Source organism: Biomphalaria glabrata, chromosome 4 (assembly GCF_947242115.1).
Source record: "Biomphalaria glabrata chromosome 4, xgBioGlab47.1, whole genome shotgun sequence".
NCBI classification, from domain to species: domain Eukaryota; kingdom Metazoa; phylum Mollusca; class Gastropoda; family Planorbidae; genus Biomphalaria; species Biomphalaria glabrata.
The window spans coordinates 38,158,150-38,276,276 of record NC_074714.1 but is presented as its reverse complement, the minus strand read 5'-3'; the positions used below and the strand labels follow the sequence as shown (position 1 = coordinate 38,276,276).

The following is a 118,127-nucleotide window of genomic DNA, read 5'->3' as shown; positions in this document are numbered from 1 at the left end:
GTATCAGCGAGTAGCAGGGAGTAGCAGGGAGTAGCACAGTGAATAGCAGGGAATAGCAGTGAGTAGCAGTGAGTAGTAACAGTGAGTAGCAACAATGAGAAGCAGGGAGTAGCAGGGAGTAGCAGGAGTAGCAGTTAGCAGTGAGTAGCAGCGAGTAGCAGTGAGTAGCAGTGAGTAGTAGCAGTGAGTAGCAGTGAGTAGCAACAATGAGTAGCAGGGAGTAGCAGGAGTAGCAGGAGTAGCAGTGAGCAGTGAGTAGCAGCGAGTAGCAGCGAGTAGCAAGGAGTAGCAGTGAGTACCAGCGAGTAGCAGTGAGTAGCAGTGAGTAACAAAGAATAGCAGGGAGTTGCAGCAAGTAGCAGCGAGTTTCATCGAGTAGCAGGGAGTAGCAGCGAGTAGCAGTGAGTAGCAGCGAGTAGCAGTGAATAGCAGGGAGTAGCAGCGAGTAGCAGTGAGTAGCAGAAAGTAGCAGCGAGTTTCAGCGAGTAGCAGGGAGTAGCAGCGAGTAGCAGGGAGTAGCAGCGAGTTGCAGCGAGTAGCAGCGAGTAGCAATGAGTAGCAGGGAGTAGCTGTAAATAGCAGCGAGAAGCAGTGAGTAGCAGTGGGTAACAAAGAATAGCAGGGAGAAGCAGCGAGTAGCAGTGAGTAGCAGCAAGTAGCAGCGAGTTTCAGCGAGTAGCAGTGAGTAGCAGTGAGTAGCAGTGAATAGCAGGGAGAAGCAGCGAGTAGCAGTGAGTAGCAGCAAGTAGCAGCGAGTTTCAGCGAGTAGCAGCAAGTAGCAGCGAGTTTCAGCGAGTAGCAGCGAGTAGCAGTGAATAGCAGGGAGTAGCAGCGAGTATCAATGAGTAGCATGGAGTAGTAGCAGTGAGTAGCAGTGAGTAGCAACAATGAGTAGCAGGGAGTAGCAGGGAGTAGCAGGAGTAGCAGTGAGCAGTGAGTAGCAGCGAGTAGCAGCGAGTAGCAAGGAGTAGCAGTGAGTACCAGCGAGTAGCAGTGAGTAGCAGTGAGTAACAAAGAATAGCAGGGAGTAGCAGCGAGTAGCAGTGAGTAGCAGCAAGTAGCAGCGAGTAGCAAGGAGTAGCAATGAGTACCAGCGAGTAGCAGTGAGTAGCAGTGAGTAGTAGCAGTGAGTAGCAGCGAGTAGCAACAATGAGTAGCAGGGAGTAGCAGGAGTAGCAGTGAGCAGTGAGTAGCAGCGAGTAGCAGCGAGTAGCAAGGAGTAGCAGTGAGTAGCAGCGAGTCGCAGTGAGTAGCAGTGAGTAACAAAGAATAGCAGGAAGTAGCAGCGAGTAGCAGTGAGTAGCAGCAAGTAGCAGCGAGTTTCAGCAAGTAGCAGGGAGTAGCAGCGAGTAGCAGCGAGTAGCAGTGAGTAGCAGTGAATAGCAGGGAGTAGCAGCGAGTAGCAGTGAGTAGCAGCAAGTAGCAGCGAGTTTCAGCGAGTAGCAGCAAGTAGCAGCGAGTTTCAGCGAGTAGCAGGGAGTAGCAGCGAGTAGCAGGGAGTAGCAGCGAGTTGCAGCGAGTAGCAGTGAGTAGCAGTTAGTAGCAATGAGTAGAAGGGAGTAGTAGTGAATAGCAGGGATTAGCAGTGAGTAGCAGTGAGTAGCAGTTAGTAGCAATGAGAAGCAGGGAGTAGCAGCGAGTATGGGCGAGTAGCAGGGAGTAGCAGGGATTAGCAAAGTAAATAGCAGGGATTAGCAGTGAGTAGTAGCAGTGAGTAGTAGCAGTGAGTAGCAACAATGAGTAGCAACAATGAGTAGCAGGGAGTAGCAGGAGTAGCAGTGAGCAGTGAGTAGCAGCGAGTAGCAGCGAGTTTCAGCGAGTAGCAGCAAGTAGCAGTGAGTAGCAGTGAATAGCAGCGAGTTTCAGCGAGTAGCAGCAAGTAGCAGTGAGTAGCAGCAAGTAGCAGCGAGTTTCAGCGAGTAGCAGCAAGTAGCAGCGAGTTTCAGCGAGTAGCAGCGAGTAGCAGTGAATAGCAGGGAGTAGCAGCGAGTAGCAGTGAGTAGCATGGAGTAGTAGCAGTGAGTAGCAGTGAGTAGCAACAATGAGTAGCAGGGAGTAGCAGGGAGTAGCAAGAGTAGCAGTGAGCAGTGAGTAGCAGCGAGTAACATCGAGTAGCAAGGAGTAGCAGTGAGTACCAGCGAGTAGCAGTGAGTAACATAGAATAGCAGGGAGTAGCAGCGAGTAGCAGTAAGTAGCAGCAAACAGCAGCGAATAGCAAGGAGTAGCAGTGAGTACCAGCGAGTAGCAGTGAGTAGCAGTGAGTAGTAGCAGTGAGTAGCAGCGAGTAGCAGCGAGTAGCAAGGAGTAGCAGTGAGTAGCAGCGAGTAGCAGTGAGTAGCAGTGAGTAACAAAGAATAGCAGGGAGTAGCAGCGAGTAGCAGTGAGTAGTAGCAAGTAGCAGCGAGTTTCAGCAAGTAGCAGGGAGTAGCAGCGAGTAGCAGTGAGTAGCAGTTTGTAGCAATGAGTAGCAGGGAGTAGCAGTGAATAGCAGTGAGTAGCAGTTAGTAGCAATAAGTAGCAGGGAGAAGCAGTGAGTAGCAGTTAGTAGCAGCGAGTTTTAGCGAGTAGCAGTGAGTAGCAGCAAGTAGCAGCGAGTTTCAGCGAGTAGCAGGGAGTAGCAGCGAGTAGCAGGGAGTAGAAGCGAGTTGCATCGAGTAGCATGGAGTAGCAGTGAGTAGCAGTGAGTAGCAGCGAGTAGCAATGAGTAGCAGGGAGTAGCAGTGAATAGCAGCGAGTAGCTGTGAGTAGCAGTTAGTAGCAATGAGTAGCAGTGAGTAGCAGCGAGTAGCAGCGAGTAGCAGTGAGTAGCAGGGAGTAGCAATGAGTAGCAGGGAGTAGCAGTGAATAGCAGTGAATAGCAGTGAGTAGCAGTTAGTAGCAGCGAGTTTCAGCGAGAAGAAGGGAGTAGCAGCGAGTATGAGCGAGTAGCAGGGAGTAGCAGGGAGTAGCACAGTGAATAGCAGGGATTAGCAGTGAGTAGTAGCAGTGAGTAGAAGTGAGTAGCAACAATGAGTAACAGGGAGTAGCAGGGAGTAGCAGGAGTAGCAGTGAGCAGTGAGTAGCAGCGAGTAGCAGTGAGTAGCAGTGAGTAGTAGAGTGAGTAGCAGCGAGTAGCAACAATGAGTAGCAGGGAGTTGCAGGAGTAGCAGTGAGCAGTGAGTAGCAGCGAGTAGCAGCGAGTAGCAAGGAGTAGCAAGGAGTAGCAGTGAGCAGTGAGTAGCAGCGAGTAGCAGAGAGTAGCAAGGAGTAGCAGCGAGTACCAGCGAGTAGCAGTGAGTAGCAGTGGGTAACAAAGAATAGCAGGGAGTAGCAGCGAGTAGCAGTGAGTAGCAGCAAGTAGCAGCGAGTTTCAGCGAGTAGCAGGGAGTAGCAGCGAGTAGCAGTGAGTAGCAGTGAGTAGCAGTGAATAGTAGGGAGTAGCAGCGAGTAGCAGTGAGTAGCAGCAAGTAGCAGCGAGTTTAAGGGAGTAGCAGCAAGTAGCAGCGAGTTTCAGCGAGTAGCAGCGAGTAGCAGTGAATAGCAGGGAGTAGCAGCGAGTAGCAGTGAGAAGCAGCAAGTAGCAGCGAGTTTCAGCGAGTAGCAGGGAATAGCAGCGAGTAGCAGGGAGTAGCAGCAAGTTTCAGCGAGTAGCATGGAGTAGCAGTGAGTAGCAGTGAGTAGCAGCGAGTAGCAATGAGTAGCAGGGAGTAGCAGTGAATAGCAGCGAGTAGCAGTAAATAGCAGTGAATAGCAGCGAGTAGCAGTGAATAGCAGTTAATAGCAATGAGTAGCAGTGAGAAGCAGTGAGTAGCAGCAAGTAGCAGTGAGTAGCAGTTAGTAGCAATGAGTAGCAGGGAGTAGCAGTGAATAGCAGTGAGTAGCAGTTAGTAGCAATAAGTAGCAGGGAGAAGCAGTGAGTAGCAGTTAGTAGCAGCGAGTAGCAGGGAGTAGCAGCGAGTATCAGCGAGTAGCTGGGAGTAGCAGGGAGTAGCACAGTGAATAGCAGGGATTAGCAGTGAGTAGCAGTGAGTAGTAGCAGTGAGTAGCAGTGAGTAGCAACAATGAGTAGCAGGGAGTAGCAGGGAGTAGCAGGAGTAGCAGTGAGCAGTGAGTAGCAGCGAGTAGCAGTGAGTAGCAGTGAGTAGTAGCAGTGAGTAGCAGCGAGTAGCAACAATGAGTAGCAGGGAGTAGCAGGAGTAGCAGTGAGCAGTGAGTAGCAGCGAGTAGCAGCGAGTAGCAAGGAGTAGCAGGGAGTAGCAGTGAATAGCAGCGAGTAGCAGTAAATAGCAGTGAATAGCAGCGAGTAGCAGTGAGTAGCAGTTAGTAGCAATGAGTAGCAGGGAGTAGCAGCGAGTATCAGCGAGTAGCAGGGAGTAGCAGGGAGTAGCACAGTGAATAGCAGGGATTAGCAGTGAGTAGCAGTGAGTAGTAACAGTGAGTAGCAACAATAAGTAGCAGGCAGTAGCAGGGAGTAGCAGGAGTAGCAGTTAGCAGTGAGTAGCAGCGAGTAGCAGTGAGTAGCAGTGAGTAGTAGCAGTGAGTAGCAGTGAGTAGTAGCAGTGAGTAGCAGTGAGTAGCAACAATGAGTAGCAGGGAGTAGCAGGAGTAGCAGGAGTAGCAGTGAGCAGTGAGTAGCAGCGAGTAGCAGCGAGTTTCAGCGAGTAGCAGGGAGTAGCAGGAAGTAGCAGCGAGTATCAGCGAGTAGCAAGGAGTAGCACAGTGATTAGCAGGGATTAGCAGTGAGTAGCAGTGAGTAGCAGTTAGTAGCAATGAGAAGCAGGGAGTAGCAGCGAGTATGAGCGAGTAGCAGGGAGTAGCAGGGATTAGCACAGTAAATAGCAGGGATTAGCAGTGAGTAGTAGCAGTGAGTAGTAGCAGTGAGTAGCAACAATGAGTAGCAGGGAGTAGCAGGGAGTAGCAGGAGTAGCAGTGAGCAGTGAGTAGCAGCGAGTAGCAGTGAGTAGCAGTGAGTAGTAGCAGTGAGTAGCAACAATGAGTAGCAGGGAGTAGCAGGGAGTAGCAGGAGTAGCAGTGAGCAGTGAGTAGCAGCGAATAGCAGCGAGTAGCAAGGAGTAGCAGTGAGTACCAACGAGTAGCAGTGAGTAGCAATGAGTAACAAAGAATAGCAGGGAGTAGCAGCGAGTAGCAGCAAGTAGCAGCGAGTTTCAGCGAGTAGCAGGGAGTAGCAGCGAGTAGCAGTAAGTAGCAGCGAGTAGCAGTGAATAGCAGGGAGTAGCAGCGAGTAGCAGTGAGTAGCAGCAAGTAGCAGCGAGTTTCAGCAAGTAGCAGGGAGTAGCAGCGAGTAGCAGGGAGTAGAAGCGAGTTGCAGCGAGTAGCATGGAGTAGCAGTGAGTAGCAGCGAGTAGCAATGAGTAGCAGGGAGTAGCAGTGAATAGCAGCGAGTAGCTGTGAGTAGCAGTTAGTAGCAATGAGTAGCAGTGAGTAGCAGCGAGTAGCAGCGAGTAGCAGTGAGTAGCAGTTAGTAGCAGTTAGTAGCAATGAGTAGCAGGGAGTAGCAGTGAATAGCAGTGAGTAGCAGTTAGTAGCAATAAAAAGCAGGGAAAAGCAGTGAGTAGCAGTTAGTAGCAGCGAGTTTCAGCGAGTAGCAGGGAGTAGCAGCGAGTATGAGCGAGTAGCAGGGAGTAGCAGGGAGTAGCACAGTGAATAGCAGGGATTAGCAGTGAGTAGTAGCAGTGAGTAGAAGTGAGTAGCAACAATGAGTAACAGGGAGTAGCAGGGAGTAGCAGGGAGTAGCAGGAGTAGCAGTGAGCAGTGAGTAGCAGCGAGTAGCAGTGAGTAGCAGTGAGTAGTAGAGTGAGTAGCAGCGAGTAGCAACAATGAGTAGCAGGGAGTTGCAGGAGTAGCAGTGAGCAGTGAGTAGCAGCGAGTAGCAGCGAGTAGCAAGGAGTAGCAAGGAGTAGCAGTGAGCAGTGAGTAGCAGCGAGTAGCAGAGAGTAGCAAGGAGTAGCAGCGAGTACCAGCGAGTAGCAGTGAGTAGCAGTGGGTAACAAAGAATAGCAGGGAGTAGCAGCGAGTAGCAGTGAGTAGCAGCAAGTAGCAGCGAGTTTCAGCGAGTAGCAGGGAGTAGCAGCGAGTAGCAGTGAGTAGCAGTGAGTAGCAGTGAATAGCAGGGAGTAGCAGCGAGTAGCAGTGAGTAGCAGCAAGTAGCAGCGAGTTTAAGGGAGTAGCAGCAAGTAGCAGCGAGTTTCAGCGAGTAGCAGCGAGTAGCAGTGAATAGCAGGAAGTAGCAGCGAGTAGCACTGAGTAGCAGCAAGTAGCAGCGAGTTTCAGCGAGTAGCAGGGAATAGCAGCGAGTAGCAGGGAGTAGCAGCGAGTTGCAGCGAGTAGCAAGGAGTAGCAGTGAGCAGTGAGTAGCAGCGAGTTTCAGCGAGTAGCAGGGAATAGCAGCGAGTAGCAGTGAGTAGCAGTTAGTAGCAATGAGTAGCAGTGAGAAGCAGTGAGTAGCAGCAAGTAGCAGTGAGTAGCAGTTAGTAGCAATGAGTAGCAGGGAGTAGCAGTGAATAGCAGTGCGTAGCAGTTAGTAGCAATAAGTAGCAGGGAGAAGCAGTGAGTAGCAGTTAGTAGCAGCGAGTAGCAGGGAGTAGCAGCGAGTATCAGCGAGTAGCAGGGAGTAGCAGGGAGTAGCACAGTGAATAGCAAGGATTAGCAGTGAGTAGCAGTGAGTAGTAGCAGTGAGTAGCAGTGAGTAGCAACAATGAGTAGCAGGGAGTAGCAGGGAGTAGCAGGAGTAGCAGTGAGCAGTGAGTAGCAGCGAGTAGCAGTGAGTAGCAGTGAGTAGTAGCAGTGAGTAGCAGCGAGTAGCAACAATGAGTAGCAGGGAGTAGCAGGAGTAGCAGTGAGCAGTGAGTAGCAGCGAGTAGCAGCGAGTAGCAAGGAGTAGCAGGGAGTAGCAGTGAATAGCAGCGAGTAGCAGTAAATAGCAGTGAATAGCAGCGAGTAGCAGTGAGTAGCAGTTAGTAGCAATGAGTAGCAGCGAGTATCAGCGAGTAGCAGGGAGTAGCAGGGAGTAGCACAGTGAATAGCAGGGATTAGCAGTGAGTAGCAGTGAGTAGTAACAGTGAGTAGCAACAATGAGTAGCAGGGAGTAGCAGGGAGTAGCAGGAGTAGCAGTTAGCAGTGAGTAGCAGCGAGTAGCAGTGAGTAGCAGTGAGTAGTAGCAGTGAGTAGCAGTGAGTAGCAACAATGAGTAGCAGGGAGTAGCAGGAGTAGCAGGAGTAGCAGTGAGCAGTGAGTAGCAGCGAGTAGCAGCGAGTTTCAGCGAGTAGCAGGGAGTAGCAGAAAGTAGCAGCGAGTATCAGCGAGTTTCAGCGAGTAGCAGGGAGTAGCAGGAGTAGCAGTGAGCAGTGAGTAGCAGCGAGTAGCAGTGAGTAGCAGTGAGTAGTAGAGTGAGTAGCAGCGAGTAGCAACAATGAGTAGCAGGGAGTTGCAGGAGTAGCAGTGAGCAGTGAGTAGCAGCGAGTAGCAGCGAGTAGCAAGGAGTAGCAAGGAGTAGCAGTGAGCAGTGAGTAGCAGCGAGTAGCAGAGAGTAGCAAGGAGTAGCAGCGAGTACCAGCGAGTAGCAGTGAGTAGCAGTGGGTAACAAAGAATAGCAGGGAGTAGCAGCGAGTAGCAGTGAGTAGCAGCAAGTAGCAGCGAGTTTCAGCGAGTAGCAGGGAGTAGCAGCGAGTAGCAGTGAGTAGCAGTGAGTAGCAGTGAATAGCAGGGAGTAGCAGCGAGTAGCAGTGAGTAGCAGCAAGTAGCAGCGAGTTTAAGGGAGTAGCAGCAAGTAGCAGCGAGTTTCAGCGAGTAGCAGCGAGTAGCAGTGAATAGCAGGAAGTAGCAGCGAGTAGCACTGAGTAGCAGCAAGTAGCAGCGAGTTTCAGCGAGTAGCAGGGAATAGCAGCGAGTAGCAGGGAGTAGCAGCGAGTTGCAGCGAGTAGCAAGGAGTAGCAGTGAGCAGTGAGTAGCAGCGAGTTTCAGCGAGTAGCAGGGAATAGCAGCGAGTAGCAGTGAGTAGCAGTTAGTAGCAATGAGTAGCAGTGAGAAGCAGTGAGTAGCAGCAAGTAGCAGTGAGTAGCAGTTAGTAGCAATGAGTAGCAGGGAGTAGCAGTGAATAGCAGTGCGTAGCAGTTAGTAGCAATAAGTAGCAGGGAGAAGCAGTGAGTAGCAGTTAGTAGCAGCGAGTAGCAGGGAGTAGCAGCGAGTATCAGCGAGTAGCAGGGAGTAGCAGGGAGTAGCACAGTGAATAGCAAGGATTAGCAGTGAGTAGCAGTGAGTAGTAGCAGTGAGTAGCAGTGAGTAGCAACAATGAGTAGCAGGGAGTAGCAGGGAGTAGCAGGAGTAGCAGTGAGCAGTGAGTAGCAGCGAGTAGCAGTGAGTAGCAGTGAGTAGTAGCAGTGAGTAGCAGCGAGTAGCAACAATGAGTAGCAGGGAGTAGCAGGAGTAGCAGTGAGCAGTGAGTAGCAGCGAGTAGCAGCGAGTAGCAAGGAGTAGCAGGGAGTAGCAGTGAATAGCAGCGAGTAGCAGTAAATAGCAGTGAATAGCAGCGAGTAGCAGTGAGTAGCAGTTAGTAGCAATGAGTAGCAGCGAGTATCAGCGAGTAGCAGGGAGTAGCAGGGAGTAGCACAGTGAATAGCAGGGATTAGCAGTGAGTAGCAGTGAGTAGTAACAGTGAGTAGCAACAATGAGTAGCAGGGAGTAGCAGGGAGTAGCAGGAGTAGCAGTTAGCAGTGAGTAGCAGCGAGTAGCAGTGAGTAGCAGTGAGTAGTAGCAGTGAGTAGCAGTGAGTAGCAACAATGAGTAGCAGGGAGTAGCAGGAGTAGCAGGAGTAGCAGTGAGCAGTGAGTAGCAGCGAGTAGCAGCGAGTTTCAGCGAGTAGCAGGGAGTAGCAGGAAGTAGCAGCGAGTATCAGCGAGTAGCAGGGAGTAGCACAGTGAATAGCAGGGATTAGCAGTGAGTAGCAGTGAGTAGCAGTTAGTAGCAATGAGAAGCAGGGAGTAGCAGCGAGTATGAGCGAGTAGCAGGGAGTAGCAGGGATTAGCACAGTAAATAGCAGGGATTAGCAGTGAGTAGTAGCAGTGAGTAGTAGCAGTGAGTAGCAACAATGAGTAGCAGGGAGTAGCAGGGAGTAGCAGGAGTAGCAGTGAGCAGTGAGTAGCAGCGAGTAGCAGTGAGTAGCAGTGAGTAGTAGCAGTGAGTAGCAACAATGAGTAGCAGGGAGTAGCAGAGAGTAGCAGGAGTAGCAGTGAGCAGTGAGTAGCAGCGAATAGCAGCGAGTAGCAAGGAGTAGCAGTGAGTACCAACGAGTAGCAGTGAGTAGCAATGAGTAACAAAGAATAGCAGGGAGTAGCAGCGAGTAGCAGCAAGTAGCAGCGAGTTTCAGCGAGTAGCAGGGAGTAGCAGCGAGTAGCAGTAAGTAGCAGCAAATAGCAGTGAATAGCAGGGAGTAGCAGCGAGTAGCAGTGAGTAGCAGCAAGTAGCAGCGAGTTTCAGCGAGTAGCAGGGAGTAGCAGCGAGTAGCAGGGAGTAGAAGCGAGTTGCAGCGAGTAGCATGGAGTAGCAGTGAGTAGCAGTGAGTAGCAGTGGGTAACAAAGAATAGCAGGGAGTAGCAGCGAGTAGCAGCGAGTAGCAGTGAGTAGCAGTGAATAGCAGGGAGTAGCAGCGAGTAGCAGTGAGTAGCAGCAAGTAGCAGCGAGTTTCAGCGAGTAGCAGCAAGTAGCAGCGAGTTTCAGCGAGTAGCAGGGAGTAGCAGCGAGTAGCAGGGAGTAGCAGCGAGTTGCAGCGAGTAGCAGTGAGTAGCAGTTAGTAGCAATGAGTAGAAGGGAGTAGTAGTGAATAGCAGCGAGTAGCAGTGAGTAGCAGTGAATAGCAGCGAGTAGCAGTGAGTAGCAGTTAGTAGCAATGAGTAGCAGTGAGTAGCAGTGAGTAGCAGTTAGTAGCAATGAGTAGCAGGGAGTAGCAGTGAATAGCAGTGAGTAGCAGTGAGTAGCAGTTAGTAGCAATGAGTAGCAGGAAGAAGCAGTGAGTAGCAGTTAGTAGCAGCGAGTTTCAGCGAGTAGCAGGGAGTAGCAGGGAGTAGCAGCGAGTATCAGCGAGTAGCAGGGAGTAGCACAATGAATAGCAGGGATTAGCAGTGAGTAGCAGTGAGTAGCAGTTAGTAGCAATGAGAAGCAGGGAGTAGCAGCGAGTATGGGCGAGTAGCAGGGAGTAGCAGGGATTAGCACAGTAAATAGCAGGGATTAGCAGTGAGTAGTAGCAGTGAGTAGTAGCAGTGAGTAGCAACAATGAGTAGCAACAATGAGTAGCAGGGAGTAGCAGGAGTAGCAGTGAGCAGTGAGTAGCAGCGAGTAGCAGCGAGTAGCAAGAAGTAGCAGTGCGCAGTGAGTAGTAGTGAATAGCAGCGAGTAGCAGTGAGTAGCAGTGAATAGCAGCGAGTTTCAGCGAGTAGCAGCAAGTAGCAGTGAGTAGCAGCAAGTAGCAGCGAGTTTCAGCGAGTAGCAGCAAGTAGCAGCGAGTTTCAGCGAGTAGCAGCGAGTAGCAGTGAATAGCAGGGAGTAGCAGCGAGTAGCAGTGAGTAGCATGGAGTAGTAGCAGTGAGTAGCAGTGAGTAGCAACAATGAGTAGCAGGGAGTAGCAGGGAGTAGCAGGAGTAGCAGTGAGCAGTGAGTAGCAGCGAGTAACATCGAGTAGCAAGGAGTAGCAGTGAGTACCAGCGAGTAGCAGTGAGTAACAAAGAATAGCAGGGAGTAGCAGCGAGTAGCAGTAAGTAGCAGCAAACAGCAGCGAATAGCAAGGAGTAGCAGTGAGTACCAGCGAGTAGCAGTGAGTAGCAGTGAGTAGTAGCAGTGAGTAGCAGCGAGTAGCAGTGAGTAGCAAGAAGTAGCAGTGAGTAGCAGCGAGTAGCAGTGAGTAGCAGTGAGTAACAAAGAATAGCAGGGAGTAGCAGCGAGTAGCAGTGAGTAGTAGCAAGTAGCAGCGAGTTTCAGCAAGTAGCAGGGAGTAGCAGCGAGTAGCAGTGAGTAGCAGTTTGTAGCAATGAGTAGCAGGGAGTAGCAGTGAATAGCAGTGAGTAGCAGTTAGTAGCAATAAGTAGCAGGGAGAAGCAGTGAGTAGCAGTTAGTAGCAGCGAGTTTCAGCGAGTAGCAGTGAGTAGCAGCAAGTAGCAGCGAGTTTCAGCGAGTAGCAGGGAGTAGCAGCGAGTAGCAGGGAGTAGAAGCGAGTTGCATCGAGTAGCATGGAGTAGCAGTGAGTAGCAGTGAGTAGCAGCGAGTAGCAATGAGTAGCAGGGAGTAGCAGTGAATAGCAGCGAGTAGCTGTGAGTAGCAGTTAGTAGCAATGAGTAGCAGTGAGTAGCAGCGAGTAGCAGCGAGTAGCAGTGAGTAGCAGGGAGTAGCAATGAGTAGCAGGGAGTAGCAGTGAATAGCAGTGAATAGCAGTGAGTAGCAGTTAGTAGCAATAAGTAGCAGGGAGAAGCAGTGAGTAGCAGTTAGTAGCAGCGAGTTTCAGCGAGTAGCAGGGAGTAGCAGCGAGTATGAGCGAGTAGCAGGGAGTAGCAGGGAGTAGCACAGTGAATAGCAGGGATTAGCAGTGAGTAGTAGCAGTGAGTAGAAGTGAGTAGCAACAATGAGTAACAGGGAGTAGCAGGGAGTAGCAGGAGTAGCAGTGAGCAGTGAGTAGCAGCGAGTAGCAGTGAGTAGCAGTGAGTAGTAGAGTGAGTAGCAGCGAGTAGCAACAATGAGTAGCAGGGAGTTGCAGGAGTAGCAGTGAGCAGTGAGTAGCAGCGAGTAGCAGCGAGTAGCAAGGAGTAGCAAGGAGTAGCAGTGAGCAGTGAGTAGCAGCGAGTAGCAGAGAGTAGCAAGGAGTAGCAGCGAGTACCAGCGAGTAGCAGTGAAAAGCAGTAGGTAACAAAGAATAGCAGGGAGTAGCAGCGAGTAGCAGTGAGTAGCAGCAAGTAGCAGCGAGTTTCAGCGAGTAGCAGGGAGTAGCAGCGAGTAGCAGTGAGTAGCAGTGAGTAGCAGTGAATAGTAGGGAGTAGCAGCGAGTAGCAGTGAGTAGCAGCAAGTAGCAGCGAGTTTAAGGGAGTAGCAGCAAGTAGCAGCGAGTTTCAGCGAGTAGCAGCGAGTAGCAGTGAATAGCAGGGAGTAGCAGCGAGTAGCAGTGAGAAGCAGCATGTAGCAGCGAGTTTCAGCGAGTAGAAGGGAATAGCAGCGAGTAGCAGGGAGTAGCAGCAAGTTGCAGCGAGTAGCATGGAGTAGCAGTGAGTAGCAGTGAGTAGCAGCGAGTAGCAATGAGTAGCAGGGAGTAGCAGTGAATAGCAGCGAGTAGCAGTAAATAGCAGTGAATAGCAGCGAGTAGCAGTGAGTAGCAGTTAATAGCAATGAGTAGCAGTGAGAAGCAGTTAGTAGCAGCAAGTAGCAGTGAGTAGCAGTTAGTAGCAGCGAGTAGCAGGGAGTAGCAGCGAGTATCAGCGAGTAGCAGGGAGTAGCAGGGAGTAGCACAGTGAATAGCAGGGATTAGCAGTGAGTAGCAGTGAGTAGTAGCAGTGAGTAGCAGTGAGTAGCAACAATGAGTAGCAGGGAGTAGCAGGGAGTAGCAGGAGTAGCAGTGAGCAGTGCGTAGCAGCGAGTAGCAGTGAGTAGCAGTGAGTAGTAGCAGTGAGTAGCAGCGAGTAGCAACAATGAGTAGCAGGGAGTAGCAGGAGTAGCAGTGAGCAGTGAGTAGCAGCGAGTAGCAGCGAGTAGCAAGGAGTAGCAGGGAGTAGCAGTGAATAGCAGCGAGTAGCAGTAAATAGCAGTGAATAGCAGCAAGTAGCAGTGAGTAGCAGTTAGTAGCAATGAGTAGCAGGGAGTAGCAGCGAGTATCAGCGAGTAGCAGGGAGTAGCAGGGAGTAGCACAGTGAATAGCAGGGATTAGCAGTGAGTAGCAGTGAGTAGTAACAGTGAGTAGCAACAATGAGTAGCAGGCAGTAGCAGGGAGTAGCAGGAGTAGCAGTTAGCAGTGAGTAGCAGCGAGTAGCAGTGAGTAGCAGTGAGTAGTAGCAGTGAGTAGCAGTGAGTAGTAGCAGTGAGTAGCAGTGAGTAGCAACAATGAGTAGCAGGGAGTAGCAGGAGTAGCAGGAGTAGCAGGAAGAAGCAGTGAGTAGCAGTTAGTAGCAGCGAGTTTCAGCGAGTAGCAGGGAGTAGCAGGGAGTAGCAGCGAGTATCAGCGAGTAGCAAGGAGTAGCACAGTGAATAGCAGGGATTAGCAGTGAGTAGCAGTGAGTAGCAGTTAGTAGCAATGAGAAGCAGGGAGTAGAAGCGAGTATGAGCGAGTAGCAGGGAGTAGCAGGGATTAGCACAGTAAATAGCAGGGATTAGCAGTTAGTAGTAGCAGTGAGTAGTAGCAGTGAGTAGCAACAATGAGTAGCAGGGAGTAGCAGGGAGTAGCAGGAGTAGCAGTGAGCAGTGAGTAGCAGCGAGTAGCAGTGAGTAGCAGTGAGTAGTAGCAGTGAGTAGCAACAATGAGTAGCAGGGAGTAGCAGGGAGTAGCAGAAGTAGCAGTGAGCAGTGAGTAGCAGCGAATAGCAGCGAGTAGCAAGGAGTAGCAGTGAGTACCAACGAGTAGCAGTGAGTAGCAATGAGTAACAAAGAATAGCAGGGAGTAGCAGCGAGTAGCAGCAAGTAGCAGCGAGTTTCAGCGAGTAGCAGGGAGTAGCAGCGAGTAGCAGTAAGTAGCAGCGAGTAGCAGTAAATAGCAGGGAGTAGCAGCGAGTAGCAGTGAGTAGCAGCAAGTAGCAGCGAGTTTCAGCAAGTAGCAGGGAGTAGCAGCGAGTAGCAGGGAGTAGAAGCGAGTTGCAGCGAGTAGCATGGAGTAGCAGTGAGTAGCAGCGAGTAGCAATGAGTAGCAGGGAGTAGCAGTGAATAGCAGCGAGTAGCTGTGAGTAGCAGTTAGTAGCAATGAGTAGCAGTGAGTAGCAGCGAGTAGCAGTGAGTAGCAGTTAGTAGCAGTTAGTAGCAATGAGTAGCAGGGAGTAGCAGTGAATAGCAGTGAGTAGCAGTTAGTAGCAATAAAAAGCAGGGAGAAGCAGTGAGTAGCAGTTAGTAGCAGCGAGTTTCAGCGAGTAGCAGGGAGTAGCAGCGAGTATGAGCGAGTAGCAGGGAGTAGCAGGGAGTAGCACAGTGAATAGCAGGGATTAGCAGTGAGTAGTAGCAGTGAGTAGAAGTGAGTAGCAACAATGAGTAACAGGGAGCAGCAGGGAGTAGCAGGAGTAGCAGTGAGCAGTGAGTAGCAGCGAGTAGCAGTGAGTAGCAGTGAGTAGTAGAGTGAGTAGCAGCGAGTAGCAACAATGAGTAGCAGGGAGTTGCAGGAGTAGCAGTGAGCAGTGAGTAGCAGCGAGTAGCAGCGAGTAGCAAGGAGTAGCAAGGAGTAGCAGTGAGCAGTGAGTAGCAGCGAGTAGCAGAGAGTAGCAAGGAGTAGCAGCGAGTACCAGCGAGTAGCAGTGAGTAGCAGTGGGTAACAAAGAATAGCAGGGAGTAGCAGCGAGTAGCAGTGAGTAGCAGCAAGTAGCAGCGAGTTTCAGCGAGTAGCAGGGAGTAGCAGCGAGTAGCAGTGAATAGCAGGGAGTAGCAGCGAGTAGCAGTGAGTAGCAGCAAGTAGCAGCGAGTATAAGGGAGTAGCAGCAAGTAGCAGCGAGTTTCAGCGAGTAGCAGCTAGTAGCAGTGAATAGCAGGGAGTAGCAGCGAGTAGCACTGAGTAGCAGCAAGTAGCAGCGAGTTTCAGCGAGTAGCAGGGAATAGCAGCGAGTAGCAGGGAGTAGCAGCGAGTTGCAGCGAGTAGCAAGGAGTAGCAGTGAGCAGTGAGTAGCAGCGAGTTTCAGCGAGTAGCAGGGAATAGCAGCGAGTAGCAGTGAGTAGCAGTTAGTAGCAATGAGTAGCAGTGAGAAGCAGTGAGTAGCAGCAAGTAGCAGTGAGTAGCAGTTAGTAGCAATGAGTAGCAGGGAGTAGCAGTGAATAGCAGTGCGTAGCAGTTAGTAGCAATAAGTAGCAGGGAGAAGCAGTGAGTAGCAGTTTGTAGCAGCGAGTAGCAGGGAGTAGCAGCGAGTATCAGCGAGTAGCAGGGAGTAGCAGGGAGTAGCACAGTGAATAGCAAGGATTAGCAGTGAGTAGCAGTGAGTAGTAGCAGTGAGTAGCAGTGAGTAGCAACAATGAGTAGCAGGGAGTAGCAGGGAGTAGCAGGAGTAGCAGTGAGCAGTGAGTAGCAGCGAGTAGCAGTGAGTAGCAGTGAGTAGTAGCAGTGAGTAGCAGCGAGTAGCAACAATGAGTAGCAGGGAGTAGCAGGAGTAGCAGTGAGCAGTGAGTAGCAGCGAGTAGCAGCGAGTAGCAAGGAGTAGCAGGGAGTAGCAGTGAATAGCAGCGAGTAGCAGTAAATAGCAGTGAATAGCAGCGAGTAGCAGTGAGTAGCAGTTAGTAGCAATGAGTAGCAGCGAGTATCAGCGAGTAGCAGGGAGTAGCAGGGAGTAGCACAGTGAATAGCAGGGATTAGCAGTGAGTAGCAGTGAGTAGTAACAGTGAGTAGCAACAATGAGTAGCAGGGAGTAGCAGGGAGTAGCAGGAGTAGCAGTTAGCAGTGAGTAGCAGCGAGTAGCAGTGAGTAGCAGTGAGTAGTAGCAGTGAGTAGCAGTGAGTAGCAACAATGAGTAGCAGGGAGTAGCAGGAGTAGCAGGAGTAGCAGTGAGCAGTGAGTAGCAGCGAGTAGCAGCGAGTTTCAGCGAGTAGCAGGGAGTAGCAGGAAGTAGCAGCGAGTATCAGCGAGTAGCAGGGAGTAGCACAGTGAATAGCAGGGATTAGCAGTGAGTAGCAGTGAGTAGCAGTTAGTAGCAATGAGAAGCAGGGAGTAGCAGCGAGTATGAGCGAGTAGCAGGGAGTAGCAGGGATTAGCACAGTAAATAGCAGGGATTAGCAGTGAGTAGTAGCAGTGAGTAGTAGCAGTGAGTAGCAACAATGAGTAGCAGGGAGTAGCAGGGAGTAGCAGGAGTAGCAGTGAGCAGTGAGTAGCAGCGAGTAGCAGTGAGTAGCAGTGAGTAGTAGCAGTGAGTAGCAACAATGAGTAGCAGGGAGTAGCAGGGAGTAGCAGGAGTAGCAGTGAGCAGTGAGTAGCAGCGAATAGCAGCGAGTAGCAAGGAGTAGCAGTGAGTACCAACGAGTAGCAGTGAGTAGCAATGAGTAACAAAGAATAGCAGGGAGTAGCAGCGAGTAGCAGCAAGTAGCAGCGAGTTTCAGCGAGTAGCAGGGAGTAGCAGCGAGTAGCAGTAAGTAGCAGCGAATAGCAGTGAATAGCAGGGAGTAGCAGCGAGTAGCAGTGAGTAGCAGCAAGTAGCAGCGAGTTTCAGCGAGTAGCAGGGAGTAGCAGCGAGTAGCAGGGAGTAGAAGCGAGTTGCAGCGAGTAGCATGGAGTAGCAGTGAGTAGCAGTGAGTAGCAGTGGGTAACAAAGAATAGCAGGGAGTAGCAGCGAGTAGCAGTGAGTAGCAGCAAGTAGCAGCGAGTTTCAGCGAGTAGCAGGGAGTAGCAGCGAGTAGCAGTGAGTAGCAGTGAGTAGCAGTGAATATCAGGGAGTATCAGCGAGTAGCAGTGAGTAGCAGCAAGTAGCAGCGAGTTTCAGCGAGTAGCAGCAAGTAGCAGCGAGTTTCAGCGAGTAGCAGCGAGTAGCAGTGAATAGCAGGGAGTAGCAGCGAGTAGCAGTGAGTAGCATGGAGTAGTAGCAGTGAGTAGCAGTGAGTAGCAACAATGAGTAGCAGGGAGTAGCAGGAGTAGCAGTGAGCAGTGAGTAGCAGCGAGTAGCAGCGAGTAGCAAGGAGTAGCAGTGAGTACCAGCGAGTAGCAGTGAGTAGCAGTGAGTAACAAAGAATAGCAGGGAGTAGCAGCGAGTAGCAGTGAGTAGCAGCAAGTAGCAGCGAGTTTCAGCGAGTAGCAGGGAGTAGCAGCGAGTAGCAGGGAGTAGCAGCGAGTTGCAGCGAGTAGCATGGAGTAGCAGTGAGTAGCAGTGAGTAGCAGCGAGTAGCAGTGAGTAGCAGTTAGTAGCAATGAGTAGCAGGGAGTAGCAGTGAATAGCAGCGAGTAGCATTGAGTAGCAGTGAGTAGCAGCGAGTAGCAGTGAGTAGCAGTTAGTAGCAATGAGTAGCAGGGAGTAGCAGTGAATAGCAGTGAGTAGCAGTTAGTAGCAATAAGTAGCAGGGAGAAGCAGTGAGTAGCAGTTAGTAGCAGCGAGTAGCAGGGAGTAGCAGCAAGTATCAGCGAGTAGCAGGGAGTAGCAGGGAGTAGCACAGTGAATAGCAGGGATTAGCAGTGAGTAGCAGTGAGTAGTAGCAGTGAGTAGCAGTGAGTAGCAACAATGAGTAGCAGGGATTAGCAGGGAGTAGCAGGAGTAGCAGTGAGCAGTGAGTAGCAGCGAGTAGCAGTGAGTAGCAGTGAGTAGTAGCAGTGAGTAGCAGCGAGTAGCAACAATGAGTAGCAGGGAGTAGCAGGAGTAGCAGTGAGCAGTGAGTAGCAGCGAGTAGCAGCGAGTAGCAAGGAGTAGCAGTGAGTACCAGCGAGTAGCAGTGAGTAGCAGTGAGTAACAAAGAATAGCAGGGAGTAGCAGCGAGTAGCAGTGAGTAGCAGCAAGTAGCAGCGAGTTTCAGCGAGTAGCAGTGAGTAGCAGCAAGTAGCAGCGAGTTTCAGCGAGTAGCAGCAAGTAGCAGCGAGTTTCAGCGAGTAGCAGGGAGTAGCAGCGAGTAGCAGGGAGTAGCAGCGAGTTGCAGCGAGTAGCATGGAGTAGCAGTGAGTAGCAGCGAGTAGCAGTGAGTAGCAGTTAGTAGCAATGAGTAGCAGGGAGTTGCAGTGAATAGCAGCGAGTAGCAGTGAGTAGCAGTGAATAGCAGCGAGTAGCAGTGAGTAGCAGTTAGTAGCAATGAGTAGCAGTGAGTAGCAGTGAGTAGCAGCGAGTAGCAGTGAGTAGCAGTTAGTTGCAATGAGTAGCAGGGAGTAGCAGTGAATAGCAGTGAGTAGCAGTGAGTAGCAGTTAGTAGCAATGAGTAGCAGGGAGAAGCAGTGAGTAGCAGTTAGTAGCAGCGAGTATCAGCGAGTAGCAGGGAGTAGCAGGGAGTAGCACAGTGAATAGCAGGGATTAGCAGTGAGTAGCAGTGAGTAGCAATGAGTAGCAGGGAGTAGCATGGAGTAATTCATTTGATATTTGACCTGCAGTAGAAAAGATTAGCACGCTATTGAGCTGTAGACACCTCAAGTAATTTATTTGGAACTTCAAAATAAAAAAAAATAATTAAATAAAAACAAGAAAAACAAAAAAATCCTTTAAAAAAAAAAGAAGCTTGTAGTAAGAGTAATTGTATCACTTAGTCTGAATTAGTCGTACCATTTCCCATATGATCCACCTGGACATAATAACTCTGTGAGATTAGAAGAATGTTTACTAATTGTCTTTTGTCTAGCTTTCAGATTTCTCAATGTGCTATGATCTTATCACTTGTCTGGACCAGTTGTGACGGGGGGGGGGGGAGAAGAGGGTATCTTGGTGAATGTTTACATTATCTTTTTTAATGCAAAAAAAAATACATGTTCATTCAAGGCTCAAGAGTTCTCAAGAGGAATATTCCAACTTATACCACCACATTTGTCTAGAAGATATCTTTCCCTTGTTCAAGATACCAAACAAAATAATTAATTACCAATAGTTAATTTTTTTTTATTATTGATTTTTGTGTTGTCAGGTAAAAACAATAATTGTGCAAAATTTCAGCTTAATCAGAGATTGGGTATTGGAAAAATAACGTGTACAAACTTTTTACCATACAGACAGACAGAAAGACAGACAGACAGAGTGAGTTGATAAAAGCTTTGTAATAAAAAAAAACACCTAGGTAAAAAAAAGACCCTATTCTACGAAAAGATTTTTCCTCTTAAAAAAAAAAAAAAGAACTGTCTGTTATGAACTTTCATTATATATAAGAGAACACAGGGGAAAATTATCACCCTATTCCTGGGAAAAAATCCTGGCAACGACCATGTTATTATGACTGTTCTCTATTATGTGTTTGATTTTTTAACAAAATAATTATTTGCATAAAGTCCGATCCTCCATCCAGTCCAGCAAGTAATGTGTCTGTGATAGTCTTGGAACGTGTGCGTGTAGTTTATGTGCAAGATTGAGTGTGTCAATGTGTGTGTTAAGTGATTTATTGATGCGTATCTCGGAGAGTGTCTGAGTGTGCATGTGAGTGTGAGAAAGTGTGTGTAAGAGATGTATGTATTTATATTTGTGGGTAAGTGAGTGAGAGATAGAGAGAGAGAGAGGGAGAGAGACAAGCTCGAGAGAGATAATGTAACAGTAATATTATAAGTTTGACACAGGTTGACACCTGATACTCTTTACATCAAGTGTGTTTATTTCATCTTTTTTTTTTTTTACTTTTGTTTTCGAGACTCCTGGTTTTGTGTAAAGGTAAAATGACACGATCGGAAAGTTGCCTCGAGCATTTCAACACTAATGTACGTCACAGATGTTGGACATTGCCCAGATCTAAGTTTGGTAAATAATAATGGTGATGAAATAAATGAAATGCTGCAAATCAATGCTTCCCAGCCTGTAGGAAGTCTGTTACTTTTTTTCACGGGGCAAAAATCTGTTCTATTTGCAATGTTGTTACATTCATATTTAAATCAGGGCCGGCCTAATGCAATTGCAGGCCCTAGGCAAAGTGAACTAGGTGGCCCCAAATGAAATAGAAAAAGAAAAAGACCGAAAAATAAAATGACGCATTAAATTAAAACCTTTTTGGATATATCAATAGCTAAATCAACAAATAAAATAAATTGATATAGCACGATTCCCGCAGCGTTGCGTATGGCATCTTGAACCATAGAAGAGACAGAGCTAGGCTAGTAGACGAGTCACAAAGATCTGCTATGTTTAAAACATAGACTATATGGTTTGAAGTTTGATCCAAGTTTCGCACATTTTTACTTAATTTTTCTTTGAGTCTTGGCGAGGGCCTTATCTATTGTAGGCTCTAGGCGGCTGCCCAGTTTGCCTATGCATAAGACATAGACTAAGTCTGGCCCTGTTTGAATATTGATGAAGTAAACATGCCATTTTATCCTTATAAAAATTACAATAAATAAAGAAAAGTTGTTTTATCCTCTAAGACTTTGTTCCCTTCTGCAGTATGAACGAAAACAAAAAGATATCCCATCAGACTTAGCGACCTATGGATGGCATACAATGACAAACGATTAACGAGCGTGTTATATGACCTTCATAACGACCTACTTTCTTTACTTCTTTACGGATGTCAAGTACTGAAAAGAGTTGGATGGACTCGGGGGCGCCCTAAAAACGCAGAAGTTCAAAGTGTCAATCCCCACCGGGATTCGAATCTGAGACGTCCTGTTCGGAAGCCAAGTTCAAGCAATCCCCATTTTTGCAACAAGATCAAATCAAAAGAATCAACTGAAGAAAACTGCACACTATTTTCCCTTGGCACAGTCTGCAAAAGAGCTGACAGCTCAGCAACAAAAAGCTGGCTAGAAGAAGAAGAAGAAATCAAAAGAATCAAGAAAATATGTCAATATGTTTCTGTTCTGTTGTCACAGAGAAATAATTAAAATGCTGTAGACATTAATAATAACAATAAATAAACAGAAACTTTGTATTGATATAAGTAGACATTGAAGACTATCATTTTTATTAGGCTACTTCACATCCTTTTTACTTTCTCACAAAAACATGCGCAACAAACAATGACGTAATATAAACATGTTGGCCCAGTTTCCACCAATGAAATTCCAACGAGTGTTCTCACGCCAGAAGTGTTGAATAACTTTTGAGTGCTGGACCATCGTTCTAGTGACGTGTTCAACGTGAGGGAAAGTTCACAACCACGTTCACTGCAAGACGTCTTATAAACAAGATAATTGTACAACAATGTTAGACGTACGTGCAATATATGTAACTGATACGTATCTTTCACGCCGTCTCCTGTAACCTGCTCTTAGTTTTTCTTGACTACAATGAAAGAACGCCAAGAGAATGGATTTCAACAGCTATAGCGCAAGAAAGCGCTTGCCGTCGTTAGGCAATTTTAGAAACAATTTCAGTTTTTCTATCGAAATGTCTCTATTGACATGAAAACATGAAGCCCAGTCGAACAGATTGTAAATGAAGTCAGATTAAGATGACAGATTTGTTTCCCTTTCTCTCGTTATCTCTCACATGAAATATAGAATTTAAGAATCGAGAGATAACAATTCAGGCCAGTCGGTTAGTTCTAACTGGCCTAACTTCCTTTTTTTAAAAAAGTAAGAGACTTTAGTTAAACCAAGAAATCTAGCAAAACGGCACAAGAAGAGAAAGCTTACTATAAAATATATACTGCACTAGACACTGAAGATGTTGGCCTTATTATCTGCTATTGGATGTTTACTTGTTAGCTCCGTGTTCGGTAATTTTTTGTTTGTTTATTCTTAAATTGTTTTGATAGTTGTATAAACCTATTCCATATTTTTAAATTGAAGCCGTAAGATCTCAAAGCTGATCATCCTGGAAAGGTTACTGTAACCCGGACAAGACTTACATTGTTATCGATTGCACTTTTTCAGCAATTTGGCATGTCTTTCTTTCCACATATACTTTAATTAAATAGATAAAATATTAAGTTCCTTCTAAATGAAATCTAGATTTAAATAGAAATATTAACTCTGTAGGCTACTTTTGCTAAAATTTTCTAACTTAAAAAAGGCTATACATTGATAGTTGTGTTTGAATTGCGCCCTGCACCAATGAAATTTAAAATACACTGTTGTTATTTTCCTTTAGATCTAACAGTAAAAGCGAGGTATTTGTCAAGAATTCCCCGAAAGTTATAAATAAAATTATTGCAAAAAATTTTCGTCTCTTTTTGGTATATCTAGCTCTATGCCCGACGAAATCATAGATTTCTGGATTAAGGGAATTGTGATGTATATAGTTTATATTCTTAAACTGAAGATCGCAAAATTTTGGATGGAGAGCGAATTGAAAGAATCCAATGCGCTTTAGTTTCCTTTCAGTAAATATTGCTTAATTACAATCAATATCCTCTTTTCCTTGACTTTCGTCGTAGTGGTGCTGTGACAGCTCGCAAAACCAAATTCCTGTCAGCAGTTGCTTAAGCAGGATATCAAATAGAGAGGACGGTCCATTCTTTGACTTTGTCCAGCCAGCTTTTCTTTGGACGGACCTTCGTGCTGCCTCCACTGGACTTTGAAGGATGACTTTTTGACAGTGACCCATGTCTTACAATAGGACCAGACCAGCTTATAAATAGAAACCATTTCGTTGTCCAGTTCATCTATTTCTATATCTTTGGTGACCAATATAAAGATAGCGAACTCTGTTCCATAACCAGGGGCGGACTGGCTGTATGGGCAAACGGACAAATGCCCGGTGGGCCGGTACCAAATGGGCCGGTCTGGTCGCGACCAAAGAAAATTCAATGCAGACTTCAAAAAAAAAGTGACAGCAGCAAGACACAAAGGCCCGAACACGTTTTTATTTTTATTTTTTTTTTAATTCTTATTACAATTAATTCTGTTTGAAATTCAACAAGAATATAAAAAAAGAAAAAAACAAAAACAAAAGAAAAACACTATACACTGTACGTGTTATCATTTGCAAAACGTTACACCGTACTTTCTGCTATGCACGAGCGGCATGGACTGCTTTGATGTCTTCGAGGTTGCTTTTGGCCTGATCATTTTGCTGGTCGGCATGGGCCTTTGATAGTTCTAGCACTCCCATTTTTTTTGGCTCCTTCCCTCCCCCGTCTTTTAATGGTTCCAATGAAATTTAACCAAAAAGAGGGATGAGAGAGGTTAAGTTGGAAAACATTGATAATAACGCAGCAAAAAAAAAAATAAATAAATTTAAAAAACAATACAATACTTAATAGAAATTAACTTTAACACATACACACAGCCGCGAAATAGCAAACCACCCAACTTATTCACAGCTCAATATGAGTATAAAGCTCTACTTTCTGCGATTTGAAAAGAAAAAGTAAGTTTCTTTTTGTTTATTTTTAATAACATAGATATAAAAATACTACACTTAAGGCTTACAAAAAAATTATTTAATTAAAAAATAAATCTAGATCTAAATAAATTTTTATAATAATAATAATAGATTAGTGAGGAATACAGTATTTCCCAGGGCTGCGCAGCCCCAGCTGTGATCTACATATTTTGCCACATCCAGGACAAGCATAACCATTGTCCGCAGGTGGTCGATTTAGATTTTCTTTTCGTCGTCTGCGTTTGTCCTCGGTAGCAGATTTTCTTTTGGTCTCAAATGTGTATCCCGCGGCCTTCGTGAGTGACCTCCAGCTGTCTCGTTCCGACGCCGCATGCAGCCAGGTGCTCTCTTCTACGTCAGCCAAGGAAAGTTGACGCCTAAGCTGGTCTTTGAAGCGTTTCTGTTTGGAGCCTCTGTTACGTCGACCACCTTTTAGCTCACCAAAAAAAGATTGCCTTTGGCATACGTTCGTCTCCCATACGGGATACGTGCCCTGCCCAGTGTAGCTGTCGGACCATAAGAAGTCCCTCTATACTGCCTATACCGGCGTTCGCAAGGACATCGCTGTTTGTAGTGCGGTCCTGCCACCGTATGTCCATGATGGAGCCCAAGCATCTTTGGTGAAAGCGCTCAAGAAGTCTTAGTTGTTTTTTATATAGTGTTCATGTCTCAGAGCCATATAGAAGGGTTGAGTGAACCACCGCCTGGTAGACATTGATTTTTGTAGGCAGGCGGAGCGATTTGTTCTTTCAAACTCTCGCCTGAAGGCGTCCAAAAGCGCTACTAGCCCTGGCCAGACAGTTATCAACTTCCCTTGAAAGTGAGGCGTCATTTGACACTATACTACCTAAATATGTGAACTGGTCTACCACGTTAAGGGGCTGTCCGTTTACTGTGATGCTTGGGGATGAGTATGTTTCATTGGGTGACTTCTGGAACATGACTTCTGTTTTCACGAGGTTTATAGATAGACCTCAAGAGGCGGCAGCGTATGCAAATTCGTTTACCGCGTTCTGGAGATCATGTTCATTGTGAGCTAGCAGGGCGCAATCATCGGCATAGAGAAGCTCCGTTATGACCATCTCCTTTGTTCTTGTATGGTAAGTAGACGCCGGAGATTGAACACATTGCCGTCACATTTTTATACTATTATAATTAATGGCAAACTTATGCTTAGTATGAAGTCATTAATGATGAAAATTCTTGCAATAATTACAATAATTTATATAGCGCTGTCACATCCGATATTTAATGATAGGAGATTTATATTTTAAACAATGGGTCATGATATATTCCTATACAAATCGCGTTTTTGAGAATGTACAAGGAGGAAGCAAGAGCTTTTCACATTAATAAGTGCCTCTCTAACCGATCTGCTTTCTCTTATCTTTTAATGGAATGGGTTGCCTGAGTCAGCCTGGAAAACCAATGACTTAGCATATTTTAAGTCACAGATCAACATGCATGACTAGATTGACACATGAAATGCGTAAGACGTTACAATCTTATTTTTTGAAGAAACGTCTGTAATCAAGTAATACCAAAAAGCTTCAAACTCATTAGGCTGCTATTGTATTGTTTATAGTTTTCAGACTAATACATGTATAAATAGAATACATTATGTAATCCTGCGAATGCATACATCCATTTTTCGATGCGTTATCAAACATTATATATTTTGTAGAGAATTAGACTTACACCTATAATATAACACATGGGCGTAGCCGGGAGGGGAGGATCTTCAAACCATCACTTGCCTCAGACCTCATTGTCTGAAAGGGAAACTTTACTTACTGCCCCAGTGCAGCCAACTTAAGCAAACTACAGTCACCAAATTTCATGAGCGTAGCCAAAAGGGGTTTTGTGTTTTCCCTTCCCCCTCCAATACAAAAGCTAAAGCAAAACTATAGTCACCATTTTCTACCAGTCGCTGGACTCCATTGAATAGCAGATTTGGTTTTTGAATTTTTTTAGCGAAAGAGTAGCAGGCTAATTGCTCTGTAGATACCTCAGAATATGCATTTTTTAAAGCTTAAAATAACGGAAATAATGCTTGGTTCCGGGGCTTCGCCCCGTACCCCACTGTGTAGGGCTCACAGCGCTCCCCCGGACTCCCTAGCTGCCCTTCGCGGTGTGTACTGTCTTTCCATTAATTATCAGAAGAGATTAATTTATGGTAGAAAAAACTTTGAAAGAATGAAAGATCAGAATGTAATGAAGATTAATTACATATACACACACAAATATATATATATATATTTGTATATATATAATTGCGGAGTGGGGTAAAAATCCCCCCCCCACACCGAAAATATATGACATGCCATTTGTGGGCCGGTTTATATGGTAATGCCCGGGCTGATTTTGATACCCAGTCCGCCCCTGTCCATAACACTATTTACATGCTTATCTTTTTATAATGCTTATTTGTATCATAATTGACACAATTTCACCTGAAACAAAAAAGATTACCAAAAAAACTTTCGTAACCAAATTCCAATACCACTGCATGCTATAAACCGACCGATTTTAGTTATACATTTTCAATATTAAGTTTCAATAATTCAGATAACCAATTATATGTTTGAAAGGTTAATTAAGGAAAAAATGTCTTATATGAATTTGTCCGTGTCTTTCTTTTGTTGCATTTTTAATTTGAAGTTATCTATTGTCCTGGAAATCTGTATGTTAAATGTGAATATTCAGTTGTGATACATTTTCTGATCTTTTTTTTTTTTTTTTTTTTTTTGGGGGGGGGGGTCTTTTTGGTATTTTTGTTTTCTTGAACTAAATGATTTTAGATGAAAAATGCACAACTTGACTCATTAAAACATATACAAACCATTTTTTTGTGTAATAATTAACTCTATTATTTTACACAATTTGTGTAATTGAAATTGTGACCACATTACAAAAAATGTCTTAACATCTTTCAGGAGCATGTCCTCATGTAGTCACTAGGGCAGAATGGGGTGCTCGCGCAGCAACGCACGTGAGTCACTTGGTGACCCCTGTCCAGTATGCTTTCATTCACCACACCGCTGGAGCTGACTGCCACGACAGGGCTACGTGCGCCGCTCAGGTCAGACTGACACAGAACTATCACATGAATGGCAGAAGTAAGTAGTGACTGTTTCAAACTTAATAAACACTACTCCGTAGTCTTTATAATACACCAGCTAAGCTTGGATATTACCATTGAGGTCTGATCATTTGAGGTTAGTGATGGAAAATACAAATTAATGAATATCCACAAATTATCTGATTGGAAGGGAAGGGAGGCTATATAAAGGGACAGTAACGATAACATTCATTATAATTTAAAATATTGTTTTGATTATGTCCCTCTCTTTTCATTCTTAAAAACAATGTTAGTTAAATCTCTCTCGTCATCTATCTCTTTACCTCTCTCTCTCTCTCTCTCTCTCTCTCTCTATCTATCTATCTTTCTCTCTGTATCTTTCTATCACTCTCTTTTCCTCTTTCTATATCTTTTCTCTCCTGACTTTCTCTTTTTATCTTTTAAAAATATAGTTTTCTTAATTTTTTAAAAAGAATGTTTATATCAAATGCACATTGCTTACCTCCAACAGCCATTTATTTATTAGATAACACAAATTATTAACTAAAACGCAGCTAAAAACAGATTCTCTATGCGTTTAGATGATAAAACTTGCATTTAATTAATGTTCAATTGAATGGGATAGGTTTAAGCTAGCTTTGTATTGACTAGGATATCATGTAATTATATTCACTTCCTAAGCATTGCATGACGTGTTTCAGATTACTCCGACATTGGCTACAGCTTCATGATTGGAGGTAACGGGGAGGTGTTTGAAGGTCGTGGATGGGATCATCTGGGCGCCCACACTTTGAACTATAACAGTCATGGATACGGTGAGCAGCTGTAGGAGTAATACTTTGTGAGGAGTGTAGTGGTTGATACTTAGTGATGAGAAAGTTGATATTTAATGATGAGAATGTTCATACTTAGTGATGAGTATGTTGATACTTAGTGATGAGAATGTTGATACTTAGTGTTAGTGATGAGAATGTTGATACTTAGTGAGTAATAGGCCTGTAATAGTTCGTATACAATCAGAAATATAGGGGTAGATACATTACGAGGAATGAACTTTTTTTTTTTTGGTTTAGAAATATAGTCTATTTCTCAAACAAAGCTAAACAGATTACTTAGAAAAAATAAAGCTTATTTAAGGATAAGAACTCCATATTAACAGCCATAATGTCTCAATACTGTAAGATTTAAGAGTTATTTAGAGTAACAAAAAAACTAAAGCTAATAAAAACTACTTACTTTATTCATGGTAAACCAGTCACACAGTCTAAAAACTCTAAATATCTATGTGTAATAATAAATTAAACCAACGAAATCAAGGAATCCCCATAGTGATGAAATTAATAAAAAGAAAATCAAGCAAAACATTAGGGTTTATTAAAAGAATTTTTTACAAATCAAGCGAAAACATAAAATGCTATTTAACTTTAGTGAGGCTAATATTAGAATATGCATCCTCTGTTTGGGATCCCTCAAGTCAAGAAAACTAAGAAATCAGAACAATACAAAAAAAGAGCAGTGAGATTTATAACAAATGAATATTGAAATTTGATTAGAGCACCACCATTAGTAAAATCACTCAACTTAGAGACACTTCAGGGCAGACGAATAAAAAGTAAAGTAGCTATAATAGCCTACATAAAACACTAAACCATAATTTACAAATAGAAAATCAAAACCTAATGAAATAGTCAGAAAGATACAAAGATAGAGGCACATCTGTGGCTCTCGAGAGACGATCTTTTCCCTTTGCAACTAATTCGTTCCATTGCTCCTTCTTCCCTAGTGCCATTAGATAATAAAATGGGTTGCCCGAATCAGCCAGGAAAACCAACAACTTAGCAGAGTTCAAGTCATTGATTGTTGTTTTTTGTTTTTGTTTTTACATATTTCGGATGTTCCTTCAGAGTTGAAGATAGTTTACTTCCTAGTCCAAACCTTCCGCAGGCCGACGGGGGATGAGAGCAGGAAGGGTTTGAACCCGGGACTATCGATAAATCCAAACGACAGTCCAGCGCGCAAACCGCACGACCAGGCAGCCATCCCCACTAGGCATCCATGACTAGATTGACACATGAAATGCGTAGGATGTAATTATCTTCTTTATTGAAGTAACGTCTATAATTTATAAGATAAGAATATTTATTTCCCTTTTTTGACATCAAACAATTTAATTAATTACCACTAATGAATGAACTTTTGTTAGGAACAATGAATAATTGTGCCAAGTTTTAACTTGATCCAAGATTGGTAAGTGGGAGAAATGACGTGTACAAAAGTTGTACCCAGTATATCAAGAGAGAGGCAGCTCCTTTCTTTTAAGTTGTCTAGTCAGATTTTCTTTGGACGATCCTTTTTTCGTGCTACTTCTTCTGAAGGAAAATTAAGTTTTGAAAGAGGAACATATCTTACAATATGACCGAAACAGCTCAGCTTTCATCTCTTCACAGTATTGAGGAGTTCCTCCGTTTAGCTAACCAGAGTGTTGTTTGGCTTATTTGGCATCTGATACCCAACAGTTTTCTGTAGCATTTAGTCTCAAAGGCTTGACTTCTTTTCCCCCTCCCCATGACGCAACTGGATAGATGGTGAGAGAGGGAGAGAGAGAAAGAGAGAGATGGGTTATGTTAGGCCCCTTTTAAATTACTGATTAGGCATGAATAAAACAGTTTTAATTAGAAAACGCTCAAAAGTTGCAACAACAGCCAGCAGTCAATACATGTGTCTCTAAACTGGGACATGCATCTTTTTGTTTCAGGCTTCTGCTTTATCGGGACCTTCACCAGCCACGTCCCCACCTCTGCTGCTCAGCAGGCTGCAAAAGATATGATTGCCTGTGGTGTTCAGTTGGGCAAGATCCGTAGTGATTACACCTTAAGAGGACACCGTGATGTTGGCGCCACCGAGTGCCCTGGCAACGCCTTTTACCCTATCATTAAAACCTGGCCTCATTATTAAATTAAAGAATTTATTAGTTACAATATCTTCTGAATGTTATTAAATGTATTCATTCATCTATCTATCTATCTATCTATCTATCTCTCTCTCTCTCTCTCTCTATATATATATATATATATATATATATATATATATATATATATATATATATATGGCTGCGTATCATCATGGGCGTAGTCAGGATTTTTTTCGGGGGTGGGGATTTTTTCTCCCCTGCCCCCATATTCGTGTGTGTGCGCCCCGGGCATGCTACCCTGCCTCATAGTGGCGCCCGGGTGGAAACGATCGTAAGAGGAAACGATTAGGCTAAAGGGTAGCAAAACACTGTTCTCATTCAGGCCGGTGAGAGGGAGCTCTTGTTCGCTTTTGCTGGCCTAGAGTTCCAAGAGCCAAGGGCTCAACTCTACCTGACAGTTGAAGAAGAAGAAGTGTGTGGGTGCATACGTAATTTAAAATATTAATTTTCATTACATTCTGACCCTTCATTCTTTCGAAGCCAAGCATTATTTATGGTATTTAAAACTAAAAAAATGCATATTCTGATGTATCACTTTTGATTATAACAGAAAACTGGATTGACCTTCTCCTCATATCAGATAGGCCTATGGGGTGAACCTAAAAGTAGACTATTCTCTAAGTTATTTCTGATTTAGAAGTAATGTGAATAGGTATTGTGCTCCAATCGACATGAATAAAAATGAATGTTTTCTGGAGGGAATGAGGCTTTCAACTGTTTTGTCAAAGTTTCTTTAAAAGTTTCCGAGCTTGCGAAACAAGAACCTGTAGCTATTGTGCTTTATACAAATCAAATCAGTTAGATGATTCAGTCCCTAATATCGTCATCTTGGTTCAATTGGTTTGCATATTTCTGACAACTGTAGCTACATGCAAGCCAAATTTCTTAAGACTAGTGTTGATTAAGAATTACCAGCGATCAACAATGACAAATTTATGATTCATTAATTTTGCTTTGCTTTACAAGAGCTGGTGGAAAAAAATGATTTCTATTAAACAAGCTACCACATAAGATTTATTTGAATAAGCTTTTTTGTCTAATTGTTGTTGTTTTTTTTAAACAATGAATACATGTTATTTTGCAGAGAAAGGGGCTTTTCGTAGTTTGTTTTTTTTCTCGACGAGCTTCAGCACAGGGAATCATATACCCTAGCTACGCCACTGGTTGGGGGAATACCCGTTACAAGTTAAACAACAAAACACACACACACACACACACACACAACAAAAAACATTAAAATAAAATTTTAAAAATTAAGTTTGTTTTTATTTAAGCCAGATCTAGACCTAGATCTACATTTGTTGAGATTGCTGTGTCGTAATTCTGTTAAAAATAAATTGAAACAAGGACATATTATAATTTATATTAAAGTTAAAGATATTTTATTATAGTTATAGTAGATCTAGATAACTTATTATAAGTTATTACTATAAGTCTTATAGTAGACACATATAGTATAGACAGATCTAGATTCTAGATTTACATCGTTTAAATTTAATCTACAGATTTAGAATATTTAGATCTATCGTCTCACTTATAATCACTTATTGAAAGTTTGTTTATTTCATGGATTAGGTGTGCTCTTCATATAGATAGATATGAGCTAGAGATCTATATTTAAATATAATTTAATCACACAATTTAAAAGTAGATCTAAATAAAATAATTAGTTAACGGGCTATTTTGTGTGTGTGTGTGTGCGATTTTGTATCCAATTTATTTATTCTCATTTTACCCCATTGGCTAGAGTTGGTGGTCAGTTGCTTTAAAACGCGGATCATGTTTGTAACCGGTAGTTACGAGAAGCGTCCTGATACTGCTACTTCCGTTTCAGTTTGTATGGCACAGAAACGTGAATGGAAACGCGTACATTTTTACGACACATGCATTGTAAATGTTATATTTTAAGACACAGAGTTAGAAAAAGAATTTAAAATCTAGATCTAACATTTGCATGGCGTGGGGAAGAGGTAATGTGGAACTGTATAAAAAAGACAGTAAATTTGAAAGCTTTCTTAAGAGGAGTTTCTCAGATGAGGCGTTCGAGCGAGTACGTGCATACGAGTCTTGTGTGATTTCTTCAGAAAAGGAAAGTAAAGCATTCAAATTCATTGTTCTCAGTGATGAAAGGCTGTATCTCACGGAAAACCCTCCTAAAACTGTTGAGGAAGCAGTGCACCTAAAGGATGTAATTTCTGTCGAGCTGGTAGGTCACCAAAGACAAAGGTGTTTTACAATAATTACAATTAATTAATTAATTAAAATGATTAAATCAATGTAGATCCAGATGTAGATATCTAGATCTAGAATGTAAATAGTAAAATATTTATTAATCAAGAATATCTTATTGTTAAATAGATCTTTAATAAATTATACTTATAGACATCACATTGACCATTCCTTTAAAAGAGGGGATAATTAGATCAAGATCCATTTGTTAATCTCGTCACTAGTCGTAGGCCTACATCATTGTTAAATAGATCTTTAATAAATTATACTTATAGACATCACATTGACCATTCCTTTAAAAGAGGGGATAATTAGATCAAGATCCATTTGTTAATCTCGTCACTAGTCGTAGGCCTACATCATTGTTAAATAGATCTTTAATAAATTATACTTATAGACATCACATTGACCATTCCTTTAAAAGAGGGGATAATTAGATCAAGATCCATTTGTTAATCTCGTCACTAGTCGTAGGCCTACATCATACTACATGTTAATATTTAATTTAGATCTAGACTAAATCTAATAGTTCAATGATTAATCAAAATCTTGATTTTCTTTAATTTAATCTAGATATAGACTCTAGAATTTAGGTCTATATCTACCTTTTATAAAGCCCTTAAGTTACAGTTTAACAGGGTTACTTTTTTGCATTATATCGCAGAATGACAGATGTTTTTCTAGAATAATCTTTTGCCCAAACTTTCTGCAGGACTGGATAGAGTCTGGTGCAGGAACCTTGGATCATTTTATTAACATCTGGTAGTGTGTATAATAGCTATAGGCTTACCATATAATCTGCTTTTTGGCATTATCTCTAATGTTTGAATGCTTGCTCTTTTGGTAATGTATTCTATAGCACTGCTGACTCATTCACAACTCTGCACCATTCAACTCTGTCCTAATATCCTCTGGGAATCTTTCAAAGATAAGCCGATTTAATCTTTAGTATTATTATTCTACTTTTTCTTTTCTCTTATTTCCTTCCATGAATAGTAGTTCAAAGAGAAATAAGTAATCATCAAAAAAAAAACCTACATTTTTTAAATTAAAATGTTCAAAATCATGTATGGATCTTTCATCTCCCAAAACATGTTGTTGTTTTTTTATGAAGAATAACAGCAATTTTAGAAGTTTGCAAATAGCACTGTCTGGCCTATACTTCTTTCAACCGATGGATGGGGTGGGTGCGATGAATGGTTAAATAATATAGTATAAACATGTACAGTTCATTTTTTCCCCCTCAAGCTATATTAATTTTGAAACAGATATCTGATTGTTCCTTATATGCTATTCTGAAATATCTGTGGTGCATCTGATATCTGTGTGTCTTTGTCTCATGTTTATATATTCTGTACTTCTCTTCATACATTATAGATGTTGTGAATGTACACACTTTAAACGTAGTCTCTTCAAAAGTGTTTAATTTTGATAACAGAATCATTTACTTTAATTGTGAAGGGCTTGTTTAGCAAGAAATTTGATTTGTTAACAATTATTAATGTTGCTAAATTGTATTTTTTTTAGGTGGGGAGCATCATAATTCCAGAATTTTTAGCAGCCCCCAAAAGGGAAAAAGGCATTATTAGTTACATGTAGTTTGTCCTGCTGTCTTATTTAGATATCAAAAACTAAAAGTACTGATGGTAATCCAATTTCACCAAAATGTGAAATTTTCTAATATAAACGCAATGACTGCTTTGGGGCTTCTGATAGCAAACTCTTTTGTTTTTGTAAAATAAATATATACTTTTCATACAAATGAACCATTTTTAAAACTATATTTAAAGTGATATAAATATTATAATGCATATATGAAGAATGACGTTGTACACATTACATGCTTGAGTAAAGGACAATAATTTTGTTTTTGCGTTATCAATTTATATATAATGGGCATAGGCTGGCAGGACTATCTTACAAATGTTCTGTTTTCACAGAGGAATATATTAATTTAGACAACTAAACCCAACAATTAATTAATAGAGACTTTATGTTGTTAAAAGCAGACAATAAAAGCCATCATTTTATTACATCACATCCTTTCAAGTACTTCTCACAAAAACATACAAATAATGATTTAATATAAACATATTAGCCCATCCTTCCTTTTAAAGTTATTATCACAACAAATAACCATGTTCTGCTGGAGGCTAGTGTGGACTGTTTAGATGCACTGCTTACCCTTAGACATCTATGCTGTACATGGGGAACAATTGCGTGCCAAAGGCGAACTTTTTTTGGTTCGCTTAAAAAGGAGTTCAAGGTAACAGAGGTGCCCCCGTATGTGCTATAAAGATCTACTCAGGTGCCATTTTTCCCTCACTGGCATAGAGAAAAATAGCTGGCAGCAGATGGCTTCTGAAAGAGAGAGTTGGAGAGCTCTCACAGGACAAACATTTGAAGCCCCCAAAAAAGCCTTTGTAGAAGAGAGTCACAGAAGATGTTAAGAAAACTTAAATAGACCCACATCAGACAATGGCTTAGTCTGCATAAAGAAGAAAAAAGTAAAGTACCATTTTCAAACCTTGCGATCTATGGGGCAGATGATGTAAAAGGAATCTGCTTCTATGGCAAGCGCAATGACCAGCCACTTTACTTTCTCCAACTAAATTCAGTTACCCATTAGAGTTTGGACTCGGGATGCCCTTAAAATGATAAAAATCCCTGTCTTCATTGAGATTCAAAGCACTTTACCACTAGGTTCTTTTTTTTTTATTTTCACACTAAGTCCTTTTATGAACTTTGGCTAATCCAAAATATGTTTTTATCAACAATCAACACTATAAAAGGTGACATACTCATCATTCAACAAACAAAAAGCTAAATATATTGTAATATTTTTTACCCTTGTGCTTTAAATATCAAAGCGCCTGCCTTTTCACTGGCACTTTTCCTGTAAGTACTGTGTCCCAGTAAGTTATCTTGTGTTACTTTAATCTTATACAAACCTATTGCAACCATAATATAAACTATTTGAATGTTCATTAGTTATATATATATATATTTCATGTGACTTAATTGAAGTCACATTATGAGCTCAATATGAATGAAAAACTGCTATTCAATTGTTTAAAAAAGAATAAAGAAAGGAAATAAAGTTGATGTGTTTGGCCAAAAATAGTTATAATGTGCTGCTTTAAATTATAAACAATATTCATTTATAACACAAAAGATGTTGATGAATTACAATTATTCAAATTTTATGATTCAACTATTTTGCTTAGATGTCTAAAATAAAGTATGAATTAGTGTGGGCAATCTTTTTTTTTTTTTTTTGTTCATTTATTCTGACTTATTATTAAGACATACCGGTATCTATTACACAATAAAATATTTAACAATATTATCTCAATCCATATGGCCACAGATAATGATAGTCACCCCAAGGAGTAGATTTAAACAAAAAAAAATGAAGTCAAAACATCAAAAGGGTTGTTTTTACATTTACATATTTTAGGGATTCAAAAATGTGTTGTAAATAGTTCAGAATTTTTTTTATTTTTTTTTTAAGAAGAAGAATGTTATTAAACTATTTAAATAAGAATCTAAGGCTTCCAGTATGTAATTTATGATATTATCCAGTATCAGGAGTAAATCTAATGGTGTAACTGTTTCAAATATTATCATTAATTTTTGTTATAATAGTATTTTTGATCTATATTTATTTCAGCTTCAGGGGGGATTTTTAAGCATTCTGCTTTTTCTGCTTCAACAAGCTAACTTTTTGCTTCTGAGCTGTAAGCTCTTCTTTTCAATTAAAGTTTAATTGAAAACTTTTTTTAAACTTTAAGTTGTCATTTTTTTTTTTTTTTTTTGCATTTGTTTTTTTTTTTAATTGCTATAACCATCAATTATCATGTTATTAAAATATTATAAGATTAGGTAGGATACAATTATTTTAAAGGTCCACACTAATGAAATTTCAGTTTGACTACAAGTGTCCACCTCAGCATTACCACTATAACAATAACAACATAGTTGATAAACACAAACAAAATACACATGATTGAGATTTCCAAAAGACACACACAACCAGTGCTTTAGGTGATAAACACAAACAAAATACACATGATTGAGATTTCCAAAAGACACACACAACCAGTGCTTTAGTTGATAAACACAAACAAAATACACATGATTGAGATTTCCAAAAGACACACACAACCAGTGCTTTAGGTGATAAACACAAACAAAATACACATGATTGAGATTTCCAAAAGACACACACAACCAGTCCTTTAGTTGATAAACACAAACAAAATACACATGATTGAGATTTCCAAAAGACACACACAACCAGTGCTTTAGGTGATAAACACAAACAAAATACACATGATTGAGATTTCCAAAAGACACACACAACCAGTGCTTTAGGTGATAAACACAAACAAAATACACATGATTGAGATTTCCAAAAGACACACACAACCAGTCCTTTAGTTGATAGACACAAACAAAATACACATGATTGAGATTTCCAAAAGACACACACAACCAGTGCTTTAGTTGATAAACACAAACAAAATACACATGATTGAGATTTCCAAAAGACACACACAACCAGTGCTTTAGGTGATAAACACAAACAAAATACACATGATTGAGATTTCCAAAAGACACACACAACCAGTGCTTTAGTTGATAAACACAAACAAAATACACATGATTGAGATTTCCAAAAGACACACACAACCAGTGCTTTAGGTGATAAACACAAACAAAATACACATGATTGAGATTTCCAAAAGACACACACAACCAGTGCTTTAGGTGATAAACACAAACAAAATACACATGATTGAGATTTCCAAAAGACACACACAACCAGTGCTTTAGTTGATAAACACAAACAAAATACACATGATTGAGATTTCCAAAAGACACACACAACCAGTGCTTTAGGTGATAAACACAAACAAAATACACATGATTGAGATTTCCAAAAGACACACACAACCAGTGCTTTTGGTGATAAACACAAACAAAATACACATGATTGAGATTTCCAAAAGACACACACAACAAGTGCTTTAGTTGATAAACACAAACAAAATACACATGATTGAGATTTCCAAAAGACACACACAACCAGTGCTTTAGGTGATAAACACAAACAAAATACACATGATTGAGATTTCCAAAAGACACACACAACCAGTGCTTTAGGTGATAAACACAAACAAAATACACATGATTGAGATTTCCAAAAGACACACACAACCAGTGCTTTAGGTGATAAACACAAACAAAATACACATGATTGAGATTTCCAAAAGACACACACAACCAGTGCTTTAGGTGATAAACACAAACAAAATACACATGATTGAGATTTCCAAAAGACACACACAACCAGTCCTTTAGTTGATAAACACAAACAAAAACACATGATTGAGATTTCCAAAAGACACACACAACCAGTGCTTTAGGTGATAAACACAAACAAAATACACATGATTGAGATTTCCAAAAGACACATACAACCAGTGCTAGATGAGCTGTCAATGAATAACCCTGAAATAGCCTGACTGACAGTGGAATAAAGTAGATGGTTTCATAAATTATTGTAACATTGAAACCTGTATTACATTGCCTCCCTTTGTGTCCATTTTTATTTAGTTCAAAATGGAAAGTTATTAAATGCATTCAACACAGTATTTAATATCTGTCAAGTTTGGTTTAAACAAAAGTCAAAGTTTGATACTTACAAACAGCTAGCTAGTAGGCCTATAATTGTATAATGGAGGTTGTGGAGGGGATTGTTAGCCATCATTGCAGCTAATACAATTGATTCTCATCCAAACAATTGGGGTTTGATTTGTCATGGCATACTAAAATAGCAAACAATTACATAACATTTTAAATCCCATTTTTTAGTTCTCATGTAGACCTCTAGTACTCATGCAAAGTTTTTGGTAATGCTAGTCCATGCTAATTTGACCTTTGTTTGAAACCAGTTTATACCTACCCATGCTAAGTTGACCTCTGTTTATACCTGCCATTTAGGGTTAGCTGACCCTACTACCACCACAGCCCAACATAAGTGACACTTTGTAAGGCAGTATTGAACAACTGAAGAGAACAGCACACTATTTTTTTTCTTGGACCAGACTACAAAAGAGCTCACAGCTCAGCAGCAAAAAGAGGCTAACCTACCCATGCTCAATTGACCTCTGTTTAAATATTCAAATGCTAAGTTGACCTCTGTTTATACATACCCATGCAAAGTTAACCTCTGTTTATACCTACCCATGCTAAGTTGACCTTTGACCCATGTCTGTATCAGCGGGTATTTACCTGCACTTTTAGCTTCGCGTACATTTTCTCTTTTCAACTTGTGTTCGACTCACGATGTCTATCGATCAGCCACCCTTTCAAATCGTGTCAACTAGTCTTAATGTGGTAGTTTCTGTTTTAACCTTCATTACTTGGTCGTTCAAGTAAAACCTATTACTGCAGTTTATGAGATTTTCATTTGTCTGTTTTAAAAAAAAATTAAAAAGGCATTATCGCTAATGTTTCTTTTTGAACCAACACTTCTTGTCAACTATAAACTTGCTAGATCTACTTATGTGTCAGACTTTTGATTTGGGTGCCGGTGTTACCCACTAAGTGATGTTTTAAATCATACTTGCATATCTCCTGTTGTCAGACGAAATGAGTTTGTATCTTTTATTTGCACTTAAATATCTACCTTGCTAAGATAGGATTTTTTTTTAGTCCATTAATTGGATTGAACTCTCCTCTTCTCTCTCTCTTTTAACTTTGTAGAGAGTTCACTAAAACAGTAATAGAGCAATTTATTTTCAAAGGGTTGTTCCAGTTCTTGTATCACCCTAAGAATCTCACATGAATGGATGGAATGTTTCTGCCTACTGTCTGTCAGCTCTTTCGTGTTATCTTGATTATTATTAATATTATTATCGTCAAAGTAAGCTAATAGTTATTCTCTGGCACTGTTAAAGGGAAACAAATATTGTACTTCTCTTCCCAGTCTTAATTAATTTTTTTTATTTTCAATCACTGGCCCGGTTTCCCTCTTTCATGTGGGGCAGACGGCAGGGGTGGACAACCTTTTGCTGTTTCTAAACATTTCACAGCTGTCACCGGCCCCCTTCCCACAAATCTTGTGTAGTAACGTCTGTCATTTCTAAGAGAAGAGGATTACGTCCTACTCGTTTCATGTCGTCTCGTATAATCGGTGGGCCCAACGGAACTGAACCTCTACCGCTTCAACTGTGACCAGACAGCACTAGCCGGATATGACAAGCTTTATGTTAGTTAGCTCTATCTATTGTATACAATTCATATGTTTCTATTGTTACCGAACATTCGACTGTCAACTGATTCATTAAGGGATCATCATTCCGAACATTTCTCATCTCTCCTGATTAAAGTCATTCGCCGATGTTGTAAAAACCTCAATTTCGACCACAAGGTTACGACCTATTACAAATGTTACAGCACACCATGTGTCAACCTGTCAACGTCTAGAAGTATTGATTTATCATCGAATCACTTTTGTGGTATTTAGAACTACTTATTACTACATGTCAGGAGTAGAATCTAGAGTAATGCCTAAATCAATTCTTCGTTTAATTTGTCAATCTAAAGATTCCAGAAATGGTAATCACTATCCATACATAAATACCATCCTGACAATGGTACAAATACTCATTAGCTCATCTAGTATTTTACCAACGTTCGTATATGAGTTACATCTCAGCATTTATTTATATAGGCTAGTTCTATTGCACTGAGTCCAGAGCGAGTAATTGGCTACTGCGATCAATACTTGCGTTGACATGCTATTCTGATGTCACTAAATCCTATGCGATAACATAAAATGATTTGTTTTGTTTTGCTTTGAGCGAGCTCAATCACGAATCCGGATCTGTTTCTTGGAAACATTTTAGGGACATGATTCGACCTGACCTCGTGCGTGCCTGTTATAAATCATGTAATGTAATCTTTTATGAGAATGGGCCTACTGGTAGGCTCTAACTGAAGGCGACTAAACCTGACAAGTCTTGCCAGAAGTTGTTAGGACTTGGTCTGCAGAATTGAAATTGAACTTTGTTTTTTCTATTTGTACAAGCTGCCAGTGTTAGTTTTTTTCCCCATTTAATTCTAATATTTACCCATTAACCCCTCTCTCCTTTTCAAAATATCGGAGATTTATTCTTAATATACATGTATAAATGTTAATTAATTCTCTCTCTTGTGAGTGAGAGTAGAGTGATAAAGCCTTCGGTTATCCACCCAACTGAGGTCTACTGTGGTCAACATGGGAAGAATAATGATGTTTAAACTGTCCCTGAGATTGTTGCCTAACAATTAGCTAGAGATAGTTGCCTAACAATTAGCTATTGAAAAGTTGTGCTGGACACTTGAAATCCTCATTATTTTTAGTCTCATAAGAAAATATGTTTTTATTTGTAATGTATATACACACTTCCTTGTTTGGGGCTTACCAAAAATATAGAATTTTATCACGCAGTGTAATATTTTCAACATGTAAGGTGAAATCTATTTTAATTAGTTGTAATTTATGAAAAACTTTACACTCAGTCTTTTTTTTTTCTTCGTCGATTAACCGTATATCACTTATACATTGATCGAACTGGATCTTCTTTATCATTGGAATCATTCGATAACGCTCGACCACATCGACCTGTTTTAATATTTATAAACACGCCCTTCAGTTTGCTTGCCGATCAATAAGAGTTGATCTACAGCCGTACGCTTGAATAGACATGGAATAATAAACAACGGTATTCTATTCTAAAGCAATTTGTTTATGTTTATAGCATATGGAGCTGTCTATTTCCACACCTATACATCAACCATCTCATAAATTATGTAAACTTCAAAATGCTAGATTGCTTGTAGTAGACTATAGACAATGTAAAGATGTTAAACAATGCTTCTCAGTTAAATTTATAGATCTATTTGGCTTCGTTTTATTTTGGGTCATAAAGTAATCACGTGTTTACAGTCATACGTTTTGCCATATAGTAATCATGTGTTTACAGTCATAAGTTTTGCCTTATAGTAATCACGTGTTCACAGTCCTACGTTGTGCACTTTGTAAAAAAAAAAACATTTCTTCTTCTTAGCTTGCAAACTCTTATGGGTGGTAACTGGGTCGACAGAGGTTTCAAAAACGTTTCTAACGATTTTCCAGAAACTTGAAAGTTTATTTATATTTTTGAAAATTAAAAAAAAAAAAGCAAATTTGTCTTTTTTAAACACGCTTTCAGCTGGTACTCCCACACTGGACTCCAATGTTGCATTGTCTTCAGTAAGAAGTGGAATGAATATTTTGCCCACTGTCTTGGGTAATGGAAGTTGATTGTGCAGACCGCCATCAGCTTCATAAAGGAAGAATGGATTTTTTGTTTAAATGTTACATTCTTTTGGTTTATATTTTAAACACTGTTGACACAAATTATTTGTCAAAAATATTTCATATGATAAATGTTTGGGTAAGGACAGAACCTCTTTGTGGCCTTTTAACATTTTTTTCCCCCGCTTGTAAATAATAAATAATTGTTATAGAAGTTGTTAAAAATCAACGTTTTCTATGCTGTTTCCAAGACACATTGTCGTCTATAATTTTGTTATTTAAATACTTTTTTTTAATTTCCATAATAAAAACAAATATTTAAGGCTAAGATTGTTAGATTGTTGTTAGACAAGATGGCAATGGATGACATTTACAAAGTGAGAAGTTTCTTCTTTTTGTAATAGAGGTACAGTAGCTTCAACTTTTTTACAGTTCAGTTTCAGAAAGTAAATATTAGCTTTAGAAAGGTTTAAATCTAATTACATATTTCTAGAATATTCGTATTACACAAATAACAAACTAGTGTTTAAGAGGGAAGACATATTAGGAACTCCATTTATTACGAAAACACAAGCGGTGTTACACTGACGCGCTAGTGTGCAAATGAAGATATTATACCAATATGTTACATCTCTCTTCTTAAATTCAGAAAATATGTCTAGAGCTAATTGCATATAAACATGAGAAAAGTCTAAATGTAAGTACATATTAGCTTGAGAAAGGTCTAAACCTAAGTAGGCCTACATATTAGCTTGAGAAAGGTCTTAACATAATAAGTACTTAATAGCTTGAGAAAGGTCTACAGCTAGTTACATATAAGCTTGAGAAAGGTCTAAAGCTAAGTAGGCTACATATTAGCCTGAGAAAGGTCTAAAGCTAAGTAGGGTTTATATTAGCCTGAGAAAGGTTTAAAGCTAATTACATATAAGCACGAGAAAGGTTTAAACCTAAGCACATTTTAGCGTGAGAAAGATCTAAAGCTAATTACATATAGGCCTAATCATGAGAAAGGTCTAAACCTAAGTAGGCCTACATATTAGCCTGAGAAAGGCCTAAAGCTAATTAGGCCTACATAAGCATGAGAAGGGTATAGCCTAAGTAGCCTACATACAAGGTCTAAAGCTAATTACATATAAGCATGAGAAAGGTCTAAACCTAAGTTCATATTGGCCTGAGAAAAGTCTTGCTTTTTAGTGTCTCTTGGCACTAATATACATTAACTGTGAATCGATCTATTGACTAAGCAGTGAACTGGACATTCGATACAATTCCGAAACTACTATTCTGTTCAGCAGCCTGAAGTCAAAGATGAAGCACGGCGGGTCACTTTACCCCAAGAACTGCTTATAGAATGTAGAGTCACAGTGCTATATGATAACACCTTCTAGCAGATGGTACGATTCTACGAACAGAGATTCTCTGTCATGTCTAGATCTGTAGGAAGTGGTTAAGGATAAGGTTTCTCTGACTTTGTCAACTGGTACGACGATAATTGATTCATCTGACAAATATTAAGTTCATAGACAACTTGATGGGAAATAAACGGTTCACAGACAACTTGATGGGAAATAAACGGTTCATAGACAACTTGATGGGAAATAAACGGTTCACAGACAACTTGATGGGAAATAAACGGTTCAGAGACAACTTGATGGGAAATAAACGGTTCAGAGACAACTTGATGGGAAATAAACGGTTCAGAGACAACTTGATGGGAAATAAACGGTTCAGAGACATCTTGATGGGAAATAAACGGTTCAGAGACAACTTGATGGGAAATAAACGGTTCAGAGACAACTTGATGGGAAATAAACGGTTCACAGACAACTTGATGGGAAATAAACGGTTCAGAGACAACTTGATGGGAAATAAACGGTTCACAGACAACTTGATGGGAAATAAACGGTTCAGAGACAACTTGATGGGAAATAAAAACGGTTCAGAGACAACTTGTTGGGAAATAAACGGTTCAGAGACAACTTGTTGGGAAATAAACGGTTCAGAGACAACTTGATGGGAAATAAACGGTTCAGAGACAACTTGATGGGAAATAAACGGTTCAGAGACAACTTGATGGGAAATAAACGGTTCACAGACAACTTGTTGACCGACACTGGGATCACCAAAATAGTTCTCACGACAAATGGCTCACAGACATTTGGATAACAGACAACTGGTACAACGACTATTAGTTCTTCCGATAAATGTAGTTCTTAGCTGGTTCAAATACAATGGTCGGCTTGTTTACAGGCAACAGGTTGGCTGGTTCTTAGACAACTGATTTGCTGGTTCTCAGACAATTAGTTCACTAAAAATGGTTCCGATGACTAAAGGCTCACTATTGATTTCAAAGATCGAGAAATGTTTGAAATGTTTTGTTTGGATGGTTCAGAGTTCAGATCCCTCTAGCTTCTTAAATTCGTTCGTATTGTACCAGGGATTAGTGATCATATGTAGGCCTATTTAAGTGTTGTTGTTTTTTTAATTACTTAATCCTCTAGAATTTCGGATTGCTAAAGTGACACATTTTAGCCAAAGCTTTGAGGATGATAGATCGAGGTCAAGAAATATGGCGTAATGCTCTCAGACTGCAATGGAAGCGAACATGTGATCTTATATATTATTGACCTATAGGCGGAACAAGTTCCTTACATCGTATTTACCTTCCCCTATGTACATCTCACACATACAACAATGTTCATCCCTCCCCTGAGCTTATAAAATTATCGTGTTCAAATCTGGTTCAGGTGTTTACATTATGTCAAGTTGTTGATTTTTTAGTTGAACAGATGTGTCCTCATTTGAGTTGAATGTGTACTCACTTTTCAAAATATAATCCAGTGGTTCTAAAACCTTGTATACATCAATGCACAAGTAATACGATGTATCACCTGTTCTCTTTGACTTAAGTTCAAATTTTTTTTAAAAAGTATAACTTAAAAAAAAAAAGAAAAAGAAAAAAAAAGCTTATATGAAGCGTAGTTCTATCAATTGGTTTGGATCAGTCATCTAATTAAATTTGTAATAGATCTAGACTAACAGTAATAAATATATGCAATTAGAAGTATTTTTTACCATTTTTTTGTTAAGCGTTATTTCATGCTTTTAGCTTTCTCAATACACTATGACCCTATCACTTGACTGGATCAGTTGGGACGTGGGGAAGGGGGAAAATGAAAGGGATATCTGGGTGCGTTGCTATAAAAAAAGGGGGGGATGACTTTGAATTTGAACTTATGGCTCAAGCCTCCTCAAGCCAACATACTAGCAACTCTGCTAGTGAGGCACTTATAGAAGCTTGTATAGTTATCTATTGTTTGTTTCAAACTTACTTTAAAGCAGCGACCTATAAAGCAGCTTATACCACCACTTCAGTCAAATACTATTTATTTCCCTTGTTTGAGATACCAAATTAAATAATTAATTACCAAAAGTATATTAACTAATCGGTTAATTTTTTCCCCATTGATTCTTGTGTTGTCAGGTAAAAGAAATAATTGTGCACAAATTTAAGTCAGCTTGATCAGAGATTGGGTGTCAGAAAAATAACATGTACAAACTTTAAACCGGACAGAGTGAGTTGATATAAGCTTTGTAACAATATATTAACCATTGGCAGTGTATACCCCCGAAGGCATTAAACTGATTAAGCAATTACCTTAGTACTAGTCGAACGGCGGCTTAGCATACTCCGCTATTTTGTTGGGCCGGCCTTAGGCCACTGCAACCTATGCGACCGCAGTGGGTCCCGCACTTTTATAGGACCCGCGCTAATTCTAGATGTGTAAATTATTAAATTAAAACATTTTATAACTTATAACGGATTTCCCGCGGCCTCCTGATTTAGCAGGAGCTCCTGGAAATCTCCTGAAATTGCAAAATATACGAAAAAGTCCTGGAAATCTCCGGAAATTATATAGACAAAAATTGTCATTTTGGGGTGACATTCAATATGAAAAACGCCATTCCTACGCGCGATAAAAAAAGAATGGGATTATGCAATACCTGTGATCTATGTAAGAAACAGAATTCTTATGATATACTGTATGACTTCGCTACACGCAATGCTCGTCAAGTAATTCTGTACGTAGTAAAGAATAAATAAAATGGAAAGACGAATTTATTTTCTAATACAAACTATCCCTACCGAAACTGGGGTAATGCGAAATCCGTTTCGCATTAGCCCCACAATGGTTAAGTCCGTCTCTGCATGACGGGTGAATACAGAGTAGATTACTTGTTCTCTTTCCACGACTTCTTGGTCACAATGTTTAAGTCCGGTCCTGCAATTTAATGACGGGTGAATACTACTTGTTCTCCCCCCCCCCTCTTTTTTTTCGCCTCTAAAATTACGTAAAATAACTCTAGTCCGTCGACTTGCAGAAATAAAAGAGTGATTCTTTCCACTACTATGTGTCCAAACTCTTGAGCCATGAAGAGAATTATATATACCTTAGTATTGTTACGACTTTGGAGTGGACTAAAGAAAGTTAACTCGACAATTCTCATGTCGTCTATATTATTTTGATTGCAGAAGCACAATCCAACTATGAACAATCAATAGTCCCAGTAAAAAGAAATAATTCCACAGCACTCCTAATAAAATTTACATTTCCCGATTCACAAAAATCAAAGATCATCACTCGAGTTACTTAATATATGAACACACTTGCTCAGGTCATTTTCGACCCACAGCATAGACAATCAAGAAAGTTCTCACGTGGAAAAAAAAAGATCAGTCGGGGGGTGGGGGACAGGTTTACAACAGTATGTAGTTAGTAAGAAAGGTTATGGTTGACTATTCGTAATGAGTTGTCTCATTAATTTCCATTCTTCATTTTATTGCAAATTTTATGCAAACATTTAGTGATTACCAGTTTTGTGCATAATTCATGTATTGCCTACTTATCATTTATAGACTATTGTAAAATGTTTCAATTATACTCCAAATAGGTGATGTATATCCTACTTATCATTTAGGGCCTATAGACTATTGTAAAATGTTGTAATTATACTCCAAATAGGTGAATGAATTTCCTGATTTTCTAAGAGGCAAAGAGCGCACCAACACACAACACATTGCAGTCACTTATTGGACATCAGAACCTAAGCGAAGGTCTTACAGGAGGTCTAAAAAGTCACCAAGAAGCTCGCTTACTGACCTGAACTCGGAAAGGTCATTTTGATTTTAAATTAGATTTAGTTTTGCTTTAAACTTTTTGGTGGCTCAGTCTAACAACAATACACGCTACTGTAGGTCACAAGTGTACTCTAGCTAATGCCGTTTTAAAATAAATTTTCTTGGTGGGTTTGATGTGGGGAACATAAAAACTGATGCTGGTTCCATATCCTAGTGAAGTACAATCCCAAAGTATTTGAAACATAACCACTAAACATTACTTATTGACTTAGATCCAACTGTTCAGATCATTGGGCAGCAAGCTGACTATACATAGAAAACATTTAATATTAGATAAAGCTTATTTGGATATTCAGTACTTCAAAAACTTATCAGTAGAAGTGTTATAACAACAGGTTTGGCTCGTCCACTCCTCTGGGGTATGCTAACTCTATTGAGGGAAGTCTGCCTGACCTGGGCTACCTGACTCAGAGTTCTGGCAGTTTGCCACCAAGTCGACCCACCAGCAGAGGAAGCATTCAGACAGCTGTTCAAACCAAGAAGAAGAAAAAGTCTCAAGGTTTAAATGATAGTCATGATCATGAGAGTAACTTGCGCTCACTCAAGGTAAGAAAGCAAATAGAATAATTCAGTCATAACAGATGAAATCTTAAAAAGTCATTTTTGGGTTCCTATTTCCTTAATACAAGTAAATGCTACGGTGCCCAAATGTCCAAACTTCACCCTAATTCTTGTTTACTCAGATTTGTCAAAGCTTACACTAATTCAGCATTCTATCACTAAAAATACAAAACCTTTATCAACGTTTTTGTATTGCACTCTAATGAATGAACAATCATTTATATTAAGTGTTTTATTTTTCTATGGCATTCTCATTATTAAGTTGGAGGAATGAGATAACTTATTCTGTATCTGTTCTGTATCTTTTCTATATCAGTTCTATATCTGTTCTATATCTGGCAATTCTCCATACACATTGGCATACAATTAAATGAAATAAGAATACCGGTAGTTATTTAATTTGAAAGTTCATGGCAGTTTTATTAACTTAAAGTTTTAAAGAGATAAAAATTTGGTCTGTTCTTTATCAACATTTCACAAGTAGGCCCATGTCGATTCAATTTCGATATTCTTGTCACTAGACTTCCACTAGCATGATAAGAAAATTAAGTGAAATTTTAAAAGATATGAACTCTTGTGACATTTAGCCTGACTAATATAGAGCTAGGACATTAGCAACCAAAAAGATCCACAGGATTACTGTGTAATCCATTTAGAAATCCATTGGAGATTTGCTGGGGATTGTACTGCTAGCCAACAAGATAATATATTTTGAAAATGTAGATTTGTCAAATAAAATTCAGTCTAAGAGTTCCCGCAATTTATTAAAAACATGTTGTTGTTGTTGTTTTTTAATTTAATGAAAAAGAAATTGTACAATAGCAACAAAGGACGTTGTGGCTAAGTTTTAAAGCACTTGGCTTCTGAACTGAAGAGTCCCGGGTTCGAATCTCTGTGAAGACTGTTTTTTTTTTAGCTTCAGAATTTTTCGGACAAGTTCACATAACTCTAATGGGTGCCTAAAATTAGTTGGGGAAAGTAAAGGTGGTTGTTCTGTCCATGTGACATTCACACTAACCATCAACCATAGAAACAGTTGAGCTTTACATCATCTGTCCTATTGAGTGCTAGGTCTGAAAAGGGGTACTTTGCTTTTACTTTACATTAGCTACAGTAGCCACTAGTCTAAATACAAGTAGAAATAGAAATTTGCCTTATTTTGAATGTTTTTTCTTTACTTTTGCATTTTCTTGAAATTTTAGAAAAATAACACTATATATTTTTAAATAAAAGCATCATTACATGACATGGTCCATACTTAATACATAAAATAAAGAACATTTAACATTCACTTTCTTATGAACTCTAAGGAAGTGCAGGAAGAAGATATGATGGAAACAATAGAGGAAGGGAGGTTACCCTCCTCTCGCTCCACTGCCACATCCAGAAACAGGTGTCCACCTGCCAACTCCATGAACCAGTTGCAAAAAGACAAAAACTTATTGAATCAAAAGAAAAACATTGGCACTAAGACTTCCGAGAGTGATGTTATGTCCATAAGCAGTTCCACAGGTCGCTTGCAGAAGGTGCCTCCTATAATCAAGACAGGTGATTTCAGGCCATCATCTAAACAGAATATAATGGAGAAAGAAAAGCAAGAAATAATCTCAACAAAAGTGGAGAATGTCAACAACACTGGCTGTTGTTTCTTCTTTGGATTTAATAGAGGCACAAAAAATCAGGTACATATAATTTTTATGGCTGATTACATGGTCACAAATTAGAATATCATTTCATTAATTATAAGAAAAGGTGTTTTTTTTTTATTTTCTTCATTAAAACATGACTCATTCAACATATCTTTATATCCAAGTCAATCTCATTGAAGGTATGATCTAGTAACTACACTCTGTTTGAGGTCCCTTGTATAAGTAAAGATGTTTTGAGACCCAGTGGACTTTTAGGTAGATTTTTTGGGACTTGTTGTTAGATTAAGTAATGTCTTTTCATTCCTGTTGAAAGCCAGATCCTAATCTCCTGTAGGTTTCAACCTAATGCTATTCCATTCACCTGCCTTACTTTGACCAGTCCATTCCCACACTACATTATCAATTTCAAACCTTTATTTCAATACTACTTCTTTACATAGTGGACTGTACTCCTGTAGAGTACACAGCATCTTTGAATTGTGCCACAACATTCTGTCATGGATGAGCAAGGGAAATTCATGCCAGGTTTTCTCCCATCTCTCAATCATGCTGTTTATGACATTGTCTTATTTCATTTCAGTTTGATGAATTGCCTTTGAATTCCACATTCATCATCATCATCAAACTCCATTTGAGTGAGGGCTTGAGAGGCTTAAATCCCCTCTTGCAAAAGCCCTGGACAGAAACCCTGCTGTCTTGCGTAATGCGTATATGTCACCATAGCCTTTGAATTCCACATTAAATATCTTTACCTGGGCATTCTTGATCAATAACTAGCTAAACAGCAAGATTATCTTTTCTTTTTTTCGCTACTAGGACTTTGTACTAAGAAAACATTGAGTGCATTATTCCTCTAAAATTATCACATTTCCACAGATAACACCGTCTAACAGTAGTAGCGTCATTAATGCGGATGCACAGCCAGAGCAATTTAAAGCCAAACTTTTACAGAACACAAACAACGCCCCCAGTCAGACATCTGGAGCCTCTATTCCTTCACCCAGCAGAGCATCATCTAATGTTCGATCCTCATCACGCAGTTCACTTCTAGACCCTGAAAGAAATCAGTAAGTATGCTGAGAACGTGAATTACTTTAAATAAATAATATACATATTCTTTAATACTTTCAGCACATTCTGCTGAACAACATTATTAACTTACATTCTGTTAAGGAGACATATGTTTGTTTTTTCTTTAAGAACTGTCCTTTAGATTAACTTTTTAGATGCATTTTCCTATTGATTACCAATGCTATGACATTTTGATTATATTTATCTGCGTTCCACTTTGTTCCAGTTCTCAGCTAAACACTTCATTCAGTGACATGGGCAGCTCTATCTCATTTCTTGGACTTCATCATTTGTCAGTGGATGGAAGTCTGGTGGAGAATAGGAAATGTGTCCTCAACATCTACATCCTAAACCTGACGTCTCCATTATTGATGCTCATCAAAAGTGCCTGGAACAACTACATCATTGTAAGATGCTGAGCATTTACATATTTTTCAGTACAATTCTTGAAACAGTGGGATTGGCTGAGTGAGTAGTAGAGCACTTGGCTTCCAAACCAAGGGTTTACAAGTTCAAATCCTAGCAAAGATATTCTGAACTTTTTTGAAATTTAGGAAGTCTTGATTCATTCCAAATCAAATGGTTAGCTAAAACAAACAAATGTTTGGGAAAGGGAATGCATTGTAGTACTGGCCACATGACACTTTCCTTAACATTTGGCCATAGAACATGAGTTGTACATGGATAACAAGGTCTGAAAAGGGAACTTTATTTCCCTGATAAATATATATATATATATATATATATAATCTAGTTGCTTTCAGACAAATGATTTGAAATAGTCCATGACATTACCTAGACAAACTGATGTGGCTTGAAATAGTTGATGAAAGCAATGACATTGCCTAGACAAACTGATTTGGTAACAGATCCATCTGTCAATGAAAATAACGTTTATTTTCATTGTATAAATTCAATTTTTCATTGTCCTGAGAGCTGTCTATTTCTTTAATGGTTGTCTTTATCAAACCTGATGCATGTATAAATCAGCCTGTAAAAATTAGTCTTTCAAGCAGTTGTTGTTTAGCTCTTACCCTAGTCAGTTCTCAAATTTTCAAATTTTTGGTTATCTGTATATCATCTCTATCAAAGACATATCAGACAGCGCAACCATTGGCCAAATCATTATAAGGGCTGACACTGCTAGCTACCAAATAAAAGGCAAAAGTAAAGAATCATTTAAAATATTACGGTCTACTTTGAAAGAAATTTGTTCATACTTTCTCTGCTGTTAGCAATTTACAACTTAAACAATCTCAATATAAACAATATTAACTTTTCATTGTTACAATGGGTCAGTGATTACATTTTAATTAATGTTAGGTCATTAATTCGTATTGCTTTGACTAAAAAAAAATAGATTTCAAGCTACAATTCTGCAAATGAATGATCAAACTGTAAAGAAATTAGTGGCTTTTATTCAATCTGGTACACAGTACACTTATAATTGGTAAGATTTATAAAAGCCTAATTGCAATGATTTGTTGTATTATATGAAACTTTAGTTAATATTATTGACAGAAATCAACCCTTGCTTTAGAGCCTGAAGTCATTCAAGTATCGACTGATCCAAAAGTTATAAATGCCACAAAAAGGTTTGTTTATATTTGATTTATTTCCTAGCTCTTTATAGCAAAATGTGCTTATTTAAGTTGTTATGGATTATTCTCTAGAGGAAATAGATCTTACCCTTTTTAGAGCAGTAAAGAAAAACTTTTTTTTTATTTTAACATTTTGTTAGAGACAGTAAAGTCTTTGTAAAGTCTTATTCAAAGTCTTATTTTGGATTTAGCATATTTCTTTCTCCACTAAAATCATGAATGTTTGCATTTGATTTAAAGCAGATCTTTAGCTTGGAGGTAAGTCTTCTCAGATATTAAGACTGTGAGCTAATATGATTGTGCATAACATATTTTTATATTCTGTATGATTTGTTTTAGTATGCTGATATTATCAGTTTAATATAAAACTATTTTTCAAATGTACACAAAATATTGTTTCTTTTCAAAATCCTTTCAATAAAATCTAAACCTTTGAAGCAAATGAGGTGGATTTTTTTTTTTCTAAATGTAGGTCAAGAGTTGATGCACTTAATAATTTTTAGGTCTTCCAAAGTGCTTTGATTTAAAAAAAACAAAAAAACAAGGCTACAAGATACTATAGATATTTTTAACAGGCATTGTTAAACTGTTTAATAAAGTTAATTATTTAAATTTAAACAATATTGAAAGATGTGCTGATGTCTTTTCACACACAAAGAAATTATTAATCAGTATATTTAAATTATTTGTATTGTTTCATATTGGATATTACTAATATTTATATCCAAAGAATATATGATTCCTGGCACTCTGTAGACTACACATTAAATATATCTGTGGTTGATGTTTATAATGAGTAGATCTTTTTTTCATTTTTTATTTGTTTATGTACAGATATAAAATGTACATTTTATCATGGTATAGAAATTCCTTTATGATGCTGTCATTAATACACAGTTTTGTTTTGTTTTGTTAACTTCACTGATGTGCTTTTATTTTTTCATTGGCTTTCAACCTACGCTTCATTCATTTATACTTAATCATTGTGTGTGTGTGTGTGTGTGCTCAAATCTAGTAATTTTAAAGCTTTTAATGCAGCCAACACTTATGACAATCTAATTATACTAATATAATACCACATTTTAAGCAGCCCCCAAAGAAAAAAAAAGGTTTGTGTTTTTATGCTGTTTGTCTTGTGTAGGTCTAATAAGTTTCCCCATTACATACAACATACTAAGTATATACCAGTAGTTTGGTTTCTTGAAAGCATACCAATTTTTTTGTCAAATTAAGAGAGCTTATGGTATGAACATACATTAAAATAATTCATAGGGCAGTAATTTAAAAAAAAAAGCAATTTGCAATTAATTTAGTCCTATATTCAATTCCAGGCTCTCCACTGGAAATGTGTTTTTCATAGTTCTCTTAATAGGTGCAATGGCTGTTCCTGATCCTCCAAAATCATTGTCTTTTGTTTTTAAAATATCAAAATGCATATTTCATGTGGCTTAATATAAACTATTTTTAAAACAAAATGAAAAAGGCAGTTATTTTATTGAAGATCGACATTCTCTATAGATTGTTTATCTCTATGTTCAGTATGATTATCAAAGATGATAAAGATCCTCAATTTTTCCTACAAAATTAGAGATAATAATAGTTACGTCTGTATGAATGAATTGTCACTGCAGTTTAGATATAATGTTACAGTAAAATTAACCTGCAGGGGTTGCTTACAAGTTTGTATGTCATACAAAGTTTGTTTGTTTTGTTTTACTAGTTTCGGATGTTCCTTCATAGTTGAAGATAATTACTTCCTAGTTCAAACCCCCCAGCAGGACGACGGGGGATGGGAGCGGGCAGGGTTTGAACCCTGGACCATCGATAAATCTGAACGACAGTCCATCGCGCAAACCGCACGACCATTATCTTTCAACATATTTATCTTGAACTGAATTAACTCTCTTGTGCCAGTGTCATGTCATTAGCTGGAAACTGGCTTGATGAATTTGTTTGACCTTTAACAAGCTTCAGTAACACAATAGTTCTGGGAATTATGTCTTACACAATATTTGTGTGTGTGTGTGTGTGTGCTTGTTTAAACAAAAGTTAGAATATTACTAGCTAAGAAATGTAAACAAAAGAAAACAAGATTATCAGAAAGCAGTGGACCTTCGGAAGATCACAGCTTTCATTTTTAGCTTCTTGTGACAAACAGGAAGTGCATAAGAAGATCACTTTTATGGCAACTCCGTCATGGTGGGCTGATTATATGCATATTAAAGAGATAGATCATGAATATTCTCTCTACCTTTATGGATCCTGTCATACTAAATGGAGGTCTTGTGTAACAATTTTGTCTTTAATCTAGAATGGTTTGCATCATAGATTACTAGAATGGAACAGTTGTGGATGCCAAAACAAGTGCCTCCTTTTTTTTTAGGGTTACAAAATATGAACTTTTCATAGCTAATCTTGAACCATTCAGATGAAAAGGTATTTGCAGTACTGAGGACCATAAGAATAATAAAAACTACTATTAGGAAAGTATAGCTGCTAGTGCAGAAATTAGCCAGCCTGACGTCATGATATAGCAACATTCTACAAAAGGCATAGGTGCTCAAGTGTATTGTTTATTTAATTATAAAAAAAGAATTCAGAAAGGGATGGTAGGGCGGCATTGTACAACAACCAACAGCTCTAGATAAGGAAGTGGATGGAGTCCTCAATGCTTTATAGAAGTCTTCTAAAAATCAATTCTAATGTGTACCTGACATTAGTTGGGGAAAGTATACGTTTTTTGTTTTTTTTGTCATTGTGATGGTCTCATGACACCCTAGTTAACTTTCAGCCATGACAACTGATGACCTTTACATCATCTGTCCCCTTAAGTTGCAAGGGCTTAAAGGTGTACCTTTTTTACCCTTTTAAAAGCAATTGGGGGTGTGAAGTGAAACCAGACATGAGAAATGATTGAAAAAGGTTGTCAGCGCGCAGGGAACTATGAAAACTGTTGTAAACTAATTATACACCATAACAGAAAATATGTTTGTTGAGTCAGTGAGACATTAGATTATAGTTGTGAAAATATTTGTGTGACTTTAAATCTGACCTATATAAACTGAACGTTTTGTTTTGTTGGAACAGAGAGCAAGTAGAACATGATTTTCTTCAGCTCAAAAGAAGTTTGTTTAAAACTAATCTCTCTGTTGAAGAGCTCTTTGAGTATATTGATCAGTTTCAGAAGGCTACAAAGTCAAATATTTTGCTGAAAAAACTATTTTGGAAGGTAATTAGTTAATCATATGACATATTTATTAAACTGCTCACAACTAGATTGATTGTAACTCATTTACCATGTCATGAAAAAAATACAACATATACAAAAGGCTTAACAAACTTTTCTTTGTTTAAATGAAACATTTTGAATCTTGTAAATTTTATTTTGCTTCTTGATATAATTTGTTACTCAATTCAAGTTCATGTTCTTATATAGTACTAGTAGTGTAGTTTTAGTTTTTTATTATTGAATGTTTTTAGAAACTTATAAAATGATTAATTTTTAAAATATTGTTTCAGCAATCAGACCTGTTTACATTTTTTATTACCCAATTGCAACAATACCTACCTCATACAAAAGCTGAATTGAAGACAGATGAAGGGAAAGTACAGAGAGCTGATGAAATAGAGTATGTCTATCTTGTTGTGTGTGTGTGTATTGTCTATCTTGTTGTGTGTGTGTGTATTGTGTAGCTTGAAACTACAACTCAATCCTTGAGCATTGGAATTTGTGTAAGAGAGAATTTGTTGAAACCCTTGAAGAGCAAGATGTATGGCCCATAAGTTTGGAGAAATTCTTGGCATGTGCGGAATCCCTACATGTACGTAGTAAATATGATTTTTTTGCAATGGGTGCCTCGCCAATTGTGGTCTGGTTGGTAAGGAGCCCACCAACTTTTAAGCGAAAGCTGCTTGCCTTCTTTCACCTGTAAAGATGTTCCACTCTCCTATGAAAATGTGCAAGAAGTCTGTGAGCAGGAATAGACATTTTGGTGCAAATGCTGGGACAAGTCAAATAAGAGCAGAAAGTTATTGAAACAGATGAAAATATTGGATTGTAAAGATGAATGCTGTGCAAGAAGCACATGCAATCCTAGCCCAGTTCTATGTTGGTCACTGGCAAGTACACAGTTACTCCAGGTAATTCAGGGAGCATTATGACACAAGATTCTGCCATTGCAGAGAGGAAGATGAAACACTAGACCACATTCTATCAAAATGTATAGTCTTGCACAATGTGAAACAAATATTTGAGAGAGGGAGTACTGGGCCTTGTTTGGCTATGGATTTTTCCTTGTATGGAGATAGGTAACCCTGAAACACACTGCCAGATCTATTTCCTGTACTCTAAGGGAATAAGTCTCAGCTTTTCAATGCTCCAACTTTACAGTTTAATCCATTTTATTGGACCCTTTTTTGTTTGTACATGTTTTGGATGTTCCTTCAGAATTGAAGATTATTACGTCCTAGCCCAAACCTCCTGCAGGACAGTAAGGTAAGGCATCAAGTAGGATTTGGACCTGAGATAAGGAGACGACAGTCCAGAGCACATACTTCACGACCAGGCAGCCAATGTCAACAGTTGATTAAATGGAATAAATCTTACAGTGCGGAATGAAATCCTATTGTATGATTCCAATGTTAAATATCTGCTGATTCAGACCAAAATACTGTGTTTAATCAGAGCTAAAATGCTAGATGAATTAAAGTCATGGAACATGAACTAGTAGAGATGTGCAGAGAATTTTCATCCATAACAAGTTTCTATGCTATTATGCAAATAAAAAAAACACTGCAACTGTTTCTTAAATGGCTGCAATGACACCATGAAAGATCTGGAAAGTGGTGACCTGTAATAAGTGTTACAAACAACTTAAAATGCCACTTTTTGCCTCTCATTGATTCTGGAGGGAAAAAGAAACAGTCAATTTACTGCACAATCTCTGGTTGACTGTGTCATTGTGTAATTCCTCCTCAACCAATCAACAGTGAAATCCAGTGAGATTCTAGTAAGTCTTACAGTCAAATTTGACACAAATTGTATCAGAAATTTGACTGCACTTTTCATTAAACTAAATAATTGATAGACTTTAACAATGCATTAAATATTAACCAAAGAGTTGTACTCATTTAAATGAGAATCTGATTAAAACTGCAGGACTTCACTAACATTCTTATGCACACACCTGTTTCTTTCTTTTCATTATTCATTTCCAAAACTTTGGGTGTTATCATTCTCGCTGGTTATTTTGATAGCACCCTTATGGGGTCTGTTCAATTAGAATTGAATGTATTTTAAGAAAAGCAGGATTTCTAATCAGAAGTTGAGAATGTACAATACAATAACTACCTGACCTTTCAATAACCTTTCTCAGTCCTACAGACTTAAGATCTGATTAACATCTTTTGTCTAGTTATAATATGTGACCTATCATTTCTTTGGCTACCATATTATAATATAATATAATCAATTTCTGCCCATATCTAAATTTTTAAAATATTTTTTTTTTTCATCCCCTAGTCACTTTATCCTCTGGTAATTTCATCCACTAATCCATCAAATAATAATTGTAAAATGTATGAAATTAACAATTTTTGATATTTTTATTTACATGACTAAAAGAATTAACATTAATAAATAAGAATAGAATATAATGTCATTAAAAATAAAAAAAAATTAACATTTATAGATGTAATATAAAAATTTATAGAGCTAATGTAAAATAGTTTTTGCATGATAATTGAAATCAATATGATAGGGTATTGACCCATTGATTCATATTGCTGTACATTGTTTGTAATTTCTGGCCAGTGTAGCATAATTTATAAGATCAGCATTTATTAGAATAAATAAAATGTTATATCAGGGTTTGAAATGACACACTCATATTTAAGAAAAAAGGATTGACAAATAAAGTAAAAGATGACCTTCAGGAGTTATCAGCGGCAAGATTATAAGTATTCTAATCGTTCTCATCTCTCAAAATATTTCCACTACTTCTACCACACCTTGGATTTTTGATAAATTATGAGCGCAGAGCAGCAATTATTCAAATCATATTTCTATTTCTCAAAAGATTTTCTGTTCTTCCACCACCACACCTTGGCATTTGATAATTACATCACGTAATATGTGCAGGATAATATTGACATCCCTACAGTAAACAGAAACAATGAAACTAAATGCAAACTCTGCATTACAATAAGTCTACTTATTGAAATATATTCTTTCATTTCTCAACAAGTCTGAAGAGAGTAGGGGGAACACTATAATAACAAGTCAAAAATATCAACAAGTATTCTAAATACACATATTTATAAATAAGATGAAAGAAGGGCTTAAAGGCAAAATCTTAGCAGCACATCTACACAATGACAAATAAAAAATTATTTAATTGGGATGAAATGACCGGGGATGAAGTGACCAAAAATGAAATAACGTCATGCAATATCTGCCAACTGTATTATTTAAAGTTATTTAAATGTTTTTTAATTTAGTAAATACAGATAGGCATAGGTATTTAATGAACCATCAGAAACCAGTTTAACACATATATTTTATTTTCAAACTTTGTTTTTGATTTATAATATATGCAATTGTTATATCACATCTAGCCTTTAACTACTTGAAATAATAAATTTGATAAAATGTTTTTGGATGTTTAATAGGTTGATTGATTTATTTATTTTTCAGACTTTCAATCCTGATTCTAACAACCTTGAACTTGATGTTCAGGGAGTCTGAAATACTACCTTACAGATTAAACACAGTGAAACTAGAAAGGTGAGCGGCTAGACATCATGAAAAACTTGGTTGTTCTAATTTGTATAAAACTGCATAAGGTTCATAGCCACTATAGCCTTGAACTGGTGAAGGTCATTTCTAATAGCTTGAAGAAAATTAATTTTAACAGATCTGTCATAGTTTTTCAGTTTATGTAATGGGAATAACTCTAAAGTTACACTATATCTATTTATTTATTTGTAATAACAAAAACTTAAGTCAGACTGATCATGTACATGTTAATGTGCCTTACTTAATAGTTATATAAAAACATTTTTTGTCTTTTAATATAACAAACTGAGGAATATTTTAAACTTATTACAAACCCATGGTTTTAATTTTGTTTACAGAAAACATATTCCCTCCCCTTTCAAAATTATTCAGTTTTTCAAAATTATTCAGTTTTTCAAAATTATTCAGTTTTTCACCTGAAAAGCAACTGTCTTTTGTATTTTGATTTGATTGCAGCTTGCATTATATTTGTGTAGAGTAGTAAAGTGTCTCCTTCTTCTCGTTTCATTATTTTAAAAAGTAATTTATAGTTTGTTTGTTTGTTTTTTTTAATCCAGTGGGAAGTTTTTAACAGGACTTTTAAAGATAGTGGTCAGTCCACCAGATTTTCCATATCAACCTTTAAATCTGACCAAGCACTGGACAACACCTGTCCATGGCAGCAAGGTGACCAAAGCACATCAGAATGTTGATGAAGAAGTAAGTCCACCAAAAGAGCTGGTCTGGTGACTTTGCTTGCGTGCATGTTCTTTTATTAGAAGTTCACATTGTCAAAATTAAATTCTTGTATACATGCTGTTGTTCCCAATCGTTGACTTGTATCACCAAACTGCTGGTAGACAACTAAACCACTGTAGGCGTATTGTATCTTAGCTAATAAAACTTTAAATAACTAGAATAACTCCCTTGTGAACAATTCTAAATATAACTTTATTTATAATATAGATAAAATCAACTTAATATAATAAAAAAATTTACTAGACTTTAGTAATATTTTTTAACAAATCTTACTCACTACATTAACACAAACTTTCAGTCTCTCATTCTGGATTATTCTTTCCTAAGATTAAATGATGACAATGCCACCTATCATTTACAACCAATTGCTAACCACTTCCCATCGTCACCATAGAAACACATACACACACTTTATAACACTTGCTTTTATTTGAAGTTAAATTCTTGCATACATATTTTTTTTGGAAGCATCAAGTTGTTTAAATTCTTGCATACATGTTCTTTTATTAGAAGTATCACATTGTTAAATTCTCTTCCTCAACACATCTGTGTTGTTGTTGTTGTTTTTTTTGGAGGGGGGGGGGTTGTGGCCATAACCTGGTTCTGGTTATACAAATATTTAAATCCCTGGCCCTGTGTATTCTCAAAGCTCATTATTGCACAGACTTCAAAAGTTACGAAACAATTCATTCATTATTTTTGTTAATATTTATTAATGTAGTCATAATTTTTTTTATATTGTTTGATAACTCAACTCAGTGCTACATTATATTCTATTGCTGTTACTCATAAAATTTTCAGTGACTCATAAGAACCAAAAGTGCTAAAACATTTCAAAGAGGAATTCCATGACTTAAAATATAGTTAATGCTATAATACCATATTTCATATTTGTTATCAATATTTCTATCATTTTGATCCTAGCTTGTGAGACTAAAGGCTGACTTTACTAAGACTGCCATATCAACTCTGTTTGAGTTAATCATGCTGGTCAAGCAGGTCAGTGGACTTTTTACACTCAATTTATTGTTCACATTCAATTTATTTATTGTTTTAGTCAAATTACTTTTTGCATGTCATATAACATTTAAAACAAAATAATAAAAAATAATTTCTGGTCTGTTGTTTTCTTATAATTTAATAGTAGGCTAAAAATCACTTACTTTCAAAATATACAATATTAAAACAAAATGGTATTATTTTTAAGGATCAACATTTTTATTAGGTCATTAAAAAGCTTCACATGTTTTTAGCATGCATAATACTTTGGTTTCAGGCTCCTAGTGATGAGTTAGATATAATGTCTGTGCCGGGATTGATAGCAGTATGCAATCATGTGAATGCCACTGTAAGTGATACCCTTTTGTTGAGTGCATATAATAGTATTTTTTTTTATTTCTACATGGAACATACAGAACCTATAACAAAATATTGGAAAATAAAACTCATAATCAGTCTTTCAACACTAAAACATCAACAGTTAATATTTGAATCAATATTTGAATTATTGTATTTCTGAATTAACTAACTTAATTAAAAAATATTGCAGGAAAAGTTTGTGGATAATCTTGTTGGGCAAATCATGGAGCTCTTCACTTTATCAAGGTTTGAAATGTTGAGTCCAACTCAGTCCTTATTGGTGTTTCAAATGTTTACGGTGCTCATGACATTCATAGAAGAAAATAAGTCTGTAGTCATCCATCTTCGGAATAATTACTATGAAGAGTTCAAGTATGTATTGACTGTTTGAATAAAATAACTTCTTCATTATCATTTTTTAAAATGGTTGATTTTACAGAGAGATTGATGGTGTTAGATAAATATAAATGGATTGTGTGAAACAAAAATTAGTTATGATTGTGATCATTATAAATAAATAAAAAAATTATAAATAAATAAATGAATTATATATATATATTTATGTTATTGGCATTCATTCCATTCAGTATGCAACTGTTTTCTGTTGGGTGTGTGGTGGCTGAGCGGTTAAGCACTTGGCTTCCAAACCTGGGGTTCTGGGTTCGAATTTCGGTGAAGACTGGGATTTTGGGCTCCGCTGCGTTCACCCAGCTCTAATGGGAACCTGACTTTTTTTGGGGGGAAAGTAAAGGCAGTTTGTCATTGTACTGGCCACATGACACCCTCGTTAACCATTGGCCAAAGAAACAGATGACCTAAACATCATCTGCCCCATAGATACAAGGTCTGAAAGGGGAACTTTACTTTTTACTGTAACTAAATGGCTAAAAATTAACAACATTCAAATTGTTTTCTAGTTAGGCTAATATAATTATCAAAACTGTGATATGACATAAAAACATTTGATAAAACTACAGAGTGTGCTAGAGAAACATATAATACACAACCCATCTAATACATTCCTATTTCTTGTTTGCAGATATTTTATCCAGGCTCAAGCAGTCTCAAAGAAACTCCCTTCCCATTATCCACTGAAAGGTCCATCCATCAATCTCATAGAAAGTGTTGTGACTAAAGTGCTTGGAAATCAAATCCATATTTCTTCAAAAGACTTTTCGTGACCTTGTACAAAGAAATCAAATGTCAGTGACATTGGAATATAACTTCAAAACATTGGAATCATTTACTGTTAACAGAAGTGATGTTAAAATGCAGTAATTTTTGTTATGCTTTTGCCAAACATTTTGTTATATCATCTGTGGTTTTATTCATGAGTGATAAATAGTTCCCTGGTTATTGTTTTGAAAATTAGAAAAATGTAGAAATCACAAGTGATTCATTGTTTCAAGTGTGATGCACTACATTACCACTACTTTATTGGGTCATATCTTGTTTGTTTTTGTTCATCATTTAATCTATCGGTAAATGTTGACAGATATGTATGTCACCGAATATGGGTGTGATGGCAGAGTCATTAGACACTTCATTCATAGAGATATTGTTCATGTACTTTATTGTAGGCAAAATAAACTCAGGTCCATAAATAATTTCATTCATAATTTCATTCACACTAAATTGAGTTCCCTTAATTTCAGGATCATGTGAGTAGTCTTAAAACTTTTTTTTTTAAACTATATTTTAAGGTAATTAGCATTTTTAGCATATCCTAATGTCATTCTTTGGTATTGTTAGGGTTAGGTATGCTATTTATTCCCATTAAACTTCAACTCCTTATCCTACTTTTATAACTGGAGAGATACATTTGTTAATGTAGTTTGTTTGTTTGAATTGCAAGTTGCAGTATATCAAAAACAAACAAAATCACCACTATTTATTTACATCCCACTTTTCTTATATTTCTTTTGTGTATTTTTTTGTCTGCTGTATAGGACTTTAATGTTCTAAAATGATTTTTTCCCTTTGTTTGTTGGCTGTTATTATAATTGTTTTAAAAAGTCATGCCCTTTTATGAAGGATGCTAACCAGTTGTTGCTATTACCTTATTTTTGTACAAATAACCCATGGGCTATACAAGTTTTTACAAATGGATGGCAGCGGTGCGGGGTATACAAAATCTATTTTACTCATGAACATAGCATAACGGAAACTAAGGATGTACCGCTGGTTACTTATACCCCTCCTCTAGTTGGCGGCTGTGTGATTGTGAAATATACATTGGAAATCTTTATGAACATCTCATTATAAACCTCAAGAAACAAATAGTACGGTCGTGGATACGGATTTAAATTCTGTTCTACGATATCCTCGAGAGACAGACTTCTGATGAGCAGCAACTATATGTATCAGTAGCTTACGGCAAGTCAAAGTTTGCACATGTGGGGAGTTTGTAAGGGTGCAGGTTGTACGGTTTTGTTTTTTACTTATTTTGTATTTTGTGCAGGATATTTGTGTATGCGGGGCATATGCCCTCAGTTATGGTATTATTTTATTTCTTAGGAATGTGTCTCTACTGCTGCTGATGTTTGTTGTTTACTTTTCTTATCAAGCAATACTTCTACACCATGACTCATACAATTGTTTCATGATAGTTCATGTCTCTTACATCATTATTTGTTTTTATATATTTTTTGACATGTTATTATATTGTAGCCTGACACTCTCATTTAGCTCAGCAATTTGTTTTTCTCTCTTTGTTGAAATAGATTTATGTCTACAATTTAAATTAATAATATGTTGAAACATTGTGATTGCTATTCATATGTGATGCATACGTTGTTATTTGTGAAACAGTTCTTTTTTTAATGGTTAGTATTCTCCCATACTTAGTATTTAAATCCTGGTTCCTTAAACTAGTGATAACTTCATCATCAAATTTAAAACATACAAGTTTCCTTCAGGCCAAACAGGGGCCACTAAAATCTTGTTTCAGTTTTGTATTATTGCCTTAAAGTAACCACTTAAAATCATCTGCTAAGTTGAGTTTGCGCCTTACTGCAAGTTTATAACACCAATAGCCTTTTGTTTGTGTGTGTGTGTGAATGGAATGCACAAATGCTTTTGGTTTAGCAGAAAGAAAAAAAAAGATATGAATACAATATGCCACAAGAGATATGTTCCTTCAAAAGCCTTCCATATAACCACTATCATTGAAATGAATGTGTCTAAGCTGAAATGTTTGTTACAATTATTGCCCCTAAGCTTATTTTCATAAACAAAGGCACAGGAAAAAATTCTCTAGCAAATGAACCAAAAAGATAATGATGTTAGATATTTATTTTACTTTGATGTTTAGGGTGGTATTCGCTTTGGGCTGTTATCCAATGATCTGAACATAACCCTTTGTCATCCCCTGCCGTCTAGCCCTTGGAGGTTTAGACTGGAGGTTTAGACTAGGTTTATGTGGTATGCGCTTTAATTACTAGACCAAGGCTAATGTTATAATCATGAATGGTAGGCCTTTTGTTACCGGGTAATGGTGTACTATGCTATTCGTATACGTAAAGGTCATTTTAGAAGGAATATCTGATAGGGCCTACTTGTAAAACAAACAACAAAGAAACAATATGTCAAAGTTACTAATGTCAATGTCAATTTAAAGGGAAATTATCTCAAAGTGCTAATGTCAATTTTAAGAAATACTATCTCTAAGTGCTAGTCTTAATATACATATTTTGATTTGTTTACACAGAATCAGTCAATCAGAAATTATTTCCCATTAAATACATTTGTTTTCTTTCCTTTTTCCTTTGTTCATTGACAGAAGTGATTGCTAAGTCCAGCACTTTCTGCAAGCTAATGAAGCAGACATCTGCTGATGGCACTATGTTTGACTTTCTAAACATTCCCTCACATAATCTTATAAAGGTTGTACCCCACAATTCCTGTTAGTATTGCCCTTCTTATTAACTATATTCAGCACATTGGCAAATACAGTTTATCCTTAATTATTTCTTTGTCTTCAGTAAATGTTCTAATGTATTTACTCATTTTCTTAACAAGATAACTAATTTTAACTATTTTTTACTTGTAACATGTTATTTTTCATGCTATAAGGAATGTGATCTATTGTGATATTTGGGAAAATCTTATCATAACCGTTGCAGGTTTCTTGTTTATGTGGTATGCGCTCTGGACTGTCATCTGGATAGTCCCGTTCTCCAGCCCTGTCGCTCTTCATCCTCTGCTGTCTTCATCCTCTGCTGTCTTCATCCTCTGCTGTCTTCATCCTCTGCTGTCTTCATCCTCTGCTGTCTTCATCCTCTGCTGTCTTCATCCTCTGCTGTCTTCATCCTCTGCTGTCTTCATCCTCCGCTGTCTTCATCCTCTGCTGTCTTCATCCTCTGCTGTCTTCATCCTCTGCTGTCTTCATCCTCCGCTGTCTTCATCCTCTGCTGTCTTCATCCTCTGCTGTCTTCATCCTCTGCTGTCTTCATCCTCTGCTGTCTTCATCCTCCACTGTCTTCATCCTCTGTTGTCTTCATCCTCTGCTGTCTTCATCCTCTGTTGTCTTCATCCTCTGCTGTCTTCATCCTCTGTTGTCTTCATCCTCTGTTGTCTTCATCCTCTGCTGTCTTCATCCTCTGTTGTCTTCATCCTCTGCTGTCTTCATCCTCTGTTGTCTTCATCCTCTGCTGTCTTCATCCTCCACTGTCTTCATCCTCCGCTGTCTTCATCCTCTGCTGTCTTCATCCTCCGCTGTCTTATGGTAGGTGCTGGCTAGAATCTAGTAATCTCCATTCTAAATGAACACTAAAGCATGTAAAACAAACACATCTTATTAGGAATGTTATTTTTGAGAATTCCTAGATTGTTTTAAAAAATCATATTAAATACTTCCAACCCTTTGTCTGTGTTTATAATGAAATAGACAATTTATGAAGTATGAAAATGAAATAGACATTTTTTTTTAATTGCATTCGTTAAATTTATTTGCTTGCATTTGTTTTAACCAGGCAGAGTCATAATGAAAAAAAAAGTCTCATAAGTTTTTGAAGCCTTTAAAGCTATTTAAAATGTGTATTCGTGTGAGAATTCTTCAGAAGTAGATTTCTTTTTTAGTTAGGAGAAGAAATGCCGAGTCTGAGTCTAACGACTGAGGGCGGACATCATAACGTAGAGAGATTTAAATCTAGGAGGACATAAAACTGATCTTGTGCCCCCCCCCCCCAAGTCCGAGGGGAACTGATCAAACAGCTTGAACGATGTATAGAACACTGCCTCAATATTTATGCCTCACAGAATTCAGAAGATGTCCCCTCGGCCTCTCTACAAGATTTTCCCATGTTATGACGCCTGGATAAGTTTACAACGTTCGGATGACCTTCAAATCATTCCAGCGGAAGGTACAAAAGCCAAAAAAACACTCCTGGGAATCGGGCCACAGGAAATGCCAATATGCTAATATCTAGACTAGAACCAGAACTCGTATGAATTTACACGTTTAATCTTTTAATTACTAGACCTAGGCCAATGTTATGATCATGAATAGTAGGCCTTTTGTTACCGGGTAATGGTGTACCATGCTATTCTTATCCGATTCATTTCTTAATCAATGTGATACTATTGTTTACATAATAAATAAATCTGCACTTCTAAGCCCTAAGCTGTCAGAAGATAAGTTATTACCTAAATAATTATTTTTTTTCAAATTATTAATACATATATATAGAGAGATATAGATGTATTATAATTATATCTAGCTCTGGGCGCTAATAGGACTAATTGATGATTTTTCAAAAGGTTTAGAATTAGTTGATAGCTAATAGATGCTATCTTACTAGATTTTTCCAAGGCTTTTGACAAAGTTCACCACTATAGTTTGCTTAAAAAATTAAAATATTTTGCCATTGATGGTCCATTGCATCCGTGGATTAAGATTTTCTGATAGGGAGTGAACAAACTGTAGTAATAAATGGCTCTAAATCAACACCAATAACAGTAAACTCAGGTGTACGTCAAGGAACAGTCTTAGGTCCACTACTATTTTTAATTTACATAAATGATTTACCAAATTGCATTAGTTCAGGGGAAAAAGATTTTTTGCAGACGATTGTATAATATGTAGAACACTAAAAACAACACAAGACACAGACATTTTACAAAGAGAATTAGATGAATAACAGAAATGGAAAAGAAAGTCTGTTATTAAGAGTAACAAAAAAAAAACTAAAATTAATTCCACTTATCTTATTCATGGTAAACCAGTAACACAGACTAAAAACGCAAAATATCTAGGTGTTGTAATAATAAATGAAAAACTGTCATGGAATCCACATATTGATGAAACTACAAAAAAATCAAACAAAGCATTAGGGTTTATTAAAAGAAATTTCTATAAATCAAATAAGAACATAAAACTAAAATGTTATTTAAACTTAGTTAGGCCAATAATAGAATAAGCATCCTCTGTTTGAGACCCCTCAACTCAAGAAAACATTAAGAAACTGGAACAGACACAAAATAAAGCAATGAGATTCATAACAAACGAATATTCACATTTGATTAGAGTAACACCTTTAGTAAAATCACTAAATTTAGAAAGCCTTCAGGATAGAAGACTTAAAAGTAAAGTAGTAATTATACATTAAACACTGAACCATAATCTTCAAATACAAAAACAAAATTTAATAAAATACTCAGAAAGACACAAAGATAAAGACACATTCCTCGTTCCATATGCTAGGACAAATTTGTACAAATGCTCCTTCTTCCTTAGCGCTATTAGAGCATGGATTGGGTTACCTGAGCTAGCCAGGAAAACCAGTGACTTGGCAGAATTTATCATTGGTTAATATGCATGACGAAATGCATGACGCGTAGGACGTAATCATCTTCTTTTTTTGAAGTAACGTCTGTATTATATAAGATAAGATAATATTTAGTCTTAGTTAGACTGTCAAGTGTAGGCCCCTATAATGAGGATATGTCAAAATTGTGCACTATAAAAGTAGACTGTTATTTTTGAAACTTATAACTAAAACGAAGTTCGTATCAAAATTCTTTTTTAAAAACAACATTTGAATCAGTAATGAATTAGTTAATAAATGGAAAATATGTTTTATAATGAACCATTGACACTTTTACCATTGTGACCTTAGATGCACATTTTTTGTACCAATGCGCGAATCTATCATTATCATTATCATTATAACTTTTATACAGCGCTACTTTCATGCTTATAGCATGCTCAGAGCGCTTTTGGTCCAATCTCATTTGTGGACCAGTGTGTGTGTGTGGGGGGGGAGGGGTATCTGGGAGTTGGTTTTCCGTGCTGCCTTTATGCGCTCAGTAAACACAACTCTGCCCGAGTCAGTCTATGAATGAAGCTTGAATTATTAATGAAGAAGTCAATGACCTTTTTTAAAAAGTTACCTCCCCTGAAGTTTTTCATTGAAAAGTGGTGTAATTTTTTGACAAATCTGCTTGTATAGATAATTAAAAAAATTAGATAGACTTCTAGTTCACTTTCGGAAAAGGAAAAAAAGTAAACGCTGGGCTGCATCAGAACTTTGAATGATCTAAAATATCATCATGTCAAATTTTCATTTTCTCTTCTAGTTTCTGAGATCTAAACGGGACGGACAGACCACACAAAACTAATAGCGTCTTTTTCCCTTTCGGGGGCCGCTAAAAACGTCTACAACAAAAGCTGATTTATTGAAACAACAAAGTCCAAAGTAAGAAAGAAACACATCAATAAATCTAAATATAACTTGTACACAAGGTCACAGAACAGAACACTTAAAGTGTCGTTGATATCCAGCGTACTGATAATAAATCACAAGCATTTGGTTTAGCTGTAGACCATTAAACAAAGACACACAATGTTTGGTTAAATTTATTAGTAACTTTATCACTTTGTTACATATAATCTAGAGCATGGTACTGAAATAACAGCATTTAAGTTTCAAGTAAGACTTAGCCATAGGTTATGATAGAGGACGGGAGATGTCAACATATTGAAACACTAGGCTTTTTATTGTTGGTAAACTTTTTTAAGCATTTTATTGTTGGTAAACTTTTTTTAAGCTTTTTATTGTTGGTTGTACAATCACTCTTACACATCGTATTTATATTTTAAGACACGATTTTCCTTTATAGTTTACCGCATATTAAATGAATATTTAAAAAACAAGGTTAGAGAGACAGTTTGTGTGGAAACACAAACTCAAAATAGGCCCCCGAAGTGGTCCACCCAGGCTGGTAAAAAGGAAGGCATCAATATTTTCAGAACGAACATCAGAATTAAATTTTATCAAAGACAAATGACAGCGAAGAATGGAGAAAGAAGGTTCACAAATCTTTTGTGGTGCCCAAGCGGTCCAGCAGACCAAAGGATAGGTGAAAGTGAATGTGAAGTTAGATGTGAACCTGGCCTAACTGATGTCTTATAATGAATATCTAATTGATCTAGTTGTTTTTTAAAAGGTCAATCTCTTATTCAAAGCCTAAAAAAAAAAAAGAAAAAAACGTTTTCCCGAAAAAAAATTCCTTTAGTTGTGTGTATTCTGGCCGTCCTCCTACGCCGAAGTTCACGCGATAATATGAAAACCTACTTATTAATTGTTGTTTTAAATTATGTCCAACTTATATTCATACTAAATATATTTTTTTCTCTTAAAAAAAAGTAAACATTATTTTTGGTAAACTTAATAGTTAGTAGGACAGAACTTACATAACGTAGCAATACATATGTAAAAAAAAAAAACGAAAAGTCTAAAACCATTTGCATAAATGTGTTAACAATATGGTAAATTGTAATCTCCCCTAATTAAAGAGCCTCCCGTGTTTGTTACTATTAATAGTGAATAAATGTAAAGTGGTGTATTTTTATGAAAAAACTGCTTGCGTAAATGATTTTAAAAATTAGATTTTTCGCTTTTAGAAAAGAAAAAGTAGCCGTTGCATCAGAACTTTGAATGGTCTAAAATATTGTGTTGTCTGATTTTCACTATCGTTTCTAATTTACGAGATCTTAATAGGACGGACGGACGGTCAGACGGACAGACATTTCACACAAAACTAATAGCGTCTTTTCCCCTTTTGGGGGCCGCTAAAAATTAATAATAAAGATTAAATATGTTTTTTTTTAATTGACCTTCACATATTTCTGCCCCTTTACACACTTTCATAGAAAGTCCAAAAAGAGTAGGACGGAAGGACCCTGTGACTATGAATTAAAGCGTGAATATGTTTCATTATTTTTTTTATTTTTTTTTAGGTGTATCTTTAAATGAATACATCATCTCCTACGTAAAGTCACCTTGGCAATAAGATGGCCTGGAAGGAGAGACATAAAAAAAGATAGTGAGATAAATATAAACTAAGTTACTCGCTGAGAGTAACACTGCACTCACCAGCGCTAGCAAAGTTACTCGCTGAGAGTAACACTGCACTCACCAGCGCTAGCAAAGTTACTCGCTGAGAGTAACACTGCACTCACCAGCGCTAGCAAAGTTACTCGCTGAGAGTAACGCCGCACCGAAAGAGTGAATTTAGCAAGCCTTATTTTTGTATCCTCACGAGCAAAGTGCTAGGTAAAGAGGAATTTCACACAAGAGGCGAAGGTTCCTTTCTCTGTTCGCCTATCCATTTTCTCTTATTGATATTTTCATGAGAGCGACACAAGCAGTCCTTATGAATCTTCCATCATTTAAGTTTAAAGACCATCTCCGTCTCGTCGAGTTTTGTAATTAGATAATCCGTTACATTCATTTTAAAGTATTCCCCGACCAGAGCTGCCAAAACTATTAGAAAAAAATGTAAGCCTATTTAAAATAAAAAAGTTAACTTTTAAATTACGAGTAAGATTACTAAACCTTGTTGATGTCTAAGAGCTGAGCCGAAGGCTCTTCGAGCTCTAAGTTTGAAAAAAAAACCTGCTTGGACGCCAAACAGTAAAAAAAAAACAAACCTGTGTGAACACACAGTTCTGTTTGGGAGAGACCCTAGACAATGCCTATGTAAGGCATTGCTGTTTACCGATGCGTTCGGCCCCCGACACGTGGACTAGAGACACGGCCGAAGGCCGGGAATGCACCGGGGACTTCTGCCATTTTCCTTCAATGTACCAAGCTAACTGTGCGGGATCCGCCATTTATGTAACGGTCCCTTTGAGGAACAGCGCATGGATTGGTGACGTGTTTGTGGGGACTTTGTTACAACCCCGCCCGTGCAAGGGGTGGACTCTCGTCTACCCGTGGGCATTCCCACGGGAGTCCTGTGTTGCTACCCATTTCGCCTAGCCACTTCCTCAAATGGCCGTTTCCACGCGGGCGCCACGATGAGGCAGGGCAGCGTGCCCGCGGATTACTAAACCTACTCCATCTCTGGCACCCCTCTAACGCAGGTTTCCCGAACCTTTCAAATATATTGCAAAATGTTTTTGGACTAATAAATAGGTAGACTAAACATGGAACTTAAACTAAACTCTAGACTTTTGTATGGAACAATGATATAGGTACAGAGTTTATGCAAACCGTATTGGGTGAATTTAAAACCCAAAAGAGATTTAAAAAAAAAAAAAGAAAAGAAATCTTCATATGTCTTCACAAAGGCTTCACTTTTGCCTTTAAATTTTAAAAAGGCAAATTATATCATTTTATTCACACACATATAAACTTATGTCAATAGAAGATATATTAGATATTTCATGTTGGTCCGTGGTGACTTACACAGCTAGGGCAATATAACAAACACCATTGAATGGTTACAACTTCCCTTCATATTCTTTTGAATTGTAGGCTATAATACAGGGATTCGAACACCGTGAATGAAGGCGTGTCTCCATAACGTCAGCACAAAATGGAGAAAATGGTAACTCAACAAATCGTTCAGGACCATTCGTTCACCCGACAATTCGTTCATCCGACAATTCGTTCAATGACAATTCGTTCAATGACAATTGTTTCAGAGACAAATCGTTCACCAATAAATAATTCAGTGGATAGTAACATATTGTTAATAGTATTTTTTCGTCGCGTGTTTAATTTGTTTACATTAAAAGTACATTCAGGGATTGCTACATTTTAATTTTTGTTGCTATTATTTTATTCTATCATTATATTATTGTCGGGTGAACGAAATGTTGGGGGAACGATTTGTCGGTGAATGAAACCGCAAAAAATCCCTTTGCCAAAAAAAAAATTAAAATTTCCTACGTTTGGGCCAGAGGCGCAGTGAGGGGAAAGTTAAGGGGGGGGGGGGGGCACGATGTCCCGGGCGCCACCCAGACGCAGAGAGGCGCCAAAAAAAAAAGAAAGAAATTATTGTAGATATTTCAGTTAGGTAATACATTCTAAGGTTATTTGTATTCTATTATTATGAAATACCTTTATGTATAGGCCTCTATTTCAATGTGATGTTCATGGGAAAGGGTGCGGGGTGAGGGCATCAATAAGAGTTATTCGCCCCTGGCGCACCTTGTGCTCTCTACCCCCCCCCCCTTTTTTTGTTTTTGTGTTTGTTTTTTTTTTTTTTTTTAGCTCACATTATCAGAAGAAAAATGAAGCCATTTTCCGACGACAATGAGTCAAAAAGCTCTTGCTAGCAGTGAGTTCTGAAAAGAAGAATGCAGTTGAAACGTCTCATGACACTTACAGGGAGACATGGCAGCCGATTTTAAAATGTTTTCTGCTGTCTCTGACGAGTCACCGCCATATCTGGTACCGGCCAAAGTCTTGGTATTCGTGGTAAAAACAGCTATTTTGGAATCATAGTTAGTAGCTTTGATGAGCATGCATGGGGCCTCCACTGGCAATGAAATGTTAAAAGAACTTTCAACCATCACAGAGGATCTTTTCTTTTCTTGGGAGAAATTAGTTGGAGTGACGATGACATTGATGGTGCCAGAAGTATGGATGGACATCACAGCAAGAGTTATTATAAAAGTCGTTGAGTCAAATGAAACCAAGCGTCTGCGGCTTCATTCCATTATTGACCAACAAAATTTCTGTGGTAAGATGTTGAATCTGGACCATGTGATTATAATTGTTTATCATTGTCAATTTGATACAATCTCAGGCGAGATATGAAAAGTCAATTTTAAGACAAAGTAAAGCAAGAGTGTCTCAGCTGAAAGAGCCATCATGGCTGTGGGATGCGACTATTTTAGGACATATCCCTTCAACAGCAAACTACAAGGAAAAAACAAAAACAATAAAAAAAGATTTTCCACATCTATGCGGACCTAAGAACCTTCTTAACACACACACTTACACACACACATACACACATACACACATACATACATACATACATACATACATACATACATACATACATACATACATACATACATACATACATACACACACACACACACACACACACACACACACACACATACATACATACATACATACATACATACATACATACATACATACATACATACATACATACATACATACATACATACATACATACATACATACATACATACATACATACATACATACATATATATATATATATCCACTTTTCATTCGGCAAGTTGAAAACAGCACAATTCTAGGCCTATGTATGTGATCGGTTAGTAACAATGGGCATCAATGGTATATACTATAAGAACTTACAGTAACACTTCTGAAGGGCATATCCAGCTATTTTAATATAAGGCAAATCAGATTTAAAATCATGTTTTTGTCAATCAAATAAAAAAAATTAAATGTTTTCTTTCCTCACAGACAAAGCTTATGTTAGTTCCCAGTCCTACCTTTTCCAAGAAATTTGAATCTCCCTCTACTTTTGTTATTCTCATAAAAACAGATTTAATGCAAACTACAAAGATGTTTACATTGTATTCCCATTAAGAAACTATAAATAGTTGAGATCTGAAATGTTGATAAAGTCATACATGTCCTGCTATTGATAAATATATTGTCAAGGATTTTAACGGAATTTTTTTTATTTCGCTCCTTAACTGTCAGAGTACGACCTTGGTATTATTGTTGCACCTTTGTTTTAAAAAGTACAAATATGCTTGTAAAACTGTACAGCTTAATGTGAAGCTATTTCTCTCTCTCTCTCTCTCTCTCTATATATATATATATATATATATATATATATATATATATATATATATATATATATATATATATATATATATATATATATATATATATATATATATCATGGACGTAGCCGGGGGGGGGGGGTCCGAATTAAGTAACTGATTTTTTCCTTTGATTTTGTTTATTTTAGGTGAGATTTTAATACTAAACCATCACTTGCCCCAGCACAGCGAATGGTTTTTTACTTTAAAAACCCCTACCAGGGGTTTTTGCAGTTAAATCCCCATCTTCTATAAAACAAAACAAAAAAAAATGCAAACGACAATCCTCAAATTCCAAGAACACAGTTAAGGAAAATTTTGATTTTAAAACCCCCTCCAAAATTAACTTTATACACCCTCTCTTTAAAATAAAAAAAGCAAATTACGCACTCAAAATGTTATGAGCGAAGCTAAATGGGTTTCGACTCAGTTTTGAGTTTAAACCCCCTTTGAGTGGGGTTAAAAGGTAAAAAATAACTCTTTAATATTAAAAACAAAGCAAATTATACACTCAAAATTTTATGAGTGTAGTCAAAGGGGTTTTGAGTTTAAACTCCCTTCCAGCGGTGTTTGAAGCTAAAAAATACCTTTTCAATATAAAAAAAAGCAAATTACACACTCTAAAATCTATGAGCGTAGCCAAAGGGGTTTTGAGTTTAAACCCCCCGCCAGTGGGGTTTGATGCTAAAAAAATACCTCTTAAATATAAAAAAAAAGCAAACTACACACTAAAATTATTTGAGCGTAGCCAAGCCAATTGGGGGTTTTGAGTTTAAACCCCTCTCCGATAGATGGCTTTTTTTTTTAGTTTAAAATCCCCTTACAGAGCGTTTTGAGGTGGAAAACCTCTATCTTCAATAATATTCTAAAGCAAACTACAGTAACCAAATTCTATGACCGTAGCTAAATGGGGTTTTGAATTTAAAAAAAAACAATAACTCCAGAGATTTTTTAGTTTAAAACCCCCAACAGATGATTTTGACGATAAAACATCCCTTTTCGATATAAAATCTAAAGCAAACTAGTCACCTAATTCCAAGAGAGTATTCAAGAGCGGTTACACATTTCTACCAGTGAAGGGCTCCATTAGTAAACTGCAGTGAATAGATATCTGCCGATATGGAAAAACGCTAAATGTGGCTCAACAAAGATGGCTAAGACAGATTTTAGGAGTCAATTATCAATCCTATGACGAACTGGGAGTCGACCCCTCAGTAAGATTGTGACAGAGCGTCGCATGAGGCTTGCGGGTCATGTTCTCCGACGAAATGAATTACGCATAATAAGAGTTGCGATGACATCCTAGTACAACTTGGCTCCACATATTCATGGAGGTCCTAAGAGCAGATGGGAAGAGGCTTCAGACATTACCAGTGACAGATTTTTGTGGACACAGTTTGACGGCAAATACGCCGAAAGGCGCGGGAGGGTCTAAGTCAGTAAGAATAGCACATTAAGTTTTTTCAATAAAACTTTCTAATAGCAGGAAAATGCACTGTAGATACCTTAGAATATGCATTTTGTTGGCTTTTAATACCAGAAATAGTGCGTGGCGGCGGGGCTTCGCCCCGCTCTGGAAGAGTTACTATCAGTCCCCTATACCCCCGCGCTGGCAATGGCGGGGAGTCAACAATTTTTCCACTGACTCCAGGAAGAACATATTCTAGGGCACAATAAACGAATGAAAGGTCAGAATGTAATAAAGATTATGTACACACACAGACATACATGCATATAAATATATTTTTTTCGCGGGGGGGGGGGTACACAAAATCTCCCCCCCCCAAACCCCCTCCGAAAAAAAATCCTGGCTACGCCCATGATATATATATATATATATATATATATATATATATATATATATATATATATATGTGATAGTTATAATATTATTTATTACTATTATAATTTAACTTAATACCCTGTAGCGTATGTCTCACAATGAATATTTATTAGAAAGGTTAAAGGTCTGTTATTTTTATTTATATATGGAGGCTTATTCTATTGATATATTGTATTAGGCCTACATGTGACAGGGCAAGGGAAGATTTGGGCTACAATATAATCATCTTCAATTCTGAAGGAATATCCGAAAATGTTTAAAAAAAAAAGTTACTCTGTAATTTCCCTCTCACCACCGTAATAATGACATTTTTGTCCCTTTAAATGACACGTATGTGCGTTTAACTGACCATTTTCTACATTTTTGAAAAAAAAATGGATTTTAAATTCTTCAGCAATAAAACAAATAAAACTTTGAACCTAACCAGCAAGCAATACTAACTAAAGAGTTCAAAGTCTTTAAAAAATTAAAAAGATTATTTTTTAAAATTCGCTTTAAAAAGTTGAGGAAGATTCATAGGGTTTGGCGTACTTTGTGCTTAGTTATTATGATGTTGTTGTTGTTTTGTTGTTGCTGTTTTGTGTTTGTCCTATACATACATTTTGCTTGTATGTTTTTTTTTAACGTTATCAATTTAATTATCTTTTTTTTTTAATTATGCAACTAGTTGACATCTGCTTCTTTCATTGCATGCAGGTGTAACAGATGGCCCCAGGTAAACAGTCCTGCGTCATGAACAATGGGCCATGAAATCATCACACAACTTCCGTGTTGCTAAACTTTTCAGTGGCTGGAACGACGCGAGCTGTGACAGTTGGTCATTTAAAGTTCACAGGAATGACAGACGTCGTGACAAATGAGACACAGGACTTGGTTTTAGGTTTGTCCCTTGATCTAGGCTAAAAATAACACACGTCTTTCCCCCCACACCCATTCTGAGATCAAGTTAAAAATTTGCACAATTAGTCGTTGGCGTAGACAATGCATGAATCAATAGAGTGAAATAATAAAATTACTCAATTAATAACCGGTAATTCATTATTGTTTATACCAACAAGGGAAATTAATCCTTAAGTATTTACAGATACCGCTAAATATAAATATGTAGGGTTTTGTTCCCTTAGATAATTGTTCACGGTATTTCTCACACACCCATATTCGGATCAAGTTTAAACTTAAAACAATATTTTTTGTTGCTAATTTTTGAGATCAGCGGGTTCCAGTTCCTATGAAGTTCTGACTTGAATAGAGTCTTTAAATTTAATGAGCATAACAACCAAAATGTTAATTTTAATTTAAAAAAAAAAAGCTTAAATAGGGGAAAAACCGCATTATTACTGCCTCATATGTATCAATACTGCAAGATATATGTCCCCTTTTCTATATAAAATTAATTAATTTCCTTTTTTTTAAATTAACTAATTGGTTACTTTGTTTTCATTGTTTCATGTGTTGTCATCATTAATGTATAATTGTGCAGTTTTTTTATCCGGGAATGGGAAGTGGGAGTGTAACAACGTGCGCAAGATTTGTGCCAGATGCGGGTACATGTTGACACAAGCTTTTTAATAATGTGGCTTGTCTCCGAGTCCTGTAATAAGCTTTCCATAAATACATAGTAATGAAGAACAATATTTGAATTTTCTTCAAGATTGCACTCGCAGTATTTAAAGCCTTGTGCTTGCATTTTATTTCAAGGGACAGAAAGAGGATGGGTTGTATTCCTTTGTGTGGCTAAGTTACGTTGAGTGAAGAGTGCTTTTGATTTACTGTTTCTTGCTGAGCATAAACATAACTCAAGGGTAGGTATGCAGTATGATTTAAACACTTGTAGCCAATTATTTTTTCACCAAAGTTCTTTATCATTTTTATAGGTAGTAGACCTAGTATTTATCAAGAAAGACAAATGAAACTAGTACTTTAATTAAAGAGTATTAGCATTGTGGAGACATATAATTATAAGAATGATAATTATATTTATGTTTTAAAATCATTATCTTTTGCTTTCTTTGCTAATAAAGTAAACTAATTCAATTATACTTGCACGAGGGATAAAATTGTGCTGAGATATGTAAATGCGAAAATAATTTAAAAGATATTTCTTTAGAATTATTAACAATGAAAACCTATATTGGATTCATAGGCACCGTGCCGTTATATTTTTTTATTTATTTGAACCAAACTGAATGCTAACTCAGCTCTAAGGCTACCAAACGCTGACATTGCCTGGGGTCTTGTTGTAATGTTGGACATTTAGATTGGATGTGATAGTTTCTCTTAGGGCAGAGCTGGTATTTAAGAAAACATTTGTTGAGCAATTCAAATATCTCTTCATCTTACTTGTTGTTCACCTCTACCCATTTCTCTCGTTCTGTCTCTCTCTCTCCCTCTCTCACTCTCTCTTTCCGTTATTTCTTTCTTTATTTTTCCTTTCTTATTATCTTTTTTTCCCCTTTTTTAAATCTTTTTCTCTAAAGCTCTCTTTCTGTATCTTTCTCATCTCTCTCGCTCTTTCTTATCAGGCCATCTCTTTCTCATACTCTCTCTATGTATGTATGCATGCATGTATGTATGTATGTATGTATGTATGTATGTATGTATGTATGTATGTATGTATGTATGTATGTATGTATGTATGTATGTATGTATGCATGCATGCATGTATGTATGTATGTATGTATGTATGTATGTATGTATGTATGTATGTATGTATGTATGTATGTATAATGTATGTATGTATGTAGGTATGTATGTATGTATGTATGTATGTATGTATGTATGTATGTATGTATGTATATATGTATGTATGTATGACTGTATGTATGTATGTATATATGTATGTGTGTATGTATGTATAATGTATGTATGTATGTATGTATGTATGTATGTATGTATGTATGTATGTATGTATGTATGTATGTATGTATGTATGTATGTATGTATGTATGTATGTATGTATGTATGTATGTATGTATCTCTCTCTATCTATCTATCTATCTATCTATCTATCTATCTATCTATCTATCTATCTATCTATCTATCTATCTATCTATCTATCTATCTATCTATCTATCTATCTATTTATCTATCTATCTATCTATCTATCTATCTATCCATCTCTCTATCTATCTATGTCTATTCTATCTATCTATCTATCTATCTGTCTATCTATCTATCTATCTATCTATCTATCTATCTATCTATCTATCTATCTATCTATCTATCTATCTATCTATCTATCTATCTATCTATCTATGATCTATCTATCTACCTATCTATCTATCTATCTATCTATCTATCTATCTATCTATCTATCTATCTATCTATCTATCTATCTATCTATCTATCTATCTATCTATCTATCTATCTATCTTTTGTAAACTTTTATATTTCTTTGTTTTAACTGTCTAGAAACACCTATCGATGGTTCGCTAGCTCTAGCCGTGACCAGAAACAAGGCGCCCACACTTTGAAGCCAAAACAAAACTTTCTTCTAGTTTTCTTTTTATTTCTAGAGGAAACTTGAGGATTAAAGAAGTATTTGGTAAAGTGCTAGACTTTCGAACAGAATGTCAAGAGATCGACTCCTGGTGAAGGCTGGGATTTGGGATTGTAAACCGGGAATTTCCACTTCTACCAGACAATAGCTGGGGAATATAAAAGTGGTTGGTCGTTGTAATGGGCCCTTATTTAAAGTTGAGCATCAAATCAGGTGAGTTTTACATATTTCATGTTTCAGGGTGTATGGTCTAAAGTGAATATTTCTGTTTTTATTGTATAGTTGTATCATGTATGGTTTCTTTCAGTCGAGAAACGAAAATAGATCATCTGATGGGCATTGGCTATGGTCGGAAGTCGGAACGATGTTGCACAGACTGCAGTTCCTCTTTCTCGAGCAAGTGCCGAAACAGTTTGGGATCAGCGGCATCACAGACTCTGCCAGGGTGTGGCATTGTGCCCTGCAAGCTGCCTGCTCCTGCTTTTTCCTCAGGGTTGGATGGCGCTTTTATTTTATTCCTTAATTTAAACATTCCATCAACTCTAAAAAAAAATAAAACTTCCCTCCCTGCTAAAAAAAATATTAACAAATCGAAGAATATCCATAGATTTAAAATAATTCCTCTGACAGATCAAATAAAAGTTAGCATTGAATGGCTTGCAGTTTGAAATTGATGACACGTAAGGTATCTATTCTACCTTCCAGTTGATACTCTTTCTTCAGCAGTATTGAATTGCACCTTGAGCAGTTGGCATGGAAATCAGTTCTAAAACAAGGTTACAAAGGCAGTTTGTGTGGAAACACGAACTGAAAATCGGCCCCCGAAGAGGTCCACCCAGGCAGGTAAAAAGGCAGATTTCAATATTATCAGAATGAAATTCTATCCAAGACAAATGACAGAAAATAATGGAGAAAAAAGGTTAACAGATCTTGTATGGTGCCCCAGCGGTCCAGCAGACCAAAGGATAGGTGAAAGTGAATGTGAAATTAAATGCGAACCTGGCCTAACTGATGTCTTATAATGAATATCTAATTGATCTAATTGTTTTGTAAAGGGTTAATCTCTTATTCAAAACCTCAAAAAAAGAAAAAAACATTTTCGTAAAAAAAAAATCCTTTAGTCAAGCGTAGTTTCCCTATTGCTGAGCACTATAGTTCAAGTGATAATATGAAAATCTACTTATTAATTGTTGTTTAAAATTATGTCCAACTTATATGCATACTAAATAGATCTTTTTTTCTCTTTAAAAAAAGGAAACATTATTTTTTGGTAAACTTAGTAGTTATAGGACAAAACTTACATAACGTAGCAATACAAATCTAAAAAAAAAATATTTTTTAACAAAAAGTCTAAAATCATTTGCATAAATATGTTAAAAATATAATAAACTGTTTTCTCCCCTACTAAGGAGTCTCGAGTATTTGTTACTTATTAATAGTGAATAGTTGTAAATGTGGTTTATTTTTATGAAAAAAATGCTTGCATAATTGATTTTAAAAATTAGATTTTTCGCTTTCAGAAAAGAAAAAAAGTAGCAGTTGCATCAGAACTTTGAATGGACCAAAATATTATGATGTTGGATTTTCACTATCATTTCTAGTTTACGAGATCTAAACGGGACGGACGTACAGACAGACATTCCACACAAAACTAATAGCGTTTATTCCCCTTTTGGGGGGTCGCTAAAAATACTAGTTTGTGGTGGAGATAGTACGAGATGTTGTATACAGTTGAATGGCCAAACAGAAGAAGTTGACATTTAAATACCTAGGGTCAAACATAACAAGAGATGGAGGATCAATAGAAGAGACAAAGCCCCATTTAAGCTGGTATCTTCTGCCATGAGCAAACTGTGGAAAATCTGGAAGAGTAACATCAGCTTCTCAGTAAAATTAAAACTGTATTCTTCGCTAGCGGTCTTGTCACTCGCCAATACTGTGAAAACAAAAACTGAAAGCTAAATTATTTCGGTCCTATTGTAAGACATGACTTACTATCAAAAGTTATCTTTCATGGTACAGTGGAGGGAGTATGAAGAAAGGGACGTCCAAAGCTAAGAACATCTGCTGACTTGGACAAGTGGAGGGAGTATGAAGAAAGGGACGTCCAAAGCTAAGAACATCTGCTGACTTGGACAAGTTGAGGGAGTATGAAGAAAGGGACGTCCAAAGCTAAGAACATTTGCTGACTTGGACAAGTGGAGGGCTTGGTTACACGAGCTATCATGAACCTCCCACGACGAAAGTCAAGGACAGATGATGATAATGAGGATGAATGGGGCTTAAAGTGAAAACAAATATAAATTTAACTGGCTCTTTTAATTAATTATATAAATAGATTTTATTCAAATGAATGCAAAATACATGTGTATAACTAAGGCTCAAGACAGAACAGGTTAAACGTTCTTTAGTTTTTTAGTTAACTGACCTAGTTTTGCAAATATTTAAAAAGAAAAATGGAATAAGCAGAATTCTAAAACAGTTTGAGGATGGTTGTCGGTCACCGAATCGTTGCGAAATGTAATTACGAAGGATCAATTTAGCGACGTTCATAACATGGTCTATCAAACAAATGTCTAGATAGACGATCGACTTAGCGTATTTCCACAGGAGTGCTAGCAGTGGGTTCGTTGGTGTGGAGGGGGAGGGATAGGTACTTTGCTATCTATTTATAATTATATCCGGGAAATGTTCCTAAGAGTGAACGCGTCTATTTAAACTCGGCTACAAAGTTGAAGTAATCATACCCCTGTCTGTTTGTGCTATTCCTCTTCGGGCTGATTTGTTGCTTTTTATTTGACACAGTTCAACATCAGTGCATTATTTTTTATAAATTATTAAGTTAAACAGATTTTTGTGTGATTTTTGAAAGACTTTTTTTTCAGGTGACAATGTTCAGACTTTGTGTATTTATTATTGTGTTAATCACTCAGGAAATTAGGATCACAAATGCATTTGGTGAGTGCTTGAACGTAGTGACTCTGGATGGTGTACGAACATTGGCTCATGGGCAAAAAGTCTGTGCGCCCCCGAGAAATGGAGAGAATGAACTGGGGATTCGTTATCTGACCTGCATCCATGGCTCTGTTTCCATCACGACCTGCCATCCGTCACTCAGGTATGTCTCTTCATTTTTCTTTTTACTTTCGTTCAAAATCTCATTGAATCATTTTAAGTCCAATTAAAATTTTATACGTCTGCTGTGAATAGTCACGTGATTTCAAAGTATTTAGAGTTCTCCTGGAATGTTAGTCTAAGCGAAGAGGTTCATATTAATTAGCTGAACTAACTAGTTCTACATATTTGTTTAAAAAAAACACATACACAACGCTCAATTAAAATCTATTCGCAGGAATGTCTAATATGTAGCCTTTACATGGAAAAAGGAAAATATTAATTTTAGAGAGACTTTCTTTTAAGAAAATGTCTTTCATTTTTTCGTTTGGTTAGCATAGAATAAAATTGTATTTGAAAAAAAATGTTAAAGCCTTTTTCTTTTTTGTTACCAGCAATGAACACTCTATTTTATAAGAGTTTTTTAGTGGCACAATCCGGTCTACTATCAAGCCAACGGGAGTTGAGTTGTTTCCGAATAATATTAGGATTTATTAATAATATTAGGATTTATTAATTCGAATTTTAACTATATCTCGAACTGAATTATTTTTAGTTTTTTTTTTTCGTGGCAATGCGGAAACTATCTCCTAGTTCTAGAAAAAAAAAAGGTCTACTTTTGACAAGGTCTTATTAGAAGATGAAACACCGTCACTTACTTAAGATAGTTTAATTTTTAAAACTTTGGTAAAAATGTTATTTTAATAATATACAGATAAATTACAATGAAAATAAAATATATTTTTCGCCGCCCCCTCTCTTTGTTGTTGGTTGGTCGTTTGCTTGTCGCTCCAAACAGCTAGTACAACTGAACCAATGTAGGCGTTTTATATTTTTACTAAATAAACTTTAAAATAACTTGAACAAACTTCTTTTGTGAACAAAAACTGAATATAATTTATTACAATAGTCAAAGATTGAACTTAAGATGAGTCAGAGATCTAATTGTAATGAAATAAACAGAATCTATCTCACAACAAAACATCGTTACTCCAAGATCGTATGCCGTTTCACTTTTGCATTACGCTAATTTCATCATCCTCAATGCTAGGAAACACACACCCCTTTTTTGCGCCGCCCCTTCCCCCCATTAGATGAAGTCGCCTCCTCCCCAGGGGGGGCCCTAAGTTTGAGAAACACTGCATTAAAAATACAGATGATCAATAATGTAAAACAGAATAATAGTAATAATTATCCAATACGGAATACTTGCACAACTTTAAAAAAAAACAACAAAAAGAAATTTGAATACAGTTAGGGCCTATTTATAATTCAATATCAAGTAGTTATACTATTAAATATTAAACAGATACAGTTTTTAACTGATTTTACTATAAAAAGAACATAATAAAATATATTTTTAACTAGAACACAAATTAACTTGATTTAGATCTATATCTAGACTCTATAATCGGCCAAAAATATTCTACTCTCAACTAACATTCATATAAAATAAAAGTGATCCACTTAAAGGGCGGGTTATTCAATTCGAAACATATATCAGAAACAGTCCGCGAAAATCAAAGCCAGAAATGATTCGGCGCCTCTTGAATTAACCCATGGGAATCTCTCGCGCGAGGCTCTAATTCTTATTTTTTAAAATAAAGTTTCCAAAATAACTTTTATTGTATGAATATCGTTTTCAAAGGATAATGGAATCATTAGAATTTATATAAAATATTTAAGTAAATTTTTATTACTAAACCAAAAATGTAAAAAAAAAGGAAAGTTGGAATGATGACTTATCCGCCCCTAAGTTCGGCCGCCTGCGTGCATTGCACACATTGCCCAAGAGGTAGCGGCGGCTTTGAATCTCGTATTCGTATTTCGATTTTTTTCTTATTTTTTCAGATTTGACATTGTGACGGGAGTGTGTAACTGGCCACAGTATGCCTCGTGTTCAACTGCAGAAATACTAAGTACTACAGCACAAAGGCCGGCAATTACAACTCAGAAACGGCAAAGTACGACAACCCCAAAGCCATCTATTACAACAACACAGAAAGCACAAACTGTACGAAATCAGAGCCCTGAAATCTCAACCAGTGGCCTGTGTTCTGCAAACAACTGCAGGCTGCCAAAATGTTTCTGCTCTGGAAGTCAGCCTAACTTACCTGTCTCGGACACGCCCCAATTTCTTATGCTCACGTTCGATGACGCCGTGACACCACAACTATACGAGAACTACTTTAAGAGTCTGCTAGTTGACAACGCTTATCGCATTTTCAACCCGTCTGGATGCACCATTAGGTCAGTCATTGAGGCTTGTTGATGACGTTTAGCACATTTTCAATCCTTCTCTGATGGCCCATTAGATCATTCTTTGCTGCTAGTTGATAATGTTTAGCACATTTTCAACCCTTCTCTGATGGCCCATTAGATCAGTCTTTGCTGCTAGTTGATAATGTTTAGCACATTTTCAACCCTTCTCTGATGGCCCATTAGATCAGTCTTTGCTGCTAGTTGATAATGTTTAGCACATTTTCAATCCTTCTGTGATGGCCCATTAAGCCAGTCTTTGCTGCTAGTTGATAACGCTAATTACATTTTCAACCCGTTTACCCCATTAGACAGTGGCGTAGCTAGGGTGGGAGAGGAGGGGGGGGGGAGAATTTAAAAATCCCCCCGGGCTCCCACTTGACGGGGCCCCCAAATGAGTGTTTAATTTTTTTTTTAACATTAAGTATTAAATATTACGCCATTATCTGATGTCTAATTGTAAAAGTGCTGAGGTCCCCAGAGAGGTCAAGCCCCTCGGGCCCCCAAATGATGGCAAATCGCTATCTACGCCACTGCCATTATATCAGTCTTTCTCAACATAATCCTGTAGAACTAGAAGGTATTCTTGTGCATAGCAATCTGCTCTTAGTTGAATAACTAAATAAACAGTCTCAAATCTCAAACAGCCTAGTTCTTTATCTAGTCTAAATCCGGTCTAAAAAAATATTGACATGATATTTTGTTTCATAAAGTTTTCGAAAAACTAATTCTAAATTTCTTAGGGACTGTATTAACTGTTAGCTTTGGCTTCTACCATTAAAGGTAATCAAATAATTAAACATGTAAATAGCTGGCCACAAGTAAAGGTAGATTACGTAAACGTAGGTCTATCCAAATGGCAAGCCCCCCCCCCCTTGTGTTTGTGCTACGAGCTTGGTTTTCTTAATAGCATTTGTGTTTCAAGAGTTTTAGCCAGTGACGTAAGATGAATTTTTTTTAGGGCGCATCATTCATATCTACCTCCACTCTCTCTCTATCGTACTTCAAATCTCTTGGATTATTGGTGGCTTTGAAATCAAGTTAGACCTCAACCCTTAAAAAGAAATGTTAAATTATTCAATACGTGTTTCTGATGAACTAACTACATCTGGGCCCATCTTGAATGTTCAAGTCCCACACTCCTGAATATTAAGTAACCTGACATGGATTTTGTCCCTAGAGATTCATTTGAACTGCTGAAAGGGGAGTGAAAAAGTTGCACGTTTTTCCATCTAGAAAAAAATACGAATTTTCAACAGCATTAGGGGGGAAAAAAGTTTAACAAAACAAATAGGATTCTTTTTACCTTGTTGTTTTAATACCTTAAAAGTATCAAGGAATCTTATCTTCTTATCTTATATAATACAGACGTTACTTCAAAACAGAAGATGATTGCGTCCTACGTGTCACGCATTTAATCATGCATATTATTCCTACATTCTGCTAAGTCATGGTTTTCCTGGCTAGCTCAGGCAACCCATTCCATGCTCTAATAGCCCTTATGTATGAAACACGAAAAATACAAACGCAGTTGTTTAGGGAATGTTTATACAGATAAAACACGACTATAGGGGGGTATATAATCGTAGGCGACTCTATAACTTACAACTAAAGTAAGAAACAATACACCGACTATTGCGGCGACTATATAAATAATTAAATCCCATTTAATATTCACATTTCTAATTCCATCTTCTCAGCCCTTCTTCTTTCTCTAAGTGACACATCCATTATATTCCATCTTCTCAGCCCTTCTTCTTTCTCCAAGTGACACATCCATTATATTCCATCTTCTCAGCCCTTCTTCTTTCTCCAAGTGACACATCCATTATATTCCATCTTCTCAGCCCTTCTTCTTTCTCCAAGTGACACATCCATTATATTCCATCTTCTCAGCCCTTCTTCTTTCTCCAAGTGACACATCCATTATATTCCATCTTCTCAGCCCTTCTTCTTTCTCCAAGTGACACATCCATTATATTCCATCTTCTCAGCCCTTCTTCTTTCTCCAAGTGACACATCCATTATATTCCATCTTCTCAGCCCTTCTTCTTTCTCCAAGTGACACATCCATTATATTCCATCTTCTCAGCCCTTCTTCTTTCTCCAAGTGACACATCCATTATATTCCATCTTCTCAGCCCTTCTTCTTTCTCCAAGTGACACATCCATTATATTCCATCTTCTCAGCCCTTCTTCTTTCTCCAAGTGACACATCCATTATATTCCATCTTCTCAGCCCTTCTTCTTTCTCCAAGTGACACATCCATTATATTCCATCTTCTCAGCCCTTCTTCTTTCTCCAAGTGACACATCCATTATATTCCATCTTCTCAGCCCTTCTTCACGAGACACGCATCCCGACTCAACAAACTTAAAATAGGAACTTTCGCCATAGAAGTCATATCTTATATAATACAGACGTTACTTCACCCAACTACAACAGAAAATCTTCTGAAATTTAAATTTGATTAATGAGTTACACCAGGCCTTACAATGACTACCAAATGCCCTCTCCTAGACAATGTTAACTACGCAGTAACCAAGGGTTCCCTTGTAAAACAAATACATTTATAGACTTAGTTTTCCTTGATTAATTGTTATTATTATGACCTTTAAATCCGCATAGTGTCAGGTTATTTTGCATTTCCATTTATTTTGGATTATGAAATGAATCTATTCACAATAGATTACTCTATTCATTAAATATTTAGCCTAAATTTAATAAAAGGGGGCCACAGTAAGATATCCAGTGTTTGTGTTAGGAAATATTTTTTTCCTTTACAGGTCCGCCTTCTATGTGTCCCATGAGAACACAGATTACAGTAAAGTGTTGAGGTTGTGGCAATCTGGACATGAGATTGCGTCACACACAATACATCACAATCTACCTACGGGAGACAGTCAGAAGGACTATCCTGAAATGGCAGCAGAGGTAAATAAAGAAAAAATCTAGACGCTTTTCGAAAAAGTAAATCTTCGCTTGAAATTAAAAATGTGTGTGATTGAGATTTTTCTCTACAAAAAGCTCTTATGAATTCATATAATATGGGGAAATATAGGGACGATGTAAGGTAACATAAAGAAAAACTTTAGAAAAGAAAAGAGGACTATTTAGAGAGATATGGAACTATTTGGACATCATGATTCAAGTATTAAAAGGCAACATCTATATCGGACATATCGGGATAGAACAAAATACAAAATGTCCCGAATTTAAAGACCGCAGTTGCCCCTCCCCCCCCCCTAAAGAAAATACTTTGGGCTTAAATTTATCAACACTTTCTGTAGTAAGTAAAGTTCCCCTTTCCGACCTTGCGATGTATAGAGCAGAGGATGTTAAGGTCATCTGTTTCTTTGGCCCACGGTCAACGCGCAGGGCGTCATGTGGTCAGCACAACGCTTTTACTTTCCTCAACTAAAGTGAGGTACCCATTAGGGTTGGGTAGACTCAGGGGCGCCCTAAAAATTAAGAAATTCAAAATCCAACTTTTCACCAAGATTTGAACTCAGTACCCCAGGTTCGGAAGCCAAGCACTTAACCACTCATCAACCACACCCACTTCCTTTATTCACTACACCAGTTATCCGCCAAAAAAATTGTTAATTTCCCCAATATATATCAATCAGCATATTCTTCGCGTATGAAATCATGGGGCTTGTACTTTTGGATAATTGGATGTGCAAAATTTGAGCACCAAATGATAGATCTTGGATCCTTTCAGATCGATGGACTGCGACAAGAAGTGTTCAAAGCCTTGGGTAATAAGACTCTAGTGGATTCCATCAACGGCTTCCGGGCTCCGTATCTCAGGGTAGCCCACGATGTCCAGTACGACGTTCTACGTGACTACAACTTCCTGTACGACACATCAGTGACCAGTGTAGAGCTGTGGACAGGTCAAACTCCCCTCTGGCCATTTACTTTAGACTACGTCATCAAAAGGTAAGTAGCTCAAAAATTGTGTTATACCTGAAAAGTAAAAGTGTTGTGGTCTACTATAACAACATACACAACTTAGATCTGCTATAAAAACATACAAGTTAGTGTTTGTGACCTGCTATATTTAAACATAGAAGTTGGGTTTTTTTTATTTACTAGATAAAACATAGAAGTTGGTTTCGTGATTTACTAGATAAAACATAGATGTGTTGTTTTGTGATCTAGATAAAAGCAGATTTAAAGAAAAAAATATGTATTGCAGGTTTTTTTTTCCCCGTTTATTTTAAGCATGTGTTAAAAGTACTAGTTCTAGGTATTTTACAAAGGATTCAGTAGCACTACATATGTACCATATTGAACTAAAACTGACCTGAGTACTCTACTTCACTAAAGCACTGGCTACTCTGATACGTCACTATGTCTTTTTTCAGATGTAACAATCCCCCATGTCCGACCAAATCTTACCCTGGACTGTGGGAAGTGGTCATGAACGCCTGGATGGGAGAAAACGAATTCCCTTGCAGTATGGTGGACACTTGCTCACTGGCTTCTGGTACGTTGGACACGGCCAATCAAGCAGCCTGGGAAGCATTGTACAAGTAAGTACCATTTTTTGTAGCCTCAAAACCGGATACTACAGAATCAGAAATCATATATTAGGGAAGCTTAAAAATTGGAACTAGCTAAATCTGCCCTGATGGGGTGTCACCAGAGAACGCGGACCATGTCCTTCAATAGTGCATTCTTTGTCAAGAGGACCGAAAAAGACACTGGTTTCAAAACTCCCCTATAGAAAGAAAAGTATTTGGAGAATAGCTTGACCTGGAAACCCCTGCGCAGTATGTTGGTCTAGTCATCTGAAAGATCCAACAAACCAATGAAAATAAGGAAGAAGAAAAAGAGACCTAATGGACCTAATGGACTTCTAATAACTTTGAGATATCTGTTAGACTTCCATAACTGATATAAAAAGAAAAAGAGGGGACGTTTTTATCAAGTCCAAAAATAAAGAATGTAGGCAAATTAAAACATGATGTAATGTCAGCGTAAAAAATATTTTGAAATCTTAAACAACCAGGTCTGAGAGCATGTATTTCAATTTATTCAGAATAAAGAACAAAATTCATGACCTTGTGAACCCATTCATTACCACGAGGTGTTGAGTTTCATCAGAACTCCATCTGTCAGCTGATCGTCTAATGTATCGCATACGCAATAGCGGCAACACCTCAAAATTAAAAATGAAAACTAATATAGAAAGGCGAACAAGGTCTAGATGCATAAGCAAGAAAATAAACAAGGGCACAAAGACAGTTTGTGTGGAAAAACAAACAAAGAATTGACCCCGAAGTGGTCCACTATGACAGGTAAAAATATACAGGTTTCAATATTTTCAGAAAGAATATCAGAAAGTATGAACTACAAACTATGAACGACTATAACTTTCTATCCGTCGATATAAAAAAAGAAGAGACGTGTGAGTATGGAAAGTGTTGACGATGATAATGTATTGTTAGTTCGACTTACGATCTGATACCACAGAATACGGAGATTTATTAATGTTATTATTATTACATAGTTAATATACTGATAGTTATGAAGATAAAGTTAAATACTAGGTGTCACTTACAAAGATCGCATCACGAATGAAGAGATTAGAAACAGGATTTAATACAGCAATTGACCCACGATGACCTGCTAACCTCTGTCAAAAAAACATAAACTCAGACTCTATGGCCACGTCACAAGGTCTTCAGGGCTAGGGTTAGACATTCCTTCAAAGAACAGTACCAGGAAGAATATGAAGCGGAAGACAGAGAAGGCGATGGGAAGACAACATCAAAGAATGGTCAGGCCTGTCAGTGAATAACGTTCCACCAAAGGCAAAGGACAGAAAGGAATAGAAATCTAAACGGGACGAACGGACGGACGGACAAACCACACAGAACTAATAGCGGCTATTCCCGAGGACCGCTAAAAATGAGTTTGTATGTGTCGACAGCGCAATTCTAGACATACTCTTCAATTAATATAATCAGAAGCTAATGTTTGACACTTAGTGTAGAGACGCACCATAGTTGACGGAGTTAGAATGCGACATTTAGTGGCTTCTCGGATTAGTGAGTTTTAATTTATGTATGTTATTATTAGTCAGTTGGTGTTAGGAATTCAAGGTGACAACATTTTATTACATTAAACTTTATTCAAGTATCTAACGGTCTGGGCTTAGCTCTTGCATCTTGTTCATGTGTAGGTCTTGTTCATAAGTAGTTTAAACACGTCTAAAACACACGTAGAAGAAACTCAAACATCTCCTGAAGCCACCATACAAATACAAGCTCAAGGCCTATCACACTAGAGATTGTGTTGGGAGAATAGATCATGGAGATATTGCCGCATTGTTTCTGAAGAAAGGAACCATTAAGAGTAAACATGAATTCAAAGTAATTTCCTTACAATCCCCTACTTCTGATCACTTAGCAAACATTTTTATGCTCCGCTATTTCTCTTCCCTCCAGCAAAAACTTTGCCCTGTTCAACAAAGCTAAAATCCCAATGCCTTTCTTTACTCACGGCTCAATGTTCCTGCGGTCCCCGAGCTCCTACACGGCTCTGGTCAGTTGGTTGAAGAGTCTGCAGACAGAACGCTCGGATGTCTGGGTGGTTACCCCACAGCAAGTGATACAGTGGATGAAGAACCCGATGACCAATAATGAGATGAAAGCACAAAGATGGGGCTGTTAGGTCAATGTTGTCAACTATAGATGTTTGGAAAGACCGGAGGTATCTTGTGTGGACATGTAATTTTCGTATAAATGGGAAAAAAATCATAAATAAATAAAAGTTATTATTTCGATATTTTCCTTACCTCGACATTCTAAAAAATGATCATAAACTATTCTTTTACCTTAAAAATTGCTGGCTCTGGAAAATGTTAATTCTAAATTATGTCACTTCTGATTTATTTGTTATTTTAAAGTTATATGTTACTTCAAAATTATGTTACTTCAAAATCATGTTATTTCTAAATTAGATGTTGCTTCGAAATTAAAAGTTACTTTTAGATTATCTATTGTTACTTCCAAATTGAATTACTTAACTGGGTGTATATATGTAGCTGATGTTTTATGCTAAATCTGAGTTTCTTTTGAGTTTCTATAAAAATGTCTTTTGTTGTCATTTACTACTGTCTTTATCAATCAATACAAACATTTAAATACTTCACATTAAGTACAACTGTACTGTGATGAAATGTTTTTTATTATTATTATTTATTGTTATGAATTAGAGCAATGGCTGGATTGTTCTCTAAACTTCTTAAGGTAAGTTTGTTAATTGACTCTTTAGATGACCAAGCCAGTTTCTTTTTCAGTTTGATCACGTATTAGTTGGTTTAGAAACAACCCCCAGGTGTCATTGGTCATCATCATTGCCCTCTATGGTGTATTTCTAGTAATAGAATTGGAGCTGATGATGAGTTCTAGTTGTATATAGGTATAAGGAACGAGTCTCCAGTTAACTGAACAGTAGAATAGAAACATTGGCATATTGTTGGATCTTTTTTCGTCGAGTCTTGGGATACGACAAACCAATGACTTTACAGAATCTAATCATTGGTTAACATGCCTGACGCGTAGGTATTAGTAATCTTCTTTTTTGAAGTAGCGTCTGTATTTTATAGATCATAGTAAGAGGACAATATAGAGAAGTTCCTACTTTATGTTTAAATAATAAAGAAAGACTGTTTAAACCATGCAAAGGGATGTTAATGATGCTCATAATAAGAAAAAATACGAATTAATAGTTAGTTCCCCTGAGCGCCTTCCATAGATGGAATTAAGAGCTGTATTAACGGTAAATAACACATTTTTATGAATTCACTAATTTATTCGGTGATCTTTCTGAACTTTCTGTAATAAAATGTGTTGTCACGCAGCACCAGCTAATTTATGGCATTTCATCTCGACTGGATAAAGAAAACATTTCCAAATAAATGGTTCATGGTATGACAATAATGAGTGGAAAAAAATGGTTTTAAGCGCGTCCAACAAAATGTTTTGAATTGTCAAAATAAAACATGTCATTGTAGATTTAAAATAACAAGCAAGAAAAATATACAAAAAGACCTTTTTAAAAAACACAGTACCCGTTTATACAACTTCTAGAGCGATTATTTTGCTAATAATTAATGAATGTTTGATTTAAAAAAAAAAAGGAACATGTTTTACCCCGCTGCTTTCCCCCACCCTACCCCCTAGAAAAAAAAATCCTGGTTAAGCGAATATACAAATCTACTGCACTTTATAATATTCTAACAATAGGCCTTTAGATCTAGATTGAGAAGAAGTTGCGCAAAATGTTCTTGATTAATATAATTCAAACATGTGCTAAAAAAAAAACAAACGCGCACGGTCTGTTCAACAGAAATATGTTCTCGTTCTCTAATCAAATTTAAATTGATTTCTTTCTAAACTTTAACAATTGGTAACGGTCTTTCCAGTGTGGCCAACTGGATCATATTTTTTCCATCAGCTGTCAAAGTTCTAGGAAAATCGTTAGAGCCGTTTTCGAGATCTGTGTCTAGGTTCCACGCACCCATCCAGGTTCCATGAAGTTATGAGCTGAATAGAGGTATTGTAAAAATATGTAAATATAACATTTACTATATTTTTTTATGTCTCATTTTAACAATGTCGTGTCTCAATTAGGCTACTCCCGAATTACCTACTGCACAGAAAGCAAAATGTTTTGTTGATTCTGTTACGTGTTGACAATTAGTTATTTATTCTTGATTGTTACAATTGGAAGAGATATGAATAAACTATTTATGATTTGAAACAAACTTTCTTGGTGTTTTGAAAGTATTTTTGTTGTCAATCCAATCTGTTAAATTAACCCTTTTCCTTACTTAGATTAACCCTAACCCTGTTCGTATTTCAATATTTGTTTTTTTTTCTGCGTTCTCATTCTCTTGCAGTAGAGGGTCAGAGAACTGAATTTTTATCTGAGATGAACTGCGCACTAGTCTACAGTCTACAGGAGCAAATACAAAGAATTTACCCATTTAGCGTTTTCTCTTTGCCTTTTTACTTTCATGATATGTCTTCACACAACAAAATACAAATATTGTTTACAAAGCTCTTAACAATTTTGTCTGTCTGTCTGTCTGGGTCGAATCTAGTACACGTTAATGCACCTACCTTCCATTCTCGGATCAAGTTGAAACTTTGCAAAATTATTTATTGTCGATGACAACACACGAATCAATAATAAAAAATTAGTTCAGCGATTTGTCGTAATTTTTTAGCGGCCCCCGAAAGGGGAAAAGACGCTATTAGTTTTGTGCGAAAAGTCTGTCCGTCTGTCCGTCCGTCCCATTTAGATCTCGTAAACTAGAAGAGATATTGAAAATCCGACTTCACAATATTTTAGACCATTCAAAGTTCTGATGCAACGGCTACTTTTTTTTTTCCTGAAAGCGAAAATTCTAATTTTTAAAATTAATTATGCAAGCAGTTTTTTATAAGAAAAAGCTAATTAGTATGCATTATATGTTAGACCTAATTTAAGACGAATAGTAATCTTATAAACAACATTTTCGTGAACATATTTTCTATACAGTGGATTTTTTTTTTTTTTTTTTTTTTTTTTTTTTTTTTTGAGGATTCGAATATGAGATTGAGCTTTTTCAAAACAATTAACTTATTTAGTTCGAACCGAGGGTCCCGGGTTCGAATCCTGGTGAAGACTGGGATTTTCAACTTCTGAGTCTACCCAGCTCTAATGGGTACCTGACATTAGTTGGGGAAAAGCAAAGGCGGTTGGTCGTTGTGCTGGCTACATGACACCCTCGTTAACCGTAGGCCACAAAAACAGATGAACTTTACATCATCTGCCCTATAGACCACAAACTAGTTAGGCCAGGTTCACATCTAACTTTACATTCACTTTCACGTATCCTTTGATCTGCGGGACTGTTGGGGCACTACACAAGATCTGTTAACCTTCTTTCTCCATTCTTATCTCTCATTTGTCTTTGATATAATTTCATTCGGATTTTCTTTCTGAAAATATTGAAGCCTACCTGGGTGGACAACTGGTCGTGCGGTTTGCGCGCTGGACTGTCGTTTGGATTTATCGACGATCGAAGGTTCAAACCCTGCCTGCTCCCATCCCCCGTCGTCCTGCGGGAGGTTTGGACTAGGAAGTAAACTATCTTCAACTCTGAAGGATTATCCGAATTATGTAAAACATTTTACTTCGGGGGCCGATTTTGAGTTTGTGTTTCCACACAAACTGTCTTTTGTAACCTTGTTTAAATTGCTTTATAAAGAAATGTACTTTAGCTAAGGGGAGATAAACCATTGTGTAGAGAAATAGTTCGTTCGCTAAAAAATTTAAACAACAGACTTTTTTTAGACTATAAAACATATTATTATTAGCAGAGAGTGTCACATCCGTGAGTGTAACCAAATCTTTTTGACCATGTAAGCATACATATTGATGATAGAGAAAGGTCTATTAGAAAGCGTCATACCAGAAAGATGCATCAAAAAAATACACAGTCAATATCAATCAGCATGTGTTACATCAGAGAGTGTTACAGTAGAAAGTGTTACAGCAGAGAGTGTTACAGCAGAGATTGGTGTTGAAGGTCGTTAGCTTGTAGCACCAAAATGCTGGTAGACAACTAAACCGCTCTAAGCGAAGTATATTTTAACGGATAAAACTTGAAATAGTTTCTTTCTGAACAAAACTAAACATAACTTTGATTACAATGTAGACACATTCAACTTGAGATGAAATGAAATAAACGGATATTTAAAGAAATCTAATTCGCAATAAAAATTCATCCTTACATTCTGGCATTCTGGTGTCGTCTGGCGTCCTTAACACAGCAGACGACAGTGCCTCTTATATTGCATCATTCTTAAAGATGACAATTCAATTAATGCTCGCTCTCTCTCTCTCTCTCTCTCTCTCTCTCTCTCTCCAACTAACAATAAATACTCCCTTTCAATATCACTTAGGAAACACACACACTCCATAACAAGTGTTACAGCGGGAAGCCGTTATAACAGAAGAAAGATCTGATAAAACAGTGATTAGTTCAAACTTCGCATTAACGTTGGCTTGTTTGCTCAGGCCCAACAATTTATAGCAAGCCATTCATTGGCGAGCCCTTTTGCGTGCATGTTCCGCCAGACTTTTCAAATTGTTACAGGAGTGTGGCTATGTGACGCTATGACCACTGGTTGACCAGTTAACACTTGCGATCACACAAAAATACTATTTTGGAGAGGGGTCGCATGGAATGTTAAACTGGTGCATTTGTCTCTGCTAAGCGGTTTTGTTGTAGGTCCGTAGTTCAAGCTCTGGGAGGAACTTGCATATTTAAACTCCCCTGAATATGTAAAATAGCGGTTAAGTCTCATAAAATTAATAAAAAGAAAAACAGTTTTTTAAATAGGCTAACTGCAAAGACACTGTCACATATGTATACTGCTACAGTCGTTCTTTAAGTCCTTAAATCTGCCCACCCCTTCACTCCTCAGCAATAGCCCAACTCACGCCCACAATGTCGCGTGTCGAGGATGACGCTGGTAGGTTCAGTTGGTATGAATTTGATCCCTGGTGATTGATTTAGTAATAAATCACAACATCCCCTCCGTTTGGGGCATAGATTTCCACAACCTCCATCGACGTGTACGTGTAAGTTTTAAAGAAAGATGTGTGAGTTTTATGTTGGCGTACAGGACGATTGTCGACATGACACAGTGTGGCATTTATTGACATCAACCCAATACACAAATGTCATTTGGTTGTTTCATTGCCCCTCGCTTTCCCCCCCCCCCCTCTTTGTCTCCCTCTCTCTCTCTCTCTCTCTGTCTCTCTCTCTCTCTCTCTTGCTTTCCTTCTTTCAGTCTTAATGTATGTCTCTTTCCAACATTCCTTCTTTTTTCGCTCTCTCCATCACTTTCTTGAATGGGGTAATAAGTTGTAAAAAAAATGAAAGACTTGGCTGCTGTACATCCAGTTTATCGAACACAATGTCTCTAAACAGATAAAGTGCATGATGGACTTAGGTACAAGAGACTCCCTAGACAACTAATACTAATGTGTTTTCTGTATACACATATAACTTTGCGTTCAGTCTGGTAAGTAGTCTTTATAGCCGTGTGTGTAGCATGTCTTGTGTTTTATTTTAAATCAGGTTGGACTATAATTATTTCATCATTTATATTGCTCCTCTAATTTCTGTACATAAACTTACACAGCGAATAGACTAATTATTAATAGTTTAATTTTAGAGACAATTACAATTATTTAGGGTCATTACAATGTAACTAGGATTATTTTAAAATACGTATTATGTGCCGCAGAAATGTTGGACTTCAAAAGTAATTGAGGAAAGTGGCCTTCAAAAATCCAAACTCAACCATTTCGTTTCGTGTGAAATGTAAGCACATGTGGGGTGTATCTGGAGTTTCACAGGTCTAGATCGTGAAAATAGGACGATAAATTGAACTATGAACAATTTCTGAACAAATTTTACACTTCTTGACCATGCAGCAAGAATTTGTTTTGTGTTTTTTTTTTGTTTTTTTTTGGCTATTTAAACTTTTAGAAATAGTGAATAAACATTTGGTTTACATAAATAAAAAGTTCTTCAAAATTTAAAAAAATGTAAGTTCTACTTTGAAAATTCTTTTAAAAAGCCTACCAATAAAAAGTACTGATTTCGTACAATTTATTGTATATGAATGAGTCTAATTACACTACATCTGAGGTCTTCAAATTATTTCTAATCTGACCTTGGTCTTAGATGAGAACCAGATAAGATTAACAACTAGAATATAAAAATACCTTTAAAAAAATCTCACCTTATATTAAGTGGAACTGTATTGATTAGTTTGTATCAGTCATGTAATTAAATTTGTAATAGATCTAGACTAACAATAATATATCTATGTGATTAGAAGATTTTTTTTTACACTTTGTTTTTGTTTAGCGCAATTTCGTGATATCAGCTTTTCAATGCGGTTCTATTTAAGCTGTGTTAAAAAAAAAAAAAAAGAATCAGTATCAATGACAGACCGACGCAGTTCAATACAAGTTACGCGGTCTGAATGTAATGAAATTTTGAAAGAGTAAGCATCTTTAACTTCAAGAATGAAAGAGTTCTTTTAAAGGAAATAATTATTAAACAATTAAAATTGTTTAGAAAATCTCGATTTAATAAATCACTCTTTATGTTTTTTACTTTGTAAGAATCAAATTATATTTAGATATAAGTTACTAGACATATTTAGACACTTGATTATGGTTATTATAAGATTGATATAACACTTGATTGTTATAGTTATTATAAGAATGATATGACACTTGAATGTTATGGTTATTATAAGATTAATATAACACTCGAATGTTATGGTTATTATAAGATTAATATAACACTCGAATGTTATGGTTATTATAAGATTGATATGACACTCGAATGTTATGGTTATTATAAGATTGATATGGCTCTTGAATGTTATGGTTATTATAAGATTGATATAACACTCGAATGTTATGGTTATTATAAGATTGATATGACACTCGAATGTTATGGTTATTATAAGATTAATATAACACTTGAATGTTATGGTTATTATAAGATTAATATAACACTCGAATGTTATGGTTATTATAAGATTAATATAACACTCGAATGTTATGGTTATTATAAGATTGATATGACACTTGAATGTTATGGTTATTATAAGATTGATATGACACTTGAATGTTATGGTTATTATAAGATTGATATGACACTCGAATGTTATGGTTATTATAAGATTGATATGACACTCGAATGTTATGGATATTATAAGATTGATATGACACTTGAATGTTATGGTTATTATAAGATTAATATAACACTCGAATGTTATGGTTATTATAAGATTAATATAACACTCGAATGTTATGGTTATTATAAGATTAATATAACACTCGAATGTTATGGTTATTATAAGATTGATATAACACTTGAATGTTATGGTTATTATAAGATTAATATAACACTCGAATGTTATGGTTATTATAAGATTAATATAACACTCGAATGTTATGGTTATTATAAGATTGATATGACACTCGAATGTTATGGTTATTATAAGATTGATATGGCTCTTGAATGTTATGGTTATTATAAGATTGATATAACACTCGAATGTTATGGTTATTATAAGATTGATATGACACTCGAATGTTATGGTTATTATAAGATTAATATAACACTTGAATGTTATGGTTATTATAAGATTAATATAACACTCGAATGTTATGGTTATTATAAGATTAATATAACACTCGAATGTTATGGTTATTATAAGATTGATATGACACTTGAATGTTATGGTTATTATAAGATTGATATGACACTTGAATGTTATGGTTATTATAAGATTGATATGACACTCGAATGTTATGGTTATTATAAGATTGATATGACACTCGAATGTTATGGATATTATAAGATTGATATGACACTTGAATGTTATGGTTATTATAAGATTAATATAACACTCGAATGTTATGGTTATTATAAGATTAATATAACACTCGAATGTTATGGTTATTATAAGATTAATATAACACTCGAATGTTATGGTTATTATAAGATTGATATAACACTTGAATGTCATGATTATTTTTCTCTTATGTTCTCTTTTTTCCTTTTTAAAACTTGAACATTTTGATATGCCTAGTCTAGAAATCTATGTTTAACAAATATTTAAACAGTTTTTTGTATATCTCTGCTGTCCAGCTTGGGTGACCATGGTAGAGGTCAGATATTACGTCACCCTCTCAGTACTTTCGGCAATGTTTGTAAAGATACAAGGCGGCCCAGGAGAATGTTTTAACGTTACCACTAGTGAGGGCCTCAGGACACTTCTACACGGGGAGAAAGCCTGCGCCCCTTTAAACAAGGGAGAGACCGGTGCTGACTTAGGACTTCGATATGTCACTTGTAACTCAGGATCTGTCACAGTCAAGGCGTGCGTACCGCCCTTTAGGTATACACCACTGTATATGTGTATAAGACGTAGGTGCGATTATTCTTGTAAAATAGCAAATAAAATCTAGAAAGAACAGTTGTAAAGTGAGGAAGCTTTTGAATTTTCATTGAGATCTACAAAGGTACCTTATAGCTAATACTAAGACTGACCTCATATATTTTCTCCATGTGTTTACTTACCACTTTGACCGGTCACGTCTTCAAGATTGTTACTAGAACTGTGGTCAACAGTTCTATTTACTTTCTCCAAACTTCTAGATGATTCTAAAACCAACTACTTCTACTTTCTCTGACCGTATAGCTATAACTAACTTGAAAGTACTGACATGAAATATAAATTCTTCCTTGCGTTAAATTACAATTCTCGTCTATTATTTTAGATTCCACGCAAAGAAAGAGCAATGTGCGCCTCCCGACATTGCCAAGTGCAGTCGGAGAAACTATTCTCTGTCCCGAATAGCCTCCAGAAGGAAGACTCAAACACCACTAGAAGGACCTTGCTCTCCGAGAAACTGCAATCTCCCACAATGCTTCTGCTACGGAGCTGAGCCGAGCATGGCTGTGGCAGACCGGCCTCAGTTTATCATGGTCACCTTTGATGATGCCGTCAGTACTTGGCTGTACGAGCAATACTACAAGCCTATGTTTGTAGACAATAAGTTCCAAGTGTTCAATCCCTCGGGATGTCCGTTGAGGTGAGGTTTTCAGAAAAGTTGGAAACAACACTAGAACAAATGTGCGCAACAGCCACTACTAATTTTATTCTGTCTAACTGTTCGACTGTCTGTCGCGATAGATAGATAGATAGATAGATAGATAGATAGATAGATAGATAGATAGATAGATAGATAGATAGATAGATAGATAGATAGATAGATAGATAGATAGATAGATAGATAGATAGATAGATAGATAGATAGATAGATAGATAGATAGATAGATAGATAGATAGATAGAGATCTTCGTATTATTTTAACTAAAGTCTTTCTATCCTAGCCAGATAAAGGCTAATAGCTGAGTTGACTCGACCTAACTTTCTGGCCTATTTGAACACCAATGTTACATTCTGTTTCCTTAGAACTGCCTTCTTTGTCTCGGACAAAAACACAAACTACGACAAGGTTCTCAAGTTGTGGCAGGCTGGACACGAGATCGTCTCCCATACCATCAACCACGAGCTGCCACCTGGGCACGTGGACACTGACTACCCTGACATGGTAGCCGAGGTAATCAAATCATTTCGTACAGTACAAAGTAATTGTTCCGTTCTATCTATTTTCTGCATTTTTGAAACTAGCATCTGTTATTGTTTTTATCTTTTTTATATACTTTTCTTGTGTCTGTGCTGATATTCACATCCTAAATGCACACATAATCAATATCACAACTTTTTGATCAAGTTCATCTAAAGAATGGGATGGACTGTGGACAGGCTTCACAAATACTTTGTTCATTCATTACGATCAGTATCGGACCTAAAGATAAGAAAAGAAAAATCTCTTTTTTTTTTCAACTGATTTTTTTCTTTTTTTCTCTTATCTTGACTAGATTGATGGTGAGCGTCAGAGGGTTCTCAAAGTGTTAAACAACAAGGCGCTGGTTGAGTCCATGAAAGGTTTCCGCTCCCCGTTTCTCAAGGTGGCCCATGATGTCCAGTACGACGTGCTCCACGATCACAACTTCCTGTACGACACATCAGTGACCAGCATGGAGATGTGGTTCGGCAAAAGTCCACTGTGGCCATGCACGCTGGACTTTGAGCTGGGAAGGTTTGTAGCTGAAACTCTCACTATCGATTAGAAGAGATCTGTTTCCCATGTATAGACCGGACTAAGACTTCGATTTTACTTGAGCATTTCTTGAGCATTTCTGTCTCTAATTGTCTTCATTTAACCTTTAGCCAGTACAGGATGTATTTAACATCTCTCCACAGTTTAGGGCGCACCAAAGTAGCTCTCCCTTTTTTTGTGTTTAAATTGTCCTAGTGAGTTTGTAGTGAATAATAATGATATGAAGTTAAGGAGTTATAATTTCACTATTTATATACTTCTTGATTTTATATCAGTTTAAACCTCTGCAAAGTCATAATGGGTAATGACATATAATATCTAGACTTATGCGAAGCCCTGTTAGAAATTGTATGTGCGTATTTTTTTTTTATGTAACCACTAGGAAAATAGGGCGTATGTTTTGATTGTGTAAGCTGAAAAGGGTCTGATGAATCCACGAGGTGGTCTGGCGTAATTCAAGTGTAAACTAAATACTAGTGCCTAACTAGAGACCTGAGACAGTGAAAACTAACTAGAGACCTGAGACAGTAAATACTAACTAGAGACCTGAGACAGTAAATACTAACTTTAGACCTGAGACAGTAAATACTAACTAGAGACCTGAGACAGTAAATACTAACTAGAGACCTGAGACAGTGAATACTAACTAGAGACATGAGGCAGTGAATACTAACTAGAGACCTGAGACAGTAAATACTAACTAGAGACCTGAGACAGTGAATAATAACTAGAGACCTGAGACAGTGAATACTAACTAGAGACATGAGACAGTAAATACTAACTAGAGACCTGAGACAGTAAATACTAACTAGAGACCTGAGACAGTAAATACTAACTAGAGACCTGAGACAGTAAATACTAACTAGAGACCTGAGACAGTAAATACTAACTAGAGACCTGAGACAGTAAATACTAACTAGAGACCTGAGACAGTAAATACTAACTAGTGACCTGAGACAGTAAATACTAACTAGAGACCTGAGACAGTAAATACTAACTAGAGACCTGAGACAGTAAATACTAACTAGAGACCTGAGACAGTAAATACTAACTAGAGACCTGAGACAGTAAATACTAACTAGAGACCTGAGACAGTAAATACTAACTAGAGACCTGAGACAGTAAATACTAACTAGAGACCTGAGACAGTAAATACTAACTAGAGACCTGAGACAGTAAATACTAACTAGAGACCTGAGACAGTAAATAATAACTAGAGACCTGAGACAGTGAAAACTAACTTTAGACCTGAGACAGTGAATACTAACTAGAGACCTGAGACAGTAAATAATAACTAGAGACCTGAGACAGTGAATACCAACTAGAGACATGAGGCAGTGAATACTAACTAGAGACCTGAGACAGTAAATACTAACTAGAGACCTGAGACAGTAAATACTAACTAGAGACCTGAGACAGTAAATACTAACTAGAGACCTGAGACAGTAAATACTAACTAGAGACCTGAGACAGTAAATACTAACTAGAGACCTGAGACAGTAAATACTAACTAGAGACCTGAGACAGTGAATACTAACTAGAGACCTGAGACAGTGAATAATAACTAGGGACTCAGACAGTGAATACTAACTAGAGACCTGAGACAGTGAATACTAACTAGAGACATGAGACAGTGAATACTAACTAGAGACCTGAGACAGTGAATACTAACTAGAGACATGAGACAGTAAATACTAACTAGAGACATGAGACAGTAAATACTAACTAGCATTAGTAGTGAGTTAGATTTTGTTTAAACAACATTTCAATATAATTAACTTTTAAGTTGATTCCGTGTATGTTGTTAATAAAAGTTACATTGGCTTTTTGTTTTAAAAGAAGTCTGTTGAAGTTTATTTCAATGATAAGACAGAGAATTTGTTTACACCTATATCGGTCAAGTTGTACTAGCTGTCTGGAGCTACAAACCAATGACCTGGCAACAATATGCCCTACATCTCAAATAGATTAGTGTCCTATTAAGTGTGCCTGTATCCAATGATAATTTATGATATCAACTTTGTTATATTGAATTTTAGGAGTGCATGAACTATGTAGGCCTATATCATTCCTTTTACAATTTAGAATTCTATACTTTTAAATTTTTAATACATTAAGCGTATTGTTATTGAACATCTATTTCACACTTGTCTGAATATCTACCAGTATCAGTGCAAATAGGACTTCAATGTTTTTTAAACCTTCTCTTGGCAGATGTATCAATCCGCCATGTCCAACCAACAGTTATCCAGGCTTATGGGAGATAATCATGAATGCCTGGATTGCAGACGACGGTCACCCGTGCAGTATGGTTGATTCCTGCCTCACTTACAATTACAGTACAGCTAAACAATCGGATTGGATAAAAATATTTGAGTACGTTTTTTATTTTGAAAAAAAAAATAGTTTTTCATTTCAAACGCTGTTTGGTATTTTTTAATACTGAGCTACAATTAATGCTAGTAATAATTGCAATGTCTTCAATTCCGAAGATTAAGGATGAGTGCAGTGTTTAAAATGGCTACGCAAACCCAGACGCGACCTGCATACCTTTCCACATCTGATACAGACAAAGCCGTTGTCCATCGAGGGTTTACTTAAGTTTTCTTTACGTCCTTCTGTGCCGCCTGTCCACTGTAAGGACTCTTTTCTGGGCCAAACGTGTGTGTCAAGCAGCCTTCGTGAGTGCTGTCCAACTGTGTTTTCAGAAGCCATCTGATGTCAGCTACTTTCCTCTATGCCAGTGAGGGTAAAATGGCGCCTGAGTTTATCTTTAGAGCACTAACTGGAGTTACTTTTGTTACGTCGTCCCCCTTTTAAACTGGCCCATAAAATCGCTTTTGGCATGCGGTCGTCCCCGATGCAAGATAACTGCCCTGCCCAGCGCAGCTTTCGAATGGTAAGTATTGCTTCTATGCTGTCCACATCAGCCCATTTAAAAAACATTCTAAAAAGCAAATTTAAAAAAGAACAAAAACGGTCGGTTGTGGACAAGGCCAAAAAAAAATCTTTGTTTCAACATGAGTCAACGTTTCAACATGAGTCAACGTTTCAACATGAGTCAACGTTTCAACTTAAGATGTTTAAATGGAAGATCCAAATAAGTGGGTCAGGGATTGATGTCAAATAAACATGGCATCATTTTATAGTTATTACTAAGGGCGCAACAATTCTTAGAACTATCCAGAAACAATAATTAACCTTGATTTTCATTTTTGACATTTTTGTTTCGATCAAGGCTCCTGTTAGCTCATTTCAAATACTTGTATTCAGTTCAGTCAATCATAGCTCCTGTTTGCAAACTTAAAACACTTGAATTTTGTTCAACCAATCACTCGTAGCTCTTTTTAGCAAACTTATAATATTTTAATTCTGTTTAACCAATCATAGCTCCTGCAAGCAAACTTGAAACATTTTGTTCAGCCAATCATAGTTTCTGTTAGCTAACATGTATCATCTGAATTTTGTTCATTTATGAAGATTGTGGAATCATGTCTAAAAAGTCTCGTTATATCATTGTATCTGTTTCAGTGATAACTTCTCCTTGTTTTACAAGACAAAAGTGCCCATGGACTATTTCACTCACGGGTTGATGTTTGACCTATCCAAGACTTCATTTCCTGCACTGGGCAATTGGCTGCATCGAATGCGAAAGGACTACTCAGATGTGTGGATTGTCACCCCACAACAAGTGCTGCAGTGGATGAGAAACCCGTTGACCAACGCGGAGATGAAGGCTCAAAAATGGGGCTGCTAGTTGAAATCATTAAATTCTAAACAGACTTACTCAATTTGTAAAAAGGGTTAAGGGTTGAAATAGCTGCTTCTAAAGGAGACATACAAAGAAATGAACCTACATCCCACGACTTTAAAATGTAATTAAAATCCAAGAAAAGTTGTATTTAAAAAGTTTGCTAATTTAGTTTTATTCAGAATGTGCCAATAAAGTTGCCCACAAAACAACATAAATGTCCAGAAAAAGCTAAAATAAGAAAATTAAAATCTTGTACTAAATTTCAAAAAAAGGGAAAAGACAAAAAAAAAAATACATGTCAATTTGTATTGTTTTATTTGTAGTTGTTTTTTAAGTCAAGTAACAGGAACTAGGATAAACTTTAGGACAGCAGACGAGCCTACAAACTTGGCCAGACCACGTGATACTCTACTTCTGAAGTTGTCAGAGAGTAAATGTATCCATTGTAGTGTCCTGTATTTATTTTTAGATCTGCTATAGCCTCGGATTTTAAACGTAATCCTAAATGAGCTTTGTTAGGCGGCTGATAGGCCTCGATGTAAACTTCAACATGTCGATCATTGTTCATACGTTTCCTTTTAGTCAGACTTAATTTGTTGACATTATTGATCTAACTTCACCGGAGATAGTCAAATAAAAATTATATACATGAAAAAGTGAAAGTAAAACATACACTACACTATACAAACAAGTAAAATATTTTTTTAAATCTTTAAAAAAAAAAGCGTATCTATGAGAATAACCATAAAATGACTGCAATATAAGCTCCCTTTCTAAAATAAAGTTATATAACAACTAGTTGATGAACTAATTGGTTAAAAAAAAATTTATTGATTCACGAATTGTTGTTGACAATAAATAGTTATGCAAAATTTCAACTTGATCCGAGAATGGGAAGTGGGAGAAAAAACGTCTACATATATATTAATGGAAATAACTCCATATATATAGCCACGTCTCTCAATAACCATTATTTCCCTTTTTTTTTACACCAAACAAAATAAATAATTAGCAGCAACTCATGTTTTGTTAGGTACAACAAATCATTTTTTAAAGGGTTGACTCCAAAAGCCTTTCTCATGTTTTGGTATAGCCGAAGGCAGAAAAGATTTGGATTCAGAGTTTTACTTCTATGTGGCTAGCCAGTGTTAGGGCACGATTCGCCGGATTCGGAATAAGTTATTTCTTTCACAGAAAGGGAAAGTTGTGACTTAGAGAAAATGCAGCGACTAGTAAACACAAGACGAGGATTTTGGGGAGAATAGCGAAAAGTAAACAGATAACTTTTGATAGCTGTAGAGAGAGGCAGTTTTTATGGAAGTAGAGATTTAGCTTGACGACATCCGATTGTTCCCTTCGTTATTATCAAACGTCTTGTTCGCCATTTACTATCAGCGTTGGGTTCTAGTGTTGGCCTTTCGCCTGTGTTCTTGGAGTTCCTTATTTGAGTGTTACCTCCATTTGACTTATCTACATAATGCAATACGCGAAAGCGCGTAACACCATCCAAAGCTAACGAGCAACTCCTGTTCGAAACTTACTGGTTTAGGCCCTAGTTACTCTCCTATCCCCTTTCCCTGTCAGTGGTAACAGCTCCGCCGGACATAATAGCTTACCTGAGCCACACGTAGAGGCCAGAAGTAGGACAATATATTTCAATCAGATCAAGAGAACAACACTTACTTTTATAATAAATACATGAATAATAAAAGTCAGCGGTCCACCTTGTTACACTGGTGTCAGATTATCCAACTTTGCATATCCCAAGACAACCAAAGAAAAATGGAATTTAAAAAACAAAAAAGAAGAATAAACGACAGTATTTCTTTCTTTTTCTCAAACACATACACAAACACAGTCTAACATGAGAACTAAAACGTAAGTAAAGCCTTTTTTTTTAAAGTCTTACTTGACGCCCTAAGTCTAATGTACTACACTAAAGTTTGCTAGCATAATGAAAGAATCACGATTTAGTTAAAACTTTCTTCTACCTGGGGGGGGGGCGAATAACATTTTAATGAAAGAAAGTGAGACCCTGGTTCGTGACATGGTCAAGACTCTCCCAAATTTTCGCTATATTTGATACATCTTTTTTTTTCTTACTAAAAATTTGGTCCCTAATGCTGCCTATATTTATCTATATATATATATGTACTATCTTTGCATAATTCAGCTGTCTTCTGGTCACACCTGAGGAATCCAATAGCGTCAGCTTGAAAGTTATTCGTGGCCATTTGTCTTTAATTTTTCTTTCATCTTTCTCCGGTGTCCCTTCTAAATTTTAAATTCGTAGCAACTTTTAGATACGTCTTAACCAGCACAGCGGCATTGAAAAGAACACAACTTTCATTGCCAAAAAAAATAGCAATAATAGTCTTCATCATCATTATCATAATCATTATCATCATTATTCTCGTCAAATTCCATTTAAGTGACGGCTTGAGAGGCTAAAGACTCTATTAAACAAGCCCTGTGCATAATAATAGGGATAGAAAACATTTTGTTGTTAGCAATGTCTTTGTATGCAAAATTTTGTTTTATGCAATGTCCTTTTAAGCGAAATTTAGTTGTATGCAATTTCCATGTCATTGAAATGTTCTTCGCAACTTCCGTCATGCTCCAAACTATAGATGGCAAAATGTTTTACATGTTTTGAATGTTCCTTCAAAGCTAAAGATAATCTACGACTGGGGAAAGCAGCTGGCAGGGTATAAACCCGGGACCCTAGTGATCCATGGTTCACGGTTAACGAGGGTGTCGTGTGACCAACATAATGACCAACCACCCTTACTTTTCCCCCTCTTTTAACAGGTACCCATTAGAGCTGGGTGGACTCAGAGACGCCCTGAAGATCCCATTTGTAAATATCCCAGTCTTCAGCAGGATTCGAACCCAGGACTCCAGTTCGGAAGCCAATCGCTTTACCATTCAGCCACCGCGCCTCCATATATTCATTTAGCGTAGACTTATTTTTTTTAAATAATAATAATAAACCTTTTCCATACATTCAAAATTAATAAAATGCCACATGTGAAAAGAAACCAAAAAAGCTTTATTCTTCTTACAAAATTAGATAAATAGGTCACACACACACACAAAAATTGACCTACTTTAGGTAGTGAGCTAGAAATAACTTAGTCTTAATGGGTCACACAAATTAAGACTTTCTCATCGCAAATAAAAATTTGTCATACAAACTAGATCTAGAGCTAGAAGTAGATCTAGCTAGATTTAGAACTAGATTTAGGTCTAGAGCTAGAACTAGAGCTAGAATCTAGTCTATGCTAATGAATAATTGTGCGAAGTTTCAACTTGATCCGAGAAATAACGTGTAAAAAACTTTTTACCACACAGACAGGAGGAGATAATAGAAGCTTTCTTAAAATAGGTAATAAAAACGTTCTTATTTCTAATGCAGAATGAGAGAAATAATGTCAAGATAATCTTATCTTATCTTATAAATTAAAGTCGCTACTTCAAAATAGAAAATAATTAAGTTCTATGCGTATCTCTGTGTCAATGTAGTTGGGCATGTTAATCTGTCAAGTCGTTAGTTTTCCTGTCCTAGTTAGGCAACCCATTCCATTCTCTAATAACACTAGGGAAGAAACACTATTTGGGCATTGGTCTGTGAAACAAAAATGGCTGAATTGCATGGCTTTCTTTCAATCAACAATCACAGCAAACACTATTTGAAAATCTTATTACCAATGATGGATGTGTCACTAATAAGTTGACAGATGAACTTTGACTTTAACGACTGACTCTCTGGGTGGTCGCTATTGTTTTATGAGTCCAGTCAAACAAGTGCAATGTCGACACAACAGGGACTTGTTTTTTTTTCCTCCTAAGGTGTGTTTGGTGAGTTGTCGAACCTTAGCCCTATGTGTAGGTGTTCATTTTTTCGGATTAGTTATTGAAACAATTTGCGTGTATTAAATCACTATTTGTATGGCATATAGTTTGTATTCAATCTTAGAGAAAAGATGACATGTTTGTTAAATTAATGAACTAAATAAAAGTCAGAGATAAATTCAAGTTTATTCATTGATTTTTCAAGACTATCCCGACAAGTTTGGATTCCACTTTTGTGCCATGAGCATCATCACATATTGTGGACAATATTTATTCATAGGTAAGCCATTCCTTTGTTCAGTTTTAGTACTAGTCAGTTTAAATAGAATGATTATGTGTACTGTTGGCACCTATTTTATTTGATGGCCTACTCACTAAAAAAAAAACACATCGATATTAAAAACAAAATCCATAAGTCAAATTTATTGTCTATAGCCTCCAGTTTTCTTGCTCTATTACCCCCCCCCCAACTACACACACACACACACTGCATTTTGTTTCTTTAACTCTCCGACTTTTTAAACCTCCCCTATAAAACTTGCAGAAAGATGGTCTAGTTATTGTTTCACTCCATACCCAAGCCACTGTCCAGTTCTTCTTCCCTCTCTCCTTTCATTTCCCGCTTTGATTTTACAACCATTTTTCCCCAGTCTTTTTCCTTTCCCACCCCCTTACCCATCTTTTTTACTTCCACCAATCAGACCACCTCACCATTACTAGGATGTACAAAATTATCCAATTGTGTGCAAAATTTTTGTGAAACAAAAGAAACACTGCTCATCTTCTGCCCACCCTCTGCCCCTCCCCTCATGATGTCATTGCTTCCTTTTGAATGTAAGTGTGGTTGACGGGTGGAAGGCGTGTTATAATGTGGGGCATTCCCTCGAGTCCAAGACTACTCGGTCTATCACAATCAAAATAAGTCATATTTCTTCACCGGCATATCGTTTAGTCTGTTGGACCGTTGGGGCACCACAAAAGATCTGTCAACCGTCTTTTTCCATTCCTTTCTGCCCTTTGCCTTGTACCTACTCAAGGACACATACCTGGGCTTTAAACAATAGGAGCATGGTTTACCTTGCTTGTGACATCAATGTCACTGGAGCTGTCTGAGGGGATACATCATAGATCTAGTTGATAGGCTGAAGACTTAGCATCACTAGACAATGGAGATTTGGAATCAGGGTACCCCTTTCCTAGATGAGTTGCCTTTTTGGGCTGACGAGGTCCGTCTGACTAAGATCTCTCTAAAGGCGTCAAGTATTAAGCTCTCTTCCTCTGTCAGTATAAATGGTTTCACCGTGATCAATATCTAAGCCACATGAACAGACTAGTTGCTGGACTTGGTAGTCAGACGTAGGTCAATGCCATTTAGGAGAACTTTATAGACCTGGGACTTGGGACATCATCCGAGATCAACCGTTATAGTAGGCCTGACTGAAGACATGTGATGTGGTAACAAGTGGTCAGTCTTCGCAACACTTTTTATTTTTATTTTCATGATCCTGTACAGGAAACATTGTACAGAGCTACATTAAACTGATTGTCGTGTTACTAATGCTAGTGTCTACGGAGGTAGCTTCCAACTATGATGACTGTCTCAGAAGCTCAACAAGTAAGGGTTCTCAAAAGCTCCATCACGGGCAAGAGGAGTGTGGCTCTCAAACTTTCAAAGATAGTGCTACAGATGAAGGCATCCCTTGTGTAGCGTGTGTTAATGGACATTTGCTATCTAGGAAATGCTACAAGTTTGAAGGGTAAACCTTGAGTGTACTAGAATTCATGTTAACATTTGAGTAACTGTATAGGCAAGTGATTTAACTCTTTGAAAGAAGAATTGTCTTAAGGAACGTTTTGATTTTACGTAACGGCTGAGGGGCGAAGGGTGTTTATACAAATTTGTTACGGTTTGTTACTAAGGGTGTTTATACAAATTTGTTACGGTTTGTTACTAAGGGTGTTTATACAAATTTGTTACGGTTTGTTACTAAGGGTGTTTATACAAATTTGTTACGGTTTGTTACTAAGGGTGTTTATACAAATTTGTTACGGTTTGTTACTAAGGGTGTTTATACAAATTTGTAACGGTTTGTTACTAAGGGTGTTTATACAAATTTGTTATGGTTTGTTACTAAGGGTGTTTATACATGTTTGTTACGGTTTGTTACTAAGGGTGTTTATACAAATTTGTTACGGTTTGTTACTAAGGGTGTTTATACAAATTTGTTACGGTTTGTTACTAAGGGTGTTTATACAAATTTGTTACAGTTTGTTACTAAGGGTGGTTATACAAATTTGTTACCGTTTGTTACTAAAGGTTAGAGATGGGGAGTTCTGATAATTTTTACGTATCAAAACAAAAAAATATTCAAATGAAATATTTACGTCACAAAACAAAATGTTGTGCACAAACTGTTTTGGGAAAATGATAAGGTCAATACGGTGAATATACCTGTCTTACATCTACTTTTGTCTCTACTAAATTTATTGTTCATTATCTTTGTCTCGGTCTCTGTCTTCAACTTTTCATCTTTTTCATCCTTCTCTCCCTGCCTCTCCCTCTATCTACTTTTCTCTCTCTCTCACTCTCCCCCCCTCCCTCTCTCTCTCTCTCTCTCTCTCGTTCATTGGCAACATCGAGCACCTCTCAAATCCGATACAACGCACATAAAGTTGTCTGAATCAATATTTTGTTGGTCCCCAGGTCGAACCAACATCAAGGGAATTCACGGCTCTCCAATACTTCCATCTGTTACAGTCTGGATGGGTACCCTAATACACGAGGTACGAACTTCAGGTGGGGTGGACCAATGTTACCCTAATACACGAGGTACGAACGTCAGGTGGGGTGGACCAATGTTACCCGGAGAGAGAAATAACGTGTACAAACTAAAGAAATAACGTGTACAAACGTTTTATCAGACAGACAGCTTTATTTGTAACTAATGAAGTGTCCATTTGATCAGACATGATAGCTTGATGTAATTCACTAAGTGAACCATCTGTAGCATATTTGATACATTTAGTCTCATTTGCCAACTAAATATTGACCAATATCTCTTCAATAATAACACTATTTCTGTTACTATCCATACATAACAAGTGTAACTGGAATTCTATTAGGAGAACCAGAACCCCTTCCAACAGAGGACTGTAATACTTACAACTGCAAGCTTCCAGACTGCTTCTGCCATGGAGGCTCCCCAAACATTTCCAGGTCCGCTTTACCTATGTTCGTGGCCATCACCTTCGACGACTCAATCAACCATGACAGATATAACTCGCAGTTTCGACCATTTTTTGTAGACAACGATTACAACCTGTACAATCCCAACGGATGTGGTCTTAAGTAAGTGAAATAGATCCTAATGATATGCCATAAGTTTTTGATAATCACCATGCTCTGGCTATAATTTAAAAAAAAACAGAAATGGAAAAGTGGTTTGAGTGCTGGGACAAGTCCCAAAAAGACCGCGGAGTCTGGAAGCGCATGAGGCGCCCTGACCGCTTTTCCCCGTGGTGGAGGCTGTCCAGGCCTGAGCAAGCTATTATAGCACAGTGCAGGACAGGCCACTGCCCCGTTGGCTCATATTTCTCACGGCTATGGCCAAATTTTGATTCACATGCATGCACTACGCAATACAGTAGGGTTTCTGTCCACGGCTTTAGCAAGAGAGGAGTTTGATGATGATGATGATGATAATCAACTTCACCCGCCTTTTAGTGTGTTGGACCCGTTGGAGTACAACACATGCACTGTGGACCGTCTCTCTCCACTCTTCTCTGACTTTTGCCAGTATTAGTGTCTCTTTCATTCTTTGACGTTACCCTCCCATCTCTATATTTGTCTGCCTTTCCTTCATTCCCCTAGTACTGCTCCCTGTGAGGTCTTTGTGATCCTGTGATAATTTACTCATTTACTAAATCTTTTCATAAAACAAAAACAATAACATTTGAAGAGCTGCATAACTACCTATATTCAGCATCTGGGCTTCTATTTGTTAAAAAAAAGTGTTTACCATAAATTGCTTGCCCCTAAAATTACGATATAATTGATGAGTTATATCCAAATATTCATCTGAAACATTGATCAAAATGTTTTACATCTGTAGACTAATATTTTGTGAACACTTTTTGATCTAAATTCAGAACAACACTTTTTGTTTCTCTGGACGCCGGGGACATTTCGCTAGTAAAGACTTTGTGGGATGCCGGGAATGAAATCGCAGGTCACACTCTTGCTCATTCGTTGCCTGTCGGATCAAGTGAAGATGACTACATACCCACAATTGAAGCGGTAAATATTGCATTTAAAAAATAAATTTTTGTACCGAAGCGGTGTTGTATTTTAATCATAGACTATATATATATATATATATATATATATATATATATATATATATATATATATATATATATATATACAGGGCTTTTTGTGAGGGTACGCACCGGTACGGCGTACGGCACCTTTTTCAATGTGGGGAAAAAAGTATTACTTAATTACTTATTACACCTAATCACTGAGTACCGGCACCTATTTTTATTTTTTTTTTTATTTTAATGCCGTGACTACTAACGGATGACTGATCTAGAATCTCAAACTCATTATTTTCCTAATATCACGCTGCAATCATTAATCTTCTCATTTTTTTTAAACTCATCACCTCAGCCATTTCCGATGCACTCAAATACCTTACGTTACGATTTTCTTGGAACCTGATAGCATTACTTGACAATGTGCACTAACAGCTATGTGTGCACTGCAAAGGTGCATTTACTGCTATATGTAGGCCTACACTGCAAAGGGTACACTATCTGGTTTGTGTGCACTGACTGCTCTTTGTGCACTACAATTGGTGAATTCCCTGCTATGTGTGCACTTCATAAGGTGCATTGTTTGCTATATATGCACACTGCTATGTGTGCACTGCAAATGGTACATTGTCTGCTATCTGTGCATTGCCTACTATTTGTGTACTGCTATGTGTGTAACGGGTCTGTACGACGTGGCAACTAGCTTTTGATCTAAACAGCCCACAAGTTGTGACGTCGAGGTCAGTATTGAGGTCTACTATAGCGATTGGCCTCGATTTGAGTCGCATGCCATCATGGAACATTCTATAGGTAGTGTAGTGCTTATATCGATTACCACTTCCGGCAATGACAACCTTGCGAAACTTAATGTACTGTTATTATTCTGTTCATGTTGTTGTACTTTCCTCTCTCCAGATCGATGGTATGCGTAAGAAGCTGCTGGAAGAGATCGGGGATTCTCAACTGGTCAACTCCATCATTGGATTTCGCGCCCCGTATCTGCGTGTGGCAGAAGAAACTCAGTACAAAGTCCTGAAGGACCTCGGGTTTCTGTACGATTCTTCATTGGTCTCTACAAGTCTTTACAGAACAAAGAAGCCCATCTGGCCATACACTTTGAATTATAGGAATACAGAGGGGTAAAACAAAAAAGTAGTTAGTTCCCTTTTCAGGCCTTGCGATCCATAGGGTTGATTATGTAAAGGGCATCTGATTCTGTGGAGGACGGTTGACGAGGGTGTCATGTGGCCAGCACAACGATAGCCTTTACTTTCCATTAGAGCTGGGTGTCCAAACAATCCTCAAGTTTAAATACCCAGGTTTCAACGAGATTCGAACCCGAGATTCCTAGGTTCTCAAACCAAGCGCTCTACTACTCACCAACCCCGCCCCAAAAAGAGAGAGGTTAAGATTCAGTAACATGTTGATGGTTTCAAAATAGTTTGTCTTTATGTTTGGAAGTGCTCAAGTCCTTGCCTCGGTTAGTTTATGACAATTTTTTAAAGATATAAAACGCTTTGAGTCAACCCAATTTTAATGGGTACCTGACATTACGTTGGTAAAGTAAAATAATAGCCTTGGCCACATGACATTATGGTCAACCGTTTGCCATAGAAACAGATAACCGTTACATCATCTGTCATATAGTGCTCAAGGTCTGAAATGGTACTTTTTTTTAGTAATAATAAATTTCTTGGATATGTATCAGAAGTATCAAAAGTGACACTAGTCAACATAAAGCTATTGATTTTGAAGGTAGATTTAGATGATGTCTCTAAACGAGTCAACCTGAACAGATAAAAAGACACAAACTCTCCATCAATGAAGGACATCAAAACAGTGGAGGAGTAAATATGTGTGGAGCACTTCATTCGAAATTGTATATTATTTAAGTTTAATCTGTACATGTATAAAACTCGCAACTCATTCAGCAACTATCAATCTATTAGTCTAAATATTGATTTGATGAGAGTCTATGTAAATCTATGTATTTGTAGGTGTGACAACTGGTTTTGCCCTGAAGATTCATATTCGGGTTTCTGGGAAATCCCGTTGAATGCTTGGATAGGTGACGATGGCTTCTACTGTTGGATGCTGGACGGGTGCACTGTTGGTCAGTCGAAAGAAGTTGCAACTGTTAAACAGTGGTTTGACTATTTTCAGTAAGGAGTACTCTTAAATAAATTTAATATGAATTCATGAATATAATATATTTGTGTGAATATAGTACACTTGTGTGACATAATACACTAGTAACATTATACACTAGAGTGACATTAAACACTTGTGTGAATAAAACAACTTAGTTGATACTGATCATCTCTATGGATCAAGAGTCATCGTGTTGTTTATATATGAACATTATTAATTATTGCGCAGTGTTTGCTGTACGATAATTCCTTATGAACCCAAAATACACAAACAATACCTGATGCAATGTCGTGGCATATAAACGGTCACAACAAAATGGAATATTACTATGCAACACTAAGCCGTGTCATTTAAAGTTGAACCTAACCTTAGAAGTAATTCTTTTTCTTTATCAAACTTCCATTGAGTTCTCATTTCTTTGTATAAAATATCTCTTGTGTCAAATCTGTCTGGTCAAAAGTTGTACACGTTATTTCTCCGACACTCAATCTCGGAACAAGCTGAAATTTGGTACAATTATTTGACAAAACGAGAATCAATTTTTAAAAAATAACAAATTAGTTAACTAACTATTGGTAACTAATTATTGTGTTTGATATGTCGAACAAGGGAAAGAAATTGTACTTCACTGATGTGGTGGTATACGTTGAATTACTTTCTAGGGAAAAAAAAACACTATGAAACTAACAATAGATAACTATAAACCTTCTAGTTTCATAAGCACTCCCTTGGCTAGAGGAGCTTCAGTTTGAATTAACCTTTTTTTTAAAAAAAATGTATTTATAAAGCGATCATGTTAACATTCACACAGCATGGGCGTAGCCAGGATTTTTTTTCGAGGGGGGGGGGTTGGGGGGGATTTTTTTCTTCCCCCCCCCCGAAAAAATTATGTATATATATATATATAAATGTTTGTATGGATGTGTGTGTGTATGTACATAATTAATCTCTATTAAATTCTGACCCTTTATTCTTTTGGAAGACGTTAATTGTGCCCAAGAATAGGTTCTTCTGGAGTTAGTGAAAAAATTGTAGACCCTTCACCCTTGCCAGCAAGGGGTCTGGGGGAGCGCTGAGGGCGAAGCCCCGCCGCCAAGCACTATTTCTGGTATTGAAAGCCAACTAAATGCATATTCTGAGGTACCTACAGTGTGGCGCCAAGTTGTACTAGGATGTCATCGTAACTCTTATTATGTGTAATTCATTTTGTCGGAGAACATGTCCCGCAAACCTCATGTGAAGCTCTGTCTTACTAAGGGGTCGACTCCCATTTCGGCATAGGATTTCCTTGATTTAGACCCGATCTCTATAACTGACTCCTAAAATCCGTCTTAGCCATCTTTGTAGAGCCATATTCAGTGCTTTTCAATTTCATTGCACTTTATTAATGGAGCCCAGCCACTGGTAGACGTGTAACTTCTCTTGATTACGATTTTAAAATTAGGTGACTATTTTGCTTTAGATGTTATATCGAAAAGGGAAGTTTTATCGTCAAAATCATCTGTTGGGGTTTTTTAAACTAAACTATATCTGGAGGTTTTTTTTTTTAAATTCAAAACCACATTTAGCTACGGTCATAGAATTTGGTGACTGTAGTTTGCTTTTAGAAATAATATTGAAGAGAGAGGCTTTTAACCTTAAAACGCTCTGTAGGGGGATTTTAAACTCAAAACTATCTTGAGGAGTTTTAAACTTTTACAAAAGCCATCTGGTTACGCTCAAAGAATTTTAGTGTGTAATTAGCTTATTTTTTTATATTGAAGAGATATTTTTTTTAGCATCAAACCCTCTGAAGGGAAATTTAAACTCAAAACACCCAATAAGCTTGGCTACGCTCATAGCATTTTGATTGCCAAATTTGATTTTTTTTTATTTTGAAGATTTATTTTTTAGCTTCAAACCCCGCTGGTCGGGGGTTTAAACTAAAAACCCCCATAGCATTTTGACTGCGTAATTTGCTTTTTTTTTTTATATTTATGAGGTATTTTTAGCTTCAAACCCAGCTGAAGAGGGGTTTAAACTCAAAACCCCTTTGGCTACGCTATTACAATTTTGAGTGTGTAATTTGCTTTTGTATTTTGAAGAGGGGTTTATCGTAAACTTTGGAGAGGGGTTTAAAATCAAAATCTTTTTTAAGGTGTGCTCCTGTAATTTTGGGATTGTCGTTTGTATTTTTTAATTTTTTTTTATAGAAGATGGGGATTTAAATGCAAAACCCCCTGGTATGGGGTTTTAAACTCAAAACCCCTTGGTAGGTGTTTCAAACTCAAAACCCCTCTAAACCCCCTGGTATTGGGTTTCCAACTCAAAACCCCCTGGTAGGGGTTTTTAAACTCAAAATCCCCTTGGCTGTGCTAAGGCAAGTGATGGTTTAGTATTAAAATTTCACATAAAATAAACAATATTAAAGCAAAAGATCAGTCACTAAACTCCGACACTCCCCCCCCCCCGGGGGGATTTCATTTCGGGGGGGGGGGGTTGAACACTAAAAACCCCACCCTGGCTACGCCCATGTCACACAGATACCATCTTTTTTCCCCCACCCCTTTTCAAATGGTCCAAACCATTGGTAGGAGCATAGCCAATAGAGAAAACTAAAAGCATGAAATCGTGCTAAACAAAAATAATTGGTAAAAATATTTCTAATCGCACAGATTTATTTTTGTTAGCCTACAGCGCTAGAGATCTATTACAAAATTAATGACATGACTGATCCAAACTAATTGATACAAATATGCTATATATAAGCTTTGTTGTTTGTTTTTTTATCGTATTTTTTTATGATCATCTGTTTTTGTTCTTTAGAAGTTTTATTTTTTCGTAGTCCCTTAAATCATCTTACAACTACTCAGGGGGGGGGGAGGAGCTAGCGAAACGCACGTAGACAAAAACTGTTTTTCATGTTTAATAAAGTATTTTTTAAGTAAATATCTTTTTATTCATTTAGACGGAGCAGGGATCATTATTTGGCCTATTTAAAACAAAAACCTATGCCGTAATTGGAGTAATAGGCATTTGCCATCTGTAGATGTGTGAATATGAAAAGCTGAATAATAATTGAATTATTTCATAAATGCCCCTTTTATTTTTTTATGGAAGGCGTAAGTGTCTTGTTTCTTTCTCAGACGTAACTTTGAGCCCTTCTACGAGACCAAGACGCCAATGTCTTTCTACACCCACGCCAACATGTTTGATTTTTACCCGAACGCGTTTCCCGCCTTCGTCCAGTGGCTGAAACATGTCACGCGCTCTTACAAGGACGTCTGGTTCGTCACCTTGCAGCAGCTTCTCTTCTGGATGAAGAGTCCAATGAGCCACGAGCAAATGTTGGCCAAGAACTGGGGATGTTAAAGTATCTCCATCGTAGGATTCTAGATATCTGAATTTGATGTTTGTTGAAATAAAGTAGTATTTGTCTTGTTAATTTTAAATTATATGTGTTGTGGTTTGGTTTCTTTGTGTTTATGTCTGTGTTTTGTATTGGTCGTGGTTCATGTTGATACATTCGTGTTATATGCATTTAAAAAAAACGCTAAGAGAATGTTTTGATGAAAACATTTTTAAGGTGAAATGACTTTCAAATTGTAGACAGATGTATTAGGTCAAATGAATGACAAGTGAGAGACAGAAAGTGAGAGACAGAAGGTGAGAGACAGAAGGTGAGAGACAGAAAGTGAGAGACAGAGAGTGAGAGACAGAAAGTCAGAGACAGAAAGTCAGAGACAGAAAGTCAGAGACAGAAAGTCAGAGACAGAAAGTGAGAGACAGAGAGTGGAGGGTGGGCGGACGGTGC

At 37.5% G+C, this 118,127-nt stretch overlaps 6 protein-coding genes across 9 annotated transcripts; all 6 read left to right on the top strand.

The window, feature by feature from the left end:
• The first annotated feature begins 21,241 nt into the window (after positions 1-21,241).
• On the top strand, positions 21,242-29,122 carry LOC129926059 (peptidoglycan-recognition protein SC2-like). The gene is made up of 4 exons (XM_056028001.1): positions 21,242-21,450; positions 25,997-26,179; positions 26,844-26,957; positions 28,898-29,122. Exons 1-4 carry the CDS (start codon positions 21,399-21,401, stop codon positions 29,095-29,097), a joined length of 549 nt encoding a protein of 182 aa, XP_055883976.1. The 5' UTR covers positions 21,242-21,398; the 3' UTR covers positions 29,098-29,122.
• A 1,722-nt stretch (positions 29,123-30,844) lies between these two features.
• Positions 30,845-64,534, top strand: LOC106053746 (uncharacterized protein C12orf56-like). 3 transcript variants are annotated; one of them, XM_013209363.2, is made up of 16 exons: positions 30,845-31,319; positions 45,719-45,870; positions 46,230-46,440; positions 47,766-48,137; positions 48,981-49,171; positions 49,402-49,582; positions 50,697-50,770; positions 51,020-51,034; positions 53,864-54,005; positions 54,296-54,405; positions 57,471-57,560; positions 58,130-58,271; positions 59,235-59,309; positions 59,587-59,658; positions 59,860-60,041; positions 60,709-64,534. In XM_013209363.2, the coding sequence occupies exons 1-16, from the start codon at positions 31,068-31,070 to the stop codon at positions 60,848-60,850; spliced, it is 2,403 nt and encodes an 800-aa protein (XP_013064817.2). In that variant the 5' UTR covers positions 30,845-31,067; the 3' UTR covers positions 60,851-64,534. The 3 variants fall into 3 exon arrangements, with proteins under 3 accessions (XP_013064817.2, XP_013064810.2, XP_013064826.2); XM_013209356.2 differs by having other exon boundaries at positions 51,017-51,034; XM_013209372.2 differs by lacking the exon at positions 51,020-51,034 and having other exon boundaries at positions 30,846-31,319.
• LOC129925960 (putative keratin-associated protein 4-16) lies at positions 63,805-64,410 on the top strand. The gene has a single exon (XM_056027565.1). The coding sequence runs from the start codon at positions 63,805-63,807 to the stop codon at positions 64,408-64,410; it is 606 nt and encodes a 201-aa protein (XP_055883540.1).
• Positions 64,535-80,583: 16,049 nt separating the features above from the next.
• Positions 80,584-92,245, top strand: LOC106053737 (chitin deacetylase 7-like). Its single transcript, XM_013209344.2, has 6 exons — positions 80,584-81,204; positions 83,052-83,450; positions 86,247-86,394; positions 87,185-87,405; positions 87,834-88,001; positions 89,922-92,245. Exons 1-6 carry the CDS (start codon positions 80,978-80,980, stop codon positions 90,145-90,147), a joined length of 1,389 nt encoding a protein of 462 aa, XP_013064798.2. The 5' UTR covers positions 80,584-80,977; the 3' UTR covers positions 90,148-92,245.
• A 3,599-nt stretch (positions 92,246-95,844) lies between these two features.
• On the top strand, positions 95,845-104,285 carry LOC106053728 (chitin deacetylase 8-like). Its single transcript, XM_056026015.1, has 7 exons — positions 95,845-95,863; positions 98,219-98,468; positions 98,851-99,165; positions 99,549-99,696; positions 100,019-100,239; positions 102,475-102,636; positions 103,792-104,285. Exons 2-7 carry the CDS (start codon positions 98,230-98,232, stop codon positions 104,015-104,017), a joined length of 1,311 nt encoding a protein of 436 aa, XP_055881990.1. The 5' UTR covers positions 95,845-95,863; positions 98,219-98,229; the 3' UTR covers positions 104,018-104,285.
• A 3,568-nt stretch (positions 104,286-107,853) lies between these two features.
• Positions 107,854-117,765, top strand: LOC106053718 (chitin deacetylase 7-like). Of its 2 annotated transcripts, XM_056026012.1 has the most exons (9): positions 107,854-107,902; positions 108,075-108,149; positions 109,383-109,626; positions 110,574-110,653; positions 110,993-111,218; positions 112,019-112,166; positions 113,099-113,322; positions 114,181-114,345; positions 117,460-117,765. In XM_056026012.1, the coding sequence occupies exons 1-9, from the start codon at positions 107,899-107,901 to the stop codon at positions 117,683-117,685; spliced, it is 1,392 nt and encodes a 463-aa protein (XP_055881987.1). In that variant the 5' UTR covers positions 107,854-107,898; the 3' UTR covers positions 117,686-117,765. The 2 variants fall into 2 exon arrangements, with proteins under 2 accessions (XP_055881987.1, XP_055881988.1); XM_056026013.1 differs by lacking the exons at positions 107,854-107,902; positions 108,075-108,149 and having other exon boundaries at positions 109,435-109,626; positions 110,574-110,699.
• The last annotated feature ends 362 nt before the right edge of the window (positions 117,766-118,127 follow it).

Bases quoted from the DNA above. Each gene is read 5' to 3' on its own strand.
- LOC129926059 (XM_056028001.1), top strand. From the start codon at position 21,399: ATGTTGGCCTTATTATCTGCTATTGGATGTTTACTTGTTAGCTCCGTG. The intron at 21,451-25,996 runs GTAATTTTTTGT...AACATCTTTCAG, and splicing joins ACTTGTTAGCTCCGTGTTCG to GAGCATGTCCTCATGTAGTC. The intron at 26,958-28,897 runs GTGAGCAGCTGT...TTTTTGTTTCAG, and splicing joins CTATAACAGTCATGGATACG to GCTTCTGCTTTATCGGGACC.
- LOC106053746 (XM_013209356.2), top strand. From the start codon at position 31,068: ATGGCGTGGGGAAGAGGTAATGTGGAACTGTATAAAAAAGACAGTAAA. The intron at 59,310-59,586 runs GTCAGTGGACTT...CTTTGGTTTCAG, and splicing joins TAATCATGCTGGTCAAGCAG to GCTCCTAGTGATGAGTTAGA. The intron at 59,659-59,859 runs GTAAGTGATACC...AAAATATTGCAG, and splicing joins GCAATCATGTGAATGCCACT to GAAAAGTTTGTGGATAATCT.
- LOC129925960 (XM_056027565.1), top strand. From the start codon at position 63,805: ATGTGGTATGCGCTCTGGACTGTCATCTGGATAGTCCCGTTCTCCAGC.
- LOC106053737 (XM_013209344.2), top strand. From the start codon at position 80,978: ATGTTCAGACTTTGTGTATTTATTATTGTGTTAATCACTCAGGAAATT. The intron at 81,205-83,051 runs GTATGTCTCTTC...TTATTTTTTCAG, and splicing joins ACCTGCCATCCGTCACTCAG to ATTTGACATTGTGACGGGAG. The intron at 88,002-89,921 runs GTAAGTACCATT...TCTTCCCTCCAG, and splicing joins GCCTGGGAAGCATTGTACAA to CAAAAACTTTGCCCTGTTCA.
- LOC106053728 (XM_056026015.1), top strand. From the start codon at position 98,230: ATGGTAGAGGTCAGATATTACGTCACCCTCTCAGTACTTTCGGCAATG. The intron at 99,166-99,548 runs GTGAGGTTTTCA...CTGTTTCCTTAG, and splicing joins CCCTCGGGATGTCCGTTGAG to AACTGCCTTCTTTGTCTCGG. The intron at 102,637-103,791 runs GTACGTTTTTTA...TATCTGTTTCAG, and splicing joins GATTGGATAAAAATATTTGA to TGATAACTTCTCCTTGTTTT.
- LOC106053718 (XM_056026012.1), top strand. The intron at 108,150-109,382 runs GTAAGCCATTCC...GATCCTGTACAG, and splicing joins TGGACAATATTTATTCATAG to GAAACATTGTACAGAGCTAC. The intron at 111,219-112,018 runs GTAAGTGAAATA...ATCTAAATTCAG, and splicing joins CCCAACGGATGTGGTCTTAA to AACAACACTTTTTGTTTCTC.